The 144,179-nt window shown below is 42.4% G+C and overlaps 3 protein-coding genes across 7 annotated transcripts; all 3 read left to right on the forward strand.

Annotated features, from left to right (window-relative positions):
- Window positions 1-14,994: 14,994 nt before the first annotated feature.
- LOC126475191 (cuticle protein 38-like) lies at window positions 14,995-23,456 on the forward strand. 2 transcript variants are annotated; one of them, XM_050102833.1, is made up of 2 exons: window positions 14,995-15,022; window positions 23,135-23,456. In XM_050102833.1, exons 1-2 carry the CDS (start codon window positions 15,011-15,013, stop codon window positions 23,378-23,380), a joined length of 258 nt encoding a protein of 85 aa, XP_049958790.1. In that variant the 5' UTR covers window positions 14,995-15,010; the 3' UTR covers window positions 23,381-23,456. The 2 variants fall into 2 exon arrangements, with proteins under 2 accessions (XP_049958790.1, XP_049958791.1); XM_050102834.1 differs by lacking the exon at window positions 23,135-23,456 and adding an exon at window positions 16,762-17,075 and having other exon boundaries at window positions 14,996-15,022.
- Window positions 23,457-34,861: 11,405 nt separating this feature from the next.
- LOC126475193 (cuticle protein 38-like) lies at window positions 34,862-89,217 on the forward strand. 4 transcript variants are annotated; one of them, XM_050102842.1, is made up of 3 exons: window positions 34,917-34,943; window positions 36,018-36,121; window positions 48,759-48,961. In XM_050102842.1, the coding sequence occupies exons 1-3, from the start codon at window positions 34,932-34,934 to the stop codon at window positions 48,883-48,885; spliced, it is 243 nt and encodes an 80-aa protein (XP_049958799.1). In that variant the 5' UTR covers window positions 34,917-34,931; the 3' UTR covers window positions 48,886-48,961. The 4 variants fall into 4 exon arrangements, with proteins under 4 accessions (XP_049958798.1, XP_049958796.1, XP_049958799.1 ...); XM_050102841.1 differs by lacking the exons at window positions 36,018-36,121; window positions 48,759-48,961 and adding an exon at window positions 88,908-89,217 and having other exon boundaries at window positions 34,862-34,943; XM_050102839.1 differs by lacking the exon at window positions 48,759-48,961 and having other exon boundaries at window positions 34,890-34,943; window positions 36,018-36,336.
- A 33,866-nt stretch (window positions 89,218-123,083) lies between these two features.
- Window positions 123,084-125,167, forward strand: LOC126475194 (cuticle protein 38-like). Its single transcript, XM_050102843.1, has 2 exons — window positions 123,084-123,114; window positions 124,858-125,167. The coding sequence occupies exons 1-2, from the start codon at window positions 123,103-123,105 to the stop codon at window positions 125,089-125,091; spliced, it is 246 nt and encodes an 81-aa protein (XP_049958800.1). The 5' UTR covers window positions 123,084-123,102; the 3' UTR covers window positions 125,092-125,167.
- Window positions 125,168-144,179: the final 19,012 nt, after the last annotated feature.

Here is a 144,179-nt window from a genome sequence, read left to right on the forward strand (position 1 = left end):
GATGATTGTCATACCAAATTCATATGATATGTGGTAAACACCCGGTTTCTGCAGAACCCAGTTCGTTTTTCACATTCACTAGCAGAGAATTAATCTTGGTGGGTGGCTGGAAGAAGCTCTTGACGTAATGTTTGAGGAGAATTCTGCTGATTTTGGCAGATATTGGCCAGACACAGGGCAAACATGCAACCTCTTTCGTTTCTTCTTGTACCTCTTCAGGAACGTCTGACGGCGAAACAGGACGGAGTTCTTTTTGAACACCTCTAAAAGAGTATTCATTTTTATAGACCACAGGTTGTAGGTACCATCTGCCTTCCTCCTGACTAGTACATCTAGGAATGGGAGTAGTACATCGTTCTGCAGTTCTACGGTGAATTTACTGTTAGGGTGACGTGATCTTAGGTGGTCCAAGAAAACAACGAGCTTTTCCCTCTCGTGGTACCGTAGAAAAAACGTGTCAACCATGTACCTAAAAAGCATATCGGTTGATCAGGGGCCGCTGTAAGTGCCTCCTTTTCAAATCTCTCCATAAAGAAGTTGGCCACTGCAGATGAGAGATAGCTGCCCATTGCTACCCTTTCCATTTGCTCTCAGAATGACCCAATATAGGAACTACATTGTGATATCTCTGCCGCGCAGCACAGTGGCCGAGGGGGAGGAGGGAGCCGGATCCCCTGTGCGAGCACCCGAGAAGAGGGCACTGCAGCCATTCTGCAAGCACACTGTGGTGAGCTAGGCTGACACTCTCGGCTCGCTTAAGAAGGAACAGGTTGCGAAGAGCCTGGCTGAAAATGAGAAGGGCACCAAGAACTGAAGGACCCCTGCAGCCATTAGGACGGAAGATCAAGAATGTACATGCGAAAACATGTGAGTTCTTCTGGCCTGGCAGAAGTCATTTCATCTAGCTTAGAAAGAAGAAATGTGCCGACAATTCCAGCACTGCATGTGCAGTGGGAGGGGCGTACACAAAGCGTGAAGATTTCGCACAGGGAGGCGTGTGAAGGAATTCAGCCTCCTTAAGATGTTTTTCTCAACATAAGGACGTTCCTTATAAATCACGGATGCCAGCAGACTCTGAAGCGAAGCCCAAATATGAGTCTGTCCAGGCTTCAAGTAGAGGCAGCACTTACAAAGAATTGTTCTGTAGCCGCGCGGGATTAGCCGAGGGGTCTCAGGCGCTGCAGGCCTAGGCTGTGCGGCTAATCCCGGCGGAGGTTCGAGTCCTCCCTCGGGCATGGGTGTGTGTGTTGGTCCTTAGGATAATTTAGGTTAAGTAGTGTGTAAGCTTAGGGACTAATGATCTTAGCAGTTAAGTCCCATAAGATTTCACACACATTTGGACATTTTGAATTGTTCTGTAGGTGCTCTCACAACAGCTTGGAAATGCAGAAAAACATCGTAAGAACATGAAATCTTGATAAAGGTGCCAGTACCCGGGCCACACACCAGCCAAGGCAAGATAAAGTTTTTCTTACCTGCAACGAGATAAGTTACGTGGTCCTCAAACTGCCATGGGACTGCATTCGAAATTGAGTCCGCCAATGACAATGCCCTAAGAGGAGAATTTTTCCAGGAAGACTTGAGCTGGGAAATGGATGAGGAGATAAGAGTTAGTCAGTGATTTGGAGCGGGAATGGGCGTACATGAGGTCTCTTCCATCTGTCGCCAACATCCGCCTTCCGACACCGTGATATCACAGCTTCGGCCACGCAACCGTCAACGGGCAGACAACGCGGGGGTCGTATCTGGGCCTCGCCGCAAAGCCGCGATTGCTGGTGATGGCACCCGACTCGCGCCACACAACTCCGAGGAGACGAGCCGCCTGCCGCCGACAGCACTACACGATGAACGATCTTCCCCTTAATAAATGAGTAGTGTACATACCAAGTCAAATTGGCCCTTAGATTTGCAGTTTTGGTTTTGTTTGTGAAAACAGTACTGAAATAAATGTATTTATATTCATGCTTTAATCATCTAAGCAACCTGATCCATTCATACAACAACCCAAAGGCCCAGGAGAGCGCCGTCCAACTTGTTTGGCTCTGAGAACTATGGGACTTAACTTCTGAGGTCATCAGTCACCTAGAACTTAGAACTACTTAAACCTAACTAACCTAAGAACATCAAACACGTCCATGCCCGAGGCAGGATTCGAACCTGCGACCATAGCGGTCGCGCGGTTCCAAACTGTAGCGCCTAGAACCGCACGAACCACCCTGGCCGGCGCAACTTGATTCCAACCAAGTGAATCATTCAGTGGTATGTGGGTGAACAGGGAACCGACGTCGAAGTTGACCATGATATCAGAGTTTGTGATCTGTAGATGCCTGATGCATTCTAAGAAATCCAAATCTTGCTGACTACTGGACGTACAGGAACCCCTTCCTTGTGCACCATCGCCAGTCCACAAAGTCTGGTTGTTACTGGTGCTTTTGCCCTCAGCTGCTTACAGATCTTTTCTGGAAGTCCGGTTTTCCTTGGAGGAGCCCTTGCGTTCTTATCCACCTTGTCTGCGGAATTCGTTTCTACTGGCTTGCATGCCTGGTTATTCTAAAGTTATCTCATCTTACTATTACAATCTATCTTCTGTAGGACGATGGTAGCATTCCCTTTATCTGCTGGTAGCAGAAAGAAATCGACGCAACCACCTTGAAAGTACTGAGAAAGTCTTAATTTCTCAGTTAGCTTCAGAAAATTTCCTGTTTTGGTCTTCATCAGTGCAATGGACATGTGGCTCTAAAACTTCCTGCCAGTGAGCCTGAAGATGTCGACGTGCAACGCACTCATAAAAATCAAGTTTCCCAATTCAAAAGTCTCAAACAACTCCAGCACAACGGTGTTACCAGCACGACGAAGACACTGTATTCACAACAACAGTCATCCTAGGCCTCATTCAGCAGTATCCATCTATCTTCGACAGCGCTAAGGTGGTAGCTGCACTGGCTCATCGCAGAATGCCTTGGCGGGAAGCGTCTTTCTCAAATCGCCACCATCTGCACTGCACGCGGCCGTGGTACTGACCTGCTGCAGCGACGTCATGATTCGCTGACGAGGCGTCAGCAGTGCTTGCTGCACGTGCGCTTGGGCCCTACTGAAGGCTGCAGCCCTAGATGTGCCTATACCTTTGTACATTCGGCACAATAGACAATTGTTGTTACAAGTACCGCTGTATCACTGACGCATCCGACCATGGACAGAACCACTTGCACTCCTAATCACAACTCCACTCCCGCATGCGCGTCGCAACATTGGTATCTGAATTGTTCAACATGACAACGTCTCGTCGGTAAAGCCTGAAGAATTAAATTTATTCTGCTCCGCAACAGTAGTGTAGTAAAGTAACGTATATAGAAAAAGAGGGGGCAATTTCACATGTAGAACTTGTAGGCGATTTAGGCATGTGGTACAGAATTGCTCTGAGACTCTGTGAGGGACGATACGGCAGAAAGAACAGCGTGTAGTTATCGTTTATGTATTGTAGTAAAAGTTCTTCTATTTTTATTTTTAGTTGTAAAAGACAGTAGCAAATTTTGTACAATGGCAGACACACATTCTGCTGCTACACGCGGGATTGTTCTCAATTTGATGCAACATGTACAAATACTGTCAGAGTTAAATTTCAAGCAACAGCAGGAAAATCCTTAAATACGTGGTCAGGTAAAAGTTTTAAAAGATCTGGTTCAGCAGAGAGAATCAGGGTCTAGGCAAACCAAGACAATAGTTTGTGTAAACTCCCCTTCCTCTTTCGATCCTTCACCAGCTACGTTAACAACATATATCTTTCCTAGCAAGTCAACATATGTCGTAACTACATTCATTGGCAATATTGGAGCTACCGCCGCAATGAGCTGTTGGTCCGACGAGATTACTAACTCTGTGGCTAATTTACGATTGATAGCCGAAGCAAGTACTTAGGTACTGTACCACGAACTTCTCTGTAAGACGGGAACAAATCAGCAGACAGCTGATGGGTCATAACAACGTTATCAAAAACAGAACAGAACTTCTGCATTTACGGAAAAAATCGAATATCTTAACACAGAAAAGTAATGAGTCTGTGAAAATATTCTCCTATCGGAGTACAAAAAAGGCGAATGTGCTTCTGAGACTCTGACTGTATGGTGGGGTACGAGCTGTCTCATTCTACCTTCTTCAGCACGTTTAAAAATAGCCTAAAAAATCGAGCATGCGAACATATTCGTCATCTTTTTAAAATGTAATTCATCTCTCACCAAAAAGCACCTCTAACTGTAACTCGCTCGCATCCACTAATCCATCACTGTAAGTTGCTCATATCCATCCACTCACACTTGCCCATTCTCACTCATGCAGCAATTCTCATTGTTATTATCTCTTTGTGTCTTTGAGTCATGGCTCCTGTCTCACAAGCACAGTTTCCGTCAGTATGTCGTACTATCACTGTCTCCATTCACTGTCACTTTCGCCTTCTAGCTCTCTCTCTTATTGCTACCATCTCAGTCATTTCTTCCACTGCTGCTGTCTCTTCTCACTGCCACCATATCTCTCTTCCTCGCTGTCATGGACTCTCTCTTTCATTGCCACTGGCTCTCACCCATTTCCACCACCTTCCTCTCCCACTGCAACTGTCTGCTTCACTCGTTTCCTAGCACAGTTCTGTCACTGTCAACCATATTCCCCAGCCACTGTGTCCCTCTTTTTCTCTCACACTGCCATTGTCTTCTTCACTCTTTCTTTATTGCAACCATTGTTAACTATCTTCTGGTATTTATTACTGTTCTGTCTCTTTCCCACCGCCATTGTTTTCTTCTCTCTCAGAATAAAGAAGGGCGAGTATGTTCACATACCATTATTGTTGGTAAAATTTTTGAAGGTGCTGAGGAAGGTAGAGTGAAGCAACTGGTACTTTTTTGTGCTCTGATAGGATCATTTATACTCTGATCCCCTGTGCAGTCGACTCCGCCGGTTGTGAGGCAGGGTCAACCAACCCTAAGTCACACCCACGCCGCTTATCTTACAGATTCGCCAACTGCAGCCTGGTGTGCGGGGAAGAACTAAGAGAGAAAACAGGTTGTTACCCAGCGCCAGAAGACTCCAGTATGCAATGTACTGGAGAAGAAATGATTTTAATGCCCTACTTATAAGTGAATAACCATACTGTTCGAAACGAGGGAGATAGTTTTTAGTCTGACAAGGTACCATACAGGACAACCTGCATCACTCGCCTTTATACTGAACCGAATTCGTGAATGTATTCTGACATCTAGAATACTTAATTGTCAGATGAATAAACCACTTTCCCCATGGCAGCCAGATTATGTTTCGAAGCAACTGTTACATAAAATGGCGTCCAAGTTGCACTGAGGTGAATAGAAAATGTTACACCATGTAATACCAGTCCGATATTTATCAAACTTTTGGAGATGTTCATCGAATAACAAGTATTAAACGATTACACTTTCATGCAATTCGGAACGGATGTCCATCGTGAATATACGAATCCCAACGTACACAATACACGATTTTTCACTGTGCTACGAAAGCAAATATCCTCAGAATGTCATCTTAAAGAATTTGTCGTCATGTCTGAAATTCATGCTGTATCATTTTGTGAAGATTGATGCGTGGAGGGTGGTATGAAAGTGTACCTGTGTTATCCTGCTAGAATATCCCATTTGATACCATGTTCAGGAATTGTAAGATAACAAAGTTTGCTTTTCTTGCCACATACTGACTATTATTGAGACTCTATTCAACATAAGACAAAAAAATTCGGTTGTCATTTCTTATTGCTCTCCATACATTGTTTTGGAATTGGAGAGGTACGGGTGTCGATAACAGGCGGTACCTGTAACCCTACACCTTACACCAGGTACGCCAGGACATTCTGGCACCGATCTGACCGCCACAGACAGATGGGAGGCTCAGCGCCAAACACCGCAGAATGTCACTCAGTGTCCCAGTTGACGCTACCTCCACGAGATCTAAATGTCTGTGATCAACAGCACATAGCAGATTGAGGTCTCAGCCTTCATCCTGTTGTCTGTTCCCAACGATTCATGGTGACAGTCTTCCAGTAACCACTGCACACATTTCGTCACACCTATTCCAATATTCCACCAATTGTATGATGATATAATCCCCCTGGAAGGACCCGTGATTGCTTTTATTGTCACACTATAGTCCCCACCACACACACGCATCATCATCAAGGTAGTTAATTCATTATCGACAAATGGAGAAAGTTAATTTTGCGCGTTACAACTGATTATTGATTCTCTTTGGACTATTTTTTTCCATTTGGGCCACAAATGTGTTTTGTTAAAATTCAGGTATTGTACACGTGCTTGCGGCAGGAGCACAACGTCTACTCTTCACAAGGGTCTACTTGTTGTTGTTGTTTTTGTTGTCTTCAGTCCTGAGACTGGTTTGATGCAGTTCTCCATGCTACTCTGTCCTATGCAAGCTTCTTCATCTCCCAGTACTTATTACAACCTACATCCTTTTGAATCTGCTTAGTGTATTCATCTCTTGGTCTCCCTCTGCGATTTTTACCCTCCACGCTGCCCTAAATTTGTGATCCCTTGATGCCTCAGAACATGTCCTACCAACCGGTCCCTTCTTCTAGTCAAGTTGTGCCACAAACTCCCCTTCTCCCCAATTCTATTCAATACCTCCTCATTAGTTACGTGATCTACTCATCTAATCTTCAGCATTCTTCTGTAGCAACACATTTCGAAAGCTTCTATTCTCTTCTTGTCCAAACTATTTATCGTCCATGTTTCACTTCCATACATGGCTACACTCCATATAAATACTTTCAGAAACGACTTCCTGACACTTAAATTTATACTCGAGAGTCTACTTACGCATTTTAAAATATATTGACTTATTTACTATGAATTAGATACGAATCGGCCCTGTATCTTTCTGCTAACAATTATACTTGTAGGCTCCTGTAGTAAATTAACTTACGTTGCCTCAACTATACGCAAACATCACTGTATTATTTGACGACATCAAACCATTAAATTGAAAATTTGTCTTCATGCTCCACCTTTTTCGAAAATGCTGAAGATGCTTGAGCTTAGTGGGTACTGATATATGTCACAGGGCAAACGAATTTAATAAGTTATCAGTCGGAGCACTGTGCGATAGCTGCAGGTCTCTAGTAGACACACAGGTAAAATGGAAAAATGGCGAAACTGTGGAGCTGTGATGGCTGTTATCCAATAACAGCACTGCCAGCGGAAAACGAAGTTTCTAGTCAGATTATCGCCCTGCCACAGAGCTTTTAATCTTCCAGGAAATCCAGAAGAACGTATACTCCGCTGCAAAGTGAAAGATTTTGTTATGATTACGATGAACGAGTCGTCGCTATTGTTGACTGGTGGCCAATGCTAAATAGAAACATATAAATCACAGCAGGTTCATCTCTGATGAATGTCGATAATGTGCTTGCTGCATGGTCTGTATCTCCAACGAGTAAAATAATTTGAAGTCGTTGGTAAAAAATAATATATATTGAACTTAACTGCTTGAACAGGATTCTTCTTGGCTGTATACATATAATTACAAACAGATAGCTATTGAGGCCTCACTTAGGCCATGCGTTACTAAGCGCCTTGTTAGAGGTTGCTTCCTATCAGCTAAAGGCTATGCTACTTTACTACTTGACGTCCCGAGCAAGAGTGGACGAGAGCTAGCTAGAAACTTGATACAAGCCGAGGAGCGGTGCTAGCGGCACTGGTCCCTACTCGCGGGTCAAACGTTACTAATACCCACCGCGGTCATTAACTGCAACCCCTAACAAGTGTGGTATCAAACGTTGGTACCACAGATTTAGTATGAACTAAAGAGCTAATTCCACAATGATCAGCTACACTATACGGGCTGTAGTGTGAAATAATAATCAGCCTGTTTCAGCCTGTAAAAACAAGCTAGAACAACCACATACTGAAAAATATATCACTCGTAGTGGATGTTTATCGAGACTGCTACCTAAATAGTGTGCCTGATAGGCAAAGCTACAAGTCAAATGAATGCGTAAAGCGAACAGAAGCCACGTTCGTAGATGAGATTGTTACACTACTTAAAAAAAAGGATATACTACAGTTTAGCTGCCAGCTCAGATACAGAAGATTCACAGCGTAAACACAGGTTAAGGCACATCAAGGAACAGACGAAAATAATCAACTTACAGAGTCGTAAAACTGGTGATAGCAAAGTGGAACATGCAAATGAGGGCAACAGTTAATATGAAATTACCCAACTTCCTTCGACAAAGAAGATCTGCTTGTGTAAAATACCACCTTAACATTGAGAAAACAACCTTAGCAGATAGTACGTCACGAGAACGACGATGTGCAGATGCAAAACTCGGAGAACCAGGAATTAATCAAATGCGTAAATAATGTCCCGAATGAGTTGTTACTATAAAGAAAATTCAGGGGAATATATCTGATTAGAAAACTTACGATTATAAATGAGAAATTATTGGATTGTTCGCAAACACATACAGGAATTTTTTACTTACTACTGCAAATGTAAGTAAAGAGAAAGCACTGTAGGGGTACATAAAGAACAGAATAGCCAGGGGATTGGAAGTGGGACAGTACTCAAGTACTAAATCTGTGGGTAAGCAAACTATGATAATTCTTATAAACAGCCACAGGATGCAGAATATCGACAAGTTGCTAATACTACCACGCCAGATATACAATTGGAGCACGTAGGTATATGGTGCGCACGTTTCGCAACAGGCATCACATTTGTAAGCTTGAATGGATTCTTGCTAGAAAGTTGGTCATTACAACACAAAAACTCTACCAAAGGGTTCTCGACTAATAATGGCTGACACAACAGAATTTGTATTTAATAAAGTTCAGTCCTGTGGAAGATAGTATTTAGCAATAAAAGCCCTTCGACTTCCCGGTGACGTGCGTATTTCGTAGAATACAGAGTGGAAAATACCATCAGCGACAAGCAGGAAATCGAGCCGAATGAATTTTGCGAATAATTCAGCGAAGTGCTGCGATGACGTGGAAATTGTGCGGGCTATATTGTTGACGTATTGCACTAATATCAGCTATGATCGTATTTTCAGCTGCCGCAGTTCTAATCTTTCAGGTGAGGAAAAACTATATGCCATCCTTGCCTCACATCACGAGGCACGACTCCCTTCTAATTTGTGAGATAGAAGACTGCCTTATATTCTACCATCCTGTTTGAACGCTGCCACAGTAATTGGAACTTCCAGCACTTGTTGCCCGCTAGAGATTGCATTTTCCTAAAGTCTGTACTACAACTCTGTTCGATATAAAAGCCTGTGAATACCTGTACAACAGATGTACTCACCGCTAGATCGGAAATGAAGGCCCTGGCTCGTGACCAGAGTGATTGTCGGATGTCATTGAAAAGAATATCTTCCTATGGGCATCCTTGAAGACGTTGGTGTATTAATTCCAAATATGAACTGACGAGAAACTGATTCGTAGAATCTGCTTGTCGTATCAGAGATATTAGAGAAAGGGTGACAAACCATTACATTCAACTGATATAAAAGCATTGAGACTGGGATGTAGTCACTTTCTACGCTTGTGATGAGCCTAGGCTGTTGCTGTAGAATGTAACTTGTTGTAATATCCTCTTACATGTATATAACTGCGATCCTCAAACGTTGTCTACTATTTGGTCAACTTTCATGATTTAATGAATACAACGTAAAACCAACTACAGTGAAATTTGCCACTTTGGCTGGTTTTCGTTTTACTGATTAGCCGAAGTTGATGACCGGCGATTGTTTCACTATGCTGGAAGTTCCTTACATTATTTGAGTTTCACGCATCTGTTACTTGCAAGCTGCTGTAATATTTGTGCACACTAATCGATTATGTGTGTAGTCACTCCTGTTCTGCCTGGTATTCTCCAACACTGGATTATGTTACTGAAGAACTCTGAATCTAGCGGGGCTCAATCAATGAAACTCCAAGACGGGTGTGGAGACAGCATAGCCTGCTAGTCTGAAACACACAATGCTTTCCTTGTTCGTTATTGATGATTCTATCCTGTGGTCTGTTGAGGAAGATGGATGGCATGACAATACTGAGAAGGAAATAATGATGTATAACTGCAGTTAGGGTTTGTGCCAGTGATGACAATAGTAGAATTCCGAACTGCATTTTCTCTGCAGATGAGTACCTTAAATCAGAGAATCCTGCCGGATCTTGCAAGCTTGGCGAACCACGTTTGAAAAGTATATTTCGTGTTACGCTGAGGAGCTTGCAGTTTTTAATTCACTTGGGACAGACTCGTGTTTTCTATCTCGTATACAGATTGGGAACCGAAATGAGCAGAAAATTCTCATCTATCCGGAATTTTCTTGCTTTCAAGAAGAATTTGAAACGACTTGTGTGGTTGACAGTGGCGCAAGCGCCATGTATTTCTGAAAACACTGATTTTGATGATCCATGTAAGGAATCTGTACCCTTTGCACTCTAATAATATAGATTAATTTCATATCTTCAATCATTATTTACATATCATTACTTCATCAAATTAAATTAAATTATACTTGAACTGATGCCTCGTATACCAATGACAAAGAAGCATAACTTCATGCCTTCAGCGTGATACTTACTTCTGTGAGAGCCGATTCTCAATTCTTTCACAAACACTTACAAAACAACAAAGTCATTAAGTGTAAACCAAAGGGGATCGCTGCTGTCAACAGCTGACACTAGTGCTCCCCTTCAATTTACATTTAAAGTCTCACAGCTGTGGATTCTGCGTGATCTCTCTCCTTCGGACACTTTGGAAAGAACAGACACATGTAACAAAATCATTAGTACTATTCAAATAAATTGTTTTCTATTTCACAGAAGGTAATTTTTTCTATCGGAAACTTCCGACCAGCAGTTCTTATCCAATGTTCCATAAAATGTCTATGGAAATACTTTATTAAGAGCTTTTACAGCAAAGTATTCTGAACTATAGTGGAGAGCCCACTCATAGCACATTTTCTTTACTAGCTGTAATCTAGAAATAGTTCGTGACATAAATGAATAGAATAAGTGGTAAGAAGTTCTCTCATTGAACACTAGTGAATTGTATCAGGTGTGAAAATATGTCCATTGAGTGTAGTATGATTGTAAGTATAAAGTTGGACTTCAAGGGACAGACAGATCAGGTAATGACATTCCTTTTTTGAGTGCGCTACTCATCCATTTTCTATACTCCCGCAACCTCAGGAAATCTCTTGCAGTCGCCTTTCTTTCGGCACTCGCGGAGTCACAAACAGGGCGCGCAAAATCTCGGACACCCCTGTGTTATGTCACTTGGCGGAAGCACCGGCCAGTGCCCCTCGCGGCAGGTGGTGCCTAACAAAGGACAGACCAGTCTGCCACCCTACTCCAGGCTGCTCAGCGGAACGCGTCAGAGCTTTTAGCAGGTCACTGCAACATCCAGTCTTTACCTGCACATTACGAAGAACTTAGCCTCCTCTTCAACCAACTAAACTACCACGTAATCCTCTTATCCAAAACGTGGTTGAAACCACACATATCCTCTGCATCTATTCATCTCCCAGGGTACACATTTCTTAGGACAGACAGATCAAAAAAGCGAGGTGGCGGGGTCGGCGCGTATATACGAACAGATCTCAAAGCGAAAGTCTTATGTACGTCAAATCCTGCTGAAGAAAAAGGGGCTGAATTCATGTTCATTGAAATAAATATACAAAGTCTGAAATTCTTGACTGGCGTCGTGTACAAGCCGCCAAAAATTAACTCAATGAGTTCCTTCCAGTCGGAACTACATTCACTCCTGTGTCAATATGAACATGTCATCGTAATGGGTGACTTGAACGTAGACCTGCTGAGAGACACTCCCTCCGCAATAAACCTAAGAAGATTGTTTACTTGCAATAGCATGAACATTCTTCCATTACAACCTACACACCATACGGCGCACAGTCATACTCTTATAGACGTAATCGCAACGAAACAGACTGACAAAGTAAGAGGTGTTGGTCAAACATCGGCCCCTGGCCTCTCAGCACATGATGTAATATTCCTGGCCTACTCTGTGCAGTCCCCAAGGATCAAATCGCGTTACATAACTTGTAGGAACATGAAACGTATTGACCTTGACGCTCTAACAGCCGATTGCTCAAAAATCTCATGGCATCAAATAATCAGAGAACCTACAATCGACGGCAAAATTAATGAACTTGGTGATAAACTCACTGCCCTCTATGACAAACATGCACCTGTGCGCACAATCCATGCAAGAATATCTCCTGCTCCATGGCTGACAGCTGAATTACGTCAAATGATGACTAATAGGGATGCTGCCCACAGGCGTTTCAAGGCAGATCCGAAACCCGAGCGTTTCGAAGAATACAGAAAGCTACGGAACAGAGTGAAACAATGCATTCGCAATGCTAAAATCAGGCACGCTCGCTCCCTTGTATGCAGCGATCTGACGCCCACGACTCTATGGAAGAATCTCCGTAGCTTGGGGGTCGGAAAGGCAAAATCGGAAACCACTTTTCATGTGTCAGCTAACGAATTAAATGAATACTTCTCTGCGCCTCTGAATACCAGCACGGCTGATAATTACCATCCACAAGAATCCCCAAACAGGATAACTAACAACAATAGCTTCCATCTAAAACATGTAACAACAAATACGGCAAGAAAAGCAATAATGAGAATCTCTTCTGATGCAATAGGCAACGACAGTATCGATATAACCATGATTAAGAATGTTTCCGATATCTTAGTACCTGTCTTAACTGACATATTTAATTTTTCCCTCGTGAACGGAATATACCCCACTGCATGGAAAAGAAGCATAATTCGACCCATCCCTAAGATCGAAAACCCGCAACTGCCTAGTGATTACCGACCAATTAGCATACTGCCTGCTGTTTCCAAAGCCCTCGAATATATTGTTCATGACCAAATCACTGAACACTTGCATGATTTCAGCCTATATGACAAATTTCAATCCGGTTTCCGTAAACATCACAGCACAAACACTGCTCTAATTAAAGTAACAGATGACCTGAAATGCGCCATCGACAATCGAAAGGCAACAATATTGACGCTACTGGACTTCAGCAAAGCTTTTGACACTGTTAACTTTGACATATTGCTCAGAAAAATGCAACAGCTTAATTTCTCTGATAGTGCAATGAGATGGTTTGAAAGCTACTTAAAAGACAGACAGCAATGTGTTGTCTGCGTAAATGAAAAATCTTCCTGGAAACATGTTTCCTCGGGAGTGCCACAAGGATCAGTCTTAGGACCACTTTTGTTTTCTTTATATGTCAACGATATTTCGTCGGTTCTGTCCTCCTGTAAATATCATTTCTATTCCGACGACCTCCAGTTCTACCTAAGTGTCAGACCTGAAGACGTAAACACTGCAATCGCTCAGATGAATGATGATCTGTCTTCGGTAGTGACATGGGCGAAAAGCCTGGGGCTTAAACTAAATGCAAAAAAGACGCAAGTAATCTTAATAGCCCATCAGAAATTAATAAGTTCAGTTTTCCGCGAACGGCTACCTCCTATTCTGCTCGACGGTACTCCAATACCATTTCAGAAAACAGTGAAGAACTTGGGTGTAACTTTGGATGAGCATCTCAACTGGGCGGAGAATACAGTCGCAGTGTGCTGAAAGACGTCTGCTTGTCTCTATGCTCTCAAAAAGTTTCGGAACATATTTCCACAGGACTTGAAACGCCAGCTCGTACAAGCACTCGTCCTACCGAACCTCCACTATTGTGATGTAATTCAACAAGGCACGAGTAGTGAAAACAAAAGACGGCTAGAGCTAACCATGAATGCCTGTGTGCGTTACACTTGCAACATTCGTCGATATGATCATGTTAGTGCTTCATACTCCGAGCTAAAGTGGCTGCGGCCGGACAAATTGCGTGACTACGACACTCTATGTCTACTTCACAGTCTCCTCGTCGCACAAGCACCCCAGTACCTTCCTTCAGAGATTAAAAACCTGTCATGCCATCATAATCGAAACACGAGGTCACTCTTATTTGGTATCCTAACTGTGCCCACTCACTAAACAAAAACTTTTGCAAACTCCTTCTCAGTTGCCGCTGTCCGGCTCTGGAACAAACTGCCCCTTACCTTGCGCAAAATTCAATCTCCTGCTGCTTTTAAGAAGAAGTTGAAGCATTTCCTACTATCATCCACATAAAGTTCTCCACAAAATTAATGTACCAGGCCAATCCTCTCATCAGTCAAATAGCAAAGCTAGCGTCTCCTATCTTGCTCCTGAAATGCCTTCCCCTTCATATATCTCTATTAGCCAGGCAATCTTCTTTTCCTTTATATTTCCTTAATTATGTTTCATCATGTCTACTCTTCTCCTCCCTTCACCATGAGTCTCCCTCATACTCCCTGCTGCCAGCACTCCTATCTAAAATTTGTCTCTTCAATAATGTCTAATTATAACAGTACTTATGACCTACGAATATAAACTCTATATGTATGTATTTTTCCAGGTGTACTTTTCTAATTGTTTATTTCACTTTTTGTACTAGATGTAGTTTAACATTCCTACTAAAACGTATGAATGTAAAATAAGTAGTATGCCTGGTTAGATGTAAGAGAGGGCCTGATGGCCCTAATCTTGCCAGGTTAAATAAATCAATAAATAAATAAATTATTCAAAGTGGGCATCTTTAATCAGGGCCATCGTATGTGGAACGTTTGTGTCCACTTGTAAGTTTTAACGTTTAGACACCACATACACTTAAGGTCTGGGACACCCTGTATGTGACATCTCTCATGGCCTTTGCCTTATGATATGAATTAGAAGAGTGACGTTCTCTACGACAAGTGTGCGGCCAGTAGGTGCACCGCCGGACTCGGCTGTCCAGGGTCCGCTGCAAGAAGCAAGGCCGAGCGGACGGTCGCCGGGCGTGGCTCTGCTGGTATATAAACCCGGACCCTCCTTTGGTCAGCACAGTCTGCACCGCCGACAAAACACACGCAACATGTACAAGCTGGTGGGTCGCCGGGGAGAGTCGTCTCCAGCTGGCTTCATTCGCTTTACTTCACTTCCATGCTACACTTAGAGATATTGGAAGGCGTGCGTATCACTCGTCCCAAAAACTTCTTACCAAGTAGTGAAATCTTCGCTACCTATTTTGGTCACCGATTGTAAAATATGTTGCTTACGTTCGCTATCTGCATCTTATTTATGTCGGAACAGCCCTTGTAAATGTGTCAAATAGATAAATGAAAATGAAGAGCGCTGGAATTTTCTCTGCTTCAGAACATACTTTTTAAGCGTACGTGGGTCTCAGCGTCCGTTCCGTGTTCAATCTAACTTTTACGAGAATGTGTTTGAGTCACGTTGTTTTATAACTTATCGTCTCCGCAACTGTTGCAACAAGGGCAGAGCATTTGACTGACGACGTAGTCACATACAGAGAAAACACAGATTGAAAATACAGTTTCTTCATCCAAAAAATTTTTAACGTATAATCGTACCATTTACTGAGTGCCGGACTGCATAAGAACAAATCCTGAAGGAAACTCTCACTAGTCTCATTTTGCAACAATTTTTGGAAATGATACGAAAGGTTACACTGTAAAGAGCACTGTTAACTTGGTATTGCCTCGCATTTTGTTTTTTCAAATTCACTACATCACGCAGCATTTCTCTCAGTTTTTTGTCTGTCATTATGTTTCAGTGCTTAAACGTTACTGCTTAAAATGTGAAAAGTGAACCCATTGGTAGAAATATCTCGGATCACTGAGACAACTGTTTCATTTCCGTTTGCTCATTAGGGTCCTACTTGTCTGTAAAGCTCCTTGAACTTCAGAGGTGGCAAAATTACAGCTTTGTTTGTGACGGACATGTAAAGTGAATATATTCTTCGGAGATAATTTTCCTGAACTTGTCAGTTATTCTAATAATAGAATCGATGTCTTCTACAAATAACCATACACTTCCCACTACCGCTCGATTTTCTTTATTTCCATGGGATTTTCTTTTTGATTTTATCCATTTTACCATGGCAGCTGTAAAACTGGAATGAGGCTGGATACAAATGTTGTTATAGTACTTTCTGAATCAAATCATAGTATTAAGCTTCGTAGTGAAATTTCGAAATAGAGATTCAGTGCAATATGCTTATGTGATGTCAATGTGATAGTTGTATAGTGCAGTGCGTAATCGTTCCTTACGTAGTTGCTGAGACTCTTCGTAGCGGTGTTAGATACAGTCGATGGAACTTCATAAATATTTCATCCAAATAACAGATGTATGATATAAGCTGGTAGAAACTTCGAGAGGACATCATTGCTCACTATTGGTCCCTCACTACAGCGTACTATGCTGCGAGACGCAAAGAGCTTGCCGGATGTGAAGGTGCAAAACTTGTTTCACAGGCATGATGAATACGCACGGAGAGATGCATCTGCCAGGATGTTACGAATCAGCGCTCACTCCACTGTAGAATTAAGATTCTTTGTGCGGATACGACATAAACTCATTAAAGTTTTCTGCCTGATTCTTGCATTTTCACTCATATTCGCTCAAGACAAAACATTTGCCCATACAGGACAAGGATTGGAAAGGAAATCTGGCGTGTCCACATCAGGGGAACGATCACCTCTTATGCTTTACACTATTTAGGGAACAGAGGAAATCGTAAATCTCACGCATACGAGAGGTGTCTGAATCCACGAGAACGGTGTTGGAACACAGCGACGTGAGACGCGTGCTGTGTGCTTACAGGTGATCCTGCCCCTGCTGTTCGCCGCCGTGTCGGCCGGCTACCTGGGAGGCGTGGCCGTGGCGCCAGCGGCCGTCGCCGCCCCCGTGGCCTACGCCGCCCCCGTGGCCTACGCCGCCGCCCCCGCCTTGGCCGTGGCCCCCGCTCTGCGCGCCGCCCCTCTGGCTGTCGCCGCCCCCGCCATCGCCGCTCCTCTGCCCTACGCAGCTGCGGCTCCGATCCTCAAGATCCACTGATCGACAAGATTACTGCAGACGCAGAACCATTTGTAAATACGTAAATAATACGAAATACATAACCAAACAAATATAATTTATTTTGTGTTCTTTTTTCACAACTTCTCCTAAATATCGTCCTTCTGGGACTCAGGAAAATATACACACTCTAGTCTAATTTTACAACAACAAGATCAGAGCCATCACTTTGAAAACTAATTAACTCTGAAGCTGATTCGCTGACTCAACCCATTTCTCACATTGTAGACGAATGAGTGATAATCATTCAAAAAGCCAGATTAATCCTCTAGCAATATTATTCACACTGGATGTTTACAAATCTGCCTCAGACTGCATGACAATAATTACCAAAACTGTAGACTTGCTAAATCACTATCGCACGATGTATCATATACATTCCACAGGTATTACTTTATAGTTCAGGGTGATCTGATACAGCACCTGTAGTATGTTGTATGGAAATATTTAATCTGTCTTAGCCCCAATATTATCGAGTACTATAAAAGTGCAGTATAGATGTTCTTTGAAACGATTGTCGTTGCTCTTAGCGCAACACAAATCGTGGGTTAGTGTGGTAACAAACAACACTCGTGTTCGAGGTAAGTCTTTTCTATTCACCTCTAGCAATGCAGATTTACCTTCCAGTGCTTTTACCTAAACATCCAAAAAGCTGTTGCAAGTAATAAGAATTTGACTACCACTATAGTATCGGAAGTATTTTGGTCGTAATAATCTAATCAGAGAATTCGATTGTAGGTCTACATGTTTTTTTTTTTTCTAATTTTAACAGGTATCTGTCTCCTTAATCGTATACATCAGTTACCGGATATATACAAAACACAGAAACGAAAGTACTGAATTTTTAATTATTCCACTTATACAAAGGTATTTTGCCTTTAAAAGTTTGCTCTGTTATCTTCCACACACTACACCACACCATTCTTCACCTTCCGTTGTCAGCTCTGACTCCCATTTCTTCAGTTATACTACTTCCCCCAAAAGGCCCCCCTCCCCCATCCACAAAGGGAGAAAAATTGCGCCTCTCCTTCTTTTTCTATCCCTCTTTCTTCTATTCTAGGTAGTTCTCATGCGACAGTGCACATCATATGGTCAAATCGTCTAAGTGTACTGTCGAAACTACTTCATCAGCTGCATGCTAACGCTGCTGTCATTATATACCCCTTGCCATTGGTTCTGGTGATTACTATCAAGAATCAGACTTACCGGTGTCCCTGTTATGTGCATTACATTTCTTTAGGACACCTCGCAACCAGTAGGCCTAGCATCTACTTCACAAATAATTAACGCTCTCATTTGCGCTTATTCTACTCCATGTATGAAAGCGGAAGAACTAAGGACATCCACCTTACTGTCGTAACTCCGGAAACAACTATGCTCCGAAAAGCTCAGAGAAGCATGATTCAGTGAGTCGCAAAATGTTTGCAGACGAAGGTAGGCGTGTTTGACCATCTACTCTTAAGACTACGAACGTTTTCTCGAAGGCTCATTGTCGCTGTTAGTCTATTCAAAATATAACAACTGCTGCACTTTGAATGTGCGTGAGGTACAGGCTGTGTTTTTTTTTATGTTTGGTAGTACAGAGTGACCTGATGGTCAACTAGTGATCCTAATCCGTGTCTCTGGTTGAAAATGGGCAATAGATGGGACGGTAATACGTCGAACTACTAATCCATACTATCCTTTTATCACATCCATTGGTGATGGTGATGGATGGATGGAGTTGGTTGTATGGACGCACGACGGCAAGGTCTTCAGCGCCCGCTCAGTAACAGATTGAGTAGTGTGTCAAGAAAAGACTCAGAACAGTAAGATAAAACTGAACGCAAAACACAGGTAACAAGCTTGGAAAAATATGGGCCTACCCAAACCGAAGCGTGGGACGAAGCATGCCGCCAGCAGTAAAACATAACATCGCAGGAAGAAAGTGGAGGAAGTTAAAACAATATAGAAGATGGAAGTGGCTGATTGACCGTAATAAAAAAGTGAGGAGCCAGCCACTGTGCAATACACTAATACCTGCAGCCTAAAAGTTTAGGCCAGAGTCCAGACACATTACAAAACTTTAAAACCCTAGACACACACGTCTCATCATTAGCTAGAACACAGGGCAGATCCCCATCAACTTCTGCTTCTGCCCTTGCATCACGGTATAAAATGCAGTCTGTTAAAATGTGGCGGACAGAGATGTGCACACCACAAGCATCACAAAACGGGGGATCCTCCCGCCGTAATAGAAATCTGTGTGTGAGATGACAGTGCCCAATCCGAAGACGCGTGTGGGTCACTTCTTCCCGCCTGAGCAACCGGCAGGAGGAACGCCACGACCGAGTTGTTGACTTCACCAACCGCAGTTTATTGGCCGTCACCGCCAACCATTCTTCCTCCCACAACTCCATGCACTTCTTGTGGAGTACAGAAATTTCAGACTGCAAGGGACTAAGACACTGGACCACATCCTGCTCTCTGCAGGCTTCCTTGGCAGCCCGATCGGCCTGTTCATTGCCCCATATTCCTACATGACCAGGCACCCAGCAGAAGGACACCTCCTTACCCCGCCGTTGGAGCAACCACAGTTGGTCATATATCAGCTGGACCATCTCCTCAGCTGGGTACAGATTCTGCAATGATTGTAAGGCACTAAGAGAATCGGAGCAGAGGAGAAATCGATCGCCCCGAACACGATTCATCCGCTCCAGTGCATTCAGAATCGCGTGGAGCTCCGCTGCGAAAACGGTATATTTATCAGGGAGGCGAATCCGGTTAACATGATCAGGGAACACTACAGAACACCCAATGAAATTCTCCTGTTTGGAGCCATCAGTGTAAAAAACGCTAAAAATGTGATGCACATCTAAAATGTTAAGAAACAGAGAATGGAATGTAAGACCTGGTGTACTATCTTTCTTAAAATTAGTCAAATCTAAAATAAGTCTGGGTTTCCGGAGGAGCCAAGGTGGGAATCTGCTCCGTCGTCCAAATAAGTGCAATGGCCACAATATGGTTAATTAAAGTAGGAGGAATTACTGCCCTGAAAACAACTGAAATAACTTCTTCATCCCAACGAAATAGAAACAAGCAGCATGCTGTAGCTTTAGGGAGATGTACGTAAAGTTTTACCAAGCGTCACATATTTTCTTACTGCTAGTACTACTAATTCACAGCTACCTTCATCATATAATGAGTTACCCGCATTACTGACTTCTTCTCGTTCTTCTTTGGCTCCTCCAAGTCATTTTAAGGTAATTGTTATTATTATTATCATCATGACTTTTCTCTTCCGATGCTTATCACTAAAACGAAGAATTGCGCACCAACATTAATTTAATAGTTAAAGTAGCTACCTCTTTCCTAGGGAAATCTTCCTAATAAATCACTTCCTTCATTCCATATACAAGATGATCGATACCTATTTGTTTGACATGCTTACTTCGTATATGTTTACATTTACCCTAGTTCTTTCTTTTATCTCTTTCTTCCCCACACCAGCACCCCGCACACCCTCCTTCCTATATCTGTGTTTCTTTAGGTTTCCAGATTTAACTATTTCAATGATTTACTTGCTTAGGCTGTGAATGACTTGGACTTAGGTGAACACATACTTGTTCTGTTTGAATATGCAACATCTCATTGGGTGAGTCTAACAGAATTCCATACTTCACCACCAATCCATTCCTTACAATATTCAAACATTAGTGTCAGCTATTACTAATGTGAAATGTATCAGTGGGATACCTTCAGTTGTGAACGTAAAGGACATCTCCTCTTCAACATCTCTATTTTTGGTTCCCATGAAACCCACGACCGGCTCATTATTTCTTTCTAAAACTAGCTTATTAGAATTCTCGAGTCGAAAATAAATAATGAGTCTCAGAATACTCTTTTTCAACTCTCTTTGTGACACTTCTTTCCCGTCTTCTTTCTCTATAAACAGTTCGTCCTGTATTGACAGCCACCCATGCTGTTTAAGAAAACATTTTTAAAATAGTTATACGTTTGAGACATTCTTGGCACAGGCATCGTTTGAGCATTCTATGTGATCTCTATAATACAGCTATGTCTCTTATTGGATCTGAACCCTCCTGACTACCACGATCCTGATCGTTGTTCTTCATAATCCTGTTATTCCCATCAGTATGGTTCGCTTTATGATAATTATTAGGGTTAAGAGTATTATTATATTCTTATTGTTATTATTAAAATTGTCACTATGATATTGGTGATCATTCCATGCCCGACTGTTTCTCATCTTGGAATACTTTGGATTACTATGCCCACTGTAATTTTTCCCATCATTCCTTTGTGCAATCTTCCTTCTTTACTGGATTTATTTCCATTGCCTTTATCTTCCATTCAGTTAGAGGTTCACTTTTCGGGTTTATCTTTGTCTTTAATCAAATAATCTATCCGGCCTAACAACTCTAATAGGGGCTGGACCTGCGTAAAGGTTTCACCCAACAACTGTTCTCTAACCTTATCACGTAAGCCTGTCATTAAGAGCAAATACATTTCATTGACTGGCTCATCCAAGAACAACGCTCGGTTCAAATAATAGTCAACTGATAGCGCTGTGAGCGAATAACTCTACCTTCTTTTTCCGTTGAGCCTTGTCCGATCAGTACTTGGCCTTATACAGGGTGTTACAATAAGGTACGGCTAAACTTTCAGGAAACATTCCTCACACACAAATAAAGAAAAGATGTTATGTGGACATGTTTCCGGAAACGCTTAATTTCCATGTTAGAGCTCATTTTAGTTTCGTCAGTATGTACTGTACTTCCTCGATTCACCGCCATGATTTCATACGGGATACTCTACCTGTGCTGCTAGAGCATGTGCCTTTACAAGTACGACACAACATGTGGTTGATGCACAATGGAGCTCCTGCACATTTCAGTCGAAGTGTTCGTACGCTTCTCAACAACAGATTCGGTGACCGATGGAGTGGTAGAGGTGGACCAATTCCATGGCCTCCACGCTCTCCTGACCTCAACCCACTTGACTTTCAAAGCTCTTGTCTACGCAACCCCGGTACCAAATGTAGGGATTCTTCGTGCTTGTATTGTGGACGTCTGTGATACAATACGCCATTCTCCAGGGCTGCATCAGCGCATCAGGTATTCCATGCGACGGAGGGTGGATGCATTTATCCTCGCTAACGGAGGACATTATGAACATTTCCTGTAACAAAGTGTTTGAAGTCACGCTGGTACGTTCTGCTGCTGTGTTTCCATTCCATGATAAATGTGAAGAGAAGTAATAAAATGAGCTCTAACATGGAAAGTAAGCGTTTCCGGACACATCTCCACATAACATATTTTCTTTCTTTGCGTGTGAGGAATGTTTCCTGAAAGTTTGGCCATACCTTTTTGTAACACCCTGTATGCCCTGGCGAAATCTTCAACAGTGGAAAATCGACTCCCACTGCGAAGTGTCTTCTTCTAAATGGATTATTGTTTAACCCGCATGCTTTTATAATTCTCCCCTAACGATTTCAATGTTCTCTGAAATTTTCACTTACCATATTTACATTAACAGATTATCAAATTGCATAAAAATGAATCTTGAAGGTAACGCTCACCTGACTCGTTTCTCATTTTGTAAGAAGTCTTGCTAATGATACGAAAAATTAAACAGAAAGAGCACTAGCTATCTGATATTGCCTTACATTTCTTTCTTCAAATTCACTAGATCTCGCATCAATTCTCTTAAAGTTGTGTCTGTTATTATGTTACGGTGTTTACAAGCTATTTCCTCCAAACGTGAAAAATAAAGGCATTCTTACAAATGCCTCGAAACACTCAGGCAATTGATTTATTTGCGTTTGCTCATGTGTGATCCTACTTGTCTGTACCACTCACAAACTTCTCCTTGAACTCCAGAGGTAGCAAAATTATTCTATTGTGTATCACAGCAACACAAAGTGAATAGGTTCTTTGCAACTAATTTTCCTGGAATTATGAAGTTATTATAATAACAGAATCGACGCCGTTTACAAATAACCATAGGCTTCCTAGTATCGCACAATTTTCTTAATTTCCAGGAATTTTTTTTTTCGCAATGCCAACTGTACAACAATTTTGGAACACAACGATGTGAGACGCGTGCTGCGTGCTTACAGGTGATCCTGCCCCTGCTGTTCGCCGCCGTGTCGGCCGGCTACCTGGGAGGCGTGGCCGTGGCGCCAACGGCCATCGCCGCCCCCGCCATCGCCGCCCCCGTAGCCTACGCCGCCCCCGCTATTGCTGCCGCCCCCGCCTTGGCCGTGGCCCCCGCTCTGCGCGCAGCCCCTCTGGCTGTCGCCGCCCCCGCCATCGCCGCTCCTCTGCCCTACGCAGCTGCGGCACCGATCCTCAAGATCCACTGAACGAGAGGATTACTGCAGGCGTACTGCCATTTGTAAATACATAAATAATACGAAATACATAACCAAACAAACCTAATTTATTTTGTGTTCTTTTTCACAAAACCTCCTGAAAAACATGGTTCTGGGTTTCAGGGAAGAATACACACTGTAGTGAAGTTTCAACAATAAGTTGTGAGCTATCACTTTCAAAGATTAACTCTGAAGCTGAACCGCTGACTCATTCTCACCTTACAGTCGCATGGATGATAATCATTTGAAAAGCAAGAATAATATTTTATCAGTATTATTGACACTACTTGTCTGCATATCTGGAAAAATCGACGCACCACAGCAGAATACTAACCAATACTAGAAAACTATATTATATTTACACTGTAATTTGGAAAATTTTAACCAAAAAAAAAAATCAAATCACTCTCAGGCATTTACCTATGCATCAGAAAGTGTTGCCGATGGAGGAAAACGTCTTTTTGAGGCGGAAAATTGTTCTTCGTAGAACTAGTTACCTAAAACAAAACCTGAAGGAACGGAGTACAACATAGACATAGATTATTTTACTCTAATTACCGAAACTGCAGACATGCAAAACCACTTCCGCACCGTGTATCAGATACTCGTACATTTCACTGGTATTACTTCACTGTTCGTCGAGACCTCTCTTGGTCCGGCAGAACTGTGGTGTCAGCACTGTTTACTATTTGCTTTTTGTTTGTGGTACGAAGATTATGTATGCAGTGGCTGTTTGCACAATGTATGAAGAAAATGAAACTCTAGGAACGAAAATTAAATCATCCGGAATGGATTGCAGCTTCGGATTTTAAGTGGACTTGACTGCACACGGTCCACAGTATAACACTGCAAGATAACTTTTTCTGGTTTGACGGGGTCGCAATTAAAAAGAAATTCGCGTTGTAGAAGGGACACATTCTAATAGAGACATTACAATTCCCTAAGTTCATAGCTGTTTAGGCGACGTGTGAAGACGTCACTGTGGCTTTAAAGGAATTACAAGTAATGTTTTACAAGGAATTTGGAGACACTATCAATCTTACGTGTGTTTTCAAGCTCTTGTTGAAAGCGCCCCTGTTCATCGTAATTCCAGTTTTAATGACAGATCTCTTAACGACAAAACTGTGCAGGATGTCTATATTTCTTTCCTCAGGTAGATTTTCCATATCTGCACAATGAGATTGCAAAAGTGCTACTATACTTCTATCGAGATATTTGTGCAAATAAACTTTTTTCGATTATAAAACTAAATAAGTCCGATTAGCAACTTGAGCGTGAAAGGCTGTGAAATTGTTTGCGTCTGTTGTCCGTATGCCGACAGTTTGTACCATACAAAAATTATAATACGTCTTCAGCGTGCAAAAAATAATTAAATAATAGGAAAATTTGCTTTTTTATGATCTATGTTGTTGCTGGATGTGAAATATGAAACCAAGTTGTAATCAGAGCTGCTTCACTGACATTAAAGGCGGCGCGTAAAATATTGAAACGATCTGCTCTTACTGAATGTGGTATCTGTGTTTAACGTCTCTACGTTAAGTTTTGTAGTTATTTCTGCCCTATCATAGATAGCTTACTTGAAGCTCATTATCACACTTAATGGATATTTCTGACGTATTAAAACAATGATTGCTAAATTAAACGTTAAAACTGTAGTTATAGGATATATATCATTATGATATTTAATCAAGATATTTGTCATACAACTGATTACTATGTTGCTAAACTGAATTCCTTCACCGTGTATTTCCTGTCGATAGCGGGTATGCGACGAACTATTGTTAGTCTTTTTCAACTGTTACTGTGCAAGAAATCGCTCTGTGGTGTCTACTGTTTGTTTCACCTTGTGTAGTAACACCTTAACACATGGAATTACTTGGTTTCATTGGTTTTCCAGAGACAATGTTTTTATTTGAAAACGTGTCATGCAATAAATGTCGTAGTGAATGACAACCTTTACATTTGTCACTTGTTTTAGATGAGATTTTTATTAAATACTACTAGTTACCTTGGAGAAGCAGCCATTCTCAAGTGCCCAAGATACGTGGATGTATCATCCCCGTAAACACAATAAAACAATAAGCACAATGATGGTGTATCCAATGCATCTTACAGGTGGGAGTGAGTACATATTCGAAACTGCTCACCAGTGCGTAATAGAGTTCTTAGATAAAATTATATGTTGTATCCTGGAAACGTCGTTTTCATTTTCATTTGTCGAAGATGTGGCGTACACCAAGCGACTACTCGCTTGACAAACTACCAGTATAGCTGAATAAAATTAGACGTTGTACTCTAGCAACGATATTTTCTTTTTAATTTGTCAAAGATGTGGCGCCCACCATGCGACTACTCGCTGGACAAAGTTCCATCATAGCTGAAACTTCCGTAACTAGCGCTTAATGCGCGGAATTTTAGTGCTGTACACGTAACAAAGTTGATGTATTGAGCTTTGACTACGAGATTAATAAGGCATATCACATAATTCACTAATAAAATGTGCGAAACTGAAGTTAGAGGTTCGGAAAGCCCCTGTCACAAGTGAGTGAAAAGGCAAACTTATAATTTTCAGGGTACATCGATTCGTCAATGGAAAGGATTCTTCGTACAAAAAAGAAGTCAGGTATGGAGATTATACAAAGAAGAGCAGCGCAAATGGTTGCAGGTTTGTTTGCCTTTTAGGAATGTGTTTCGGGGATTTTGATGTAGTGGTCGTCGTGGTTAGTGTTTAACGTCCCGTCGACAACGAGGTCATTAGAGACGGAGTGCAAGCTCGGGTTAGGGAAGGATTGGGAAGGAAATCGGCCGTGCCCTTTCAAAGGAACCATCCCGGCCTTTGCCTGAAACGATTTAGGGAAATCACGGAAAAAGTAAAATCAGGATGGCTGGAGAATGGATTGAACCGTCGTCCTCCCGAATGCGAGTCCAGTGTGCCAACCACTGCGCCACCTCGCTCGGTGGGGATTTTGAATAATCGCGGCTAGTAGAAACGCGAACATTGACGCCTGTCTCGTTAAACCATTACAACATACGCCACAAACCAGTTATAGGGGCAGCTCTACGAGCTTTTCCGTCCCTCACAACATTGTTCACAACATGACGGTCTGATGCGTTTCGTACTACTCTCTTGAAGGTTGTCCACCTGCATTCAAATCAAGAATCAAATGTTTGACTGTGGATGTTTAACGCAATCTGAAAAATGTTTCTTGTAGAAGTAGAAACGCTTTCTAATATTCCTATTCACACTCAGGAGTTAGCGATGCTATAACGGCTAATTCTCCCTGACTCTCTTCTCTTCGTTAAGTGAAACGAAATGTTCGCGCCTGTTTGTAATGAAGAGATCTAAGGCACCAGACATCGAGCACTAAATCTTCATACACTCGCTTTTCAAAGTATTGATGTGAGTTTTACCATGGATAATGCCGCAAATGGACACTACATAAGTCTACTTACACTAAAACGTAATGACACCGAAGTACTCTGGACCGAGCATGCAGGAGATGTGTGCACGCATGTGACAGCAGGCGATTTGTGCAGCGAAATCACGGTTTACGGCATTTTCTGTGGTGGGATGGGCTCTCCGGTACAGGAGAGCTTCTGTGAAGTTTGGAAGGTAGGAAACGGGGTCTGGCGGAAGTAAATCAGTGAGGACGGGATGTGAGTCGTGGTTGGGTAGCTCAGATGGTAGAGCACTTACCCGCGAAAGGCAAAGGCCCTGACTTCGAGTCTCGATCCGGCACACAGTTTTAATCTGCCAGGAAGTTTCAATACGAATAGGAATTTCACGTATGGGATCTCCCAGGTCTTAAGCAAATGTGGTGTCTGTACATAAAAAATTTTAAACTACTTGACATAAAAGTTTCACATACGAGGTGTTGATGCAAGGTGCCCACAACACAACATGAATAGTGACGCCGAAGAAGTGTCATGGCCGGTCTTTGTGGCCGAGCGGTTCTAGGCGCTACAGTCTGGAACCGCGCAACCGCTATGGTCGCAGGTTCGAATCCTGCCTCGGGCATTGATGTGTGTGATGTCCTTAGGTTAGTTAGGTTTAAGTAGTTCTAAGTCTAGGGGACTGATGACCTCAGATGTTAAGTCCCATAGTGCTCAGACCCATTTGAACCATTTCTTTGAAATAACTTGCTACCAATATAAATGTAGCATAAAATCATGCAGGAGGCAGGCAACCATTGTTACAGTAATCTGTAGTTCCGCATACAAGCTGACTCGTTCGCAATGGTGAAAGTCAAATATCGGCCAAGGAATAACTTTATTGCTCATATGGTGCGTTTCGGGCTACTAATCTGTGAATGTTTGTTTACGTACAACTGGAAACGTATACATATGTGCAGCAATATTCCATGGACGCATGAATAGAATCGGCATTTGAAGCTGAGTGCAGAACGATCCTACTGCTACCAACATACACTTCGCTTAGGAACCACGAAGACAAGATGCGTGAAACTAGACTCATATAGATAGTCGTTTTTCCCTATCTCTAACTGCGAGTGGAACAGGAAAGGAAACAATTATTTGTGGTACAAGGTACCCTCCGGCACACAACGTACGGTGGCTCGCGGAGTATGTACGAGTATCTAGGTGTAGACTTCAGTAACCCTTGCAAACAACCACAGGATGCAGAATATCTACAAACTGCTAGTACTGCCCCGCCAGATGTACAACTGATACACATAAGGAAGTGGTGTGCAACTTTCACAACACGTGTCACTTTTTTAAACTTGGATGGAAACTTACCAAAAAGGTGGTCGTTACAACCACAAATAGATGATCAAAGTGTTCTCGACAAATAACAGAAAACACAAGAGAATTTCATGGAAATGGAATAGTCAGAGAGAGTATTTTAGCAACCAACACCTTTCAGCTTTCCAGGGATGTGCATATTTCGAAGAATACAGCGTGAAAATATCAGCATCTTCCAAAAGAAAAAGAGCCAAATAATTTTTAAGCCAGCCTTCACCTCTGTTAGCGAATTACCCAACGCCGTGCCGCGGTGTCGGAATTCTACGGTCCATGTATTTAACGAACTGCGCCAGTTTCAACTACTATCGCATTTTTGGCTGCCGCAATATTCAGGTTTCAGGTGATTAAAAACTACATGAAAACGTGTCTCAAATTGCCAGTTATGATTTCCTACTAACTTGTGAGCTGCAATACTACCTTATATTGCTACCATCCAGTTTGAATGCTTCCACAGTTATTAGAAACTTTACAACTTGTTGCCCGAGAACTACTATATTTTCCAGATAGCTGACCGCCATCTCTCTTGAATATAAACGCTTGTGAGTTCCAGCACAACGATACACTCACCGTTATATTGGAATTACAGGACCTGTCTCTTCACCAGAGTGATTGTCGGAAGTCACTGAAAAACTATCTTCCTGAGCCCTTGAATGATGTAGTTGACGTATTAAACCACAATATAAACAGAAAAGAAATTGGTTCATAGAATCTACCTGCTTGTCACATCAGAGATTTACGAGTCAGGGTGGTTAAACTGTATACTCTTTTGAGATTGGGGGATTTGGGGCGGTGGGCTGTTTCTACACTCCTGGAAATGGAAAAAAGAACACATTGACACCGGTGTGTCAGACCCACCATACTTGCTCCGGACACTGCGAGAGGGCTGTACAAGCAATGATCACACGCACGGCACAGCGGACACACCAGGAACCGCGGTGTTGGCCGTCGAATGGCGCTAGCTGCGCAGCATTTGTGCACCGCCGCCGTCAGTGTCAGCCAGTTTGCCGTGGCATACGGAGCTCCATCGCAGTCTTTAACACTGGTAGCATGCCGCGACTGCGTGGACGTGAACCGTATGTGCAGTTGACGGACTTTGAGCGAGGGCGTATAGTGGGCATGCGGGAGGCCGGGTGGACGTACCGCCGAATTGCTCAACACGTGGGGCGTGAGGTCTCCACAGTACATCGATGTTGTCGCCAGTGGTCGGCGGAAGGTGCACGTGCCCGTCGACCTGGGACCGGACCGCAGCAACGCACGGATGCACGCCAAGACCGTAGGATCCTACGCAGTGCCGTAGGGGACCGCACCGCCACTTCCCAGCAAATTAGGGACACTGTTGCTCCTGGGGTATCGGCGAGAACCATTCGCAACCGTCTCCATGAAGCTGGGCTACGGTCCCGCACACCGTTAGGCCGTCATCCGCTCACGCCCCAACATCGTGCAGCCCGCCTCCAGTGGTGTCGCGACCGGCGTGAATGGAGGGACGAATGGAGACGCGTCGTCTTCAGCGATGAGAGTCGCTTCTTCCTTGGTGCCAATGATGGTCGTATGCGTGTTTGGCGCCGTGCAGGTGAGCGCCACAATCAGGACTGCATACGACCGAGGCACACAGGGCCAACACCCGGCATCATGGTGGGGAGCGATCTCCTACACTGGCCGTACACCACTGGTGATCGTCGAGGGGACAATGAATAGTGCACGGTACATCCAAACCGTCATCGAACCCATCGTTCTACCATTCCTAGACCGGCAAGGGAACTTGCTGTTCCAACAGGACAATGCACGTCCGCATGTATCCCGTGCCACCCAACGTGCTCTAGAAGGTGTAAGTCAACTACCCTGGCCAGCAAGATCTCCGGATCTGTCCCCCATTGAGCATGTTTGGGACTGGATGAAGCGTCGTCTCACGCGGTCTGCACGTCCAGCACGAACGCTGGTCCAACTGAGGCGCCAAGTGGAAATGGCATGGCAAGCCGTTCCACAGGACTACATCCAGCATCTCTACGATCGTCTCCATGGGAGAATAGCAGCCTGCATTGCTGCGAAAGGTGGATATACACTGTACTAGTGCCGACATTGTGCATGCTCTGTTGCCTGTGTCTATGTGCCTGTGGTTCTGTCAGTGTGATCATGTGATGTATCTGACCCCAGGAATGTGTCAATAATGTTTCCCCTTTCTGGGACAATGAATTCACGGTGTTCTTGTTTCAATTTCCAGGAGTGTACAATCTTACACTGAGTTGACAAAAGTCGTGGGATAGCTATAAGTCCGTGTCCAGATGAAGGTAGTATCGCGTATGCAAGATACAAAAGGACAGTCTTTCGACAGAGCTGGATTTTTACTCTGGTGGTTCACATCAGAAGGTTCCCGACGTCATTATGGCCACACGATGGGAATTAACAGACCTTGAACCCGGAATGGTAGTTGGAGCTAGACGCATACGACATTCCAATTTGGAAATCGTTAGGGTATACAGTATTCCTCGATCCACAGTGTCAAGAGTGTGCCGAGAATACCATACCTCAGGCATTAGCTCTCACCACAGACTACGCAGTGGCTGACAGCCTTCAATTAACGACAGTGAGCAACAGCGTTGGCGCAAAGCTGTCAGTGCTAACTGTGGTGTCACCGCCAGACACCACACTTGCTAGGTGGTAGCTTTAAATCGGCCGCGGTCCATTAGTACATGTCGGACCCGCGTGTCGCCACTGTGTGATCGCAGACCGAGCGCCACCACAAGGCAGGTCTCGAGATACGGACTAGCACTCGCCCCAATTGTACGGACGACGTAGCTAGCGACTATACTGACGAAGCCTCGCTCCTTTGCCGAGCAGATAGTTAGAATAGCCTTCAGTTAAGTCCATGGCTACGACCTAGCAAGGCGCCATTAGTAACATTGCATGTATCTAAAGAGTCTCACTTGTATCGCCACAATCTCCAGATGTACCAAAAGGATGGATTAAAGTTAAGTATTCCAGAAGCTACGTACTTTTCTTTATAGTATTCATTACGTATCCTGTTTCAGACCTCACGCCCTCCTGCTTTAACTTAGCGCGTGCCTTTCGGCTTCCTCTCATTGTGTCTAGGCTGTCTTGTCTAGACACAACACTAAAAAACAACCAACACTGTGTGGAATAACCGCAGAAATCAATGTGGGATGTACGACGAGCGTATGCCTTAGGACAGCGAGGCGATATTTGGCGTTAACGGTCTGTGGCTGCTGACGACCAACGCGAATGCCTCTGCTAACACCACTATATCGATTGGACCCTAGATGACGGGAAAGGTCTGGTAGGGTTCGAGTGTGGCTCAGATCCCACGCAGCCATAGATTCAAGTTGTCAACAAGGCATTGTGCAAGCTGATGGTGGCTACATAATGGTGTGGTCTGTATTTACAGAGAATTAACTGGGTCATCTGGACATTCGGATACTTGGAGACCATTTACAGCCATCCGTGGCCGCCATATACCCAAACAACGATGGAAATTTTATGGATGACAGGGGGGCATGTCACTGGGTAACAACTGTCCGTGATTGGGTTAAAAAACATTCTGGACTGTTTGAGCGAATGGTTTGGCTACTCAGACGACCCGACGCGAATCCAATTGAACATTTACGGGACGTGATCAAGAGGTCAGTTCGTACACAAAATCCTGACGCAGAAAATCTTTCACAATTATGAGTGGCTATGGAGGCATTTTTCTACAGGGGACTTCCAACGACTTCTTGTATCCATGCCACGTCGACCTGCTGCGCTACGCTGGGCAAAAACGAGGTCCGACACCATATTACGAGGTGTCCTCTGATTTTTGCCATCTTAGTGTGTGGCAGTAATGGAAGTACAATTCTTGACAAAAAGAAGTATGGAAAGTTCTGTGAGAACATGTCGACCTGGCGTTACCTTGGTTTTCGATTCTATTGCAGTTTACGAAGCTGTTGTGAACATTCTCTTAGGGAAATTTGTTTCGATTTATCAATGATTGCGGTATACGATTCATTGTGCTAAATTTGGTGGGCAGATAATAGGTCAGTCTTATGGCACCATGTGCCTCCGTGAAACCTCGTAGTTAGGGCACTAGCTTGTGAGGTCTTAGCCGGCGGGAGTGGCCGAGCGGTTCTAGGCGCTACAGTCTGGAACCGCGAGACCGCTCCGGTCGCAGGTTCGAATCCTGCCTCGGGCATGGATGTGTGTGATGTCCTTAGGTTAGTTAGGTTTAAGTAGTTCTAAGTTCTAGGGGACTGATGACCTCCACTGTGAAGTCCCATAGGCTCAGAGCCATTTGAACCATTTGTGAGGTCTTATCCCGTTAACTCAGTAATATTGTACCTAAAGGAACCATTAACCTGCACGAAAAAAGTACTTTTTAAAAATATCTACGGCAAGTGTCCATACAAACGTAATAACAAGGGACAAATATTACAGAGTAGACCCCGACGACTGAAGAAGCTCACGAGGAGGAGGAGATTAGTGTTTAACGTCCCGTCGACAACGAGGTCATTAGAGACGGAGCACAAGCTCGGATTAGGGAATGATGGGGAAAGATGGGGGACGAAATCAGCCGTGAACCTTCAAAGGAACCATCCCACCATTTGCCTGAAACGATTTAGGGAAATCACGGAAAACCTAAATCTGGATGGCCGGATGCGGGTTTGAATCGTCATCCCCCAGAATGCGAGTCCAGTGTGCTGACCACTGCGCCACCTCGCTCGGTAGCTCACAAGGAAAGGTCTTGTTACTGACCAGAAAGGAAAAATTATTGTAAGGTTTTAGCTGCTATGCTACACCGGTATTGACGGGAAGGAGGAGCAGGTGCGGCAGTAATCGATTTCAATTCTCTACTAACGCCCTCCATTTATGTATCGCTCTGCACGCAACGCCGTGTTACAATACGTCCGGACTGTGTTTGTTATTAGAGTAGATCACATTATCTTTGAGGTCTGGAAGTATGTTTACAAAGTTAGTAAGTGTTCCATGCTCGAACTTGAAGGCGCAATGCTTTGTTGTTGCAGAAGATGTACCAACAGTGCGTATTATTTGTGAACAACGAAAGCAACAGTTGACAGAAAAAATTCAAACGGCTCTAAGCGCTATAGGACTTAACATCTAAGGTCATTAGTCCCGTAGACTTAGAACTATTTAAACGTAACTAACGGAAGGACATCGCACACATCCATGCCCGAAGCAGGATTCGAACCTTCGACCGTAGAAGCAATGCGGTATCCGGACTGAAGCGCCTAGAACCACTCGGCCAAACAGTTGACAGAAGGTGACGCTGTAATAGCAGAGTTTACTACACTTTCATTAGATGAAGAAGCATTAGATGAGGAGGCACCAGATGAAGGAAGTGATAGTGTCGTGGCTGAGAGATGAAGCAATGTCACCAGTGGCGGAATTCCAGGGGAGCAACGGCTCATCTTATCGGCCATCACCTCCAAGGAAACTAACGAAGTTCCCAGTAGGATATCGGGCTGATACGTATAAGATATGTTCAAAATAACCAAGGGAAAATATGGAAATGTTGGTCATCCTGGTCTGTTTCGTCCTGGCTTAGCAGTTGATATGATAACGCACCTGAAAATTACAACAGATAAAGAGAAACATTGTGTTACTAAACTTCGAAAACAGACTAAAAACATCATTCGTCAAAGCAAAAAGTTTTTCAGGATATGATAAATCGTGGATTACGTGACCGTTTCACAGCAAAGAGACAAGAAAACGCAATAATAAATGAGCACTCATTGAGACATTGGGTTTCACCCATCACAATTCAAAGCTACCTACTGATGGGGAAAGAAATTGAGAAGTAAGAATAAATAATGCAGACGCAGTGGTGAGAAGTTCGCTCATTAAAAAGTAGTAAATAAATCGGTAGTTCTGCATAAGGGCTTTCTGGGTCTCAATAGTAACAGTCAGTCATCTGTCAAGGAATGGCGTTATTGCTCATACGAAGCTTTTCGGAATTAGCCATCATCAGGCGTCCATGGAATATTGCTGCACGTATGTATGCGTTTCCAGTTGTACGTAAACAAACATTCACAGATTAGTAGCCCGAAACGCACCATATGAGCAATAAAGTTATTCCTTGCCCGATATTTGACTTTCACCATTGCGAACGAGTCAGCTTGTATGCGGAACTACAGATTACTGTAACAATGGTTGCCTGCCTCCTGCATGATTTTATGCTACATTTATATTGGTAGCAAGTTATTTCAAAGAAATGGTTCAAGTTGCTCTGAGCACTATGGGACTTAACATCTGAGGTCATCAGTCCCCTAGACTTAGAACTACTGAAACCTAACTAACCTAAGGACATCACACACATCAATGCCCGAGGCAGGATTCGAACCTGCGACCATAGCGGTTGCGCGGTTCCAGACTGTAGCGCCTAGAACCGCTCGGCCACAAAGACCGGCCATGACACTTCTTCGGCGTCACTATTCATGTTGTGTTGTGGGCACCTTGCATCAATACCTCGTATGTGAAACATTTATGTCAAGTAGTTTAAAATTATTTACGTACAGACACCACATTTGCTTAAGACCTGGGAGATCCCATACGTGAAATCCCTATTCGACATTGCCTTTTAATGCGATTAACAAATGTGATGCTGTCTCCGGCAGCTGTCCGGACAATGGGAGAGCAGCCGGACTCGGCTGTCCAGGGTCCACTGCAAGAAGCAAGGCCGCGCGGACGGTCGGCGGGCGTGGCTCTGCAGGTATATAAACCCGGACCCTCCTCTGGTCAGCACAGTCTGCACCGCCGACACAACACACGCAACATGTACAAGCTGGTGAGTCGCCGAGGAGAGTCGTCTCCAGCTGGCTTCTTCATTCGCTTTACTTCACTTCCATGCTGCACTTAGAGATTTTGATAGCCGTATACTTTATCGCCAACAATACTAATCAACATAACACTGACAACTATTATTACCAAGCAGAGAATTGTTAGTTATTTATGTTGTCCCCTGATTGTAAAATATGTTGTTTAAGTTACGCTACTTTTATATTATTTATATCAGAAAGGCCATTTCAAGGGCGCCAAATTCACAAATGAGAACGAACTAACCCTTTTTCAACGGCGATTGCTTTTCTCCTCATCCAGGAACACATTTTTGTGCGAAACTGGGCTTCAGCGATCGTGGTTGTGGTCACTGTGTTCCGAATGTGTGACTGAGTCGCCAAGGGATTTTATAACTTAATGTTTCGGCAAGTGTTACAACAAAGGCGGAAACGTTGGTTGACAAAATTTTACGGTGACATGGTCACACACCAGAAAAACCTCGACTTAGCATACATTTTCTTCCACTAGGAAAATTCTAACCTCCAAGCGTTACACTTATTGAACACTGCACTGCATAAAGACTAGTTTTGAAGCAAACGTTCACGAAACTCGAGTTTCAATTTGCAACAGTTCGTTGCAGAGAACATGGGGAGTTAAACAGAAACCGCGTGTGTAACTTGATGTTACCTTAAATGTACAAATTCACTAGATTTTGAATATTTCTCTGAAAATTTTGTCTCTGTCATTATGTTTCTGTGCTTACATGTCACTGCCTACCAGAGCGAAAAATAAAACATTGTTACAAATGTTTCGAAACAATGAAGCCTGCCGCTCATACGAGATGTAAGAATTATATTTAACGTTACGCTGAGGTTGACATCAGTAAAGACAAAACAGTTTACCCGCGTAGGACAAGGATGCGAAACGAAACTGGAAGAGTCAACAGCATAGGAGCCATCGTGACTTTAGACTTAGCAATTTAGGGAAGGAAGAAAACGTAAACCTCACGCATGAGTGAGCTATCTGAATGCTTTGGAGCGATGTTGGAACACAGCGATGTGAGACGCGTGCTGTGTGCTTACAGGTGATCCTGCCCCTGCTGTTCGCCGCCGTGTCGGCCGGCTACCTGGGAGGCGTGGCCGTGGCGCCAGCGGCCGTCGCCGCTCCCGCCATCGCCGCCCCCGTGGCCTACGCCGCCCCCGCCATCGCCGCCCCAGCCTTGGCCGTGGCCCCTGCTCTGCGAGCCGCCCCTCTGGCTGTCGCCGGCCCCGCCATCGCCGCTCCTCTGCCCTACGCAGCTGCGGTTCCTATCCTCAAGATCCACTGATCGACAGGATTACTGCAGACGTAGAACCATTTGTAAATACGTAAATAATACGAAATATATAACCAAACAAATCTAATTTATTTTGTGTTCTTTTTTCACAATTTCTCCCAAATATCGTCCTTCTGGGATTCAGGGAAAATATATTCGTTGTAGTCTAATTTTACAACAAGATCACGTGAGCTATCACTTTCAAAGATAATCAACTCTGAGGCTGAATCGCTAAGTCAACTCATCTCTCACCTGCCTCAGAATATATAACTGTGACTACCTAAACTACAGGGCTTGCAATACCACTTTCGCATGCTATATCATATACATTTCACAGGAATTGCTTCATAGTTCAGGGAAATCTGGTACAGCGCAAGCGTTTTGCCGTATGGAAAGGTTTAATCTATGTTAGTCGTCTGTATCATCTAGTACTTGGAAAGTGCTGATTAGATACTCTTAAATGATCAACTGTGCTCATATCCTAATACCAAGCGAGGTGCGGAGTGGTAAGACACTGCACTCGTATACGTGAGAGGAGCATTTCTAATCCCCTCTGGCCATGCACCTCTCACGTGATTTACTCTAAATTCCGAAGGCAGATGCAGGTAATATGAATTCAACTATCACTGAGTTTTATGACGTCTATTGCGTTGTAATAATCCAATTAGAGAGTTCGATTCCAGATGTAGCTGTATTTTTGTTTCATTTTTCAAATTTTAAGCTGTATCTGGGTCCTTCATCATTATATTTTTTGTATATCTATCCTTCTAGCTGAAGGTCTCAAGTTCTGAAGTACTACGGTCGTTCACTTATATACTAAACTGAACACCTATCGTCGTTCTTTCGATGTTATTTATTATATGGTGACCAGTTTCTTGATTCAGAACACAATCTTCCGTCCTTTATTCACTCTGAAAATGTTAACTCCAGTCTTATACACGATTCCATTAGTAGCCAACATCTGTGAGCTGATGAAATTATGGCTGTTAGCCACGACTAGAGTTGAACCCCTAGGCGGCAGTTGAGGCCTGAAGAGAGGGTACTGAATCACCAAAATTGGTAGTCATATAATAAATAACATCGAAAGGACGGATGTAGACGTTAAATTTTATTACATTCATCACTACACGACAGTTACAGCTAATCTCATACAAAACACGTGCATTATTAAACACCAATACAGAAATGAAAGTACAGTGTTTTTTTATTATTCCGCTTTTACAGAAGTATTTTGCCTTTAAACGTTTACTCCACTTCTTCGACGCACAACATGCCTCCGTACTTCCCGGTGCATTGTCAGCATTCATTCTCATTTCTTCAGTCATATACCTCCCCTTCCGCCCTCCACAACCGTAATGAAAAAAACGTTCCACTCCTTTCCTTCTTTCTCAGAGGTCGTGATCCAATGAGTCACTGAATATTTGTAGATGAAGGGATGTCTGTTTGAGCACCTACTCTGAGCACTACATACATGTAGCAAGGATAGAACACTAATGCATATGGATAGTGGTGTGTTGAGAGGGAATACACCAAAATTATGCCATCACTAAACGCTTTTATTAAAATGAAACCATTAGCACATTCTAAAAACGTATGTATATTCTACTTGCTCCCCATGTGAACTTTCTTTCAAAAATTGCCAAACTTCTTTAGCACAATCAAAGCAATGGAGCAAGCCAAACACGAATGATCATAGCTTTAGTCACGCTTCAGCAACTAGCATATAACCTGTTTGACTAATCTAGACATTTATTCAAATGGAATGTAGATAAAGCTCCAACAACAGTTCTGCTACGTTTGTCTCTTTGTCTGTTCAACTTCGTTTAGTTATACGTTTGTCAAAAACTTTTCAACGGTTGAGATTCACCAAAAACTTAAATAACTAACATTACAGCTGAAACATTTAGAACAGAGAACATTTTTCCACACTTAGTTAAAGTAGTAAGGAACTCCTCGTACAACAAACACACTTACTCCCTCCCGTTACTGACAACAAGTCTCGAGAATACAGGTAATGGGCACGACTAGTGACACCAGATTAATTCAGATTGCACTTAGGGTGGTCAAGACTCACAGGAAAATTGTGAAACGGCCATAAGCCACCCAGAATTTTTAACAGAGAGCTTTACAACGAATAACTGTCAAGAATTTAGCGTATTGTGTCAAGCCACACAGTTACAAACACTTCCTAGCTCACACTCGCCGCTCTGTGGGCTCAAAATTTAACATACAAAAATACAACTCCTTAAAATTAATCAAACCAGTCATAATATAATGGAAACAAGCAAGCATCCACGAATAACACGCGCCCCGACTGACTCCTTGCCTGAAGTTCATTCGTGTAAGCTAATCAATCCATAAAACATAGTTAGCCTTGCGTTGTACTGTATTGTATTGTATTGAACTAGGGACCTAGAAACGACGGAAAGGCTTCGTCCCTGACGTAGCCCACAGTGGTACACAACCCCAGAACAGGCTACTGCAGTCCCCTCGCCCCACCGCCACCCCATTCCGAACTCAGGGTTATTGTGCCGTTCGGCCCCCAGTGGACCCCCACCCCCCAACCCCTGGAACGTCTCACACCACACAGTGTAACCCCAATGTTTGCGTGGTAGAGTAATTATGCTGTACGCTTACGTGGAGAAAGTATTAGCGCAGCAATGTCCGACATAGTGTAACTCACGGGGAATAAGGGGAACCAGCTCGCGTTCGCCGAGGCAGATGGAAAACCGCCTTAAAACCATCCACTGACTGGCCCGCACACCGGACCTCGACACTAATCTGCCGCCCTGATTCGTTCCAGGGATCGGCATGCCTTCCCACCCGGAAAGCAGTGCGTTGGATCGAAAAGCTAACCGGGCAGGCTTACACTATCTTACTATACTACTGTTGCGATGCGGAATAAATTTACTTCTTCAGGTTTTCCGGGCGAGGCGTTGAAATGTTGAACAGTCGGATTTCTGCCGTTATTCGCCCCGTTTTTGCACGATAATTCAACTGCATAACTCGGAGCCTTGTTCAGGTGCTGCCCGTGTCTGATACTGATTCCAGGCCGAAATGAGTCCGGTATTTATGCCCATGTTGTGCCAGCCGATCCGTCTACGGTACGCGCCGCTTCAGGAGTTCTGTCCGTGCTATGCGCCCACCAATAGTAGCGACTGTAGTGATTTCTTCCAGTCGCGGCAGTCCGAACGCTGTGCACGTACTTTGTGGTTATTATTCGTTGTAATCTTTCTGCATGAAGTTTTGAATGATGCACAAGTTGTGCTAGACATTTTATCTTCCGATTGTCGTCATTTAAACATTCCTGTGATTATGCCGTTCTGTTAGTGTGGTGTGCCGTGTCAGGCGTCTTGTCCGATGTACATGCCCGCCAAGAAAGGCTGCAGAGTTATTTTCAAGCCGCTGGTTTTCACATTGCCGCCCGAGACTCAGTAGGACGTCATCAGGTATTAAGTCTGATGTGTGTGAGGTACCAATTCACGTGCGTCCGTTGTTATATGTACTGTGCAGTTTTCTCTAAATCCATCTTCATAACTGTGTCACTGGATTCTTGATGTTGCCTCTGTTACGTCTTCAGAAGATCGAGTGCTGGGTTCCACGGAGAGCTCAGTTGGAAATTGGTGTTATGGCTCTTTGTCAGCTTCATCTCAGACGATTCTTTGATAACGCTGTCCCGGTATCTATATGTTTGAATTAGAGTCTTGGCATCATTATAGTTCATTAAATGACTGAGCTCTGAACAACGCTCAAAATCGCTGACTTGGTTGCCTGTCTCAGGCTGCTGTGCATTTGGTGTTCCTTGCAGTTGATATCAACGGTCTTAGTCGTCTGGCAGATGATTGTCATACCAAATTCATATGATATGTGGTAAACACCCAGTTTCTGCCGAACCCAGCTCGTTTTTCACATTCACTAGCAGAGAATTAATCTTGGTGGGTGGCTGGAAGAAGCTCTTGACGTAATGTTTGAGGAAAATTCTGCTGATTTTGGCAGATATTGGCCAGACATAAGGCAAACATGCAACCTCTTTCGTTTCTTCTTGTACCTCTTCAGGAACGTCTGACGGCGAAACAGGACGGAGTTCCTTTTGAACACCTCTAGAAGAGTATTCATTTTTATAGACCACAGGTTGTAGGTACCATCTGCCTTCCTCCTGACTAGTACATCTAGGAATGGGAGTAGTACATCGTTCTGCAGTTCTACGGTGAATTTACTGTTAGGGTGACGTGATCTTAGGTGGTCCAAGAAAACAACGAGCTTTTCCCTCTCGTGGTACCGTAGAAAAAACGTGTCAACCATGTACGTAAAAAGCATATCGGTTGATCAGGGGCCGCTGTAAGTGCCTCCTTTTCAAATCTCTCCATAAAGAAGTTGGCCACTGCCGATGAGAAATAGCTGCCCATTGTTACCCTTTCCATTTGCTCTCAGAATGACCCCATATAGGAACTACATTGTGATATCTCTGCCTCGCAGCACAGTGGCCGAGGGGGAGGAGGGAGCCGGATCCCCTGTGCGAGCGCCCGAGAAGAGGGCACTGCAGCCATTCTGCAAGCACACTGTGGTGAGCTAGGCTGACACTCTCGGCTCGCTTAAGAAGGAACAGGTTGCGAAGAGCCTGGCTGAAAATGAGAAGGGCACCAAGAACTGATGGACCCCTGCAGCCATTAGGACGGAAGATCAAGAATGTACATGCGAAAACATGTGAGTTCTTCTGGCCTGGCAGAAGTCATTTCATCTAGCTTAGAAAGAAGAAATGTGCCGACAATTCCAGCATTGCATGTGCAGTGGGAGGGGAGTACACAAAGCGTGAAGATTTCGCACTGGGAGGCGAGTGAAAGTATTCAGCCTCCTTAATATGTTTTTCTCAACATAAGGACGTTCCTTATAAATCACGGATGCCAGCAGACTCTGAAGCGAAGCCCAAATATGAGTCTGTCCAGGCCTCAAGTAGAGGTAGCACTTACAAAGAATTGTTCTGTAGCCGCGCGGGATTAGCCGAGCGGTCTCAGGCGCTGCAGGCCTAGGCTGTGCGGCTAATCCCGGCGGTGGTTCGAGTTCTCCCTCGGGCATGGGTGTGTGTGTTGGTCCTTAGGATAATTTAGGTTAAGTAGTGTGTAAGCTTAGGGACTAATGATCTTAGCAGTTAAGTCCCATAAGATTTCACACACATTTGGACATTTTGAATTGTTCTGTAGGTGCTCTCACAACAGCTTGGAAATGCAGAAAAACATCGTAAGAACATGAAATCTTGATAAAGGTGCCAGTACCCGGGCCACACACCAGCCAAGGCAAGATAAAGTTTTTCTTACCTGCAACGGGATAAGTTACGTGGTCCTGAAACTGCCATTGGACGGCATTCGAAATTGAGTCCGCCAATGACAATGCCCTAAGAGGAGAATTTTTCCAGGAAGACTTGAGCTGGGAAATGGATGAGGAGATAAGAGTTAGTCAGTGATTTGGAGCGGGAATGGGCGTACATGAGGTCTCTTCCATCTGTCGCCAACATCTGCCTTCCGACACCGTGATATCACAGCTTCGGCCACGCAACCGTCAACGGGCAGTCAACGCGGGTTCGTATCTGGGCCTCACCGCAAAGCCGCGATTGCTGGTGAGGGCAGCCGACTCGCACCACACAACTCCGAGGAGACGAGGCGCCTGCCGCCGACAGCACTACGCGATGAACGATCTTCCCCTTAATAAATGAGTAGTGTACATACCAAGTCAAATTGGCCCTTAGATTTGCAGTTTTGGTTTTGTTTGTGAAAACAGTACTGAAATAAATGTATTTATATTCATGCTTTAATCATCTAAGCAACCTGATCCATTCATACAACAACCCAAAAGCCCAGGAGAGCGCCGTCCAACTTGTTTGGCTTTGAGAACTATGGGACTTAACTTTTGAGGTCATCAGTCACCTAGAACGTAGAACTACTTAAACCTAACTAACCTAAGAACATCAAACACGTCCATGCCCGAGGCAGGATTCGAACCTGCGACCAACCAAGTGAATCATTCAGTGGTATGTGGGTGAACAGGGAGCCGACGTCGAAGTTGACCATGATGTCAGAGTTTGTGATCTGTAGATGCCTGATGCATTCTAAGAAATCCAATGTAAAGAGCGCACTTCCCCACATATGGGGAGAGTATCTTCTTAAAGTGTTGAGCAGTAAGGTAGGTGGTTGCGAAAATCTTGCTGACTACTGGACGTACAGGAACCCCTTCCTTGTGCACCATCGCCAGTCCACAAAGTCTGGTTGGTACTGGTGCTTTTGCCCTCAGCTGCTTACATATCTTTTCTGGAAGTCCGGTTTTCCTTAGAAGAGCCCTTGCGTTCTTATCCACCTTGTCTGCGGAATTCGTTTCTACTGGCTTGCATGCCCGGTTATTCAAAAGTTATCTCATCTTACTGTTACAATCTATCTTCTGTAGGACGATGGTAGCATTCCCGTTATCTGCTGGTAGCAGAAGGAAATCGACGCAACCACCTTGAAAGTACTGAGAAAGTCTTAATTTCTCAGTTAGCTTCAGAAAAGTTCCTGTTTTGGTCTTCATCAGTGCAATGGACATGTGGCTCTAAAACTTCCTGCCAGTGAGCCTGAAGATGTCGACGTGCAAGGCACTCATAAAAATCAGGTTTCCCAATTCAAAAGTCTCAAACAACTCCAGCACAATGGTGTTACCAGCACGACGAAGGCACTGTATTCACAACAACTGTCATCCTAGGCCTCATTCAGCAGTATCCATCTATCTTCGACAGCGCTAAGGTGGTAGCTGCACTGGCTCATCGCAGAATGCCTTGGCGGGAAGCGCCTTTCTCAAATTTCTCAAATCGCCACCATCTGCACTGCACGCGGCCGTGGTACTGACCTGCTGCAGCGACGTCATGATTCGCTGACGAGGCGTCAGCAGTGCTTGCTGCACGTGCGCTTGGGCCCTACTGAAGGCTGCAGCCCTAGATGTGCCTATACCTTTGTACATTCGGCACAATAGACAATTGTTGTTACAAGTACCGCTGTATCACTGACGCATCCGAGCATGGACAGAACCACTTGCACTCCTAATCACAACTCCACTCCCGCATGCGCGTCGCAACATTGGTATCAGAATTGTTCAACATGACAACGTCTCGTCGGTAAAGCCTGAAGAATTAAATTTATTCTGCTCCGCAACAGTAGTGTAGTAAAGTAACGTATATAGAAAAAGAGGGAGCAATTTCACATGTACAACTTGTAGGCTATTTAGGCATGTGGTACAGAATTGTTCTGAGACTCTGTGAGGGACGATACGGCAGAAATAACAGCGTGTAGTTATCGTTTATGTATTGTAGTAAAAGTTCTTCTATTTTTATTTTTAGTTGTAAAAGACAGTAGTAAATTTTGTACAATGGCAGACACACATTCTGCTGCTACACGCGGGATTGTTCCCAATTTGATGCAACATGTACAAATACTGTCAGAGTTAAATTTCAAGCAACAGCAGGAAAATCATTAAATACCTGGTCAGGTAAAAGTTTTAAAAGATCTGGTTCAGCAGAGAGAATCAGGGTCTAGGCAAACCAAGACAATAGTTTGTGTAAACTCCCCTTCCTCTTTCTATCCCTCACCAGCTACGTTAACAACATATATCTTTCCTAGCAAGTCAACATATGTCGTAACTACATTCATTGACAATGTTGGAGTTACCGCCGCAATGAGCTGTTGGTCCGACGAGATTACTAACTCTGTGGCTAATTTACGATTGATAGCCGAAGCAAGTACTTAGGTACTGTACCACGAAGTTCTCTGTAAGACGGAAACAAATCAGCAGACAGCTGATGGGTCATAACAACGTTATCAAAAACAGAACAGCACTTCTGCATTTACGGAAAAAATCGAATATCTTAACACAGAAAAGTAATGAGTCTGTGAAAATATTCTCCTATCGGAGTACAAAAAAGGCGAATGTGCTTCTGAGACTCTGACTGTATGGTGGGGTACGAGCTGTCTCATTCTACCTTCTTCAGCACGTTTAAAAATAGCCTAAAAAATTCGAGCATGCGAACGTATTCGTCATCTTTTTAAAATGTAATTCATCTCTCAGCAAAAAGCACCTCTAACTGTAACTCGCTCGCATCCTCTAATCCATCACTGTAGGTTGGTCATGTCAATCCACTCACACTTGCCCATTCTCACCCATTCAGCAATTCTCATTGTTATTATCTCTTTGTGTCTTTGAGTCATGGCTCCTGTTTCACAAGCACAGTTTCCGTCAGTCCGTCATACTATCACTGTCTCCATTCACTGTCACTTTCGCCTTCTAGCTCTCTCTCTTACTGCTACCATCTCATTCATTTCTTCCACTGCTGCTGTCTCTTCTCACTGCCACCATATCTCTCTTCCTCGCTGTCGTGGACTCTCTCTTTCATTGCCACTGGCTCTCACCCATTTCCACCACCTTCCTCTCCCACTGCAACTGTCTGCTTCACTCGTTTCCTAGCACAGTTCTGTCACTGTTAACCATGTTCCACAGCCATTGTGTCCCTCTTTTTCTCTCACACTGCCATTGTCTTCTTCGCTCTTTCTTTATTGCAACCATTGTTAACTATCTGCTGGTATTTATTATTGTTCTGTCTCTTTCCCACCGCCACTGTTTTCTTCTCGCTCAGAATAAAGTAGGGCGAGTATGTTCACATACCATTATTGTTGGTAAAATTTTTGAAGGTGCTGAGGAAGGTAGAGTGAAGCAACTGGTACTTTTTTGTGCTCTGATAGGATCATTTATACTCTGATCCCCTGTGCAGTCGACGACTCCGCCGGTTGTGAGACAGGGTCAACCAACCCTAAGTCACACCCACGCCGCTTATCTTACAGATTCGCCAACTGCAGCCTGGTGAGCGGGGAAGAACTAAGAGAGAAAACAGGTTGTTACCCAGCGCCAGAAGACTCTAGTCTGCAATGTACTGGAGAAGAAATGATTTTAATGCCCTACTTATAAGCGAATAACCATACTGTTCGAACCGAAGGAGATAGTTTTTAGTCTGACAAGGTACCATACAGGACAACCTGCATCACTCGCCTTTATACTGAACCGAATTCGTGAATGTATTCTGACATCTAGAATACTTAATTGTCAGATGAAGAAACCACTTTCCCCATGGCAGCCAGATTATGTTTCGAAGCAACTGTTACATAAAATGGCGTCCAAGTTGCACTGAGGTGAATAGAAAATGTTACACCATGAAATGCCAGTCCGATATTTATCAAACTTTTGGAGATGTTCATCGAATAACAAGTATTAAACGATTACACTTTCATGCAATTCGGAACGGATGTCCATCGTGAATATACGAATCCCAACGTACACAATACACGATTTTTCGCTGTGCTACGAAAGCAAATATCCTCAGAATGTCATCTTAAAGAATTTGTCGTCATGTCTGAAATTCATGCTGTATCATTTTGTGAAGATTGATGCGTGGAGGGTGGTATGAAAGTGTACCTGTGTTATCCTGCTAGAATATCCCATTTGATACCATGTTCAGGAATTGTAAGATAACAGAGTTTGCTTTTCTTGCCACATACTGACTATTATTGAGAATCTATTCAACACAAGCCAAAAAACTTGTTGCCCGCTAGAGATTGCATTTTCCAAACGTCTGTACTACAACTCTGTTCGATATAAAAGCCTGTGAATACCTGTACAACAGATATACTCACCGCTAGATCGGAAATGAAGGCCCTGGCTCGTGACCAGAGTGATTGTCGGATGTCATTGAAAAGAATATCTTCCTATGGGCATCCTTGAAGACGTTGGTGTATTAATCCCAAATACGAACTGACGAGAAACTGATTCGTAGAATCTGCTTGTCGTATCAGAGATATTAGAGAAAGGGTGACAAACCATTACACTCAACTGATATAAAAGCATTGAGACTGGGATGTAGTCACTTTCTACGCTTGTGATGAGCCTAGGCTGTTGCTGTAGAATGTAACTTGTTGTAATATCCTCTTACATGTATATAACTGCGATCCTCAAACGTTGTCTACTATTTGGTCAACTTTCATGATTTAATGAATACAACGTAAAACCAACTACAGTGAAATTTGCCACTTTGGCTGGTTTTCGTTTTACTGATTAGCCGAAGTTGATGACCTGCGATTGTTTCACTATGCTGGAAGTTCCTTACATTATTTAAGTTTCACGCATCTGTTACTTGCAAGCTGCTGTAATATTTGTGCGCACTAATCGATTATGTGTGTAGTCACTCCTGTTCTGCCTGGTATTCTCCAACACTGGTTTATGTTACTTAAGAACTCTGAGTCTAGCGGGGCTCAATCAATGAAACTCCAAGACGGGTGTGGAGACAGCATAGCCTGCTAGTCTGAAACACACAATGCTTTCCTTGTTCGTTATTGATGGTTCTATCCTGTGGTCTGTTGAGGAAGATGGATGGCATGAGAATACTGAGAAGGAAATAATGATGTATAACTGCAGTTAGGGTTTGTGCCAGTGATGACAATAGTAGAATTCCGCACTGCATTTTCTCTGCAGATGAGTATCTTAAATCAGATAATCCTGCCGGATCTTGCAAGGTTGGTGAACTACGTTTGAAAAGTATATTTCGTGTTACGCTAAGGAGCTTGCAGTTTTTAATTCACTTGGGACAGACTCGTGTTTTCTATCTCGTATACAGATTGGGAACCGAAATGAGTAGAAAATTCTCATCTATCCGGAATTTTCTTGCTTTCAAGAAGAATTTGAAACGACTTGTGTGGTTGACAGTGGTGCAAGCGCCATGTATTTCTGAAAACACTGATTTTGATGTTCCATGTAAGGAATCTGTACCCTTTGCACTCTCATAATATAGATTAATTTCATATCTTCAATCATTGTTTACATTTCATTACTTCATCAAACTAAATTAAATTATACTTGAACTGATGCCTCGTACACCAATGACAAAGAAGCATAACTTCATGCCTTCAGCGTGATACTTACTTCTGTGACAGCCGATTCTCAATTCTTTCACAAACACTTACGAAACAACAAAGTCGTTAAGTGTAAACCAAAGGGGATCACTGCTGTCAACAGCTGACACTAGTGCTCCCCTTCAATTTACATTTAAAGTCTCACAGCTGTGGATTCTGCGTGATCCCTCTCCTTCGGACACTTTGGAAAGAACAGACACATGTAACAAAATCATTAGTACTATTCAAATAAATTGTTTTCTATTTCGCAGAAGGTAATTTTTTCTATCGGAAACTTCCGACTAGCAGTTCTTATCCAATGTTCCATAAAATGTCTATGGAAATACTTTATTAAGAGCTTTTACAGCGAAGTATTCTGAACTATAGTGGAGAGCCCACTCATAGCACATTTTCTTTTTAGCCGTAATCTAGAAATAGTTCGTGAGATAAATGAATAGAATAAGTGGTAAGAAGTTCTCTCATTGAACACTAGTGAACTGTTTCAGGTGTGAAAATATATCCATTGAGTGTAGTATGATTGTAAGTATAAAGTTGGACTTCAAGGGACAGACAGATCAGGTAATGACATTCCTTTTTTGAGTGCGCTACTCGTAATTCAAAGTGGGCACCTTTAATCAGGGCCATCGTATGTGGAACGTTTGTGTCCACTTGTAAGTTCCAACATTTGGACACCATATACGCTTAAGTTCTGGGACACCCTGTACGTGACATCTCTCATGGCCTTTGCCTTATGATATGAATTAGGAGAGTGACGTTCTCGACGACAAGTGTGCGGCCAGTAGGAGCAACGCCGGACTCGGCTGTCCAGGGTCCACTGCAAGAAGCAAGGCCGGGCGGACGGTCGGCGGGCGTGGCTCTGCAGTGCATAATCGTTCCTTACGTAGTTGCTGAGACTCTTCGTAGCGGTGTTAGATACAGTCGATGGATCTTCATAAATATTTCATCCAAATAACAGATGGATGATATAAGCTGGTAGAAACTTCGAGAGGACATCATTGCTCACTATTGGTCCCTGACTACAGCGTACTATGCTGCGAGACGCAAAGAGGTTGCCGGATGTGAAGGTGCAAAATTTGTTTCACAGGCATGATGAATACGCACGGAGAGATGCATCTGCCAGGATGTTACGAATCAGCGCTCACTCCACTGCAGAATTAAGATTCTTTGTGCGGATACGACATAAACTCATTAAAGTTTTCTGCCTGATTCTTGCATTTTCACTCATATTCGCTCAAGACAAAACATTTGCCCATACAGGACAAGGATTGGAAAGGAAATCAGGCGTGTCCACATCAGGGGAACGATCACCTCTTATGCTTTACACTATTTAGAGAACAGATGAAATCATAAATCTCATGCATACGAGAGGTGTCTGAATCCACGAGAACGGTGTTGGAACACAGCGACGTGAGACGCGTGCTGTGTGCTTACAGGTGATCCTGCCCCTGCTGTTCGCCGCCGTGTCGGCCGGCTACCTGGGAGGCGTGGCCGTGGCGCCAGCGGCCGTCGCCGCCCCCGTCGCCTACGCCGCCCCCGTGACCTACGCCGCCGCCCCCGCCTTGGCCGTGGCCCCCGCTCTGCGCGCCGCCCCTCTGGCTGTCGCCGCCCCCGCCATCGCCGCTCCTCTGCCCTACGCAGCTGCGGCTCCGATCCTCAAGATCCACTGATCGACAGGATTACTGCAGACGCAGAACCATTTGTAAATACGTAAATAATACGAAATACATAACCAAACAAATATAATTTATTTTGTGTTCTTTTTTCACAATTTCTCCTAAATATCGTCCTTCTGGGACTCAGGAAAATATACACACACTAGTCTAATTTTACAACAACAAGATCAGAGCCATCACTTTGAAAACTAATTAACTCTGAAGCTGATTCGCTGACTCAACCCATTTCTCACATTGTAGACGAATGAGTGATAATCATTCAAAAAGCCAGATTAATCCTCTAGCAAAATTATTCACACTGGATGTTTACAAATCTGCCTCAGACTGCATGACAATAATTACCAAAACTGTAGACTTGCTAAATCACTATCGCACGATGTATCATATACATTCCACAGGTATTACTTTATAGTTCAGGGTGATCTGATACAGCACCTGTAGTATGTTGTATGGAAATATTTAATCTGTCTTAGCCCCAATATTATCTAGTACTATAAAAGTGCAGTATAGATGTTCTTTGAAACGATTGTCGTTGCTCTTAGCGCAACACAAATCGTGGGTTAGAGTGGTAACAAACAACACTCGTATTCGAGGTAAGTCTTTTCTATTCACCTCTAGCAATGCAGATTTAGCTTCCAGTGCTTTTACCTAAACATCCAAAAAGCTGTTGCAAGTAATAAGAATTCGACTACCACTATAGTATCGGAAGTATTTTGGTCGTAATAATCTAATCAGAGAGTTCGACTGTAGGTCTACATGTTTTTTTCGTTTTCTAATTTTAACAAGTATCTGTCTCCTTAATCGTATACATCAGTTACCGGATATATACAAAACACAGAAACGAAAGTACTGAATTTTTAATTATTCCACTTATACAAAGGTATTTTGCCTTTAAAAGTTTGCTCTGTTATCTTCCACACACTACACCACACCATTCTTCACCTTCCGTTGTCAGCTCTGACTCCCATTTCTTCAGTTATACTACTTCCCCCAAAAGGCCCCCCTCCCCCATCCACAAAGGGAGAAAAATTGCGCCTCTCCTTCTTTTTCTATCCCTCTTTCTTCTATTCTAGGTAGTTCTCATGCGACAGTGCACATCATATGGTCAAATCGTCTAAGTGTACTGTCGAAACTACTTCATCAGCTGCATGCTAACGCTGCTGTCATTATATACCCCTTGCCATTGGTTCTGGTGATTACTATCAAGAATCAGACTTACCGGTGTCCCTGTTATGTGCATTACATTTCTTTAGGACACCTCGCAAATAGTAGGCCTAGCATCTACTTCACAGATAATTAACGCTCTCATTTGCGCTTATTCTACTCCATGTATGAAAGCGGAAGAACTAAGTACATCCTCCTTACTGTCGTAACTCCGGAAACAACTATGCTCCGAAAAGCTCAGAGAAGCATGATTCAGTGAGTCGCAAAACGTTTGCAGACGAAGGTAGGTGTGTTTGAGCATCTACTCTTAAGACTACGAACGTTTTCTCGAAGGCTCATTGTCGCTGTTAGTCTATTCAAAATAAAACAACTGCTGCACTTTGAATGTGCATGAGGTACAGGCAGTGTTTTTTTTATGTTTGGTAGTACGGAGTGACCTGATGGTCAACTAGTGATCCTAATCCGTGTCTCTGGTTGAAAATGGGCAATAGATGGGACGGTAATACGTCGAACTACTAATCCATACTATCCTTTTATCACATCCATTGGTGATGGGGATGGATGGATGGAGATGGTTGTATGGACGCTCGACGGCAAGGTCTTCAGCGCCCGCTCAGTAACAGATTGAGTAGTGTGTCAAGAAAAGACTCAGAACAGTAAGATAAAACTGAACGCAAAACACAGGTAACAAGCTTGGAAAAATATGGGCCTACCCAAACCGAAGCGTGGGACGAAGCATGCCGCCAGCAGTAAAACATAACATCGCAGGAAGAAAGTGGAGGAAGTTAAAACAATATAGAAGATGGAAGTGGCTGATTGACCGTAATAAAAAAGTGAGGAGCCAGCCACTGTGCAATACACTAATACCAGCAGCCTAAAAGTTTAGGCCAGAGTCCAGACACATTACAAATCTTTAAAACCCTAGACACACACGTCTCATCATTAGCTAGAACACAGGGCAGATCCCCATCAACTTCTGCTTCTGCCCTTGCATCACGGTATAAAATGCAGTCTGTTAAAATGTGGCGGACAGAGATGTGCACACCACAAGCATCACAAAACGGGGGATCTTCCCGCCGTAATCGAAATCTGTGTGTGAGAGGACAGTGCCCAATCCGAAGACGCATGTGGGTCATCTCTTCCCGCCTGAGCAACCGGCAGGAGGAACGCCACGACCGAGTTGTTGACTTCACCAACCGCAGTTTATTGGCCGTCACCGCCAACCATTCTTCCTCCCACAACTCCATGCAGTTCTTGTGGAGTACAGAAATTTCAGACTGCAAGGGATTTGGACACTGGACCACATCCTGCTCTCTGCAGGCCTCCTTGGCAGCCCGATCGGCCTGTTCATTGCCCCATATTCCTACATGACCAGGCACCCAGCAGAAGCACACCTCCTTACCCCGCCGTTGGAGCAACCACAGTTGGTCATATATCAGCTGGACCATCTCCTCAGCTGGGTACAGATTCTGCAATGATTGTAAGGCACTAAGAGAATCGGAGCAGAGGAGAAATCGATCGTCCCGAACACGATTCATCCGCTCCAGTGCATTCAGAATCGCGTTGAGCTCCGCTGCTAAAACGGTATATTTATCAGGGAGGCGAATCCTGTTAACATGATCAGGGAACACTACAGAACACCCAATGAAATTCTCCTGTTTGGAGCCATCAGTGTAAAAAACGCTAAAAATGTGATGCACATCTAAAATGTTAAAAAACAGAGAATAGAATGTAAGATCTGGTGTACTATCTTTCTTAAAATTAGTCAAATCTAAAATAAGTTTGGGTTTCCGGAGGAGCCAAGGTAGGAATCTGCTCCGTCGTCCAAATAAGTGCAATGGCCACAATATGGTTAATCAAAGTAGGAGGAATTACTGCCCTGAAAACAACTGAAATAACTTCTTCATCCCAACGCAATAGAAACAAGCAGCATGCTGTAGCTTTAGGGAGATATACGTAATGTTTTACCAAGCCTCACATATTTTCTTACTGCTAGTACTACTAATTCACAGCTACCTTCATCATATATTGAGTTACCCGCATTACTGACTTCTTCTCGTTCTTCTTTGGCTCCTCCAAGTCATTTTAAGGTAATTGTTATTATTATTATCATCATCACTTTTCTCTTCCGATGCTTATCACTAAAACGAAGAATTGCGCACCAACATTAATATAATAGTTAAAGTAGCGACCTCTTTACTCGGGAAACCTTCCTAATAAATCACTTCCTTCATTCCATATACAGGATGATCGATACCTATTTGTTTGACATGCTTACTTCGTACATGTTTACATTTACCCTAGTTCTTTCTTTTACCTCTTTCTTCCCACACCAGCACCCCGCACACCCTCCCTCCTATATCTGTGTTTCTTTAGGTTTCCAGATTTAACTATTTCAATTATTTACTTGCTTAGGCTGTGAATGACTTGGACTTAGGTGAACACATACTTGTTCTTTTTGAATATGCAACATCTCATTGGATGAGTCTAACAGAATTCCATACTTCACCACCAATCCATTCCTTACAATATTCAAACATTAGTGTCAGCTATTACTAATGTGAAATGTATCAGTGGGATACCTACAGTTGTGAACGTAAAGGAAATCTCCTCTTCAACATCTCTGTTTTTGGTTCCCATGAAACCCACGACCGGCTCATTGTTTCTTTCTAAAACTAGCTTATTTGAATTCTCGAGTCGAAAATAAATAATGAGTCTCAGAATACTCTTTTTCAACTCTCTTTGTGATACTTCTTTCCCGTCTTCTTTCTCTATAAACAGTTCGTCCTGTATTGACAGCCACCCATGCTGTTTAAGAAAACATTTTTAAAATAGTTATAAGTTTGAGACATTCTTGGCACAGGCATCGTTTGAGCATTCTATGTGATCTCTATAATACAGCTATGTCTCTTATTGGATCTGAACCCTCCTGACTACCACGATCCTGACCGTTGTTCTTCTTAATCCTGTTATTCCCATCAGTATGGTTCGCTTTATGATAATTATTAGGGTTAAGAGTATTATTATATTCTTATTATTATTATTAAAATTGTCACTATGATATTGGTGATCATTCCATGCCCGACTGTTTCTCATCTTGGAATACTTTGGATTACTATGCCCACTGTAATTTTTCCCATCATCCCTTTGTGCAATCTTCCTTCTTTACTGGATTTATTTCCGTTGCCTTTATCTTCCATTCAGTTAGAGGATCACTTTTCGGGTTTATCTTTGTCTTTAATCAAATAATCTATCCGGCCTAACAACTCTAATAGGGGCTGGACCTGCGTAAAGGTTTCACCCAACAACTGTTCTCTAACCTTATCACGTAAGCCTGTCATTAAGAGCAAATACATTTCATTGACTGGCTCATCCAAGAACAACGCTTGGTTCAAACAATACTCAACTGATAGCGCTGTGAGCGAATAACTCTACCTTCTTTTTCCGTTGAGCCTTGTCCGATCAGTACTTGGCCTTATACAGGGTGTTACAAAAAGGTACGGCTAAACTTTCAGGAAACATTCCTCACACACAAATAAAGAAAAGATGTTATGTGGACATGTTTCCGGAAACGCTTAATTTCCATGTTAGAGCTCATTTTAGTTTCGTCAGTATGTACTGTACTTCCTCGATTCACCGCCATGATTTCGTACGGGATACTCTACCTGTGCTGCTAGAACATGTGCCTTTACAAGTACGACACAACATGTGGTTCATGAACAATGGAGCTCCTGCACATTTCAGTCGAAGTGTTCGTACGCTTCTCAACAACAGATTCGGTGACCGATGGATTGGTAGAGGTGGACCAATTCCATGGCCTCCACGCTCTCCTGACCTCAACCCTCTTGACTTTCAAAGCTCTTGTCTACGCAATCCCGGTACCAAATGTAGAGATTCTTAGTGCTCGTATTGTGGACGTCTGTGATACAATACGCCATTCTCCAGGGCTGCATCAGCGCATCAGGGATTCCATGCGACGGAGGGTGGATGCATGTATCCTCGCTAACGGAGGACATTATGAACATTTCCTGTAACAAAGTGTTTGAAGTCACGCTGGTACGTTCTGCTGCTGTGTTTCCATTCCATGATAAATGTGATTTGAAGAGAAGTAATAAAATGAGCTCTAACATGGAAAGTAAGCGTTTCCGGACACATCTCCACATAACATATTTTCTTTCTTTGCGTGTGAGGAATGTTTCCTGAAAGTTTGGCCATACCTTCTTGTAACACCCTGTATGCCCTGGTGAAATCTTCAACAGTGGGAAATCGACTCCCACTGCGAAGTGTCTTCTTCTAAATGGATTATTGTTTAACCCGTATGCTTTTATAATTCTCCCCTAACGATTTTAAAGTTCTCTGAAAAGGCTTTAGGATAATCACATGGACCACTGAACCCTTCGTTTTAAACTGTGATAAATAGCGCCTACTAGACATCATCCGTAATTTTAATTCCTCCAAAGCATCCCACCGACTAGACTTTGACCATTGCGTCTGATCATGACTCACGTTGTTTTTGGATGACTAGTTGTTGATATCAGATTCCATGTTGAATTAGTTCTTTTACACGACAAAATCACTCCAGTTAAGCTGTAGTATCAACTTCTCAGTCAGCCTCTTTGGGTCTTCTCTATTCTAGATACCATCTTTTCCCTAGATCATGAATCTGGGCTTGAAACCCATGTTTATTTTCAGACATCTTGTAGTTAACGTCCTTCAGTAAAAGGCCTATCGGCATTTTTATACTCTGTGGCCTTTTTTCGTATCACTGAGAAGTGTCGCCATTTCTGATACATTTAACGCTGTAGTAGTTACCACCTTATCACCCTAAACGTCTTTATTGTTTAACTTTCTCTATGCCCTTTAGCCTCCTACAGGCCATTTCCGATTTCAGTTTTTAAATCGTCCTGGCCCTTCTTTAACTCGGTTTTTAATGTGGATAAAGATGACTTTATTCCATTTCCGTCTCTTAATTATTTAACAAGTGAGACAAATACAGAAATACTACGAATGCCCTCAAAATAGTACCACAACTAACAATAAATCACTGTTAGGAGAATAATGATCAAAAGACAGCCTTGAATGTGACACCCCACACACACAAGACACAAATAATAAAATCCCTTCTACTAATAAGGTAGTATTTTAAAGTCACTGATACTGATGTCTAATAGACCGTATAGTTTCAAGTTCCTCTATGATACAGATTGGAGACTAGCAGGCTGTATTTCGTCTCGAAGTTTCGCTTAAATTTTTGCTTCTCATCCTCGACGCTGCAATGTCCTGTTGTCAACCTGCACACACTTGCAAATAACTTAGACTAATGTCGACTGTATATTCTCCCTCAACAATCGTAGACTCTTTCTGCCGTCGAGTGATTATTTAATATTCAGTTTAATCAAAACAAATATATATTAACCAATTTTCTTACTCTAACAATAATTTATTTAATAATGACTATATCAGAAAGAAGGTGGTAATCTAGGCTAAGCACAATTATTGCGGGTTCGTATCAAACAGCCACTACAGATTTTCTCCTATTCTATTTATTTGCGGGTTAAATTGCCTAAATACATCCTGGAATCCCGAGTCACCACTTGCTGTATTGCAGCGAATGTAAACGGTTTATAAAAATAGTTCAAATGGTTCTAAGCACTATGGGACTTAACATCTGAGGTCATCAGTCCTCTAGACTTAGAACTACTTAATCCTAAGTAACCTAACGATATCACACACATCCATGCCCGAAGCTGGTTCAAATGGCTCTGAGCACTATGGGACTTAACAGCTGTGGTCATCAGTCCCCGAGAACTTTGAACTACTTAAACCTAACTAACCTAAGGACATCACACACATCCATGCCCGATGCACGATTCGAACCTGCGACCGTAGCAGTCGCGCGGTTCCGGACTGCGCGCCTAGAACCGCGAGACCACCGCGGCCGGCTCCCGAGGCTGGATTCGAGCCTGCGACCATAGCAGCAGCGCGGATAGGGACTGAAGCGCCTAGAACCGCTCGGCCACAGCGGCCAGCAAACGTTTTATAAGCATGCTAATTAACACACGGATGTGGAATTAAGCTATCAATGGCAAGCAAGTATGATCAGTGATCTATACGTCTCATAATAAGACCAATAAAATTTAAAGATTTTAACTTCGTCAGGTTACCCCATAGCTGATTAAAATTATCGTATGTATCCAAGGAATCACATTATGGCGTCTGTTTCGCCCTGCGTAGTAACACCTTAGCGGACAGAATTACTTGTTGTCGTCGGTTCTCCAGAGATAATGCTGTTATCTGAGTACGTTTCATGGAATCCAAATTGTAGCGAAAATTTGAAGAGCGGCATCGTTCCCATCTAGTTATTTTAAATAATTTAATTTTATAATATCACCAGTTACTTTCAAGCACGTAGTCATTCTCATGTGCCTCATTCCTGTAAACAAAATAAAAGAGAAGTCGCGATGATGGTGTATCCACATGCAACTTGCAGTCGGTGGACACGAATCAGCAGTGCTTAATAAATTACTCATCTACAATTGTAGGTCACCTAATAGAAATCCGTCGCTCTTCAAATTTATCGACACTGTGGCAACTATAAAGAAGTAGTCAATCCTAGTAGAGCTTGATAAACTGCCAGCGTACTCGTTGAAACTTCTGCGATTAGCCCTTAATGTAGAGAATTTTAATGGTGCACACATAAAGAAATGTGATAATTGTGTGTTTCACTAACAAATTAATGCACCATATCACATAAATTGTTGGGTAACAGCATGGGAAAATGAAGTGCAAGGAACAAAAAGCCCCTGGCGCAGGTGAGTGAAGAGGCGTCTTGGCATATAGGTTCGCCAATGAAAAAGAATCTTCGTGGAAAAAACACACATCGAGATTGTACAAAGAAGGGCAGTAGAAATAGTTGCAGCTTTACTTTCCAGAAGTCGCTTTCCGAAATTTTGAATGATCTCGGCTAGTAGATACACGAACAAAGACGTTCAACACGTTAAACCATTATAACATACACCACTAACTGGTTATCGGGGGAAGCCATACGAATACTATTCTCTATCTCTCACAACATACCCGTCCAAGGCGTTTGGTGCAACGTTGACGTCTTATGTAATCTGGGAAATGGTTCTTGTTGAAGTCGAAATGTCTTACTGCTATTAATTTGCCTACTGACATTTATGACTCAGTGATGAAGTAACGACATTATTGTACCTTAGTCCCATCTCATCTTTAAGTCAAACGGAAAGTTCTGGCTCTCTTGTGACGATGAGATTCAAAACACCAGACATTAAGCACTGAATCTTCGTACAACGACTCTTCAATGTACTGATGGGAATTTGACGATGCACAATGGCTCCTGTCACTCACCCAAACAAAATGATACAGAGAAGTATTCGGTAGAGAATGTGTGAGAGATGCGTGCGGGCGTGTGGCAGCAGCCGTCTGGTGCATAGAAATGTCCGTTACAGCACTTTTTGGGTTGGGCAGCTCTCCAGTTCAGGAACGAGGGTCATTTGTGCGTCAGTTTATAAATATTTTCCCAGACAGTTTAATTTTGACCACACTGCGTCTTTCATTTGTAGCAGCAGTTATCCAATTAGGCATTCTGTTTCAGGTAAGAATCAAGGAGTCAACCAATACATGTCCGCTGATACAGTGAAATTCTGCGATATTGTACGTTTAACAGTTATACTCTCTATTATCGTCTGCATATTCCCAACGAAATAAAAAATGTTCATTACAGCAGATACACAACTTCAAGTTGTAATTTACACCCATCTCCATCAACACCAGTTAAACCATTCTAGGTTAATGGAGAAAATCTCGTTTTACATGCTGCAATTGATTATTAATTTATATATTTCTGACAATTTCAGTGTGGGGGCCATCTGCAGTGTATGGCAACTGATGAAAACTTCACAAGCTAATATCGCTACAGAACCTTTTCATTGAATAACCTATTTTGACAGACACACTGTCCGTTGGTGTAGTAAGTCATACCATATCACATATACATATCCAGTAATATCACTATCACTCGAGACCGGCACGTCAAATGTAATATTACTATGAACAAACAGAAACATAACTGCTTACGCCGATTACAAGTATTCATGTTCGTCACTATCTGACGACTGGCAAAGAAGAGCTGTAAACACAACGACCACCTCGTACGTTCACCAGATGGCACTGTGGCATTTGCCTCGTTCAAAATACGGATATATAATTCGATACAGTTATTAATATACTAGTAGCGAACAGTTTTAATTGTTTTGAAATATAATCCAAATCAGAGAAGTATAGAAATTTTATGAATAATTTAAATGTGTAAAATTCATATATATTGTAGGATATAAATATTTATGTCATATATCAGGCAGCAAAGAAATTACTGGGTTCGTAGTATGTTGAATGCAGAAAAGAACTTAAAAAGAAAGTTATCTTCAAGGTAGGTGAACAGCAAGGTATTTCTTCATTTTGAGTCATAAAACTATTTTGTAAAACTTCAGGTAAACTACTCCACAATACTAAACGCAGCATCGGTTTTTCGCTTGGTGCTAAGTACACATTACAGATCTACAGAGGTGTACACTGTAATAGACTGCCATGCGAGACAGCTGGGCGCCAGGTGTTGCCAGGTCCTGCAGAGCACCCGAGTCGGAGCTCGTTGACTCTGCCTTGCGCGTGCCGTGAAGACACCGGAAGGCAGACACCTGAGGGCCACTCTGTCACATGGACGACGCGTCTGCCATCACAAGACGTCTAGGGTCGTCGCCGCTTGAAGTAAATCCACTGTGAGGCTTCGTGGTAGAGAGCGATGCCACATAGGTCACTTAAGACTTGGTTTCGAATCGCGGCTGCAGTCACTAGGAGTACGTTGCAAATGCTACCATTATATGACGATCAGTGGAGCGTGACAATGAAACGTGATGTGATCTTCAAACAATTTGCGAAATATCCTGTATATTTTGAACAGTAAAAGCCGTATAACTTTTTATTGATGTACCACGGAAAATACTTTTACGTGTGAGGACATCTCTCATTTAAGAACGACAGGTTGTCTTCTGTTTAGTAAAAAAGTAGCTGTACGACGCATGTTTACAGGATACCTTAGTGCATCTCATACATATTCGTCGGGCTACAACAACACCTGCCAGAAGTGGATACGTTTGCATACATGCGTACGTATAGTACTGCGATGTGGTATTAACCCTCTCAGGAGTTCTTCACTCGTACGACAACTACATATATTTTCTTGTTTCTCGTTTTTATTTCATACCTTTCCTGCCTCTCTTTTTTCTTTGTAAATAAACCCGTAGGAATTATACCAAAGACTAACGTAACCCTGATTACCTTCTGCAGATCATTTGGCTTTAATTTCATTCAGTTTATAATATCTTTGTGGCTATTTTAACTCATTTCAAGCACCATCGCTGAAGGGCAGCTAGAAAGTGAATAACAAAGCATTCCTCAAATTTTCTTTCTTTTCTTTCTTTTTATTTATCTTTATTTCATTTTTGTTACATTCAGATTCGTATAGGTTCATAGAAATACTTCTTTATTTTCGGAAATTAAAGTAACAAGCCAGGACCCTATTTATTCTTTTTATAAGCCCACATCAAATGTGGTTTATTTTTAAAAAATAGCCACATATAGATAATGCGTCCCTGCGTACATGAGTCCTTCTTCCCTGAAACATATTACTTAGCTGGCCTACCCAACGAGAGAATAAATAAAAAAGTATTAATTTGCCAATGGCACTTTCACTCTAAAAGAAACAGACCTGACCAAAGCTGTCCAGGACACGATATCTTGTAGCGCAAACTATGTTCATAAGTAGCGCAGGTAGTAGAGCAACAAGATACACGTACACCATAAAAAATTTTAGCTGCTATTGTCGATTAGAACAGGAGATACCATATGTAAAACTACAATGAGGATGCTGTTAGTAAGAATTATTTATTACACAAATTGATTGTTTAGGACAAGTAGTCAATAACATGCTAAGAAACATCCTATAACAGAGTTTACTTTCTTGACTATACTATAGGAGATAAAAAATATGCAAGTCAGCAATAACAGCCTGGTCAATGCATTTTTAAATAAATTTTACAAAATTTTTGTATGGACCGAAAACGAAAACGTCGGAAGGTTTCACAATGTCTGAGCACTCTGTTGGAATCAGCTTCTTGATAAATTCAGTCCCATCGGGATCTGTAGAGTTGTATAATTTGTCATCTCTATTGACTCTCAAGGAGTCAACCAAAAGTTTTTTCTCGTGCATCTGGACGCATTAGTTGTTCTAGGAAGACCTTTAAATCGTATTAGCAGATTTGCTAGCAAACGCCCTGATGTTCCGTAAATTTATATTCATACATGCAAGAAAATAGCTGGTGGACTCCGATATGAGGACATGCAAGTGGAACAGCAGGGTACCATCCAGCACAATCCAAGGCATTATCATATATTATTCACGCTACGTATCCAACTGCAATAAAGATATGCTTTCCTCCCTTCACTGTGAGAGTCCCTCCGGATCGCAACCCTTCATCAAATCTTCATTGGTCAGCATTATTTACTTGATCTGGTGACAGACTTCATTCTCAGTAAGAGAACTGAAATGGAAAATGGAAATTTGGGGTAAGTTCTATGGAACCAAACTGCTGAGGTCATCGGTCCCTAGGCTGACACATTACTTAATCTAACTTAAACTAAGGACAACTCACACACCCATGCCGAGGGGACGACTCTAACCTCCGACGGGGGGAGCCGCGCGAACCGTGGCAAGGCGCCCCAGACCGCACGCCTATAAGAGAACTGTTATCTGTCACAAACTGATAAGCTCTTTGTTTGATCGGCATCACCTTCACCGACCCACTTGTTAACTTCCTGAATTATTTTGCGACAGTCGGACCTATTCGTACTTTTAGGTTCCTTTCCCCACGAGTTGGAAGCCTTGAAGTGTGAGGGTGAAGTTTCTTCTTTGTTTTCACTACGCGAAGTCTGACTGTACGGCCGTGTACTATTGCGTTTTCCCATCTCCTTGCTATAAAGTGATGTAGTTATTAGCCTGTTTTTAAAGTTTTGTAACACGGTATTTCTCTTTACGTTGTTTTCTTGTGCTAACACTGTTGTGATTTTTAGGCGCTGTGTCATATCAGTTGCTAATCCAGGACGATACAGACCGGGAGTATCAACATTTCCATAATTTTCCCTTGCTTGCATTGTCCGCATCTTATAGTATCAGCCATATATCCTTCTGGCAACTTTGTTCTTTTTCTTGTAGCTGATGGCTGATAAGATGAACCGTTGCTCCCCTGGAAATCCGCCACTGGTGAAATTGCTTCATATGTCACTGCCATCACACTACCATTTCCTTCATTTGGTGCCTGTTCATCTGATGCCTCTTCATCTAATACCTCTTCGTTTATTAAAAGTGTAGTGACATCTGCTATCACAGCATCATCTTTTGTCAACTTGCTTTATTTGTTCAGAAATTACACGCTCTTCTTCGTAGGTACACCTTCTGCAATACCAAAGTATTCCGCCAACAGGTTCACAGTTTCTGCCTCTCTCATTGGCCAGCACAAAACACTTACTAACCCTGTCAACACACTCCCACCCAACAAAGATATTATGATCTACCTTAACAGCAAACACAAACTTGTCTGACGTATTGTGAACATGGCGTTGCATCCAGAGCGATAAATAATTGGAGTGATTTAGCAGAGGCGGGAAATCGATTACTCCCGCACGGTTTCCTCCACCTCCTGTCAATACTGTTGCAGCATAATAGCTAAAGCGTTACAAATTACAGGCCCGTATCATTAACGGCAATATCCAACAGGAATTTTGAACATATATTGTGGTCGAACAATATGAATTACAGCGAAGAGTGCGGACTATTGACACACAGTCAACACGGATTTAGAAAACATCGTTCTTGTGAAACACAACTAGCTCTTTAATAGGATGAAGTTTTGAGTGCTATTAAGAAGGAACTTCAGATTGATTCCGTAGTTCTGGATTTTCAGAAGGCTTTTGACACTGTATCCTACAAGCGGCTTGTAGTGAAATTGCGTGCTTGTGAAATATCGTCTCAGTTATATGACTGGATTCGTGATTTACTGTCAGAGAGGTCAAAGTTCGTAGTAACTGACGAAAGTCATCGAGTAAAGCAAAAGTGATTTCTGGCGTTCCACAAGGTAGTGTTATAGGCCCTCTTCTGCTCCTTATCTATATAAACGATTTTGGAGTTAACCTGATGAGCCGTCTTAGGTTGTTTACAGATGCTGCTGCTATAATGTCATCAGTTGTCCTAAAGTCATCAGAAGATAAAACAAATTGCAAAACGACTTAGAAAAGATATCTGTGTGGTGCGGAAATTTGCAATTGCACCTCAGTAATGAAAATGCGATGTCATCCACATAAAGGCCAAAAATAATCCGTTAAGCTTCGGTTACACAATAAGTCAGTCAAATCTAAAGGCCGTAAATTTTACTAAATACCTAGGAATTACAATTACGAACAACTTATACTGGAAAGAACACATAGAAAATATTGTGGAGATAGTAAACCGAAGAATTCGTTTTATTACCAGAGCACTTACAAAATGTAACAGATGTACTAAAGAGACTGGCTACACTACGCTTATCTGTGCTGCTTTGGAGTACTGCTGCGCTGTCTGGGATCCTTACCATAAGAGCTTAATGGAGTACATCGAGAGACGTCAAAGAAGAGCAGTATTTCTTGTATTGTTCTGAAATAAGGGAGAGAGTGCCAAGGACATGATAAAAAATTTGGGATGGACATCATTAAATCAAGGCGTTTCTCTTTGCGGCGGAATCTTTTCATGAAATTTCAGTCACCAACTTTCTCCTCAGAATATGAAAATATCCTGTTGACGCCGACTACATATGGAGAAACCATCATTGTAATAAAATAAGGGAAATCAGAGCTCTCACGGAAAAGTATAGGTGTTACCTTTTTCTTCGTGTTGTTCAAGATTGGAGTAATAGAGAATTATTGTGAATGGGGTTCGATGAACCCCCTGACAGGAACATAAGTGTGATTTGGAGAGTATCGATGTACATGTAGCTGCAGATGAAGAATTTTCCTTTCTAGTCAGTAACAATACAAATACATAGTTTTGCTCTATTCTCCGCGATATCTACCGTGACCTTCACTTCTAATAATCTTTATGCGTCGGCGTCTACTCTGTAACACTTTTGCTAACCTATTAAGTTTATATGGACATCCGCCGTAGATATTTTCAAGAGAGTACTAACATCAATCGTCGTGGTTTCTTTAAGTACAGTATTACTCAGTTAAAGCGATAAGATCTCGTCAGCTAGTGGCCTAACAACGAGGTATTGCGAAGCCACATGGTTCTACTACGACTTACCTAGTGTCTGCCCACCAAATTCAGCACAATGCCTCATCTTTTGATCACTCAGCTACGATATACCGCAGTCACCGATAAATGAAACATTTCTCTCTAAGAGAGTGTTCGCAGCAGGACACTAGCTTTGAAAACTTCAACGGAATCGGAAACCAAGGCAAACCCAAGGCGACACGTACTCACAGAACTCTCCATAATTGTCTCTGTCCACAACTGCGCTTCCGTTACAACCATAGAGTAAGATGGCAAAAGTCACAACTCCTTTTCCCCAGTGTACTGCAGCAGGTCCGCGTGGCTTGGACTCGACAAGTCTTGGAACTCCCCGAAGAAATACTGATCCATACTGCCTCTGGAGCCACCCACAATTGCGGTAGTGTTTTCGGCGTATGATTTCGTGCACAAACTGACTTCCTGATTGTTGTTGTTATGGTCTTCAGTCCAGAGACTGCTTTGATACAGCTCTCCATGCTACTCTATCTTGTGCAAGCTTCTCCATCTCCCAATACCTACTGCAACCTACATCCCTCTGAATCTGGTTAGTGCATTCATCTCTTGGTCTCCCTCTACGATTTTTACCTACCCTCCACGCTGCTCTCCAATACTAAATTGGTTATAGTTCGATGTCTCAGAATACGCCCTACCAACCGATCCCTTCTTCTAGTCAAGTTGTGCCACAAATTTCTCTTCTCTCCAATTCTATTCAATACCTTCTCATTAGTTATATGATCTACCCATCTGATCTTCAGTATTCTTCTGTAGCACCACATTTCGAAAGCTTCTATTCTCTTCTTGTCTAAACTATTTATCGTCCACGTTTCACTTCCATACATGGCTACACTCAATACTAATACTTTCAGTAACGACTTCCTGACATTGAAATCTATACTTGATGTTCACAAATTTCTCTTCTTCATAATCGCTTTCCTTGTCATTGCTAGTCTACATTTATATCCTCTCTACTTCGAACATCATCAGTTATTTTGCTCCTCAAATAGCAAAGCTCATTTACTACTTTAAGCGTCTCATTTCCTAATCTAATTCCCGCATCATCACCCGATTTAATTCGACTACATTCCATTATCCGCGTTTTGCTTTTGTTGATGTTATTCTTATATCCTCCTTTCAAGACACCATTCCGTTCAGCTGCTCTTCCAGGTCCTTTGCTGTCTCCGACAGCATTACAATGTCATCGGTGACCTCAAAGTTTTTATTTCTTCTCCATGGATTTTAATTCCTACTCCGAATTTTTCTTACGTTTCCTTTACTGCTTGATCAATATACAGACTGAAATATAATAACTTCGGGGATAGGCTACAAACCTGTCTCACTCCCTTCCCTTTCATGCCCCTCGACTCTTATAACTGCCATCTGGTTTCTGTGAAAATTGTAAATAGCCTTTCGCTCCCTGTATTTTAGTCCTGTCACCTTCAGAATTTGAAGATGAGTATTCCAGTCAACATGGTCGAAAGCTTTCTCTAAGTCTACAAATGCTAGAAACGTAGGTTTGCCTTTCCTTAATCTATTTTCTAAGATAAGTCGTTGGGTCAGTATTACCTCACGTGTTCCAGCATTTCTGAGGAATCCAAACTGATCTTCCCCGAGGTGGGCTTCTACCAGTTTATCCATTCGTCTGTAAAGAATTCGTGTTAGTATTTTGCAGCCGTGGCTTATTAAAATGATAGTTCGGTAATTTTCACATCTGTTAACACCTGCTTTCTTTGGGATTGGAATTATTAAATTCTTCATGAAGTCTGAGGTAGTTCGCCTGTTTCATACATCTTGCTCACTACGTGGTAGAGTGTTGTTAGGCCTGGCTCTCCCAAGGCTGCCAGTAGTTCTAATGGAATGTTTTCTACTCCCAGGGCCTTGTTTTGACTTAGGTCTTTCAGTGCTCTATCAAACTCTTCACCTATTTCAGCTTCATCTACATTCTCTTCCATTTCGATAATACTGTCCTTAAGAGCAATGCCCTTGTATAGACCCTCTATATACTCCTTCAACCTTTCTGCTTTCCCTTCTTTGCTTAGAACTGGGTTTTCATCTGAGCTCTTGATATTCATGCAAGTGGTTACTTCCTGATTACGTCTCATAAATGTTCTATCTGGGAGGCCAAATCATTCGCTCAAACTGTCCAGAATTTTCTTCAAAGTAATCTCGAACAATTTTGACCCGGTGATATGGCGCATATTCACCATAAAAATACCATCGTTGTTTTTGAACATGAAGCCCATCAATGAATAGAAATTACATCCAAGTAGCCGAACACAATCATTTTCAGTCAATAATCAGTTCCCTTGGCCTAGAAGACCCAGTCTATTCCATATAAACACTTCCCAAACCATTATGGAGTTGCCACCAGCTTGCACAGGCCTTATTGACAACGTAGGTCCATGGCTTTGTAAGGTCTCTGACACACTCGAACCCTACCATCAGCTCTTACCAACTGAAATCGGGACTCATCTGACCAGGATACGGTTTTCCAGTCATCTAAGGTCCAACAGATATTGTCACCACCCCAGGATAGCAACTGCAGGCGATGTTGTGCTGTTAGCAATGACACTCGCGTCAGTCGTTTGTTGCAATAGCTCATTAACACCAATTTTCGCTGCATCTTCCTTCAAGGAAACGCTCGTCGTACGTTCCACTTTGATTTCAGCGGTGATTTTACGCAGTGTTGCTGGTCTGTTAGCACTGACTAATCTACACGAAAACCGCTGCTTTCCATGGTTAAGTGAAGGTCTGAAATTTGGAATTCTCGGTACACTACTAACCCTGTGGATCCGGAATGCTGAATTCCTTAACGATTTCCGAAACAAAATGTTCCATGCGTCTAGCTGCAGGAAAAATTCCGCGTTCAAAGTTTCTTAATTTGCATCGTGCCGACATAATCACGTTGGAACCCTTCTCACAGAAATACCCTGAGTGCAAATGACAGCTTCGTCAATGCAGTGGCTTTTTATACATTGTGTACACGAAACTACTGGCATCAGTACATGTACATATCGCTGTCCCATGACTTCCGTTACCTCAGTGTATCAAAACATTTTGGAAGCACTAAATATAATAACGCTAGGCCACTTTTAACAATGTACAGATTATTAAATTCAGCTTCGAAAATATGTGATAGCGGCCCGCTCCTACTGCCTGCGACAGACCATTGTCGCTTATAGCATTGTTATGCAAGCGTCTCTTGTTCCACCAAACACTGCACCTTCTCGCTTCCTCCTGAATTCCCATTTTTTCCCGCTCTATCACAATATACATACAACACATACAACATTATGATACTTTATACTACGATATTCAGTCCGATTAACCATACACGTGGCTGTAACTCTATCCTTAATGAGTTGAGGCGACACGACACGTGCAATATTACTTTGGCAATTTAAAGACCCTCCTCCTCGCTTCTATTACAGATACACTCTTAGAAATCGAGTATAATTTTTTCTCTCTATTTCCATATACATTACCTTGTATTGTATTGTATTCTATGCAACTTGGGACGTAGAAACATCAGAGAGGCTTCGACCAGCCATAGCCCGGAGTGGTAAACACCCCTACATCAGGCTACAGCAGTCCCCTCACCCCACGGTCACCCCACACCGAAGCCAGGGTTATTGTGCGGTTCGGCTCCCAGAGGACCGCTCATCGGGAACGTCTCACACCACACGAGTGTAACTCCAATGTCTGCGTGGTAATTATGGTGTACACGCATGTGGAGAAAGTGTTTGCACAGCAATCGCCGACGTAGTGTAACTGAGATGGAATAAGGGGAACCAGCTCGCATTCGCCGAGGCAGATGGAAAACCGCCTTAAAACCATCCACAGTGAGGCTAACACACCGGAGCTCGACACTAATCCGTCGGGCTGGTTGGTACCAGGGACCAGCAGGCCTTCCCGCGCGAAAATCAGTGGGTTCGACCGAACGGCTAACCAGGCGGGCTTACACAACCTTACTACACTACTGCTGCGTAGCAGAATATATTTACATCTTCAGGCTTTCAGGGCGATGTTGAACAATCAAGTTTCTGCCGGTTTCTTTCTTGCACGATATTTCAATTGCATGAATCGCCGTCTTCTTCGGGTGCTGCCTGTGTATTATACTGATACCAGGGCGAAACGAGCCCGGTATTTATGCCCATGTTGCGCCAGCCGCTCCGTCTACGGTAAGCGCCGCTTCAGGCGTCCTGTTCGTGAAGAATATTCATTTTTATAGAGCACAGATTGTAGGTGTTCTGTCTCAGTCGCCAACTTATTAGGATCTGACATTCGTAATTGATGAACCACAGTTCTGAGTACATCATTTTTCTGCGGTAGATGGTGCCAACTGCTGGCTTACAGATATAAGTCAGCGGGGATGGGTTTGCGGTACACACGGTGACTTAAGGTACCATCTGCCTTCCTCTTGACTAGTACATCTGGGAATGGGAATAGTGCATCGTTCTCCAGTTCCGTAGTGAATTTACTGTTAGGGTGCCGTGATCTTAGGTGGTCCAAGAAAACATCGAGCTTTTTCCCTCTCGTGGGGCCATATAACATACGTGTCAACCATACACCTAAAAAGGATTTCGGTTGATCAGGGGTTGATGTAAGTGCCGCCTTTTCAATTCTCACCATAAAGAGGTTGAGCACCGCCGATGAGAGAGTGCTGCCCATTACTACCCCTTCCGTTTGCTCGTAGAATGATCCCATGTAGGAACTACGTTGTGATATCTCTGCCTCGCAGCATAGTGACCGAGGAGGAGGAGGGAGCCGGATCCCCTGCGACGAGCACACGAGAAGAGGACACTGCAGCCGTTCTCCAAGCCAGTGGAGAGCCGGTCTGACACCCTCGGCTCCCTTAAGAAGGTACAGTTTGCGAAGGGCCTGGATGACAACGATAAGGGCACCGAGAACTGATGGAACCCTGCAACCGTTAGGACGGAAGGTCAAGAATATACACGTGAAAACATCTGAGTTCTTCTGGCCTGGCAGAAGTCATATTACCTGGCTTAGAAAGCAGGAAGGTGCCGACAATTCCAGCACTGCATGGGCACAGGGAGGAGCGCACACAAAGCTGGAGAAGTCGTGCAGGAGGCGTGTGAAAGCAGTCAGAGTTTTTCTCAACATAAGGACGTTCTTTATAAATCATGGACGCCAGCAGACTCTGAGACGAAGCCCAAACATGAGTCTGTCCATGCCTCAAGTAGAGGTAGCAGCTACAAAGAAGTGTTGTGTAGTTGCTCTCACAACAGCTTCATAATACGGAACAACGTCGTAAGAACGTGTAATCTTGATAAAGGTGCCAGTTTCCGAGCCACACACCAGCCCACGCAAGGTAAAGTATTTCCTCCCTGCAATGGGAGGAGTGGCGTGGTCCTGAAACGTCGATCTGCCATTGGGCTGCATTGCAAATTGAGTCCGCCAATGACAACGCCGTCAGAGCAGAAAATTTCGAGGAAGACTTGAGCTGGGAAATGGGTGAGGAGAGAAGAGTTAGTCGGTGAGACTGCGCGGGAACGGGACTGCATGAGGTCTCTTCCATCCGTCGCCAACATCCGCCTTCCGACACTGTGATATCTCAGTTTCGGCCACGCAACAGACAACGGGCAGACAACCCAGAGATCGTATCTGGGCCCCGTCACAAAGCTGCGATTGCTGGTGAGGGCACAGCTCCGAGGCAACGCGTCGTACCGACTCGGCGCCTGCCGCCGACAGCACTACACGATCAATGATCCTCCCTTTAATAAATGAGTAGTGTCCATGCCCCATCAAATCGGCCCAGAGATTTGTTGTTTTGTTTTGGTTTGTGAAAACAATATTGAAATAAATACATTTATATTCATGCTTTAATTATCTAAGCAGTATGATCCATCCATACATCAACCCCTTCACCTGATAACTATTTGTCTTTGATTTCACTTAATTATTGATATCAATTAATTGCTGATTCCTAGTGTGTAACGATCTCATTGGTAATTTTTATATTATGTGACATCACTAACAATTTATCGAGTATGCTATAACGTCGAGGGCAATATGTGCCTGAATAAGTCCAGGAGAGCACCGTCCAACTTTTCACCAATCAACTCAAGTGAATCATTCAGTAGTACATGGGTGAACAAGGAGACCACGTCGAAATTGATCATGATGTCAGAGTCTGTGATCTGTGGAAGTCTAACGCATTCTAAGTAATCCTCTGAGTTGCAATGTGATGAGCACACTTCCCCACATATGGCGAGAGCATCTTCTTAAGATGTTAAGCAGTAAGGTAGGTGACTAAGCCAATATTGCTGACTACCGCACGTAGAGGAACCCCTTCCTTGTGCACCATAATCAGGCCATAAAACATGGGTGGTACTGGTGTTTTTGCCCTCAGCTGCTTAACGATATTTTTGCAAGTCCGTTTTCCTTCAGAAGAGCCCTTTTGTTCTTATCCACCTTGTCTGTGGGATTCCTTCCTACTGGCCTGCATGCCCGGTTATCCAGAAGCTAGCGCATCTTATAGTCACAATCTATCTTCTGTAGGACGATGGTAGCATTCCCCTTATCACCTGGTAGCAGAAGGAACTCCACGCAACCACCTTGGAAGTACTGAGAAAGGGTCTTAATTTCGCAGTTAGCTCCAGAAATCTTCCTTTTGCTGCCTTCGTCAGTGCAGTAGAGCAGGTGAATAAGAAACTTCCTGCCACTGAGGCTGAAGACGGCGACGTGCAGGGCGCTGACCAAAACTAAGTTTCCCAAATAAAACACCTCTGGTGATGAGATGTTGGCTCTCAAATAACTCCAGTATTGTGGTGTTAGTAGGACGATAACAACTGGCATCCTGGACCTCATTCAGCTCTCCACCTGAGTACACAACAGCGTGTCTTCGACAGCGTAAAGATGGTAGCTGCACTGGGTCATCGCAGAATGCCTGGGCGGGAAGCGCCTTTCTCGTCCCACCACCATCTGTACTGCACGCGGCCGTGGTACTCACCTGCTGCAGCTACGTCATGGTTCGCTGACGAGACGTCAGCAGAGCTCACGCCCTTCTGCAGACTGCGCAATAAACAATTGTTATTACAGATACCGCTGTATTATTGATGCATCCGAACACGGACTGGACCACTCGTCCTCCTAATCACAACTCCACCCAGCACGCATGTCGTAACATTGCTGTCAGAATTGTTCAACATGACAACGCCTCGTCGGGAAGAATTAAATTTATTCTGATTCGCAACAGTACGGGGTGTCCCACTGAGACCTCCCTGATTTAGAGGACCCAGGAGAGAAAAACCTCAGTAGAAACGAAAATGAAAAATGCGCCACATTGTAGAGCATCTCAAAAAATTGATATTCCCACGTCAGAGTGCACATTACGGAGTTTCAGAAGAGACAGTGGAGGACATCAGACAAACGTTTCGCAGAAGCCCACGTAAATCAATTCGTCAAGCATCTAGGCAACTTGATGTACCTCGATCAACATTGCATTGTGTAGTTCATAAGCGTCTTCGTATCTGTGTTTACAAAGTGCAAATTCTGCAACATCTGGCGCCGAACTACGAATCACGCCAACAACAATTAGCTGCGGATATGCTGCAGCGTATTGATATGGATGCCAGCTTCCTGGAACGAAGTTTTTTCTCAGATGAGGCGACCTTTCATCTAATAGGAAGAGTTAATAGGCATAATGTTCGGATTTGGGTTCGCAAAATCCGCACGTTGTCATTGAACATGTTCGTGATATCCCTAAATTAAATGTCTGGTGGGGCTAACGCACGACAGGATTGTTGGACCGTTGCGGAATAAACAGTGAATGTGAGTGTTGTACATAAGGAGTGTGCTTTTACAGGATTGTTGATTACAAGTCTGCGTGTGTAACTAGTTAATATCTTACAATAATGTCGGGAAGTGAAATGTCAGACGAAGAGCAATCTATGTCCGATAGGAGCATGAGATCCCTTTTTAGGGCGATCGCTAAATTGAAACAATCTAACGAAGAATCTACTGCTAGATTGAAAGAGGAACTAAAACAGGAATTAAAACAGTCTAACGAAGAATCTACCGCTAAATTAAAACACTCTAACGAAGAATCTATTGCTAGATTAAAAGAGGAACTAAAACAGGAATTAAAACAATCTAACGAAGAATCTACGGCTAGATTAAAAGAGGAACTTAAAGGGGAGCTAACAAAATCGACAGACAGGTTACGGGAACATCTTAATGAAACCAGTCGAGAATTAAGTGATAAAGTAGAGGCTTCTAAAGTTGAAATGCAGGAAAAACTAGTAGGACTTAGTAATAAGATTGTTGATAATTGTAAAAGGTTAGAAGAACATATCCAGGAATCGCGTGAGGAAAAAGCTCGCATGCGAAATGATATTACTGACTTAACCAAGAAAATGGATAATGTCAATGTCTTAGTTGTAAATGAAATAGAGAAAAATAACGATAAGTTACGAGATGAATTTTCTATGCAAACAGAAACTGTTCGTAGAGAATTACTAGAATCTATTAAAGAGGTTTCTACCAAACCTGTAGAGATTTCTTCAATAAATAATGTAGAATTAGAGATATTAACTCATCGAGTAGAAAAAGATTATACTGAAATAGAAAACATGAAATTTTTAATTACCGAAATATGCAGTAACCTTGAGACTTCCAAAGATAATAACATTTACGAAGGTACAGAGCGTTCACATCGTGAACACAGTGAAGAATCGATATTAGCTAATCGCGTATCCAATACAGAAATGCGAATACGGGAAATTACTAAACGGTTATCGGAATTAAATAATAATGAAAACATTTCAAGTAGTAGAAGTAATAACGTAATCAGAGACAACAGTCGCATCGTGTGTGCTAGCTCGGACGACAACAATACAAATAAAGAAATCACGGCAAGCAAATCCGACCCAACTCCGTCTCTGCCATCTACACAAAATCCAACTATGTCTCTCGCAGAATGTTGGGATGATATAACGACACATTCCAATGTAGCAAGTCGCTTCCTGTATTCAAACCAGGAGGCGAACTTCACCCTATAATCTTCATAAAAACTTTTGAAACTTCATTATCTCCTAAATGGAGTAATGAAAAACGGATTCAGTTTGTAATACGACATTTAGAAGCAGAAGCTGCGGAAAGGGCAGTACTGTATAGAACTGAATTTAGGAACTGGGATGATATTGTTAAGCAGTTTAAACAAAATTATGGGTCAAGAGGAAAACAACAACACTTAACTTTAGAGTTGTTAGACCCTCCTCCATATTCTAAACGGTGGGGAGGTTATAGGAATTATTTCAAATGGCATTTAAACCGTGCTTAATTAATTGAAGAACCAATTATTGAAAGTCAGCTAATACGAGTCCTAATTAGTAGGTTACCGTATTATGTAAAGGAAAGAAAAATGTTATTCTACGAATTGTCTATCCAAACGAAAAATTTTCGAACAGATTGTTAAAAATGCAGAACGGAGAATTAAAAGTTATAATCAACATGCCATAGAACCCTCATTTCAGGTAGGAGATCTTGTATTAGTACGATCTCATCCTAAAAGTTCGAAGATCAATAAGGAATGTACAAAATTCTTCTTTATCTTTGAAGGTCCATATGTTGTACATAAGATTGTACATCCCAAAGCGTTACTTCTTATGGAACCTTCATCAGGTGTAATTAAAGGATTATATGGTGTCGATCAAATTAAACCCTTCATTCCTAAATAAGTTAATATTTAGTATATGTTACATATGGACGAGCGTTCATAGTTTATTCATGTGAAGTTTTTCGGGATAGTTACGTGTTATTTTAAAGAAATGACAGGAAGCTTAAACAAGTGTTCTACAATAATCTACCGATACTTCAAAAAAGGGAAAGATAACTAAAAGGGGATTTATATGGAAGAAAGTTTTGTTATTAGGTCAGAAGGAATTTTGTATATTTTATATTTACTCGTATAGTAGGAACCAAAGGGGATGGTTAATAATTTTAGGGACCATGGGCGTCCAGAGCTATATGGCTCACGAGAACATAGCAGAGTGCCTTTAATAGAGATATGTAATAGTGTTAATATAGAACACACCAAACGGGGCTCTCTCGCTTGTTTCTCCTAAATAAATTGCCATTACCCAAAAAAGTGACCGAAGGTAAAGAAAGCCGTGCCAAGATTCTAAAGAAAGTTATGCTTGATTTCTTCTTGACCTCAGGCATAAATAAAGCATTAGGGAAAGAAACGACGTAAAGTAAATAGTACTATTAGTTATTGTGAGAAACTTATTAGTAATGTATATTTTGGAAAGAATAACTCTAGTAAATGAATAAAACTGAAACTAACCTATCACAATTTATACGCTCTGTCGTAATGTAACAACGTTAAGGAACGTACTAAATTATTATTTACTAGCAACTATTAAATGAAAAGGAGTAATCTCCATATATTCGGTTGTGAATTACCATAATAGTCACAACAACATTGTCATAAAAGGATTAAATCTATCTTACAGCAAGGACTTTAGATTACGGAAAATGTGAGACAACTGTATAATATTAACAGTTAAATATTGTACATAGAAGAAGTTTTATTTTCGGTTACAACCTGACAAACTGAGCTTGGGGGTGGGGCATGTAGTGGGACGCGAAATTGAAGCGTCACCCATCCACCAGTGTCAGCCCAGTTTGCAGGTGAATATAAGTTTAATTTAGTGTTTTTTCTTATGTATTTTTGTAATATTTGTAATTCTTGTGAACTGTCTAAAGTTTTGTATTTATTTTTTATGTTTCATGTACGGAGAGGGCGGCGCAACGAACGAAGACAGCATCTTCACTGCCGGGACCAGAGAGAAAATTGCTGGCCACTATACGTCGCGGGTCGCCAGCCAAAGAGCAACAGAAGATCCTGAAACCGAGTTGTTGCGTCGTGCTTCTAAAAAATGGAAACAAAATAAGAATTTGTAATGTTTGTACAACAACGACGTCATAGAAAGTTAATCATGTTGAAAATGTTCAGTTCTGTCTTGTCAAGGCTCAGGTTCACGTCTATATGTAGTAAGATAATAAATTAGTGGATGCTACTAAAGTTGAAATACGTGTTCCGAGAATTTATTTATGAAGAATTATGTGAATGAATTAATAATATATTTGACAAGATTCTTAATTTTTGACAACGTTCATCGCGAGTTTGAATCTCGAAAGTTTATTCAATGTGGTTCTTATATTTATTAAATCAGATAACGTGCATTAATATAATTTCTGAGGAGAAACAAACGACATCTAAATTGAAAAAAGTTTGAGCAAACCAATTGGACTGAGTGACGTAATTCTGAGCATACGACTCAAATGATGTTTTACAGTTTCGTTCAAGAACCATTCTGAGACAATTTAAAAAGAATATAAATAATTTTGAAGTGTGTTGTAACTGACGTAGGTGACGAAGTCTACACATGGTCATATGTCAAAAGAAAATCATTTATAAAAACTTACGTCGTTACACTACAGTCTGTGGACATACTAGACCATTTTGTGTACCCTCAGATACAAGACTTGCAACCCAACATCATTTTTCAACAATATTGAGGTCCGTCGCATTGGTCAACGGCTGTTCGCAATTTCCTGGCTAGGAAATTTCCCAGTCGTTGGATCGAAAGCGAAAGACCCATCGCCTGGCAGCCACGTTCACCCGGCATTACGCCGTTTGATTTCTTCATGTGACGATTCGTGAAGGACCGCGTGTATACGATCAAGGAGTACGATATTCTTACGTTGCAATATCGTATCACTAACGCGATTGCAACAATAACAGAGGATATTTTACAAAGAACTTGGCAAGAAATTGAATATAGACTCGATATTCTTAGTGCTACAAATGGTTCACATGTAGAGGTGTATTGATGATAAATAAATAAATTCTTTGAGATGCTCTACAATGTGGTGCATTTTTCATTGCCATACCTACTGTGGGTTTTTTCCTGCTTCTTTGAAATCAGGGAGGTCTGAGGGTCTGAGTGGCACATCCCGTAGTATAGTAAGGTAATGTGTATAGAAAAAGAGGGTGAAATTTCACATGAAGTAAATGTAGGCGATTTAGGCATATGGCACAGAACTGTTCTGAGTCTCTGTGAGGGATGATACGCCAGAAAGAATAGCGTGTCGTTATTGTTTATGTGTTGGAGTTAAAGTTCTTCTATTTTTATTTGTTGTTGTTGTAAAACACAGTAGTAAACTATGTACAATGCCAGACACACATTCTGTTGCTACACGCGGGATTGTTCCCAATTTGATGCAACATGTACAAATATTGTCAGAGTTAAATTTCAAACAACAGCAGGAGAAGCATGAGTTACATGGTCAGGAAAAAGTTGGAAAAGCCCTGGTTCAGCAGTCAGAACCTGGTTCTACGCAAGTCAACCCAATTGTGTGTGTAACCTCCCGTTCCTCTTTCGATCCTTCAGCAGCTACGTTAACAACATATATCTTTCCTAGCAAGTCAACATAGGACGTAACTGCATTCATTGCCAATGTTGGAGCTAACGCCGCAATGAGCTGTTGGTCCAACGAGATTACTAACTCTGTGGCTAATTTACGATTGATAGCCGAAGAAAGAACATAGGTATTGTACCACAAAGTTCTCTGTAAGACCGAGACAATTCAGGAGACAGCTGATGGGTCATAACAACGTTATCAAAAACAGAACAGCACCTCTGTCTTTCCGGAAAAAATCGAATTTCTTAACACAGGAAAGTAATGAGCCAGTGAAAATATTCTCCTATTGGAGCACAAAAAAGGCAAATGTACTTCTGTTTAATGAGAGACTCTGACTGAATAGTGGGGTACCAGGAGTCTCATTCTACCTTCTTCAGCACCTTAAAAAAATTGTCTCAAAGATTTTGGAATGCGAACATATTCGTCATCTTTTTAAAATGTAATTCTTCTCTCACACCAAAAACCTCCCCTAACTGTAACCCGCTCGCACCCACTAATCCATCACTGTAAGTCGCTCATATCCATCCGCTCACACTTGCCCATTCTCACTCACTCAGCCATTCTCATTGTCATTGTCTCTTTGAGTCATTTGTTTCTGTCTCACAAGCACAGTTTCCTTCAGTCTGCCATACTACCACTGTCTCCTTTCCCTGTCACTGTCTCCCTCTTGCTCTCTCTCTTTGCTACCACCTCACTCATTTCTTCCACTGCTGCTCTCTCTTCTCACTGTTACCATCTGTCTCTTTCTAGCTGTCATTCTCATGGACTCTCACCCATTTCCACTACCTTCCTCTCCCACTGCAACTGTCTGCTGAATTCGTTTCCTAGACAGTTCTGTCACTGTCAACTATGTTCCACAGCTACTGTCTCTCTCTTTTTCTGTCATGCTACCATTGTCTTCTTCTCTCTTTCTTTATTGCAACCACTGTTAACTATCTTCTGGTATTTATTACTGTTCTGTCTCTTTCCCACCGCCACTGTTTTCTTCTCACTCAGAATATAGAAGGGCAAGTATGTTCACATACCATTATTGTTGGTAAAATTTTTGAAGGTGCTGAGGAAGGTAGAGTGAAGCAACTGGTACTTTTTTGTGCTCTGATAGGATCATTTATACTCTGATCCCCTGTGCAGTCGACGACTCCGCCGGTTGTGAGACAGGGTCAACCAACCCTAAGTCACACCCACGCCGCTTATCTTACAGATTCGCCAACTGCAGCCTGGTGAGCGGGGAAGAAGCACGAGAGGAAACCGGCGGTTACCCAGCGCCAGAACACTCCAGTCTGCAGTGTACTGGAGAAGTAATGATTTTAATGCGCTACTGTTAAATGATTCACCACACTGTTCGAAATGTTGCATGATAGATTAGCATGGAGAGCTGCATCAAACCAGTCTCAGGACTGAAGACCACAACAACAACAACAACTTGTAAGTGATTCACCACACTGTTCTAAACGATGGAGATCGTTTTTGGCCTGCCAAGGTACCGTACAGGACAACCTGCATCACTCGCCTTTATACTGAATCGAACTCGTGAACGTATTCTGACATCAAAAATATTTACTTGTCAGATGAAGAAACCACTTTCCCCATGGCAGCCAGATTTCGTTCCGAAGCAACTGTCACATAAAATGACACTCGTGCTTGCGTCTAAGATGCACTGAGGAGAATAGAAAATGTCATACCATTAAGCACCAGTCCGATATTTATCAAATTTGAAATGTTAATCAAATAACTAGTCTTAAACGATTACACTTTCATTCAGTTCGGAAAAGGACGTCCGTCTTAAATATCCGAATGAAGTGTGATCCCAACGGACACAATACACGTTTTTTTCGCTGTGCTACGAAATCAAATATCCTCAGAATGTCTTCTTAAGGGATTTGTCGTCATGCCTGATATTCATGCTGTATCATTTTGTTATGATTGCTGCCTGGAGGCTGGTATGATAGTATATCTGCGTTATCCTGCTAGAATATGCCATTTGATCCAATGCTCAGGAAGAGTATTACAACAGGGTTGCCTTTCTTGCCACACACTGACTATTATTCAGACTCTATTGAACATAAACATAAACCAAAACAATCCGGATGTCATTTCCTATAACCCTCCATATACATTGTTGTTGGAATTGGAGAGGTATGGGTATGGAGAACAGCCGGTACCTGTAACCTTACGCCTTACACCAGGTGCACCAGGACATACTTGCGTCGATCTGACCGCCACAGACAGATGGGGAGCACAACGCCAAACACACAGAATGCCATTCAGTTCCCAGTTGACTCTGCCTCCACGTGATCTAAGTGTCAGTGATAAACAGTGAATGGACGATTGATGTCTCAGCCTCCAACTTGTTATCTATTCCCAGCGATTCATGGTGACAGTCTTCCAGTAACCGCTGCTATTCCAACAATTTTGTGATGATATCTCTCTGGAAGGACCCGTGATTATTTTTATTGTTACCCTATTGTCCCCAACACACTCATTCATCATCATTAAGGTAGTTATTCACTATAGATAAATGGAGAAAAATTAATTTTACAAGTTACAACAAATTATTGTTTTGCATTGGACTATATTTTTTTCCATTTGGGCCACAAATGTGAGTTGTTAAATTTCAGGTATTTTACAAGCGCTTGCAGCAGGAACACAACGTCTACTCTTCACAAGAGTCTAGTTACGCATTTTAAATATCTAGACGTATTTACTATGGACTAGATACGGCTCGACCCTATATCTTTCTGCTAACAATTATACCCATCATCACCCCAGCAGTTGCTGGACAGGGCACCCTCTTGCCCTGGAAATGAGAAATCATTTCCAAAGGCGGAAGAACCAGCTGATGGCCAACGGCATAGGATGTGGAAGGTAACGGCAAACCACTACATCAAAGAACTACGATTATCCGAAGCATCAGCAGTAACCCATGTCAGTATCTTCTGTAAAATTTTCCGAGGATTAAATAGTCCCCCATTCCAGCTCCGGGTGGGGACTGCAAAAGATATAGACAACGTGAAGGAAAAGAATCCCAATTTTAACAAAAGATATAGATAACGTGAAGGAAAAGAATCCCAATCTTAACCCAACGGCATAGGATGTGGAAGGCAACGGCAAACCACCACATCAAAGAACTACGATTATCCGAAGCATCAGCAGTAAACCATGTCAGTATCTTCTGTAAAATTTTCCGAGGATTAAATAATCCCCCATTCCAACTCCGGGTGGGGACTGCAAAAGATATAGACAACGTGAAGGAAAATAATCCCAATTTTAACATAGCTACTTGTAATGTGAGAATACTGCTTCAGTGTAGCAATCCAGAAATTGTAAAACTTGAAATGGAACGACTGGAAATCGATATCGTAGGCATATCGGAGATGAGATGGCCCCAACCAGGTGCTTTCTGGTCTGCAGAATACAGAGTCATTCACACCGGAACTGACCAAGACAGACCAGGAATGGGAGGAGTCGGAATAATTTTGAGGAAAAACTATGGCTCACGTGTCAAGGGATATGTGCATTATAGCTCTTTAGTAATACTAGTCAAACTTGAAACTCAACAAAAGGACATTGTGATAACACAAATATACATGCCAACATCCAAAGAAGAAGATGCAGTTATTGACGAAATGTACGAAGAAATAAACAATCTGATGAGAAATGTTAAGGGAGATGAAACCCTGATTGCCATGGGGGACTGGAACGCGATTGTGGATGAAGGACCAGAGGAAGGAATTGTTGGCAAATATGGACTTGGAAGAAGAAATGAAAGAGGAGATCGACTAATCGAGTTCTGCTCGAGGCACCAATTAGTTGTTGTAAACACACGTTTCCGACATCACAAACGAAGAAGATACACATGGAAGGCCTCTGAAAGATTGATTACATTCTAGTGAAAGCACGTTTTAGGAACCAGATGTAAGATTGCACGAGCTATCCATCTGCAGACATAGGCAGTGATCATAACCTGGTCCTGATGAAAAGTTCACTGAGATTAAAACGTTTGAAGAAGAAGCCAGTAAAACTTAAATGGGAACTGGAAAAACTGAAAACTGAGGGACTGGAAAAGCGCTACGCTCATGAAACAGACAAACTAGCTAAAAATTTACAACATGGTGGAGTAAATGAAGACTGGGGTCAAATAAAATCTGGTATATACAAAGCAGCAGAAAAGATAGTTAGAAGAACTGAACCCAAAAACAAGAGGAAATGGATTACAGCAGATATTATTGAGCTTATAGAAATCGGGAGATTATACAAAAATGCAACTGATGAACAAGAAAAAGGTGAATACAGAAGACTAAGGAATTTAGTTAAAGAGAAGATAGGAAAGCAAAAGAAAATTTTCTAGACGAAATGTGCAGGGAATTGGAAGAAAATATGCAACACGGAAGAACTTATTTAGCCTACAGAACACCAAATCAGTTTAAAAAAAACTAAAACAGCACTCTCAGGCACAATAGAAAATAAAGAGGGGAAAATTGCTGTTTCGTGAAGCCATGGTGAAAAGATGGAAAGAATACATAGAGGAGTTGTATGCCGGAACACCTCTTTCGGAGGAAGTAATAGGAAGAGAAGAGCAAGTAGACGAAGATGACAAGGGAGATGACATTCTGCAAAAAGAATTTGACAGAGCTCTAAAAAAACTACGGGACAACAAAACAACGGGTATTGATGACATCCCTGCAGAACTAATAAAGAACGCTGATGACAGCATGAAAATTATGCTGCTTAAACTTATTATATCCATCTATAACACAGGAGAGATACCGACAGACTTCCAGAAATGTACCATTGTTCCTATACTAAAGAAGGCAGCAGCTACAAAATGTGAACAGTGCCGAACTCTAAGCCTAATATCATATGCATCAAAAATTCTCATAAAAATAGTTCTGAAGAGAAGGTGGAGGATATGCTGAGTGAAGATCAGTTTGGTTTCAGAAGGGGATTAGGAACGAGAGAGGCGATTCTGGCGCTGAGACTCATAATCGAAAAACAATTACAGAAAAATAAACTAACTTACATTGACTTTGTAGACATGGAAAAGGCATTTGATAACGTTATCTGGCAAGAGATGTTCAGAGTGCTGGGGAAATGTGGAATAAAGTACAACGATATCCGTGTGATACTCAGTTTCTATAAGAACGAGGTGGCAGTGATTAGAAACTGTCAACAGGAACAAGAAGCAAATATCAGAAAAGGGGTAAGACAAGGATGTGCTCTCTCTCCTCTTATAATCAATGCTTACATCAGGAAGCTATAGACCAAGTTTGAGAAACTACTGAGGTGGGGTTCAAAATTAATGGGCAGGAGATATACATACTACGTTATGCAGATGATATTGAAGTCCACAGAACAATGGAAAAAATTTATGCACTCAGTATGGAATGAGAATAAACAAGGAAAAGACTAAAGTGACGGAAGGCAGCACAGGAGCAAAATATGAACTTCTGAGAATGAGAATTGGAAGAGAGGAGCTGGAAGTGATAGAGGAATTTTCTTACATGGAAAGCAAAATCACATGGGATGGTAGAGGCCAGAGAGAAATTACGTGCAAAATACAAAAGGCCAAAACTGCATTTAATCGGAGAAGGAACTTACTCACTAACAACAACATCAGTCTGAAAATAAGGAAACGTATCGTCAAAGGTTTCGTTTGGAGTGTGGCCCTCTACGGATGTGAAACTTTAACAATTGGAAGATAAGAGAGAAGACGGCTAGAGGCAGTGGAGATGTGGTGCAATAGAAGAATGATCAAGATCAGCTGGAGAGACAAAGCACAAATGAAGAGGTGCTTAGAAAGGTACAGGAAACCAGATCTCTGTGGAGGCACATCCAAACAAGAAGAGACAAACTTGTAGGGCACATTCTACGACACAACAACATCATTGGAACAATAGCAGAAGGAGCTGTTGAGGGAAGCAATCGGCGGGGGCGACCAACGACGTCATACATGCAACACATCATGAATTACGTTGGATGTAACACATAAGTGGAAATGAAGAGGCGGCAGACAGAAGAGAGGAATGGCGCTCTGCTGCAAACCAATCTCAGGGTTGAACACTAAAAGAAAAGAAGAACAATTATACTTGGAGACTCATGTACTAAAACAACTTACGTTGCCTCAACGATACGCAAACAGCTACAGTATTATTTGATGCCATCAAAGCATTAAAGTGAAAATTCGTGTTCAAGCTCCACCTTTTTCGAAAATGCTGAAGACACCGGAGCTTAGTGGCTACTGATATATGTGACAGGACAAACGAGTTATCAGTCGGAGCACTTTGGAATAGCTCAAAATCTCCAATGGACACACAGGTAAAAATGAAAAATGGCGAAACTGTGAAGCTGTGATGGCTGTTCGTGGGCTGTGCTTTATCGGATATGAGCACTGCCAGAAAAAACGAAGTTTCGAGTCTGACTACCACCCTGCCATAGAGCTTTTAATCTTCCAGAAAATCAAGAAGAACGTATACTCCGCTGCAGAGTGAAAGATTTAGTCTGAACTAAAGAGCTAATTTCACAACGATTAGCTACACAAGACGGGCTGCATTGTCAAATGATGCTCAGGCTGTTTCACATCCGGCCACGCCTTAAACTTAACATGCCAAATCAGATTAACCATGGCCGACCCTGCGTAACCGTGGGACGAGGCGCGAGCGATAGATAAATAGATGAAAAGCCTGATTCAGTCAGTAAAAACAAGGTAGAACAACCACATACTGAAAAAAATATAACTTATGGTTGCTATTTATTGAGACTGTTGCATAAATCGTGTGCCTGATAGGGAATTCAACAAGCGAAATAAATTTCAAGAGGAAAATGAATGCGTGAAGCGAACAGGTGCCACGTTTTAAGGCTCGTAGATGAGATAGCCCTGCTAGGTAAGAAACAGGATGTTCTACAGTTAATCTGCCAGTTCAGATACAGAAGATTCACAGCGTAGAACACTGGTTAATCAACTTTCGGTGTAGTAAAACTGGTGAGAGCAAAGTGGAAGACGCTAATGGGGTGTGCTCGCGAGGTAAACAGTTAACATGAAACAACCCAACTTTCTTCGAGAAAGAAGATCTGCTTGTGCAAAATACCACCTTAGTAATGAGAAACACAACCTTAGCAGATAGTACGTCACGAGCACAGTGTTGTGCAGATGCAAAACTCGGAGAGCCAGGAATTAATCAAGTGGGTAAATAATGTATGGAATGAGTAGTTAGTATGAAGGAAATTCAGGATAAGACAACTGATTAGAAAACTTACTATTAGAAATGAGAGATTATTGGATTGTTCGCAAAGACATGCAGGAATTTTTAACTTACTACTGCAAATGTAAGTAAAGAGAAAGCACTGCAGGGGTACATTAAGAAAGGAATAGCCAGGGACTGGGAAGTCGGACAGTACTCAAGTACTAAATCTGTGGTTAAGTCAACTGTGATAATCCATATAAACAGCCACAGGATACAGAATATCGACAAGCTGCTAATAATACTGTGATGTAACAAAACAAAAGTGATATTGTTATTCCATGGAAAAGTTGGAATTTGAGATTTCACTTACTGTTTTATCAATCACAATTGGCGTAAGAATCGTGGATTGACCATTGTCATAAAATATTGCATTATGAAATGTGAATAGTTTTTACTTGCAGTTTCGCGTGGCTTGAAGCAGTCACAGCTAGCGTGCTATTGATTAAGAAATTGCATTATCGTCTTTCTAATTACTTCATCATCGTAGGTACGATGTTATTGTTATGACAAAACAATTTCCTAAGGGACCAGAAAGTTCTTAAGGGCGCAAAAACAGCTGTAACATCACACAAAAGGGAAATTCAATATTAAATCTGATGCAAGAAGATAAAACAGTTTTCTTTTTATCAATGTAACACGCACATTGGACTGCTGATCTTGGTGTCTGTAATTTTAGCAAAATGTATAATTAAAATGAAAATACCACTGAGGAGATGATAGGAATGAGCACTGCTAAATGATTCAGTATTCCCAGAACAAATATTTATTATAACTAAAACATATATCGTACCTTAAGCTTAGTACTACAATGACAGTAGATTTTTATGTCCGTTTCATGTCCATTGAGCGAACGATTATATAGCCATTGTCCTCTTGCGTCGCTCGTGCGTCGTCACGATAAGCTATAAAATTTCTTCTTTTTACACTTCACTCAAACTTAGACGGAACACGTTTTTATTTATTTAGTAAAAGAATTAGATCAGACCGCCACAAATCTGCGTCCGTCTTACTTAAGCAAAACAGTACAAGTCTTTAACGCTCAAGGCTTCATTTGTTCTCCAGCGAACAAAACAGTGAAGGATCGCATAGCTATCCGTATTTTTCTGTTTACATTGCCGCCCAAAGACGACGAATTACATTATTTACGAAATTCCACCGTCACTATGCGACGCCTTATTATACATTAATCATGCTTTATAAACAAGTATTTGCCTTCTGGCTGGAAGTATTATTTTTTGCTGTTTTAATGAAGCCAAAAATAGCGAATATCACACTTCCTCGCTAGATGTACAATTATAGTATGTAGTCATATGGTGCTCTGGTTTCGCAACAGGCGTCACATTTGTAGCCTTGGATGGGTTCTTACTAGAAACCTGGTCATTACAACACAAAAACTTGGCCAAAGGGTTCTCGACTAATATTAGCTGACACAACAGAATTTGAATTAAATAAAATTCAGTCCTGTGGAAGATGGTGCTCAGCAATAAACACCCCTCCACTTCCCCCTAATGTGCGTACTTCGTGGAACACAGAGAGGAAAATATCATCAGCAAAACGCGGGAAATCGAGCCGAATAATTTTTAATCTAGATTTCATCTCTGTCAGCGAAGTGATCCGATGACGTAAATTGTACAGGCTATATTGTTGACGGATTGCGCTAACATCAACTATGGTCGTATTTGCAGCTGCTGCAATTTTCGTGTTTCAGCTGAGGTAAAACTATATGCCATCCTTGTCACGCATCACGAGTCACGACTCCCTACTAACTTGTGAGGTGGAAGACTGCCTCATGTTCTACCATCCTGTTGGAACGCCGATACAATCATTGGTATATTCACCACTTGTTGCCCGTTAGAGATTGAATTTTCGAAACGTCTGTACACAAACTCTGTTCGATACAACAGATATACTCACCGCTACATTGAAAATGAAGGCCCTGGCTCGTGACCAGAGTGATTGTCGGATGTCATTGCAAAGAATATCTTCCTATGGGCATCCTTGAAGACGTTGGTGTATTAATCCCAAATATGAACTGACGAGAAACTGATTCGTAGAATCTGCTTGTCGTATCAGAGATATTAGAGAAAGGGTGACAAACCGCTGTACTCAATTGTTATAAAAGCATTCAGATTGGGATGTAGTCACTTTCTACACTTGCGACGAGCTTAGGCTGTTGCTGTAAGATGTAACTTGTTGTAATATCCTCTCACATGTGTATAACTGCGATCCTTAAAAGTTGTCTACTATGCTGTCAACTACCATCATTTAATGGGTACAACGAAAAACAACCATAGAGAAATTTGCCACTTTAGCTTGTTTTTCGTTGTACTGATTGGCAGGAGTTGATGACCTGCGATTGTTTCACTATGCTGGATGTTCGGTCCATGATTCAAGGTTCACGCAAATGTTACTTACGAGCTGCTGCAATATTTGTGCACACTATTCGATTATGTGTGTAGTCACTCCTGTTCTGCCAGGTATTCTGCGATACTGGTTTATACTACTTATGGTCGTTGAGTCTACCGGGGCTCAATCAATGACACTCCAAGAAGGCTGTGGAAACAGTATAGCCTGCAAGTTTGAAACACACAATGCTTTCCTTGTTCATTGTTGATGGTTCTGTTCTTTGGTCTGTTAAGAAAGAAGCCTGCCACGAAAATACTGAGAAGAAAATAATGATCTATAACTGCAGTCTGGGTTTGTGCCAGTGATGACCATAAGAGAATTCCGAACTGCATTTTCTCTACGGATGCGTGCCTTATAGGAGGTAATCTTGCAGTATCTTGCAGGCTTGGCGAAATACGTTTAAAATGTATATTTCGTGTTTTAATCGAGCCACGACTATTGTGCTGTGGAGCTTGCAGTTTTGATTCACTTGGGACAGACTCGTGTTTTCTATTTGGTATAAAGATTCGTAACCGAAATTAGTAGAAAAATTCTCATCCATCCGGAATTTTCTTGCTTGCAAGAAGAATCTGAAACGATTGGTCTGGTTAACAGTGGCGTAAGATCCATGTTTTCTGGAAACACTGATTTTGATGTTCTATGTAAAGAATTCGTACCCTTTGCACTGTAATAATATGAGATTATTTTCATATCATCAATCATTCTTTACATTTCATTACTTAATCAAATTAAATTAAATTGTTCTTGCACTGATGCCTCGTATATCAAACATCGTGCCTGCAGCGTAATACTTACTTCGATGAGAGCCATTTTTCATTTCCTTTACAAACTTACAATACTTTATTAAGAGTTTTTACAGCAAAGTATTCTGATTTATAGTGGAGAGCCCAATCATAACAACTTTTTTTTATTAGCAGTAATCTAGAAATTGTTCATAGGAAAAGGAGTAGAGTCAGTGGTGAGAAGTTCACTCACTAAACACTAGTGAATTATTTAAGATGTGAAAATATATCCATTGCATGTAGTATGATTGTAAGTAGAAAGTTGTCCATCATGGGAAGTATAAATCACGACATTACTTTTTGAGGGCACTACTCATGTTCCAAATTGAGCATCGTTCTTCAGAGCCATCGTGTGTGGAACTGTTATGTCCACTTGTAAGTTTTAACATTCTGACAGCATATACGCTTAAGGTCTGGGACACCCTGTATGTCACATCTCTCATGGCCTCTGGCTTATAATGTGAATTACGAGAGTGACGTTCTCTACGACAAGTCTGCGGCCAGTAGGTGCACCGTCGGACTCGGCTGTCCAGGGTCCACTGCAAGAAGCAAGGCCGGGCGGACGGTCGGCGGGCGTGGCTCCGCAGGTATATAAACCCGGACCCTCCTCTGGTCAGCACAGTCTGCACCGCCGACACAACACACGCAACATGTACAAGCTGGTGAGTCGCCGGGGAGAGTCGTCTCCAGCTGGCTTCATTCGCTTTACTTTACTTCCATGCTACACTTAGCTATACTGGAAGGCGTACGTATCATTCGTAGCAAAAATTTCTTACCGAGTAGTGAAATCTTCGTTGCCTATTTTGGTCACCGATTATGAAATATGTTGCTTAAGTTCGCTATCTGCATCTTATTTATGTCGAAACAGCCCTTGCAAAGGTCTCAAATAGATAAATGAAAATGAAGAATTTCATCCTTAGCGGAGCTCTTGTTTTTTTCTGTTTCAGGAACATTCATTTCGTGTACAATCTAACTTTTACGAGCATGTGTCATAGTTGCCACGTTGTTTTATAACTTAACGCCTCTCCAAATGTTGCAAACTTGGTGCAACAGTTGACTCACGACGTTGTCACACACAGACAAAACATAGACTGAAAATACATCTTGTTCACCCAGAAAAATTCTAACGTACAATCTTTAAATTTACTGATTGCAGAATGCATAAGAACTCATCTCGAACGAACCGCTAACTAGTCTCACTCTTCATTTTGCAATACTTCTAGGAAATGATAAGAAATATCTAACAGTAAAGAGCACTGTTAAGTTGATATTGATTCACATTTTTTCCTTCAAATTCACTGGATCTCTGAATTATTTGTGCATTATTATGTTTCAGTGCTAAAAGTTAACGCCTCCAATGAGAAAAGTGTACACATTGATACAAATCTCTCGGATCAATGAGACAACTGTTTCATTTGCGTTTGCTCATTAGGGTCCTACTTGTCTGTATCATTCCTATAGCAAAATGACTCCTTTGTGTATCACAGACGCGTTAAGCGCCGGCCGGAGTGGCCGAGCGGTTCTAGGCGCTTCAGTCTGGAACCGTGCGACCGCTACGGTCGCAGGTTCGAATCCTGCCTTTTGCATGGATGTGTGTGATGCCCTTGGGTTAGTTAGAATTGAGTATTTTTAAGTTCTAGGAGACTGATGACCTCAGAAGTTAAGTCCCATGCTGCTCAGAGCCATTTGAACACTTTAAGTGATTATATTCCTTGGAGCTAATTTTCATCGACTCGCCATTATTCTAATAATAGGATCGGTGCCGTCTAAAAATAACCATACACTTCCCACTACAACTCGATTATTGTTATTTCCACGGGATTTTCTTTCTGATTTTATTCTTTGTGTCATGGTAGTTGTAAGACTGGAATGAAGCTAGATGCAAATGTTGTTGTAGTTCTTTCTGAATCAGAGCATAGTATTAAGGTTGTTGGTGACTTTTCGAAATTGAGATTCGATGTAGTATGCTTATGTGATGGCGTCAATGTTGTAGTTGTATACTGCAGTGCATAATCGTTACTTAGATAGTTGTTGATACTCTTGGTAAATGTGTTAGATACAGTCGATGAAACTTTATAAATACTTCATCCAAATAACAGCTGGATGATATAAGCTGGTAGAAACTTCGAGAGGACATCATTGCTCACTATTGGTCCCTGACTACAGCGTACTATGCTGCGAGACGCAAAGAGGTTGCCGGATGTGAAGGTGCAAAATTTGTTTCACAGGCATGATGAATACGCACGGAGAGATGCATCTGCCAGGATGTTACGAATCAGCGCTCACTCCACTGCAGAATTAAGATTCTTTGTGCGGATACGACATAAACTCATTAAAGTTTTCTGCCTGATTCTTGCATTTTCGCTCATATTCGGTCAAGACAAAACATTTGCCCATACAGGACAAGGATTGGAAAGGAAATCTGGCGTGTCCACATCAGGGGAACGATCACCTCTTATGCTTTACACTATTTAGGGAACAGAGGAAATCATAAATCTCACGCATACGAGAGGTGTCTGAATCCACGAGAACGGTGTTGGAACACAGTGACGTGAGACGCGTGCTGTGTGCTTACAGGTGATCCTGCCCCTGCTGTTCGCCGCCGTGTCGGCCGGCTACCTGGGAGGCGTGGCCGTGGCGCCAGCGGCCGTCGCCGCCCCCGTCGCCTACGCCGCCCCCGTGGCCTACGCCGCCGCCCCCGCCTTGGCCGTGGCCCCCGCTCTGCGCGCCGCCCCTCTGGCTGTCGCCGCCCCCGCCATCGCCGCTCCTCTGCCCTACGCAGCTGCAGCTCCGATCCTCAAGATCCACTGATCGACAGGATTACTGCAGACGCAGAACCATTTGTAAATACGTAAATAATACGAAATACATAACCAAACAAATCTAATTTATTTTGTGTTCTTTTTTCACCATTTCTCCTAAATATCGTTCTTCTGGGATTCAGGGAAAATATACACACTGTATCTAATGTTACAACAACATGATCAGAGCTGTCACTTTCAAAAATAATTAACTGTGATGCTATTCACTGACTCAACCTGTCCCTCACCTTGCGGTAGAACGGGTGATAATCATTCAAATGGCCAGAATAATCCCCTAGCAGTATTATTCACTCTGGATGTTTACGTATCTGGCCTGATTACAGGCCGCGGTGGTCTAGCGGTTCAGGCGCTCAGTCCGGAACCGCGCGACTGCTACGGTCGCTGGTTCGAATCCTGCCTCGGGCATGGATGTGTGTGATGTCCTTAGGTTAGTTAGGTTTAAGTAGTTCTAAGTTCTAGGGGACTGATGACCTCAGATGTTAAGTGCCATAGTGCTCAGAGCCATTTTTTTTAAAACCTGTAGGGCTAGCATCCCTATTCACAGGCAATTGGCGCTCTCAGTTACGCTTATTCTACTCTATCAATGACTGTGGATGAACTAAGTACATCCATCTTACTCTCGTAACTCCGGAAACAGCTATGCTGCGAGAAGCATAATTTAGTGAGTCGCAAAATGTTTGCAGATTAAGGGAGGTGTGTTTGACCATCTACTATGAATGTTTTCTGGGAGACTTATTGTCTCTGATAGTCTATTCGAAATATAACAACTAGCTGCTCTTTCTGAATGTATGTGAGGTACTGGCTGTGTTTTTTATGAATGATAGCATGGAGTGACCTGATCATCAGCTAGTGATCTTAATCCGTGTCTCTGGTTGAAAATAGGCAACAGATGGGACGGTAATACGTCGAACTTCTGATCCAGATTATCCCTTTATCACATCCATTGATGCTGGTGTCGTCCCCATACGTTAATGCCCACAATATGGTTAATTAAAGTAGGAGGAATTTCCGCTTTCAAAACAAGTGAAGTAACTTCTTCATCCTAACGCAACGGAAACAATCAGCACCCTGTGGCTTTAAGGAGATGTACATAATGTTTTACTACACCTGTCATACTTTTCTTGCCTTATACATCTGAATAAGAAACCTGTATATACACTCCAGCTTTCTAGGCTAGCCCCTTCGCTAAAAACATTTTCACACACCAGATAACACTTACTATTCATCTTTTTATCTACCGCAACATGCAATTTAGAACTAGCATCACCACGTCATGAATTACAAACTTGATTTGTCACTTCTTCCATGACTAGAACTACATCATGGTTAACGTTGACAGATTTTTATTATATACTTCTTTATCTCCTTTCTCTACTATCATCTCCAGGCTAACAGTTTTACCTACATGGCCACATGCACTATTTGTCTCTTTCTACTACTACTACTGCTACTACTACTAAGTCACAACTACCGTCATCATATGATGAGTTACCCGCTTTACTGACTTCTTCTCGTTTTTGTTTTAGCACCTCTAGGTCATTTTAAGGTAATTACTATTACCATAATCACTTTTCTCTTCTGATGCTTATCACTAAAACTAAGAATTTCGCACCATCTTCAGCTTACTAGTTAAGGTAGCTGCCTCTTTTCTCGGGAAACTCTCCTAATAAATCACTTCCTTCATTCCATATACAAGATGATCTTTACCTATTTGTTTGACGTGCTTACTTCATACATGTTTACATTTACACTAATTCTTTTCCTTTGTCTCTTACTTCCCACTCTCCGTCCCCCCCTCCCCCCAGCCCCCCAAACACCAACCCTGCATCCTATGTCTGTGTGTCTTTCGATTTCAGGATTTAACTACCTGAATGATTTACGTGCTTAGGCTGCGGATGACTTGCCCTTAGGTGAACACATACTTGTTCCTTTTGAATATGTAACATCTCATTGGCTGAGTCTAGCACAATTCCATACTTCACCAGCATTCCGTTCCTTGTAACACGCAAAAATTAATGTCAGCAGCTACTAACGTGAAATGTATCAGTGGGATATCTTCAGTTGTGAACGTAAAGCAAATCTCCTCTTCAACAGCTCTATTTTTGGTTCCCATGAAACCCACGACCGGCTTATTACACACTGGAAAAGATGAAGCCTCCGCTTACTTCTATTTCGTTCCCAAATTTCTTTCGATAACGAGCTTACTTGATTACCCGTGTAGAAAATTAATAATTTGTTCTCAGATTACTCTTTTTCAACTGCCTTTGAGATAATTCTTTCCCGTTCTTCTTTCTCCATAAACACTTTGTCCTGTATTGACTGCCACTATTGGTGTTTAAGAAATGCGTTTTTAAAATCGTTATAAATTTGAGACATTCTTGGCACAGGCATCGTTTGAGCATTCTATGCGATCTCTATAACACGGCTATGTCTCTTATTGGATTTATAACCTCCTGACTAACACGATCCTGATCCTTGTTTTTCCTCGTCCTGTTATTCCCATCAGTACGGTTCGCTTTATGATAACTATTATGGTTAAAAGTGTTATTATTAATGTTATCATTATTATTAACATTGTGACTATGATATATGTGATCATTCCATCCAAGTCTTTTTCTCATCTTGGAATAATTTGGATTAATCTACACATTGTAATCTTTCCCATCATCCCTCTATACAGTCTTCCTCCTTTACTGGATTTATTTCCATTCGCGTTATCTTCCATTCAGTTAGAGGTTCTGTTTTCGGGTTTATCTTTGTCTTTAATCAAATAATCTATCTGGACTAACAACTCAAACAGGAGCTGGACCTGCATCCACGCCTCGTAATACTCGTGAGACTCCAACAAAGTTTAAAGATTTTAACTTTGTCACGTTACCCTGTAGCTGGGTGAAATTACCGCATGTATGCAAGGAACCAAACTATGGCGTCTGCTTCACCCTGCGCAGTAACACCTTAGTGGACAGAATTACTTGTAGCCGTCGGTTTTTCAGAGATAATGCTGTTGTCTGAGAACGTTTCAGGAAATCCAAATTGTAGTGAAAATTTGAAGAGCGACGTCGTTTCCATCTAGTTATGTTAAATCACTTCATATTATAATATCACTAGTTACTTTCAAGCACGTAGTCATTCTCAAGTGCATCATTCATGTTAAAAAAAATAAAATAAAAAAAAACAGAAATCACGATCATGTTCTATCACATGCAACTTGCACACGGTCGAAACCAATCAGCAGTGCTTAATAAACTACTCATTTAAAATTACAGGCCACCTGGTAGAAATGAACCGTTCTTCAAATTTATCAACGCTGTGGCGCCTGCCAAGGAGTAGTCAATCCAAGCAGAACTTGATAAAGTACCAGCGTACTCGTTGAAACTTCTGCGACTTCCTGTTAGTAGAGAGAATTTTAATGGTGAACACTTAACGAAATGTGATCATTGTTTGTTTCACGAACAGATTAATGAAGCAAATCACATTAATTGTTGGGTAACAGTATGGAGATATGAAGTGCAAGGATCAAAAAGCCACTGGCGCAGGTGAGGAAAGAGGCGCATGGTACATACGTTCGCCAATGAAAATGATTGTTCGTGGGAAAAAAAAGGCATCGAGAGTGTACAAAGAAGGGCAGTAGAAATGGTCCCAACTTTGCTTTCAAGAAGTCGCTTTCGGGAATTTTGAATGATCTCGGCTAGTAGATAAACGAACAAAGACGTTCAACACGTTAAACCATTATAACATACACCACTAACTGGTTATCGGGGGAAGCCATACGAATACTATTCTCTATCTCTCACTACATACCCGTCCAAGGCGTTTGGTGCAACGTTGAAGCCTAATTTAATCTGGGAAGTTGGTCTTGTTGACGTCAAAATGTCTTACTGCTATTAATTTGTCTACTGACATTCATGAGTTAGTGATGAAATAACGACATTATTGTACCTTAGTCCCATCTCTAAGTCAAACGGAAAGTTCTGGCTCTCTTGTGACGTTGAGATTCAAAACACGAGTCATTAAGCACTAAATCTTCGTACAACGACTCTTCAATGTACTTATGGGAATTTGACGATGCACAATGGCTCCTATCACTCACCCAAGCGAAATGATACAGAGAAGTACTCGGTAGAGAATGTGTGAGAGACGCGTGCGAGCGCGTGGCAGCAGCCGAATGGTGCATAGAAATGTCCGTTACAGCACTTTTTGGGTTGGGCAGCTCTCCAGTTCAGGAACGAGGGTCATCTGTGCGTCAGTTTGTGAATATTTTCCCAGAAAGTTTAATTTTGACCACACTGCGTCTTTCATTTGTAGCAGCAGTTATCCAAGTAGGCATTCTGTTTTAGATAGGAATCAAGGAGTCAACCAATACATGTCCGCTGATACAGTGAAATTCTTCGATATTGTACGTTTAACATTTATACTCTCTATCATCGTCTGCTTATTCTCAATTAAATAAAAAAAGTTCATTACAGCAGATACACAACTTCACGTTGTAATTTACACCCATCTCCATCAACACCAGTTAAACCATTCTAGGTTAATGGAGAAAATCTCGTTTTACACGCTGCAATTGATTATTAATTTATATATTTCTGACAGTTTCAGTGTGGGGGCCATCTGCAGTGTATGGTAACTGAAGAAAACTTCACAAGCTAATATCGCTACAGAACCTTTTTATTGAATGACTCATTTCGACAGACATACTGTCTGTTGGTGTAGTAAGTCATACCATATCACATAAACATTTCCAGTAACATGACGATCACCCCAGACCGGCATGTCAAATGTAATATTACTATGAACAAACAGAAACATAACTGCATTACACCGATTACAAGTATTCATGCTCGTCACTATCTGACGACTGACAAAGAAGAGCTGTAAACACAACGACCACCTCGTACGTTCACCAGATGGCACTGTGGCAATTGACTCGTTCATCATCTTGCAGATAGCTCAAAATATGGATATATAATTCTATACAATTATTAATATATTAGTAGCGAACATTTTTATTTGCTTTAAAATATAATCCAAATCAGAGAAGTATAGAAATTTTATGAATAATTTGTTGTTGTGGTCTTCAGTCCTGAGACTGGTTTGATGCAGCTCTCCATGCTACTCTATCCTGTGCAAGCTCCTTCATCTCCCAGTACCTACTGCAACCTACATCCTTCTGTATCTGTTTAGTGTATTCATCTCTTGGTCTCCCTCTACGATTTTTACCCTCCACGCTGCCCTCCAATACTAAATTGGTGATCCCTTGATGCCTCAGAACATGTCCTACCAACCGATCCCTTCTTCTGGTCAAGTTGTGCCACAACCTTCTCTTCTCCCCAATCCTATTCAATACTTCCTCATTAGTTATGTGATCTACCCATCTAATCTTCAGCATTCTTTTATAGCACCACATTTCGAAAGCTTCTATTCTCTTCTTGTCTAAACAATTTATCGTCCATGTTTCACTTCCATACATGGCTACACACCATACAAATACTCTCAGAAACGACTTCCTGACACTGAAATCAACACTCGATGTTAACAAATATCTCTTCTTCAGAAACGCTTTCCTTGCCATTGCCAGTCTACTTTGTATATCCTCTCTACTTCGACCATCATCAGTTATTTTGCTCCCCAAGTAGCAAAACTCCTTGACTACTTTAAGCGTCTCATTACCTAATATAATACCCTCAGCATCATCCGACTTAATTCGACTACATTCCATTATCCTCGTTTTGCTTTTGTTGATGTTCATCTTATATCCTCCTTTCAAGACACTATCCATTCCATTCAACTGCTCTTCGAAGTCCTATGCTGTCTCTGAGAGAATTACAATGTCATCGGCGAACCTCAAAGTTTTTATTTCTTCTCCATGGATTTTAATACCTATTCCGAATTTTTCTTTTGTTTCCTTTACTGCTTGCTCAATATACAGATTGAACAACATCGGGGAGAGGCTACAACCCTGTCTCACTCCCTTCCCAACCACTGCTTCCCTTTCATGTCCCTCGACTCTTATAACGGCCATCTGGTTTCTGTACAAATTGTAAATAGCTTTTCGCTCCCTGTATTTTACCCCTGCCACCTTCAGAATTTGAAAGAGAGTATTCCAGTCAACATTGTCAAAAGCTTTCCCTAAGTCTACAAATGCTAGGAACGTAGGTTTGTCTTTCCTTAATCTAGCTTCTAAGATAAGTCGTAGGGTCAGTATTGCCTCACGTGTTCCAATATTTCTACGGAATCCAGACTGATCTTCGGCAAGGTCGGCTTCTACCAGTTTTTCCATTCGTCTGTAAAGAATTCGTGTTAGTATTTTGCAGCTGTGACTTATTAAACTGATAGTTCGGTAATTTTCACATCTGTCAACACCTGCTTTCTTTGGGACTGGAATTATTATATTCTTCTTGAAATCTGAGGGTATTTCGCCTGTCTCATACATCTTGCTCACCAGATGGTAGAGTTTTGTCAGGACTGGCTCTTCCAAGACTATCAGTAGTTCTAATGGAATGTTGTCTACTCCCGGAGCTTTTTTGCGACTCAGGTCTTTCAGTGCTCTGTCAAACTCTTCACGCAGTATCATATCTCCCATTTCATCTTCATCTACATCCTCTTCCATTTCCATAATATTGTCCTCAAATACATCGCCCTTGTATAGACCCTCTATATACTCCTTCCACCTTTCTGCTTTCCCTTCTTTGCTTAGAACTGGGTTTCCATCTGTGCTCTTGATATTCATACAAGTGGCTCTCTTTTCTCCAAAGGTCTCTTTAATTTTCCTGTAGGCAGTATCTATCTTACCCCTAGTGAGATAAGCCTCTACATCCTTACATTTGTCCTCTAGCCATCCCTGCTTAGCCATTTTGCACTTCCTGTCGATCTCATTTTTGAGACGTTTGTATTCCTTTTTGCCTGCTTCACTTACTGCTTTTTTGTATTTTCTCCTTTCATCAATTAAATTTAGTATCTCTTCTGTTACCCAAGGATTTCTATTAGCCCTCGTCTTTTTACCTACTTGCTCCTCTGCTGCCTTCACTACTTCATCTCTCAAAGCTATTCATTCTTCTTCTACTGTATTTCTTTCCCCCATTCCTGTCAATTGTTCCCTTATGCTCTCCCTGAAACTCTGTACAACCTCTGGTTCTTTCAGTTTATCCAGGTCCCATCCCCTCAAATTCCCGCCTTTCTGCAGTTTCTTCAGTTTTAATCTACAGTTCATAACCAATAGAATGTGGTCAGAGTCCACATCTGCCCCTGGAAATGTCTTACAATTTAAAACCTGGTTCCTAAATCTCTGTCTTGCCATTATATAATCTATCTGAAACCTGTCAGTATCTCCAGGCTTCTTCCATGTATACAGTTTTCTTTTATGATTCTTGAACCAAGTGTTAGCTATGATTAGGTTGTGCTCTGTGCAAAATTCTACCAGGCGGCTTCCTCTTTCGTTTCTTACCCCCAATCCATATTCACCTACTACGTTCCCTTCTCTCCCTTTTCCTACTGACGAATTCCAGTCACCCATAACTGTTAAATTTTCATCTCCCTTCACTATCTGAATAATTTCTTTTATTTCATCATACATTTCTTCAATTTCTTCATCATCTGCAGAGCTAGTTGGCATATAAACTTGTACTACTGTGGTAGCCGTGGGCTTCGTATCTATCTTGGCCACAATAATGCGTTCACTACGCTGTTTGTAGTAGCTTAACCGCATTCCTATTTTCCTATTCATTATTAAACCTACTCCTGCATTATCCTTATTTGATTTTGTGTTTATGCTGTGCTGTGCTGTGCTGTAGTTTCCCCTTGCTTTCAGCCGTTCGCAGTACCAGCACAGCAAGGCCGTTTTGGTTAGTGTTACAAGGCCAGATCAGTCAATCATCCAGACTGTTGCCCCTGCAACTACTGAAAAGGCTGCTGGCCCTCTTCAGGAACCACACGTTTGTCTGGCCTCTCAACAGATACCCCTCCGTTGTGGTTGCACCTACGGTACGGCTATCTGTATCGCTGAGGCACGCAAGCCTCCCCACCAACGGCAAGGTCCATGGTTCATGGGGGTAGGATGAATAATTTAAGTGTATAAAATTCATATATTTTGTAGGATAAAAATATTTATGTCATATATCAGGCAACAAAGAAATTACTGGGCTCGTAGTATGTTGAATGTAGAAAAGAATTTAAAAAGGAAGATATCTTCAAGGTAGGTGAACAGCAAGAAGGTGGGTGAACAGTAACTTACATTAAATTTCACACAAGTATTTCTTCATTTTGAGTCATAAAACTATTTTGTAAAACTTCAGCTAAACTACTCCACAATACTAAACGCAGTATCGGTTTTTCGCTTGGTGCTAAGTAAACATTACAGATCTACAGAGGTGTACACTGTAATAGACTGCCATGCGAGACAGCTGGGCGCCAGGTTTGCCAGGTCCTGCAGAGCACCCGAGTCGGAGCTCGTTGACTCTGCCTTGCGCGTGCCGTGAAGACACCGGAAGGCAGACACCTGAGGGCCACTCTGTCACATGGACGACGCGTCTGCCATCACAAGACGTCTAGGGTCGTCACCGCTTGAAGTAAATCCACTGTGAGGCGATGCCACATGGGTCACTTAAGACTTGGTTTCGAATCGAGGCTGCAGTCACTAGGAGCACGTTGCATATTCTACCATTATATACCGTACAGTGAAGCGGAAGAATGAAAAGTGACGCGAACTTCAAATTTATTTTGTATGAAAACGATACATTTCTAGACATAGGTTCCTTCCCAAAAATTCGCGTAGGTTGCAAAATCCCTCCTAGAGATCCTAGAAGCCTGTAGTACTAATTGCGAACCCTGTATATTTTGAACTGTAAAGGTCGAATAACATTTCTTTGATATACCACGCAAGATAGGTTTACGTGTGAAGATATGTCTCCTTTAAGAACGACAGGTTGTCTTCTGCTTAGTAAAAAAGTAGCTGTACAACGCACGTTTCCAGGACAGCTCAGTTCATCACATACATGCTCGTCCGACTACAACAACATCTGCCAGAAATGGATAGTTTGCAAACATGTATACCAACAGTATTACGATGTAGTATTAAGCCTGTCAGCAGTTATTTACTCGTAGGCAACTAAATACTTATTCATGTTTTTTGTTTTTAATTCATACCTTTCCTTCCTCTTCTGCTTTTTTGGAAATAAACTCGTAAGAATTATACCAATGATTTACGAAAACCTGATTACTGTCTGCAGATCATTTGGCTTTAATATCGTTCAAATTATTATTATATTTGATGATATTTTAAAGTATTTCAAGCACCATCGCCGAGGGGGAGCTAGAAAGTGAATACCAAAGCATTCCTCAAATTTTCTTTCTTTTCTTTCTTTTTATTTCTGCTTATATCACTTTTTTTTACTTTCAGTTTCGTATGAGTTTATAAAAATACTCCTTTATTTTCGGAAATTAAAGTAACGAGCCGGGACACTACTTATTCCTTTTAAACGACCACATCAAATGTGGTTTATTTGAAAAAATACCCACATATAGATAAGGAGTCCCTGCGTACATGAGCCCACGTTCCCCGGAACGTATTACTTAGCTGGCCTACCCAACAAGAGAATAAATAAAAAAGTATCAATTTGCCTATGGCACTTTGACCTGCTATCGTGGTTTAGAACAGGAGATATCAGACGTAAAAGTTACGATGAAGATGCTGTTGGTATGAATTATTTATTTCACAAATTTATTGTCTTGGGAAAGTAGTCAATAACATCTTGTAACAGAGTTTAGTTTCTTGACTACACCACCAGAGAAAAAAAAAACGCAAGTCAGGAATAACAGCCTGGTCACTGCATAGACAGTTTTCACATTGTGCACATTTGATGAAAGCAGCTTGGTCACAGTTCTAGCAGAAACACTTTTCCCTTTATATTTCTTCGAAACGGTACTGCAAGAGTGTTGGAAATACAACAGAAAAGTCTTTGGTGCAGCCACAATGAAAAAATGTCAGTTTGATGAAGTTGAAGAATCGTGCCGCCGAGAACTGGGAATACACAAACGGTTATAGCGTAATAAGTGGTCTCTACGTTACACGTTAATGAGATACTCAGAAGACACAATGTATGTGTATGTGTGATAAAGTTCACAAAATCTTTTTATGGACCGAGAATGAAAAAGTCAGCAGCTTGCACAATGTCTGCGCAGTCTGTTGGAATCAGCTTCTTGATTAATTCAACGCGTTTGCGATCTGTAGAGTTGTATAGTTTGTCGTCTCTACTGGCTCTCATTGAGTCAACCAAAAGCTTTTCCTCGTAGATCATCGTATATGATTCCTGCTATGGATCCAACCGCAATAAACACATGCTTTCTTCCCTTCACTGCGAGAGCCCTCCGGGTCGGAACCCTTCATCAAATCTTCATTGGTCAGCATTATCTACTTGATCTGGTGACAGACTTCATCCTCAGTAAGAGAACTGATATCTGTCACAAACTGATAAACTCTTTGTTTGATCGGCATCACCTTCAACGACCCACTCGCTAACTTCTTGAGTTATTTTGCGATAGTCGGACATATTCTTACTTTTAAATTCCTTTCCCCACAAGTTGGGAGCTTTGACGTATGAAGGTCATTTATCTTCTTTGTTTTCACTAAGCGAAGTCTGACTGTACAGTCATTTAGTATTGCGTTTTCCATTCTACTTGCTATAAAGCGATCACGTAATTCGTGATTTATCGTATCTTGCAAAATTTTTTTAGTTTGACAAATGATGTTGCTTTTAGCCTGTCTTCAGAGTATTTTTACACAGTGTTTCTCTTTACCTTCCTTTCCCGTGCTAACACTGTTGTAATTTTCAGGCGCTGTCTCACGTAAATTGCTAATCCAGGACGACATAGAGCCAGAGTAACAACATTCTCATATTTTTCTCTTGATTGTTTTGTCCACATCTTATTCATATCAGCCATATACCCTTCTGACAACTTCGTTCTTTTCCTTGTAGCTGATGGCTGATAAGATGAACCGTTGCACCCTTGGAAATCCGCCACTGGTGAAATTGCTTCATATGTCACTGCCATCACACTACCATTTCCTTCACTTGGTGCCTGTTCATCTGATGCCTCTTCATCTAATACCTCTTCGTCTATTAAAAGTGTAGTGACCTCTGCTATCACAGCATCATCTTTTGTCAACTTGCTTTATTTGTTCAGAAATTACACGCTCTTCTCCGTAGGTACACCTTCTGAATACCAAAGTATTCCGCCAACAGGTTCACAGTTTCTGCCTCTCTCTTTGTCCAGCATGAAACACTTACTAACTCTGTAAGCACTCTTCCACCAAACAAAGATATTATGATATACTCTCACACGAAACAAAAACTCTCTGACGTATTGTGAACACGGCGTTGCTTGCAGAGCGATACATAAACGGAGTGATTTAGTAGAGACGGAAAATCGATTACCGCCACACATTTTCCTCCACCTCCTGTCTATATCATTGCAGCATAATAGCTAAGGCTTTACAAATTACAGGCCCGTATCATTAACGGCAATACGCCAAGGGTTTTGGAACATATCTTGTGTTCGAACATTATGAATTGCAGCGAAGAGAACGGTCTGTTGATAGTCAACACGGATTTAGGAAATATCGTTCTTGTGAAAACAACTCAACTAGATCTTTACTCACACGAAGTGTTGAGTGCTATCGACAAGGAATTTCAAATTGATTCCGTATTCCTGGATTTCCAGAAGGCTTTTGACACTGTACCACACAAGGGGCTTGTAGTGAAATTGTGTGCTTGTGGAATATCGTCTCAGTTATGTGACTGAATTCGTGATTAACTGTCAGAGAGGTCACAATTCGTAGTAAACCATCGAAAAGTAAAAGTGATTTCTGGCGTTCCACAAAGTAGTGTTATGTGCCCTCTGCCGTTCCTTATCTATATAAACGATTTTGGAGACAATTTGAGCAGCCGTCTTAGGTTGTTTACAGATGATGCCGTTGTAACGTCATCAGCTGTTCCAAAATTCATCAGAAGATCAAAAGACATTGTAAAACGATTTAGAAAAGATATCTCTATGGAACGAAACTTTGCAATTAAGCCTAAATAATGAAATGTGTGATGTCATCCTAATAAGTGCCAAAAAGAATCCATTAAAATTCGGTTGTACGATAAGTCAGTCAAATCTAAAGGTCGTAGATTTAACTACAGTACTGGCCATTAAAATTCCTACACCACGAACATGACGTGCTACAGACTCGAAATTTAACCGACAGGAAGAAGATGCTGTGATATGCAAATGATTAGCTTTTCAAAGCATTCACTCAAGGTTGGCGCCGGTCGCGATACCTACAACGTGCTGACATGAGGAAAGTTTCCAACCGATTCCTCATACACAAACAGCAGCTCACCGGCGTTGCTTGCTGAAACGTTGTTGTGATGCCTCTTGTAAGAAGGACAAATGCCTACCACCACGTTTCCGACTTTGATAAAGGTCGGATTGTAGGCTATCGCGATTGCGGTTTATCGTAGGTCTACATTGCTGCTCGCGTTGGTCGAGATCCAATGACTGTTAGCAGAATATGGAACCGGTGGGTTCAGGAGTGTAATACGGAACGCCGTGCTGCATCCCAGCGGCCTCGTATCACTAACAGTCGAGATGACAGGCATCTTATCCGCATGGCTGTAACTGCAACGGATCGTGCAGCCACGTCTCGATTCTGAGTCAACCGATGGGGACGTTTGCAATGCAACAACCATCTGCACGAACAGTTCGACGACGTTTGCAGCAGCATGGATTATAAGCTCGGAGACCATGGCTGCGGTTACCCTTGACGCTGCATCACAGGCAGGAGCGCCTGCGATGGTGTACTCAACGACGAACCTGGCAAAACGTCATTTTTTCGGATGAATCCTGTTTCTGCTTAGAGCATTATGATGGTCGCATCCGTGTTTGGCGACATCGCGGTGAACGCACATTTGAAGCGTGTATTCGTCATCGTCATACTGACGTATCACCCGGCGTGATGGTATGGGGTGCCATTGGTTACATGTCTCGGTCATATCTTGTTCGCAGTGACGGTATTTGGAACAGTGGACGTTACATTTCAGATGTGTTATGACCCGTGGCTCTAATCCTTCATTCTATCCCTCCGAAACCCTACATTTCAGCAGGATAATGCACGGCCGCATGTTGCAGGTCCTGTAAGGGCCATTCTGGATACAGAAAATGTTCGACTGCTGCCCTTGCCAGCACATTCTCCAGATCTCTCACCAATTGATAACGTCTGATCAATGGTGGCCGAGCAACTGGCTCGTCACAAAACGCCAAGCACTACTCTTGATGAACTGTGGTATCGTGTTGAAGCGGTTTGTCTAACTGTACCTGTACACGCCATCCAAGATCTGTTTGACTCAATGCCGTTATTACGGCCAGAGGTGGTTGTTCTGGGTACTGATTTCTCAGGATCTATGGACCCAAATTACGTGAAAATGTAATCACATGTCTGTTCTAGTATAATATATTTGTGAAATGAGTACCCGTTTGTCACCTGCATTTCTTCTTGGTGTAGCACTTTTAGTGGCCAGTAGTGTAGATACGTAGGAATTACAATTCCGAGCAGCTTACATTGGAAATAACATACAGAAAATGTTGTGGGGAAGGTAAACCAAAGAATGCGTTTTATTACCAGAGCACTTACAAAATGTAACAGATCTACTAAAGAGACTGGCTACAATACGCTTATCTGTGCTCCTTTGGTATACTGCTGCGCTGTCTGGGATCCTTACCATAAGAGATTAACGTAGTACATCGACAAACGTCAAAGAAGAGCAGTATGTTTTGTATTGTTCCAAAATAAGGGAGAGAGTACCACGGACATGATACAATATTTGGGATGAAAATCATTAAAATAAGGCGTTTTTCTTTGCGGCGGATCTTTTCACGAAATTTCAATCACTAACTTTTTCCTCCGAATGCGAAAATATTTTGTTGACGCCCACCTACATATGGAGAAACGATCATCATAATGAAACAAGGGAAATCAGAGTTCGCACGGACAGATATAGATGTCCATTTTTTCCTCGTGCTGTTCGAGGTTGGAGTAACAGAGAATTATTGTGAAGGGGTTCGATGAACCCCATGACAGGCACTTAAGTGTGATTTGGATGTTATCCATGTACATGTAGATGTAGATGAAGAATTTTCCTTTCATGTCAGTAACAAGACAAATACATAGTTTTGCTGTATTCTCCGCGACATCTACCGTGACCTTCCCTTGTGGGCATCTTCAGACCTTGGTGTCTACCCTGTAATACTTTTGTTAAGTTATTAAGTTTATGTGGATACTCGCCGTAGTTATTTTTAAGTGGGTACGAACACCAAACGTCGTGGTTTCTTTAGGAATAGTATTACGCAGTTAACGAGATAAGATCTCGTTAGTTAGTGGCCTAACAATGAGTTGTCTTGTGACAGCCAGAGCGAGAGCACCAGCAGCAGCGAGTACTGTTTGTATAAAGCGTTTATTTTGCATTTTGTTTACGACCTTCCACTAAGGAAGGGATTCTATTTGTGTTTATCTGCTCTGCATAGTAACTAACAGTTCTTGATAAAACTTTACGTAGTTTTCGTGTTAGATTTTTTAGTGTTTTCTTGATCGTTTAGAACAGAAAGCGCCCTAAAACCGTCTTTTGTTTGTTTCGCGGCCGTTAGCCACTAGTCACTTGAATCAGCAGTTGTCTTGTGACAGCCAGAGCGAGAGCACCAGCAGCAGCGAGTCCTGTTTGTATAAAGCGTTTATTTTGCATTTTGTTTACGACCTTCCACTAAGGAAGGGATTCTATTTGTGTTTATCTGCTCTGCATAGTAACTAACAGTTCTTGATAAAACTTTACGTAGCGTTTTTGTACTTATTTGCTGCGCTTAGCTTTTAAATAGTTTTTCTGGGAAAACCTAGCGTAGTTTTCGCGTCTCGTATTTCAGTGAGTGTTTCTTGATTATCAGAGTAGCTCATCAGAAGATTATCTTGGGAATTTGTCACCGTATAGAGTAGGGTAAACATAGTCATGTGTAGGGACTGTGGTTGTTGTGAGCGGACGCAAGGAGAATTGGCCACTCTTCGGGGGCAGGTGGAGGCTTTGTCTGTTAGGCTCATCGAGCTGGAGGCGCAGGCGTCGGCTCGTAGTGGCGTTGGGGCAACTGTGGTGAGACCTATGCCTACTTGGGTGGCCTTGGAATCACATGGAACCCCTGATGTCGCTGCGTCTTCCGGCAGTGAGCATCTTACCGGTCAGCCATCACTCCAGGGTGAATGGCGGACAGTGGTGGGCTCGCGCGTGCCTGGCCGAAAGGCGAAGGTGGGATCTGGCCGCGTGGCAGCTGCCTTACCCCTTTCCAACAGGTACGGGGTGCTTCCTAGTGGTGATGACATCGTTTCCGAGCCACCACAGGATGCCTCGCCTGTTGGGCCAGTGGCCGATTCTCCGGCAAGGTCCCGACAGTCACAGAGGGCGGGCCTATTAGTTATAGGGAGCTCCAACGTTAGGCGGTTTATGGAGCCCCTCAGGAAAATAGCGGGTAGGTCGGGGAAGAATGCCAGTGTGCACTCGGTGTGCTTGCCGGGGGGTCTCGTCCGTAATGTGGAGGAGGCCCTTCCGGCAGCTATTGAACGCACTGGGTGTGACCGGCTGCAGATAGTAGCACATGTCGGAACGAATGACGTCTGCCGCTTGGGTTCTGAGGCCATCCTTGGTTCCTTCCGGCGGCTGGCTGATTTGGTGAAGACAACCAGCATCGCACGCGGAGTGCAAGCTGAGCTTAATATCTGCAGCATAGTGCCCAGAGTCGATCGCGGTCCTCTGGTTTGGAGCCGTGTGGAGGGTCTAAACCAGAGGCTCAGACGACTCTGCGACTATAATGGTTGCAAATTCATCGACCTCCGTTATTGGGTGGAGAACTGTAGGGCCCCCCTAGACAGGTCAGGCGTGCACTACACACCGGAAGCAGCTACTAGGGTAGCAGACTACGTGTGGCGTGCACACGGGGGTTTTTTAGGTTAGAGGGACCCCCCCTTGGGCGAAACGATAAAATACCTGACGGCTTACCAGAGAGGACATTATCATCGTTGATAAAGAACGTCCGTCCTCGGAGACCAAAAACAGGAAAAGTCAACGTAATATTGGTAAACTGCAGGAGTATCCAGGGCAAGGTTCCTGAATTAGTACCTCTTATTGAAGGAAATAGTGCGCATATAGTATTAGGAACGGAAAGTTGGTTAAAACCGGAAGTGAACAGTAACGAAATCCTAGACACAGAATGGAATATATACCGCAAGGATAGGATAAACGCCAATGGTGGAGGAGTATTTATAGCAGTAAAGAATTCAATAATATCCAGTGAAGTTATTAGCGAATGCGAATGTGAAATAATCTGGGTTAAGTTAAGTATCAAAGGTGGGTCAGATATGATAGTCGGATGCTTCTATAGACCACCTGCATCAGCAACCGTAGTAGTTGAGCGCCTCAGAGAGAACCTGCAGAACGTCGTGAAGAAGTTTCGTGATCATACTATTGTAATAGGGGGAGACTTCAATCTACCAGGTATAGAATGGGATAGTCACACAATCAGAACTGGAGCCAGGGACAGAGACTCTTGTGACATTATCCTGACTGCCTTGTCCGAGAATTACTTCGAGCAGATAGTTAGAGAACCAACTCGTGAAGCTAACGTTTTAGACCTCATAGCAACAAATAGACCGGAACTTTTCGACTCCGTGAATGTAGAAGAGGGTATCAGTGATCATAAGTCAGTGGTTGCATCAATGACTACAAGTGTAATAAGAAATGCCAAGAAAGGAAGGAAAATATATTTGCTTAACAAGAGTGATAGGGCACAAATCGCAGAATATCTGAGTGACCACCATCAAACGTTCATTTCTGAGGAAGAGGATGTGGAACAAAAATGGAAAAAATTCAGAAACATCGTCCAGTACGCCTTAGATAAGTTCGTACCGACTAAGGTCCAAAGCTTACGTCAATCTGTTGTAGAATAATGGAACATGTTTTGTGTTCTCGTATTATCCACCGTGGTATAACAATCATGTACGAAAGGTACTACGGGAACAAAGAAAGCTTCATCATAGGTTTAAGAGTAGTCGAATCATAGCTGATAAGGAAAAGCTGAACGAAGCGAAAAAGAGCGTAAAGAGAGCAATGAGAGAAGCATTCAACGAATTCGAACATAAAACATTGGCAAACAATCTAAACAAGAACCCTAAAAAGTTTTGGTCATATGTAAAATCGGTAAGCGGATCTAAATCCCCTATTCAGTCACTCGTTGACCACGATGGCACCGAAACAGAGGACGACCGAAGAAAGGCAGAAATACTGAATTCAGTGTTCCGAAACTGTTTCACTGCGGAAAATCGTAACACGGTCCCTGACTTCAGCCGTCGCACGGACGCCAAAATGGAAAATATTGAAATAAACGATATCGGAATTGAAAAACAACTGCTATCACTTAGTAGCGGAAAAGCATCCGGACCAGACGAGATACCCTTAAGATTCTACAGTGATTATGCTAAAGAACTTGCCCCCTTTCTATCAGCAATTTATCGTAGATCGCTGGAAGAACGTAAAGTACCTAGCGACTGGAAGAAAGCGCAGGTCGTTCCCATTTTCAAGAAGGGTCATAAATCAGATGCGAATAATTATAGGCCTATTTCGCTTACGTCAATCTGTTGTAGAATAATGGAACATGTTTTGTGTTCTCGTATTATGACGTTCTTAGATAATACAAATCTCCTTCATCATAACCAACATGGATTCCGCAAACAGAGATCATGTGAAACTCAGCTCGCCCTATTTGCCCAAGAAATTCACAGTGCCGTAGACACTGGCGAGCAGATTGATGCCGTATTCCTGGACTTCAGGAAGGCATTTGATACGGTTCCGCACTTACGTTTAGTGAAAAAAATACGAGCTTACGGAATATCGGACCAGGTTTGTGATTGGATTCAGGATTTCCTAGAAGAAAGAACACAACATGTCATTCTTAACGGTTCAAAATATGCAGATGTAGAGGTAATTTCGGGAGTACCACATGGAAGCGTGATAGGACCTTTATTGTTTACAATATACATAAATGACTTAGTTGACAACATCGGTAGCTCCGTGAGGCTATTTGCAGATGACACGGTTGTCTACAAGAAAGTAGCAACATCAGAAGACTCGTACGTACTCCAGGAGGACCTGCAGAGGATTAATGCATGGTGCGACAGCTGGCAGCTTTCCCTAAACGTAGATAAATGTAATATAATGCGCATACATAGGGGCAGAAATCCATTCCAGTACGATTATGCCATAGGTGGTAAATCATTGGAAGCGGTAACGACCGTAAAATACTTAGGAGTTACTATCCGGAGCGATCTGAAGTGGAATGATCACATAAAACAAATAGTGGGAAAAGCAGGCGCCAGGTTGAGATTCATAGGAAGAATTCTAAGAAAATGTGACTCATCGACGAAAGAAGTAGCTTACAAAACGCTTGTTCGTCCGATTCTTGAGTATTGCTCATCAGTATGGGACCCTTACCAGGTTGGATTAATAGAAGAGATAGACATGATCCAGCGAAAAGCAGCGCGATTCGTCATGGGGACATTTAGTCAGCGCGAGAGCGTTACGGAGATGCTGAACAAGCTCCAGTGGCGGACACTTCAAGAAAGGCGTTACGCAATACGGAGAGGTTTATTATCGAAATTACGAGAGAGCACATTCCGGGAAGAGATGGGCAACATATTACTACCGCCCACATATATCTCGCGTAATGATCACAACGAAAAGATCCGAGAAATTAGAGCAAATACGGAGACTTACAAGCAGTCGTTCTTCCCACGCACAATTCGTGAATGGAACAGGGAAGGGGGGATCAGATAGTGGTACAATAAGTACCCTCCGCCACACACCGTAAGGTGGCTCGCGGAGTATAGATGTAGATGTAGATATTGCGAAACCACATGGTTCCAGTACGACTTGCTAAGTGTCTGCCTACCAAATTCAGCACAATGACTCATCTGTCGATTTCACAGCTGCGATATACCGCTGTCACCGATAAATCGAAACATTTCTCTCTAAGAGAGTGTTCACAACAGTACACTAGCGTTGAAAACTGCAACAGAATCGGAAACCAAGGCAACCTCAAGGCGACATGTACTCACAGAACTCTCCATAATTGTCTCTGTCCAGAACTGCGCTTCCATTGCAACCATATACTAAGATGCCAAAAATCAGGCTATACTGGCTAACGTCATGGCGCACCTCATTTTTCCCAGTGCAGTGCAGCAGGTCGACGTAGCTTGGACTCCACAAGCCTTGAAAGTCCCTGCAGAAATACTGCGGTACTGTTTACGGTGCATGATTTTGTGCACTAACTGACTTCCTCATTACGTCCCATAACTGTTTTCTCTGGGAGGCCAAATCATTCGCTGGAACTGCCCAGAATTTTCTTCAAGGTAATCTCGAACAATTTTTACCCTGTATAAGGCGCATAGTCACCATAAAAATTCAAACGTTGTTTATGAACTGAAGCCCATCAGTGCCTGTAAATGACTCCCAAGTAGCCGAACACAACCATTTTCACTCAACAAGCGGTCCCTTCGGACTAGAAGACCCAGTGCTATTCCATGTAAACACTGCCCACACCATTATGGATTCTCCACCAGCTTGCACAACGTAGGGTCTATGCCAAACTCGAACGATACCATCAGCTCTTACCAACTGAAATTGAGATTAATCTGACCAGTCCACGGTTTTCCAGTCGTCGACGGTCCAAATGATATTGTCACGACCCGAAGAGAGTCGCTGTAGGCAATGTTGTGCTGTTAGCAAAGACACTCGCGTCAGTCGTCTGTTGCCATAGCGCACTAACAACAAATTTCACTACATCGTCCTTCACAGAAACGATCTTCATACGGCCCACTTTGATTTTAGCGGCTATTTCACGCAGTGTTGTTGGCACTGTTGAGTGTTAATTAAGTAAATAAATTAGTGAAATCAAAGTGAACTAAGAAATTAGAATATAAATGGAAAACTTGGTTTAGTTTAGAGAGTTACATACTGGCATTCAGCGGGCAGAACAGAAGAAACAATGACCGTGGAGTCAGCGAGTTCCACATAAGCGGGCGCTGTCGATTCAGCCGTCAGGGCATCGCCCGACCGGCTCACGTGTTTCTAAGTTGTCGCATGAGCAAAGGCCCTCGCCTACATTCCAAGAGCCAATGACCGACGTTAAGAAGATTCTTCGAGAAGCCTTTCAACGTGACGGAAGAAGCAATGACCGGCTCACGTGTTTCTCAGTCGTCACATGCGATCAGAGGCCCCCGCCTACATTCCAAGAGCCAATGACCGAGGTCAAGAAGATTCTTCGAGAAGCTTTTCAACGTGACAGAAGAGGCAATGGCCGTGAAGTCGTTCACCCCCAGTGAACTGAAGTGAATAAATACGCGAGACGCGGTGGGCCCGACAGATGAAGACAGATGAAGTCGGGGACGAAGACGAAGACGGAGACGGGCACGGAGACGAAGACGAGAGACGAAGGAAGAAAAGAAGAGTAGCAGTAGTTTTCAGTCAGTTTCGGTGCTGAAGACCGTCATGCAAGAAGAGATTGCATCATGCACAGACGCACCAAGTCCGCCGCTGTAATGGAATAGCAAGCAGCAGCCGCGGCGCCAGAAGACAGAAGTTAAAAGGTATTGGAAGTCTGATTTTTACGTACCCGGGTGACTCGTGAGGACGGGAAGGAGACGGCCTCACCTCAGCAGTCACCTGTGAGCTGGGATAAAGACCTGACAGCCGAAGACTGGCAAGCGGGAGTCCGTGGTTCGAGTTCGGGACACTGGCCTTGCCCCGCCGCGCCGCTCCGCTGGTCAACGCACAACACACGCGGCCGCTTAGAGAAGAGAAACATTGGGACGCCACATTCAAGGTATCACCATCCGATGCACAACGTCGCTCGCAATAATTAAACGGGCCACCTCGCGCTGCGCGTCTCCGGTCAGCTGGGCGAGACGGCGACACGAGATACACACCGCTACGCGTAATCAGACGCCGCCGCCGCCGCCGCCGCCGCCGCTGCCGCAGCAGAAGGCTACGCAAACGACACGGCTGCCGCGCTCCGAACCAGAACGTCCCAGTAAGATACAGTTGTACGAAACTTTCAATAAAAGTTATCTTATGTAAAATGATGTTTCATTCGACCTCATACCCGAGCCAAGGAAGAACCCACCCTGCCCACATGTTGTTAAGAGAGAAAAGTTAATTTATTTAATATTTTCACCCTGACAGAATGCTTTAGAATGCTCATCCTGACAATTGACAGCATCCAAAGAGAAAACCCAGTTACATTGAGTGACAGAACTGTCAAATTTAGTAAAACAACTGTTACATTTAGTGTCAGAAGCCGTTTTAGTTGTTACAATTGGTGTCTTAGTTGTTACATTTGGTGTCAGAGAAAAAACCCTTGGCTCAATATGAGGTGTGAATGACAGTCACTAAAGGTCCACAGTTAGTATTTTTTAATGTGTGAAGGGATAGAGGTTTGCATAGCAGTCGTAATATTTTCTTTATTTAGAAGTGTATTTTCTCTCATGATTTTAAGAGTTTGTCGGAAATATTTAAACATCTTTTAAATTCAGTATAGTAAGATAGTGTAACTAACAGTTTGTAAAATGATGACACGAAATCGTACAAAGTCAGAGTCAGCACCACAAGCGGTTTCTACTGAGGAAGCTATTCAGAGCTTAGTTAATCAAATAGCACAGCTTAAAAATGATAATAATGCATTATTTAAGCGGTTGTGTGAGGTTAGGCAAACCAATTCAATCCCTCCCACCCTAGATTCCTCAGCAGCAGCCTTAGTAAATCCTTTTTCAGGTAAACCTGGCGAGGACATAACAGCCTTTTTTGATGATTTAGTAGCAGCTGCAAAGTTAGGATCATGGTCAGATGAACAGCTCTTACAAATGACAAAGTTAAGATTGACAGGAGAGGCTAAAGCACACGTCTTATACCATGAAGAATTACGGAATGCTCCAACATTTGAGGAATTGAAGAAAGGATTACTTAAACGTTTTCAAAAACAGAACAGCTGTAGATTTTATAGGGAACAGTTAAACACTATCACTCAGAGGCAAAACGAGTCGTTAGAAAGCTTTGTAGATAGGATTAGAAAAGTTAATATTAACACCTATCAATTGACAACTAGTGATGAAGCAAATAAATTTATTTTACAAGAGGCAGAAAATAGAGCTCTGGATACATTTCTACGTGGGTTACCTCCTGAATCGTCCCGTCGTGTCAGGGCAGAGTTTCCTAAAAATTTAGCAGAAGCTGTATCTGTGGCAACAGCTTTTGAAGAAATTGACATTGCCACCAGATACAAGGAGAAGCGAAATATATTTTCAGCAGGAGTACGATGTTTTAGGTGCGATCGACAGGGACATATAGCAAAAAATTGCAGACAACCTCAATGCACTAATTGTCAAAGAACAGGTCACACATTCAAGGAATGCAGGTCTAAGAAAGTTTTTGGAAATAGAAATCAGTTAAACTCAAACGGGAATGTCGGAGCCGCCGCCAGGCGTTCCCAATAAAATTTCATGCCATTAAGGCGAATGTGAAGGCGGAATGCTGGTTATCTGCTACCATACAGGATAAAGAGGCAAGGATACTAGTTGATACAGGCGCAAACGTATCAATAGTAAGTAATGAATGTATGGGAGAAAAGAAATATGACCCTCCAAGGTATAGATTGAGTGGAGTAGGAGGAGGTACAGTGAAGTCATTAGGATGTACATCATTGATTTTCTATATTCACGGTGTACAATTTCAGGAAGATGTAGAAGTGGTAACAAAGGTAACTGACGGGTACGACGCGATCCTAGGGTTGGATTTCCTGAATAAACATCACGCTAAAATCGACCTCAGACAGCAAACTGTAGAACTTAGCGGAATAGTGTTTCAGCTAGGTGACACCGCTGCAAAGGGCCCTCTGCCGCAAGATTTCCCTAACCGGAAGGCGAAATCAACTATACTGCGTGCAACGTCCTTGAAGGTTGATTCGCGGGATCTGATACCATCTGGCTCAGGAAAACTTCTCTGGATGACCGTTGACCACGAAGTACCTACAGATACAGTGTGTCTAATAGAGCCTCTAGAGGAAAATGAGGAATTAGATGTATCACATTGTTTTGTACGTAGGAGTGTTGTACGGGTTCAAGACGTTGAGGGAGAAAGAAAAGTACCGGTACATATTGACAATTTCGGAGTGGAGGACAAAGAGTTGCATAAGGGAATATTAGTAGCTACAGTCAGTACTTTTGAAGAAGAAGATTTCATTTGGTCAGATATTAATGATGGTCAGAAACCAGACGCCTATAAAACCGCATTGCGCCAGAAGATTGAGCATTTGAAAGGAAATGATAGAGACACGATAGAAGCAGTTTTAGTTGAGTTCCAAGATTTATTTAATGCAGAAGGTCCATTGCCAGCAACAGACATCACACAGCATAGGATCCCAACAGGAAATAGCCCCCCAGTTTATAGGAAGCCTTATAGAGTTGCGCATCACTTACAGCCAGTACTGGATGAATTTATAGAACAGCATCTAAAAGATGGAATTATAGAATATTCTGATTCGCCTTATAATTCAAATATCGTAATTATTCCAAAGAAGTCTCCCGACGGTACGAAACGATATAGATTTTGTTGTGACTACCGGCACCTTAACAAACAAACTATCTCAGATGTTTATCCTCTTCCAAACATTACAGATATCATTGACAGTTTGGGTAACAGTAAATACTTTTCAACACTCGATCTACGTAGCGGATATCATCAATTGGAAGTTGCACCTGAAGATAGGCATAAAACAGCATTTTCTACCCCTGGGGGCCACTGGCAATTTAAAAGAATGCCTTTCGGTTTGAAAAATGCACCAGCAACTTTTCAAAGACTACTCGATGGAGTATTGCGAGGACTCAAAACTCAGCAATGTTGTGTATATCTAGACGATATTATTGTATTCTCCAGAGACATTAATGAACATGCTGTGCGTCTGCGTAATGTTTTTCAGAGACTTAGAAAAGCTAAATTAACATTAAATATGGAAAAATGTAGTTTTGCATTAACAGAGGTTACATACCTAGGGCATGTCATTAGTGGAAAAGGAATTAAAACAGATCCTCGATTAATTTCGGCAGTTAAGGACTTTCCAACACCACAACGCGTTAAGGAGGTACAAAGTTTCATTGGTCTCGCATCGTATTACCGAAAATATGTTCAAAATTTTGCTGAAATTGCCCGACCCTTAACCCAATTGTTGAAAAAGGGTGCAAAATTTCATTGGTCTGAAGATTGTGAATCTGCATTTCAAACCCTTAAAGATAAGTTAACACACAGTCCAGTATTAGCCTACCCAGATTATAACAAAGAATTTATTTTATCCTGTGACGCAAGTGGTCATTCAGTAGGAGTTGTTTTGAGTCAGAATATTAATGGCGCGGAACACCCCATAGCCTACGCTTCGAGACAACTAACAACGGCAGAAAGAAATTATTCCACAACGGAGAAAGAATTGTTAAGTGTTATTTATGGTATCAAATACTTTAAATGCTACTTGTATGGTAGGAAATTCAAGGTCATTACAGACCACGCAGCTTTAAAATGGTTGCTTGGATTAAAGGCTCCATCTAGTCGTCTTACCCGTTGGGCCCTATGTCTTTCCGAAATGTATTTCGAAGTTATCCATAAACCAGGCAAAAAACATACGAATGCAGATTGCCTAAGTCGGAAAATAGCACTTTTGGAAGCAACAGGCCGAGATACTGAGGACTGGAGAAAGGCACAAGATGAGGATACAGAATGTAAAAAATACGCAACTCAAAAACAATTTTGCTTTGAAGATAGTGTATTATGCCGTAAAACAAAACTTGGACCGCGAATTGTTGTTCCCCAACACCTTAGACAAGAAATAATGGCAGAGGCCCACGATCATATCCTTGCAGGACACGGTGGACAGCGGACAACCGAAAGACGAGTAGCAGAGCGATTTTGGTGGCAAACCAGAAAGCAGGATGTTGCGCAGTACGTTCGTAATTGCATTGCGTGCGCACAACGAGCTGAACTTTCTCGTTCAAAAATACCCTTACAGAGGCTCCCCGAGGCTTCATGTCCATTTCAAATCTGCGGAGTGGATCTCTACGGGCCATTTCATAAAACACCTGCTGGTATTAAGTATGTTCTTACAATTATCGATCACTTTTCACGCTATCTAGCTATGGTGAGTCTCCCAGATCAGCAAGCAAATACAGTTGCCCAAGCTTTAGTTAACAACTGGATACTTAAATTTGGAGTACCTGAAGCTATTATCACAGATCAGGGATCTAATTTTATGTCTGAATTAATGAAACAGCTATGCCACCTATTAAAAATACGCAAATTACGCACAACTCCGTTACACCCTCAGTGCAACGGGCGCACAGAAAGAGTTCATCGGACAATTGGCAAGATGCTTAGTTATTATATTAACGAACAACATTCTAATTGGGATACGTATTTACCAATAATCGTGTCGGTATACAACGCCAAAACGCATGAAGCAACTGGCATGTCACCTTATGAAGTGGTCTATGGGAAAAAAATGCCGTCCCCTTTTGATGTAATCAGGCAGAAAAACGGAAAAGTCGGAGAAACAGTAAGAGATTTCAGTCGAATGATGAAGGAGGTATGGAAAAAGGTTCAAAAATCTAATACAAAGGCTTTGGAATGACAGGAAAGATTAGGTAATACCCAAGCTAAATATCCAAATTACAAAATCGGTCAGTGGGTTATGCTTTCAACTCCTTACATAGCTAAAGGAAAAACGAAGAAATTTGTAACAAACTACAGAGGTCCTTATCAAATTATTGAGATCACGTCACCAGTCAACGTTAAATTGCAACTGCCCACCCGAACTACCATTGTCCATGCAAGTCGTTTAAAACCTTTTAAGGGCGCTCCAGATGTAATTCCTTCAACAATAGTGTCTGCTTTTCCGAAGGGTGGAGGAAGTTCCCGTAAAGGAAAAAGAGTGGCCACGCCAGCACAACATACAGACATGGCACCATACAATCTTCGTTCAAGGGTGCGAATGTCCTAGTTGAATCTTAGTAGACTATGGACAGTATACAAATGTAAATAATTAATAAATTATAATGGTTTATTTTTTAAGAAAGAAAAGTTGAACGTACAAACAAGTAGATCTTGTAGTTAACAATGTATTCCTTCTTTTCTTTGTTTTCGTTTTTACTAGGTTGGTAGGTTCATAACCATGTTGTTTGCTTTTTTCAGAAAATGCCATGCAAGCATTTCCTACACAAAACCTATCCTACCTCAAAGACTCCCTTGACAGTTCCCTTCTGAAGTCATAAACTCACAGCAAGGCAAAATTGATGCCAATGTTATGATGCAACATGTCTTACACTTAAAAGGTGAACACAAAACTAAAATTATAATGCTAGGAATGGGTATATCTGGAACCTTTGTGTTGGTGTTTCTGCTTTGTACAGTTTCCTGTTATTTAAGACGAAAAAATAAGCCAAATAATAATATACCACTTCATCAAATCCCTGTTAACTGGATACCACACTCTTAACTGGTGTACTTCAGCAGTTACTTTTGAGCATTAGTGTATTAATTTTGTTTATTGTACTTCATTCTTTATTAAACAGTCTCTTGTTAAAATAAACAATACTGTAGAATAGATATTCTTGCATTAGTATAGGGTAGATTAAACAGCTGTTGCTATGTAATTTTCTAAGTGCAAAATCTGTTTTTAGTTTATTCATTGTCATCAAGATTTGTTACACTTATTACAACCATTTATGTAAGAACTATGTGATTCATGACCGTACAGTGCTTTTGTAAAGTGATAAAGTATTTTCCACGTACTTAATGTGAAGCGTGTGCAATCTTCTAAGTCGAGAGTTTTCAGTGCTTGTGCTTTTTCCGTGTGAAGAGTGGAGGAATGTTGAGTGTTAAATTCGAGGGCGAATTTCTCCGAAGGGTGGAGGAATGTTGAGTGTTAATTAAGTAAATAAATTAGTGAAATCAAAGTGAACTAAGAAATTAGAATATAAATGGAAAACTTGGTTTAGTTTAGAGAGTTACATACTGGCATTCAGCGGGCAGAACAGAAGAAACAATGACCGTGGAGTCAGCGAGTTCCACATAAGCGGGCGCTGTCGATTCAGCCGTCAGGGCATCGCCCGACCGGCTCACGTGTTTCTAAGTTGTCGCATGAGCAAAGGCCCTCGCCTACATTCCAAGAGCCAATGACCGACGTTAAGAAGATTCTTCGAGAAGCCTTTCAACGTGACGGAAGAAGCAATGACCGGCTCACGTGTTTCTCAGTCGTCACATGCGATCAGAGGCCCCCGCCTACATTCCAAGAGCCAATGACCGAGGTCAAGAAGATTCTTCGAGAAGCTTTTCAACGTGACAGAAGAGGCAATGGCCGTGAAGTCGTTCACCCCCAGTGAACTGAAGTGAATAAATACGCGAGACGCGGTGGGCCCGACAGATGAAGACAGATGAAGTCGGGGACGAAGACGAAGACGGAGACGGGCACGGAGACGAAGACGAGAGACGAAGGAAGAAAAGAAGAGTAGCAGTAGTTTTCAGTCAGTTTCGGTGCTGAAGACCGTCATGCAAGAAGAGATTGCATCATGCACAGACGCACCAAGTCCGCCGCTGTAATGGAATAGCAAGCAGCAGCCGCGGCGCCAGAAGACAGAAGTTAAAAGGTATTGGAAGTCTGATTTTTACGTACCCGGGTGACTCGTGAGGACGGGAAGGAGACGGCCTCACCTCAGCAGTCACCTGTGAGCTGGGATAAAGACCTGACAGCCGAAGACTGGCAAGCGGGAGTCCGTGGTTCGAGTTCGGGACACTGGCCTTGCCCCGCCGCGCCGCTCCGCTGGTCAACGCACAACACACGCGGCCGCTTAGAGAAGAGAAACATTGGGACGCCACATTCAAGGTATCACCATCCGATGCACAACGTCGCTCGCAATAATTAAACGGGCCACCTCGCGCTGCGCGTCTCCGGTCAGCTGGGCGAGACGGCGACACGAGATACACACCGCTACGCGTAATCAGACGCCGCCGCCGCCGCCGCCGCCGCCGCTGCCGCAGCAGAAGGCTACGCAAACGACACGGCTGCCGCGCTCCGAACCAGAACGTCCCAGTAAGATACAGTTGTACGAAACTTTCAATAAAAGTTATCTTATGTAAAATGATGTTTCATTCGACCTCATACCCGAGCCAAGGAAGAACCCACCCTACCCACATGTTGTTAAGAGAGAAAAGTTAATTTATTTAATATTTTCACCCTGACAGAATGCTTTAGAATGCTCATCCTGACAATTGACAGCATCCAAAGAGAAAACCCAGTTACATTGAGTGACAGAACTGTCACATTTAGTAACACAACTGTTACATTTAGTGTCAGAAGCCGTTTTAGTTGTTACAATTGGTGTCTTAGTTGTTACAGCACTGACTACTCTACACGAACGCCGCTGCTCTCCATCATTAAGTGAAGGTCTGAAATTTTGTATCCTCACTACTCTATTAACACTGTGGATCCGGAATGCTGAATTCCTTAACGATTTCCGAAACAAAATGTTCCATGCGTCTAGCTGCAGAAACCATTCCGCGTTCAAAGTTTCTTAATTTGCATCGTGCCGACATAATCACGTTGGAACCCTTCTCACAGAAATACCCTGAGTGCAAATGACAGCTTCGTCAATGCAGTGGCTTTTTATACATTGTGTACACGAAACTACTGGCATCAGTACATGTACATATCGCTGTCCCATGACTTCCGTTACCTCAGTGTATGAAAACATTTTGGAAGCACTAAACATAATAACATTACGCCACTGTTAACAATTTACAGATTATTAAATTCAGCCGCGGCGTTATGTGACATCGGGCCCCTTCTACTGCCTGCGACAGACCACTGTCACTTATTGCGTTGTTATGCGAGCATCTCTTGCTCCACCATACACTGTGCCTTCTCGCTTCCTCCTGAATCTTTTTTTCCCCCTCTCTAACAATATACATACAACATATACAACATTATGGTACTGTACACTATCGTATCCACACCGTTGAAGCATACCCGTGGCTGTAATTCTACACATAATGAGTTGAGGTGACACGACAAGTAACGTACTATGCAATATTGCTTGGCTTTTTAAAGAGCCTCCTACTCACTTCTATTAGCTATTAGAAATCGGGTATAATTTCTAGTCTGTATTTCTATACACACTAATTTGTGTTGTATTGTATTGTATGGAACTTGGGACCCAGAAACGAGGGAGAGGCTTCGTCCCCGCCGTAGTCCAAGGTGGTACACAACCCCACAACAGGCTACAACAGAACCCTCACCCCACCGCCACCCTACGCCGAACTCAGGATTATTGTGTGGTTCGACCCCCAGCGGCCCCCCTGGGGACGTCTCACACCAGACGGTTGTAACCCCAATGTTTGAGTGGTGGAGTAGTTATGGTGTACGCGAACGTGGAGAAAGTGTTAACTGAGCAATATCCGACATGTGTAACTGACGCGGAATAAGGGGGAACGATGGCCGTTATGGAGGAGCGATTCTAGGCTCTTCAGTCTGCATTGGCGTGACCGCTAAGTTCGCAGGTTCGAATCCTGCCTCTGGCATGTATGTGTGTGATATCCTTAGGTTAGTTAGGTTTAAGTACTTCTAAGTTCTAGAGGACTGATGACCTCTGGTGTTAAGTCACATAGTGCTCAGAGCCATTTGAACCATTTTTTAAGGGGAACCAGCTCGCATTCGTCGAGGCAGATGGAAAACCGCCTTAAAACCGTCCACCCACTGGTCGGCACACCGGATTTCAACACTAATCTGCTGCGCTGTTAACAGGATTGACAACGACATACAAAGGTGCCAGCTTACAGTACGTTGAAATTCCTTAAAGCCGTAATATCACTTGATAATGGCCTAAGGCCAAAACTGCAATAGTGTGTAATAAAAACTTATAACAGTAAGTGATACGCAAACAGTTACTGTATTATTTGATGTCATCAAACCATTAAAATGAAAATTCGTCTTCAAGCTCCACCTTTTTCGAAAATGCTGAAGACGTCGGAGATTAGTAGGTACTGATATATGTGACAGGGCAGACGAATGGAGAACGTTATCAGTCGGAGCACTTTGCGATAGCTATAAATCTCTAATAGACACGCAGGTAAAATTGAGAAATGGTGAAACTGTGAAGCTGTGATGGCTGGTCGTGAAGTGTGACTCATCTGATAAGAGCACTGAAAACGAATTTTCGAATCTGACTAACGGCCTGCCATACGCCTTTCAATCTTTCAGAAAATCCAGAAGAACGTATACTCCGCTGCTGAGGGAAAGATTTAGTCTGAACTAAAGAGCTAATACCACAACGATTAGCTACACTAGACGAGCTGTAGTGTGAACTAATAATCAGCCTGTTTCGGTCGGTAACAACAAGCTAGAACAACCACAGACTGAGAAATATATAACTCGTGGGTGAAATTTATCGAGACTGCTGCCTAAATCGTGTGCCTGATAGGGAATGCAACAAGTGAAAATAAATTTCAGGAAGAAAATCAATGAGTGAAACGAATAGATGCCACGATTTAAGGCTCGTAGATGAGATAGCCCTGCTAGGTTAAAAAAAAAAGATATACCACAGTTCAGCTGACAACTGAGATACAAAAGATTCGCAATGTAGAACACATTTTAAGGAACAGAAAAGGATAGACGAAAATAATCAACTTACAGAGTAGTAAAACTGGTGAGAGCAAAGTGGAAGACGCATGTAAGGTGTGCTCGCGAGATAGACAGTTAACATTAAATTACCCAACATCCTTAGACAAAGAAGATCTGCTTTGTAAAATACCACCTTAGCTTTGAGGAAACAACCTTGGCAGATAGCATGTCACGTGCACAATGTTGTGCAGATGCAAAACTTGGAGAAAAAAGAATTAAATAAGTGCATAAATTGCGTACCGAATGAGTAGTTAGTATGAAGAAAATTCAGGAGAACACATCTGATTAGAAAACTTACGATCAGAAGTGAAAGATTATTGGATTGTTCGCCAACACATGCAGGGATATTTAGCGTACTACTGCAAATGTAAGTCGACAGGAAGCACTGTAGCCGCGCGGGATTAGCCGATCGGTCTTAGGCGCTGCAGTCATGGACAGTGGGGCTGGGCCCGGCGGAGGTTCGAATCCTCCCTCGGGCATGGGTGTGTCTGTTTGTCCTTTAGATAATTTAGGTTAAGTAGTGTGTAAGCTTAGGGCTGATGACCTTAGCAGTTAAGTCCCATAAGATATCACACACATTTGAACATTTTTGAAGCACTGTAGGGGTACATAAACAACAGAATAGCCAGGGGACTGGGAAGTGGCACAGGGCTCATGTACTAAATCTGTGGGTAAGTCAACTGTGATAATCCTTATAAACAGCCACAGGATTCAGAATATCGAAAAGTTGCTAATGATCCCTCCCCAGACGTACAATTCGAGCACTTACGCATATGGTGCACATGTTTCGCAAAAGGCATCACATTTGTAGGCTTGGATGGATTCTTGTTAGAAAGTTGGTCATTACAACACAAAAACTTGGCCAAAGGGCTCTCGACTAATAATAGCTGACACAACACAATTTAAATTAATTAAAATTCAGTCCTGTGGAAGATGGTATTCAGCAATAAACACCCTTCCACTTGCCCGTGAGATGGAAGACTGCTTTATATTCTACCGTCCTGTTTGAACGCTGGTACAATCATTGGAACCTTCACCATTTGTTTCCCGCTAAAGATCGCATTTTCCAAGCCGCGTGGGACTAGCCGAGCGGTCTAGGCGCTGCAGTCATGGACTGTGCGGCTGGTCCCGGCGGAGGTTCGAGTCCTCCCTCGGGCATGGGTGTGTGTGTTTGTCCTTAGGATGATTTAGGTTAAGTAGTGTGTAAGCTTAGGGACTGATGACCTTAGCAGTTAAGTCCCATAAGATTTCACACACATTTGAACATTTTTTTGCATTTTCTAAACGTCTGTACACAAACACTGTTCGATACAAAAGCCTGTGAATACCTGTACGACAGATATACTCATCGCTACATTGAAAATGAAGGCCCTGGCTCGTAACGGGAGTGACTGTCGGATGTCATTGAAAAGAATATCTTCCTATGGGCGTCCTTGAAGACGTTGGTGTATGAAACCCCAATATGAACTGACGAGAAACTGGTTCGTAGAATCTGCTTGTCGTATCAGAGATATTAGAGTAAGGGTGACAAACCATTACACTCAACTGATATAAAAGCATTGAGATTAGGATGTAGTCACTTTCTACACTTGCGACGAGCTTAGGCTGTGGCTGTAAGATGTAACTTGTAATATCTTCTTATATGTGTGTAATTGCGATCCTTAAAAGTTGTCTACTGTATGGTCAACTTCCATCATTTCATGGGTACAACGAAAACCAAGTATAGTCAAATTTTCCACTTGGGCTGGTTTTTCGTTGTACTGATTAGCAGGAGTTGTTCATTGCGATAGCTCCACTATGCTGGAAGTTCGTTCCATGATTTAGGTTTCATGAATCTGTTACTTACGAGCTGCTGCAATATTTGTGCCCACTAATCGATTATATGCGTAGTCGCTCCTCTTCTGCATGGTATTCTACTGCACTGGTTTATACCACTTAAGGTCTTTAAGTCTAGCGGGGCTGAATCTATGGAACTACAAATATCTGCGGTCAGGGTTTGTGCCAGTGATGACAATAAGAAAAACCGAACTGAATTTTCTCTGCAGACGCGTGCCTTTTAGCAGGTAATCTTGCAGTATCTTGCAGGCTTGGCGAAATACATTTAAAATGCATATTTCGTGTTTTAATCGAGCCACGACAGTTGTGCTGTGGAGCTCGCAGTTTTGTTTCACTTGGGACAGACTCGAGTTTTCTATTTGGTATAAAGATTCGTAACCGAAATTAGTAGAAAAATTCTCATCCATCCGGAATTTTCTTGCTTGCAAGAAGAATCTGAAACGATTTGTCTGGTTGACATTGTCGTAAGCACCATGTTTTCTGGAAACACTGATTTTGATGTTCTGTGTAAAGAATCCGTACCCTTTGCACTTAAATAATATGAGATTAATTTCATATCACCAATCATTTTTTACATTTCATTACTTAATTAAATTAAATTAAATTGTTCTTGCACTGATGCCTCGTATATCAATCATCGTGCCTGCAGCGTAATACTTACTTCGATGAGAGCCATTTCTCATTTCCTTTACATACAATACTTTATTAAGAGTTTTTACAGCAAAGTATTCTGATTTATAGTGGAGAGCCCAATCATAGCACATTTGTTATTAGCAGTAATCTACAAATTGTTCATTGGTAAAGGAGTAGAGTCAGTGGTGAGAAGTTCGCTCACTAAACACTAGTGAATTATTTCAGATGTGAAAATACATCCATTGCGTGTACTATGATTGTCCTTCATGGGACAGATAGATTAGGTCATGACATTACTTTTTGAGGGCACTACTCATGTTCCAAAGTGAGCATCGTTCCTCAGGGCTATCGTGTGTGGAACAGTTATGTCCATTTGTAAGTTTTAACGTTCTGACAGCATATACGCTTAAGGTCTGGGACACCCTGTATGTGACATCTCTCATGGCCTCTGGCTTATAATGTGAATTACGGGAGTGACGTTCTCTACGACAAGTGTGCGGCCAGTAGGTGCACCGCCGGACTCGGCTGTCCAGGGTCCGCTGCAAGAAGCAAGGCCGAGCGGACGGTCGCCGGGCGTGGCTCTGCAGGTATATAAACCCGGACCGTCCTCTGGTCAGCACAGTCTGCACCGCCGACACAACACACGCAACATGTACAAGCTGGTGAGTCGCTGGGGAGAGTCGTCTCCAGCTGGCTTCATTCGCTTTACTTTACTTCCATGCTACACTTAGCTATACTGGAAGGCGTACGTATCATTCGTAGCAAAAATTTCTTACCGAGTAGTGAAATCTTCGTTACCTATTTTGGTCACCGATTATGAAATATGTTGCTTAAGTTCGCTGTCTGCATCTTATTTATGTCGAAACAGCCCTTGCAAAGGTGTCAAATAGATAAATAAAACTGAAGAATTTCATCTTTAGCGGAGCTCTTGTTTTTCTCTGCTTCAGGAACATAGTTTCTGAGCGACCGTCGGTCCCAAAGTCCGTTTCGTGTACAATCTAACTTTTACAAGTATGGGTAGTAGTTGCCACGTTGTTTTATAACATAACGTCTCTGCAAATGTTGCAAACTAGGTGCTACAGTTGACTGACGACGTTATCACACACAGACAAAACGTAGACTGAAAATACATCTTGTTCATCCAGAAAAATTCTAACGTACAATCGCTAAATTTACTGATTGCCAGAATGCATAAGAACACATCTTGAAGGAACCGCTAACTAGTCTCACTCTTCATTTTGCAATATGGTTTGGAAATGATACGAAAAGTTAAAGAGTAAAGAGCACTGTTAACTTGGTATTGCTTCACATATGTTTTTCAAATTCACTAGGTCTCGCCGCATTTCTCTGAATTATTTGTCTGGTATTATGTTTCAGTGCTAACAGTTACTGCCTAAAATGAGAAAAGTGAACACATTGATACAAATGTCTCGGGATCACTGAGACAACTGTTTCATTTGCGCTTGCTCATTAGGGTCCTACTTGTCTGTAACATCCCTGTAACAAAATTACTCCTTTGTGTGTCACTGGCACGTAATGTGAATATATTCTTCGGAGCTAATTTTCCTGAAATTGCCAGATACTCTAATTATAAAATCTGCACCGTGTACAAATAAACATGCGCTTCCCACTACAACTCTAATTTCTTCATTTCCACGGGATTTTATTCTTTTTGCTATGGCAGTTGTAAGACTGGAATGAGGCTGCACCCGAATGTTGTTATAGTTGTTTGTGAATCAGAGCATAGTATTAAGCTTTGTAGTGATTTTTCGAAATTGAGATTCGAAGTAGTATGCTTATGTGATGTCGTCAATGTGATAGTTGTATACTGCAGTACATATTCGTTACTTAGATAGTTGTTGAGGCTGTTGGTAGTTGTATTAAATACAGTCGATGAAACTTCGTGAATTTTTCACCTAAATAACAGCTGGATGATTTAACCTTCTGGCAGCTTCGAGAGGGCATTATTGTCCAGCATTGGTCCTTGAATACAGCGTACTGTGTTACGAGACGCAAATAGATTGCCGAATGTGAAGGTGCAAAATTTGTTTCACGGGCACGATAACTACACTTGGACAGATGCCACTGCCAAGAAGTTACAAATCAACGCACTCTCCACTGCAGAAATAAGATTTGGTCTTTGGATACGACATAAAATCATTAAAGTTTTCTGCCTGATTCTTGCATTGTCGCTCATATTCGCTCAAGACAAAACATTTGCCCATACAGGACAAGGATTGGAAAGGAAATCTGGCGTGTCCACATCAGGGGAACGATCACCTCTTATGCTTTACACTATTTAGGGAACAGAGGAAATCATAAATCTCACGCATACGAGAGGTGTCTGAATCCACGAGAACGGTGTTGGAACACAGCGACGTGAGACGCGTGCTGTGTGCTTACAGGTGATCCTGCCGCTGCTGTTCGCCGCCGTGTCGGCCGGCTACCTGGGAGGCGTGGCCGTGGCGCCAGCGGCCGTCGCCGCCCCCGTCGCCTACGCCGCCCCCGTGGCCTACGCCGCCGCCCCCGCCTTGGCCGTGGCCCCCGCTCTGCGCGCCGCCCCTCTGGCTGTCGCCGCCCCCGCCATCGCCGCTCCTCTGTCCTACGCAGCTGCGGCTCCGATCCTCAAGATCCACTGATCGACAGGATTACTGCAGACGTAGAACCATTTGTAAATACGTAAATAATACGAAATACATAACCAAACAAATCTAATTTATTTTGTGTTCTTTTTCACAATTGCTCCTAAATATCGTCCTTCTGGGATTCTGGGAAAATAAGCACACTGTATCTAATGTTACAACAACATGACCTGAGCTGTCACTTTCAAAAATAATTAACTCTGATGCTATTCACTGACTCAACCTGTCCCTCACCTTGCGGTAGAACGGGTGATAATCATTCAAATGGCCAGAATAATCCTCTAGCAGTATTATTCACTCTGGATGTTTACGTATCTGGCCTGATTACAGGCCGCGGTGGTCTAGCGGTTCAGGCGCTCAGTCCGGAAACGCGCGACTGCAACGGTCGCAGGTTCGAATCCTGCCTCGGGCATAGATGTGTGTGATGTCCTTAGGTTAGTTAGGTTTAAGTAGTTCTAAGTTCTAGGGGACTGATGACCACAGATGTTAAGTCCCATAGTGCTCAGAACTATTTTGAGCCTGATTACATGGCAATGACAACCAAAACTGCAGACTTGCTAAATCACTATCGCACGATGTATCATATACATTTTACAGGTATTACTTTATAGTTCGATGTGATGTGGTACAGCAATTTGAGTTTGTTGTATGGAAATATTTAATCTGTCTTAGCTCCAGTATATCTAGCACTATAAAAGTGCTGTATAGATGTTCTTCTAAATGATTGTCATTGCTTACAGCCCAACACAAAACTAGGTTCAGAGTGGTAACATACAATCCTCGTACTGTGGGAAAGGTCATTTCTAATCACCTCTAGCAACACAGATCTACCTTTCCAGTGCTTTCACCTAAATCTCCAAAAAGCCGTTGCAAGTAATAAGAATTCTACTACCACTATAGTATCTGAAGTATTTTGCGTCGTAATAATCTAATTAGAGAGTTCGATTGCATGTCCAGACGTTGTTTTCGTTTTCTACCTACACCCAGTATCTGGCTCCTTTATCGTTATACATCAATTACCAGAAATCTTATACTAAACACGTATAATTATTTGACTCCGACACGGAAATGAAAGTACTGTATTTTTCATTATTCCACTTTTACTAAGGTATTTTGGCTTTAAAAGTTCGCTCTGTTCTCTTCCACGCACTACACCCCACCATTCTTCACCGTCCATTGTCAGCTCTGAATCCCGTTTCCTCAGTTATACTTCTTCCCACACCCCACCACCCCAACCCCTGTCCTCGGAGGGGGAAAAATCGCGCCTCTCCTTCTTTTCTACCCCTGTTTCTTTTATCCTGTGTATTTCTCATACCACAGTGCAAATCACATACTCATATCGTCTAAGTCAGGCTCGTCCAAACTGTGCTCCTGGGACGCCAGCGCCCGCGATCGCCCGCGGCTAGCGCCCCGGGCGAATTCGTATATTGCTGCAACGGCCGAGCCGTGCCGCTTAGCTGGCTGTGCGGACCACCCGCCGAGCCTCGCCATGCCGCTGAACGGGCGCTTCGTACGTAATTGCCTTCTTTAACAATGTTGACTGTAACAATTAAAGAGCTTTGTAACCTTAATTCTACTTTTTAATAAGTATTTAAACTTGGTCGTACAAAACAGCAAACTAAGGATCCGATTTCTAAACTCTGGAAAGGGATACAAAAGGCTGTAGCCCGAAGTACAACAAAAAATACTTCCTTGTAACTGCTAACAGTAAGAACGAGACTCTATATCCCTTACATAAAATTATTTCTAAAATAGAATATTTATGACTATAGTTCATTTAAGAAACATATATTTTTCAGAAGACGCCTATTGTACATAATGAGTGTGCATGTGCAGTACTAATAGAATGAACATGAGGGTCAAAAAACAACTAAGATGTTCTTCGATTCTTGTTTTGGATATTGTTTTCTAAGGCTTTGCGTAGTAATTCTGCCACACGAACACTAGTTACCTAAACAGTAAATGGTTTGCTTGTTTTACTGCTCATCGACCTCTTTTACAGAGGTGCGCTTCCTCTGTTACTTTGTTTACGTTGGATCTTCCTGCGGGACAGTCCAGCACAGCGCAGTGTCGTGTGGTCTCACTCGCTCCGCAGCTCCTATGTCGACACTGGCGACACTCGGCGCGGACGGGGCGCTGAACTACACTGCCTCGCGCCCGCGGGGCGCTGGCGCGCCCGCCAGGCGCGATTCTTGGATGAGCCTGGTCTAAGTGTACTGTCGAAACTACTTCATCAACTGATGCTAACACTGCTGTCATTATATCCCCCTGTTCTGTTGATTACTACCAAGAATCAGACTTACCGGTATTGCTGTCATGCGCATTACATTTCTATAGGACACCTCGAAACCAATTGGCCTAGCATCCACTCACAGGTAATTTGTGCTCTCAGTTACGCTTATTCTACTCTATAGATGACTGTGGGAGAACTAAGTACATCCATCTGACTCTCGTAACTCTGGAAATAGCTATACTGCGAGAAGCTCAGAGAAGCATTATTCAGTGAGTCGCAAACAGAGAAAGGGATGTGTGTTTGACCATGTACTCTCAACACTATTCATGTTTTCTCGAAGACTTATTATCGTTGATAGTCTATTCAAAATATAACAATTAGCTGCCCTTTCTGAATGTGTATGAGGTACTGGCTGTGTTTTTCATGAATGACAACACAGAGTGACCTGATGGTCAACTATGGATCTTAATCCGTGTCTCTGGTTGAAAATAGGCAAAAGATGGGACGGTAATACGTCGAACTACTAAGCCCTATAATCCTTTTATCACATCAAATGATGCTGATGTCGTCCCCATAATTGCAATGGCCACAATATGGTTAAATAAAGTAGGAGGAATTTCTGCCCTGAAAACAAGTAACGTAACTTCTTTATCCTAAAGCAGCGGAAACAAGCAGCACGCTGTGGTTTTAGGAAGACGTACATAATGTTTTACCATACTTCACATATTTTTCTTAATCTATTGCCTGATTCATCTGAATAAGATACCTGTACATCCTCTGCTACTTTCTCGGATATCCCTTTCCCTACAAATATTTTCACACACTAGGTTACACTTATTACTTATCTTTTGTTCCACCGCGACATGCAATTCACAACTAGCATCACCACATGCTGAACTACAAACTTGATTTGTCACTACTTCCATTACTAGTACTACTTCATGATTAACGTCGAGATATTTTTATTATATATTTCTTTATTTCTTTTTTCTCTACTACCATCTCCAGGCTAACAGGCCACACGCTCTCAACTGCCTTTGAGATACTTCTTTGCCGTTCTTCTTTTTCCATAAACAGTTCGCCCTGTATTGACTGCCACCTTGCTGTTTAAGAAATGCGTTTTTAAAATCATTATAACTTTGAGAGATCCTTGACATAGGCATGGTGTAAGCATTCTATGTGATCTCTATAATACAATTATGTCCCTTATTGGATTTGAACCCTCCTGACTACGACGATCCTGACCGTTGTTCTTCTTAATCCTGTTATTCCCATCAGTATGGTTCCCTTTATGATAATTACTAGGGCTAAAAGTATTATTAAATTGTTATTATTATTATTATTAACATTTTGTGACTATGATATTGGTGATCATTCCATCCCAGTCTGTTTCTCATCTAGGAATCATCTGGATTACTATACCCACTATAATGTCTCCCCTCATCCCTTTATCCAATCTCCCCCTTTACTGGATTTATTTCCATTCCCTTTATTTTCCTTTCAGTTAGAGGTTCTCTTTTCGCGTTACCTTTGTCTTTAATGAAATACTCTATCTGGACTAACAACTCTTATAGGGGTGGACCTGCGTCCAGTTTTCGCCCCACAATCGTTCTCGCACCATATCACAGATATATTTGTGTACAAATATGACAGTATACATGTGATGCGTTACGACAGCGAAAGGAACCTGTGACCACTGGAAACAGTGCCACACGTTCCTCCAAAAAATTGTAACACAACACACACACAAATGTCATATTAACTAATGTAAATCCACCCGATGATTGAAGTTTAAACCTTTGAAACGCGTCATGGAAATAAATAAAACAGCGACTGGTAACAGTAAACTTGTTTCTTTTAATGTCAATAACAGTCACGGTAAAGCCTAACCAAAAATGTTCGCATTTAAAGTGCCTCCTTTTCATTATATATGTCGTGTCCCCGCAAAAACTGTTATAAGTACTAAAAATTACAGTGCTTGTATTAACAAACTACTGTCAGGGAGACAATTTTGAATGTTTTTCTGTTGTTGAATGCGTATTTCCTCGGGTAATACGACGCATATTTTGTTTTTCGTTGATATATTTCGAATAACCAAACAGAGAAGGAAGTTATATGAGAAGCATAGCTACCTAATCCGTTGAATTCCACTTTTACTGCCGGCCGCGGTGGCCGTGCGGTTCTGGCGCTGCAGTCCGGAACCGCGGGACTGCTACGGTCGCAGGTTCGAATCCTGCCTCGGGCATGGGTGTGTGTAATGACCTTAGGTTAGTTAGGTTTAAGTAGTTCTAAGTTCTAGGGGACTTATGACCTAAGATGTTGAGTCCAATAGTGCTCAGAGCCATTCCACTTTTACTGTATTTGTATCGACAACAAATGAATCTAGAACTCCGAAACCAATGCTTCTTTGCTTATTTATACCAGTCTGCTTCTTTTTCTTTAAATTTCAAGTTTCAACTCGTGTTCATAACATTTTTAACGTTCACATTTGCAGAAACTTGCCTACGTGTTCTTTGCTAGCCTATAAACGTGTGCAGTGAGGAAACAAGCAAGGCAAGCTGTCGTATCTTTCACATATCAACAATGTGAATGATTATTGAAATGTCACTGAAACAGACGTATAACACGTCAGTCTCAGTTACAAATAGAAACCAGTCTTTACCTAGGTTTCAGCCAAAATAATTTGGCCTTCTTCTTCAGAAGCTATTGACACTAAGGCCAAATTATTTTGGCTGAAACCTAGGTAAAGATTGGTTTCTATTTGCAACTGAGGCTGACGTGTTATTTGTTTAATTATCACAGTTGCTGAAGGGGCTACAAGATGTTAAAAATTCTCAAAGAAACAGAACTGCATAGAGGTATATATAAACATGCAGAATAGAGTTCTTGTTTCATTAGACTGTCAGTGTATTAGTTTCACTGTAGTTTACACATATTTTCATTGGAATCTTACTTATGATGCGTCGTTCAGTGTGTGACCAATAACAGCAATTTACAGGGTAAAAAAACCATATAATTTTTTAAACATTTCCAGCATTGTGCAACTATAAATGTGATTGAGAGAGTGCTCTCCAACGCTTATACCAAGTAAAATGGATATTTTGCTTTAATATGTGTAAAGTCATTTTAGTAATGGAGCCTAACCTGTATAACGTATAGGCTTACCTTTCCAACAGTAGCCTATTTGCTTCTTTTACCGGAATATTCCTCACCAGTAACTGCCAGTTTTTAAGGAATAAACAGACATATCACGGTAGGAATGCACGTCTACTTTGGTCATCTGCTTTATCTTACCTTTAAATCTCATTTTGAGGTTTTCAAAATACATACAGTAAGTCTACATCATGCATTGTGATATACCAATAGTTACCTAGTTAGTTATATGTTCCACAAATCATTTGCACGAAGCTAATTTCATCACATAGTGTTCTGCGGACACAGCATAGTTACATATTCATTCCGTGACAATATCTAACAAAGCTAAATAATGTCAAAACCTGCTAACATGGAAATCTCCATAAAATGTGAGAAAGTATGAAAAACGGGTGCATACAAAAATAAAGTAGAATAAAACAATACACTTAACATGCATCTAAATCAAGTAGAATCACACACAGATCCGTAAGCAGTAACAAATACACAAAAGTGCACAGAAAAACCAGATGACGATACCAGTTTCTGTTTGGTATGAAACAAAACCCTGTATTACGGGTGCGAGCAGAGTTCATTCAAAACAAAGCAACATACATTCACAGGAAGAAAATCGCAACACCGAGAAGGAGTTGTGCGATATAAACGAAAGTTGGTAGGCGTGTTACTACATCTGAAAGTTGACGTCAGTTCAAATTTCACGTAGGTCGTATACGATTGGCGCTAGTAGTGCCACTATGAGAATGCAAGTCAGGTTTGCTTCAAATACACTTTGTAGCGGTCGTGGTGAGCCGATGTTAGCCGAGCATACCTCTGAGACAATAAAGACGTCATTATCAACATCTCGTGAATTTGAACGAGGTCGAGTAGTAGGGCTACAAAAAGCTGGGTGTTGCTTCTGCGGTGCTGCAGAAAAACTTGGCAGGAATGTGACCACTGTACATGACTGCTGTAAACGGTGGTCACGAGAATGTACAGTCGCAAGATGACCGGGCTCTGGAGGGACACCTGGCTCTACCGAGAGGGAAGACCATCGTGTTTGGAGTATGGCTATGGTGCATCGTACTGCACTGCAGCAGCAATTTGAGCAGCAGTTGACACTACAGTGACATGACGAACTGACACATATCTTTTACTTCAAGGACAGCTCCGAACCAGAAGTCTTGAAGCGTGCATTCCACTGAGCCCAAACCACCGACATTTGCTACTTAGTGGTGTCAAGCGAGAGCTCAACAGAGGGTACGGTGGAGGTCTGTTGTGTTTTCTGATGAAAGATAGTTCCACTCCGGTGCCAGTGACGGACGTGTGTTGGTCAGAAGAAGGTTAGTTTAGGCTCTCTACCCAAACTGCGTGCGAGACACACTGGACCTACACTTAGAGTTACGGTGAAGGGTGCGATGGTTATCCTATGCACCCTCGTCGCAAATTTGTGCACCAGTCCCGTGATTCGACCTGTTGTGCTGCCATTCACGAACACCATTGAGGGGGGCTTCTCCAGCAGAATACAGTTCGCCCACATACTTCTGTTCTAGCCCAACATGCTCTACGGAGTGTCGACATGTTGCCTTGTCCTGCTCGATCACCAGATCTGTCTGCGATCGATCACATATGGTACATCATTGAGAGACAACTCCAGCGTCATTCACCAACGTCATTAACTGTCCCTGTGTTGACTGACCAAGTGTAACAGGCGTAGAACTCCCCTCAAACTGACATCCAACACCTATCCAACACAATGCATTCAACATTCTGGTTATTAAGGTACCAGAATTTCACATTTGCAATGGCTTGTCTCGCTATTGCGTTAACCTGTGATGTTGCAGTGTTGATGCCTTAAATATGTTACTTAGACAATATATTCGATAAATTTCATTACTCTATATTAATTATTTTTTGATGTTGCGATTATTTTTCCTATACGCGTATTTACAAAGCAGTTCAAAGAGTGGAATACACACGATAATACGTAATATCGTGAAACAAGCTTCTGTTCAGTGTTAACTATGAAACGAAAACGAAGGTGGAAGACTAAAATGAGCCAATAAGAAAGCACGATGTCAGACTAATAAACTGGCAGCTCTCCAAGTGGTTTAGGAGCGCCCGAAGGCCGTTTTGGTTGGTTCGTTGATTTGGGGAGGGGACAAAACAGTGAGGTCATCGGTCCCATCAGGTGACGGAAGGTTGGGGAAGGCAATCGGCGGTGCCCTTTCAAAGGAACCGTCCCGGTATTTGCCTGAAGAGATTTAAGGAAATCACGAAAACCCTAAATCAGGATGACCGGATGCGGATTTTAACCGTCGTCCTTCCGAATGCGAGTCCAGTGCGCTAACCACTGCATTACCTCACTCCGTCCCAAGGTCGTGTGTTACCGGAAGTACGTATATGAGTTTCACCAGCGTGGCAATAACATTCGTACTCTTCCTTAGTGCAAAGTCGACAGCAATTCCTGCAGTTGTCGATACTGCACGTGACAACAAAATGACGTAATGTTTGAAAAAAAGTCCTCCAAGTGGTGAATCACATCCTCTTAATACAGCAATAGTCAACCACGAATTACCACTAACAACCTCTGTAGTAGTACAAGAAAATTGAATCTTGCAACCAACAAAAGTAATCGGTCCTTGAAGTAATTCTTGTTGACCAGTTTCATTTGGAGTAATGGAGAAGCTGTCAACACTCTTGTATACAGGCATCCTCGACCTCCTTGTGCATCTTCTCCTCCTGTAAGGCATGGCTGTGTGCTTAGTGCGGCTGCCTCAAGTCGAATAAGCATGCTGTTGCCTCACGAGTGAGATATACAGTCCCGTGACGTCATACTGATAAGCTTATCTGGGCGTGGCAGGAAGTAAGCCCGCTCAGTAGCGCAATGGCGGCCCCGGAAGTTGAGCTTTCCAGTGGATCACGCATAGTTAAAACTCTGCGCGATCCGCTGAGCCCTAGCGGCGGCCGAGCTAAACTCGTTCAAGGTCACCCGCCAAGATGGCGGCGCACACAGCCAAACATGAATTATGGTACCTGTGTAGTTACCACAGACAAGCTGTTTTCATTGTATACAAGGAACAGGCGGCATGGCTGTGTGCGCCGCCATCTTGGCGGGTGACCTTGAAAGAGTTTCGCTCAGCCGCCGCTAGGGCTCGGCGGATCGTGCAGAGTTTTAAATATGTGCGATCCCCTGGAAAGCTCAACTTCAGCGGCCGCCATTGCACTACTGAGCGGGCTTACTTCCTGCCACGCCCAGATACGTTTATCAGTATGATGCCACGGGACTGTATATCTCTCTCGTGAGGCAACAGCATGCTCATTCGACTTCAGGCAGCCGCACTAAGCACACAGCCATGCCTTACAGGAGGAGAGGATACATAAGGAGGTCGAGGATGCCTGTATACAAGAGTGTTGACAGCTTCTCCATTACTCCAAATGAAACTGGTCAACAAGAATTACTTCAAGGACCAATTCCTTTTGTTGGTTGCAAGATTCAATTTTCTTGTACTACTACAGAGGTTGTTAGTGGTAATTTGTGGTTGACTATTGCTGTATTTCTTTCTTATTTCCTTTTTTCTTTTATTTCAGATTATACTAGGATTACTGGCATATTTCTTTATTTTGGGAACTAAAACGATAAGTTAGGATTCTAGTCCTTCTTTCTAAACGTGACCATAAAATATGATTTATTTTAAAAAGTAACCACCTAAACATCATCCGTCGCTGCGTACAAGTGCCCGTGTCTTTGCAGATCTGTTACTTAGCTGGCCTTCTTATCAAGGAAAAAAATTCTACACTACTGACCATGAAAATTGCTACACCACGAAGATGACGTGCTACACAGGCGAAATTTAACCAACAGGAAGAAGATGCTGTGATGTGCAAATGATTAGCTTTTCAGAGCATTCACACAAGGCTGGCGCCAGTGGCGACACCTACAACGTGCTCACATGAGGAAAGTTTCCAACCGATTTCTCATACACAAACAGCAGTTGACCGGCGTTGCTTGGTGAAACGTTGTTGTCATGTCTCATGTAAGGAGGAGAAATGCATACCGTCACGTTTCCAACTTTGATAAAGGTCGGATTTTAGCCTATCGTGATTGCAGTTTATCGTATCGTCACATTGCAGCTTGCGTTGGTCGAGATCCAATGACTGTTAGCAGAATATGGAATCGGTGATTTCAGGAGGGTAATACGGAACGCCGTGCTGGATCCCAATGGCCTCGTATCACTAGCAGTCGAGAAGACAGGAATGTTATCCGCATTTCTGTAACGTATCGTGCAGCCACGCCTCGATCCCTGAGTCAACTGCACGAACAGTTCGACGACGTTTGCAGCAGCATGGAGCATCAGCTCGGAGGCCATGGCTGCGGTTACCCTTTACGCTGCATCACAGACAGGAGTGCCTGCAATGGTGTGCTCAACGACGAACCTGGGTGCACGAATGGCAAAACGTCATTTTTTCGGATAAATCCAGGTTCTGTTTACAGCATCATGATTGTCGCATAGTGGTGAACGCACATTGGAAGCGTGTATTCGTCATCGCCATACTGGCGTATCACCCGGCGTGATGGTATGGGGTGCCATTGTCTACACGTCTAGGTCACCTCTTGTTCGCATTGACGGCACCTTGAACAGTGGACGTTACATTTCAGATGTGTTACGACTCGTGGCTCTACCTTTCATTCGATCCCTGCGAAACCCTACATTTCAGCAGGATAATGCACGACAGCATGTTGCAAGTCCTGTACGGGCCTTTCTGGATGCAGAAAATGTTCGACTGCTGCCCTGGCCAGCACATTCTCCAGGTCTCTCACCAATTGAAAACGTCTGGTCAATGGTAGCCGAGCAACTGCCGCGTCACAATAAGTCAGTCACTGCTCTTGATGAACTGTGGTATCGTGTTGAAGCTGCATGGGCAGCTGTACCTGTACACGCCATCCAAGCTCTGTTTGACTCAATGCCCAGGAGTATCAAGGCCGTTATTACGGCCAGAGGTGGTTGTTCTGGGTACTGATTTATGAGGATCTATGCACCCAAATTGCGTGAAAATGTAATCACATGTCAGTACTAGTGTAATATATATGTCCAATGAATACCCGTTTATCATCTTCATTTCCTCTTGGTGTAGCAATTTTATGGCCAGTAGTGTAATTTGTCACCGCCACTTTGACTCTAAACGAGAGAGAATTAATCAAGCCTGAGCCTGTTCAGGTGTTGGCGTCTCCTCTACAATAGCTTCCCGCTTGTTAAGTTTATATGGACACTCGATGCAGATAGTTTTAAATTTATACTAACATTAACGTCCTTTAGGTACAATATTACTTTTCTAACGGATTTAAATTTCGTTCGCTAGTAGGATGGCAACGCCGTATCACGACGTCAAATAGTTCCACTACGACTTATCTAGTGCCTGCCTACCAAATTCAGCACTGTGTGTCCTCTTTCCATTTCACAGCTACCATATACCACCATCACCAATAAATCTGAACAGCGCTCCCTAAGACAGTGTTCGAAACAGGAACCTAGCTTTGAAAACTGGAACAAAATCAGGAACCCAGCCCACTTCAGAGCGACATGTTCTCACGGCTCTGCCCAGAACTCCACTGCTGACACAGCCGTACAAAACCATATTGGCCATTTTTAACAGTGTACAGATTATTACATTCAGTCTCCACATTTTGTGTAATAGCGACCTGCTACTACGGTCTGCGGTGGATCTTTGCTGCTCTTTGCATCGTGGTGCAACCACCTCTGGCTCCAACAGACTAAGCCATCTTCTCACTTCCTCTCCGAATCCTTCTCTCTCTACAACAGTATACATACAACACATATAACACCAGGGTACATTACACTATAATGCCCGCACCTTCTAACTTTACAAGTGACTTTAGTTCTATCCACATCAACCTGTGGCGACACATGACTCGTAACGTACTGTACAATATTATTTTGGCACATTACGAGCTGTACACTTCGATAATGGACAAGACCTAATCTTGATTTTTAAGGCGTAAGTCATACAGCGAGTACCCACTTTCCTCTAGAGAATCTACGCAGATGAGTGTCGCTGTGAACCGTACACGTCAGTGGCATCGTCAGCTTTGTTACAATGAGGATTCCAGACGGCGCTAGACGCGTCTGACGTATCACAGCTTTCAGCGCAAGTGCCTCAGTGCTACCGCGTTGCGTGGCACTAGCTGAAGTCTCCCATCGCCAAAGCAGCTTCCAACTTCTGCGAGACGGTGACTAGTTCCTGCCTTAGACTGCACTATCAGATATACACTTCATACACAAGTAATCACTAGACACAGTCTAAGTACTTTTACCAAGCAGCTTTGGGATATCACTCACTCGTCAAAGACTAGAGCAGTACTGACTATTTGCAACTGTCGTTAATTCATATTCAGTCAGTTACCTGTTGGCTTTGCTAGCGCGAAACTACATTAAAAAGCCAGTAAACACTGCAATTAAATGATATACTACACAAACAGATAGAGAAATGAAAAGCACTATTCAACACAGTCAGACAATAAGTAAGCAGTTTAAGGCCACTTCCAAGTAGAAGCAAATAATAAAAGTAATAAAACGACTAGATTAGGCGCTCTACATAAACTACGAGGGCGTGATGCAAATTAATGGCTCCGAATTTTTTATTCTGTACTCAATATCTATTGAGGCATTACTTGTCATGCATATTAGTCAGCCGACTTTCCCGTTTCGCTGATACAGGTTGCAACCCTCTGGCGCTAGAGAGTTCTGAATTTTAGAGTAAAATATAGCGTTGCGTAATGGAGCTACGTCGGAATGTCAGAAACATGTTTCCACCTGGTGGTAGAAAGTAGAACTATTATTGTTTTCAGCAAACTCCACGAGTGCATTGTGCTGTCACCTACTGCTACGTACTCCATATCAGCAACCTTAGTGCTCATTAGACATCGTGAGAGCGCAGAATGGGGCGTTCCGCCTAACTCATGGACTTCGGACGTGGTCAGGTGATTGGATGTCACTTGCGTCATACGTCTCTATGCGAGATTTCCACACTCCTAAACATCCCTAGGTCCACTGTTTCCGATGTGATAGTGAAATGGAAACGTGAAGGGACACGCACAGCACAAAAGTGTACAGACCGACACCATCACACAATAATTCCAAACTGCATCAGGATCCACTGCAAGTACTATGAAAGTTAGCCTGGAGGTCAGAGAACTTGGATTTCATAGTCGAGCAGCTGCTCATAAGCCACACATCACGACGGTAAACGCCAAACGACACGTCCCTTGGTGTAAGGAGCGTAAACATTGGACAATTGAACAGTGCAAAAACGTTGTGTGGAGTGACGAATCACGGTACACAATGTGGCGATCCGATGGCAGGGTGTGGGTATGGCGAATGCCCTGTGAACGTCATCTGCTAGCTTGTGTAGTGCCAACAGTAAAATTCGGAGGCGGTGGTGTTATGGTGTGGTGGTGTTTTTCATGGAGGGGCTTGCACCCCTTGTTGTTCTGCGTGGCACTATCACAGCACAGGCCTACATTGATGTTTTAAGCACGTTCTTGGTTCCCACTGTTGAAGAGCAATTCAGGGATGACGATTGCATCTTTCAACACGATTGAGCATCTGTTCATAATGCACGGCCTGTGGCGGAATGGTTACATGACAATAAAATCCCTGTAATGGACTAGCCTACACAGAGTACTGACCTGAATCCTATAGCATACCTTGTGGGATGTTTTGGAAATCCGACTTCGTGCCAGTTCTCACCGACCGACATCGTTACCTCTCCTCAGTGCAGCACTCCGTGATGAATGGGGTGCCATTCCCCAAGAAACCTTCCAGCACCTGAATGAACATACGCCTGCGCGATTGGAAGCTGTCATAAAGGCTAAGGGTGGGCCAAAACCGTATTAAATTCCAGCATTACTGATGTAGGGGGCCACGAACTTTTAAGTAATTTTCGGGTGTCCGGATACTTTTGATCACATATAGTGTATCTACTATGTTTCAACATTCTGTGATGTACGCAGACCACACTGCAGCAGTCGCAGCTCTGTCAGTTTAGTTATAACCACCCGGTACTACACGTCCTATACGTATTAGTTAAGAACTCATGCTCCATAGCACTGCATGTGAAGGAGTTTCGAAACCTGTGCATTTACGTTCAACTTAACTTCAAACGTCTGTGATTATTAATATGTTAGCACCAGTTCAGAGAGTCCTGTATCGGCACACTACGGAATGATACGTACACAGTAGAGTGGTCGCTCAAGACGTTAAATACCACTTCAGGTGGAAGCCAGCGTCGCAAAGAGATGGAGATTGCTCTACATCTACATACATAATCCGCAGCCGGCCGGTGTGACCGAGTCGTTCTAGGCGCTTCTGTCTGGAACCGCGCGACCGCCACGGTCGCAGGTTCGAATCCTGCCTCGGGCATGGATGTGTGTGATGTCCTTAGGCTAGTTAGGTTTGTAGTTCTAAGTTCTAGGGGACTGATGACCTCAGATGTTAAGTCCCATAGTGCTCAGAGCCATTTGAACCATAATTCGCAAGTCACTGCATGGTGCGTAGCGGAGGTTACCTTGTACCACTACTAGTCATTGGTTTTCCTTTCCCATTCACAAAGAGAGCAAGTGATAAACGACCGTCTATAACCCTAATTTTCCTCATCGTCATGTTCCTTACGCGAAATGTACAGTGCTAGCAGCAGAAACGTTCTGCAGTCAGTCTGAAATTCCGACTTTCTAAATTTTCTCAGTAGTGTCTCTCGAAAAGAGCGTTCCTTTCCAAAGAGAGTTTCCCATTTGAGTTCCCGAAGGGTCTGCACAATACTTGCATCTGATCGAACCCGCCGGTAACAAGTACAACAGACCTATCTCTGAATTGCTTCGATGTCCTCCTTTAATCCACCTTGGTGGGGATCCCAAACACACTTCCAACACTCAACAATGGGTCCCACTAGTGTTCTACACGCTGCCTCCTTCACAAACAAAGCACACTTTCCCAAAATTCTACCAGTAAACCGAAGTCGACCATCTCCTTCCCTACCACCGTCCTTACGTACTCGTTCCATTTCATGTCGCTTGGCGACGTTAAGCCTAGAAATTTAACCGACGTGACTGTGTAAAGCCGAAGATTACTAATGCTGTACTCGAAAATTAAGGCACTGTTTCCCTACTGATGTGCATTAACTTGTATTTTTCTGCATTTACAGCAAACTACCATTCATCTCATAAACTAGAAATTCTGTCCAAGACATCCTGTATCCTCCTACAATCACTCAAAAAATTACACCCACCGTACACCACGATGTCATCATCAAATAGCCATAAATTGCTGCCCAATCTGTCTGTCAGATCATTTATGTATGTAAAGAATAAGAGTGGTTCTATCACACTTTCATGGGGTACACCTGACGATTCCCTTGTTTCTGCATACTGGATTCTATTACTTAAGCAGCCTTCGAGCTACTCACATATCTACGAACCTATTCTGTATGCTCGTACTTTCGTTAACAGTCTGCAGTAGGGTGCCACGTCAAATGCTTTCCGGAAATCTAGGAATATGGAATCTGCCCTTTTCCTTCACCCACGATTCATGAGGTATCTTCAGATGTCATGTAAGAAAAGGAGAAGCTGAGTTTCTCGCGAGGGATACTTTCTAAACCCGTGCTGATTCGTGGACAGAAACCTTTTCGTCTCAAGGAAATTTATTATATTCGAACTCAGAATATGTCCAAAAATTCTGTCTCAAACCGATGTTAACGACGCTGGTGTGGACCCTTCTTATATACATGAATCACCTGCTCTTTTTCTCAGTCGCTTGAGACTTTTCGTTGGCGAGAAATTCCAGATAGATGCAAGCTAACTAAGGAGCCAATGTCGCAGAGTTCTCTTTGTAAAACCGAATTTGGATTCCATCCGGACCTGGCGGCTTATTTGTTTTCAACTCTTTCAGTTGTTTCTCTACGCCTGGTATGCCTATTCTATGCCTTCTACCCGGCAGTATGTGCGATGGTCAAACGACGGTATTTTTGTACGATCCTCCTGCGTGAACGATTTCTTAAACGCGTTTTACTATCTTCTATTGCCACACCAGACTGTTTAATGATTGACTTGATAGAAACCCCCTTTGCGATTTTACGCAGGGCGAGAATTTTCGTGGGTTCTCGGCGAGATTATTGGCTGACGTTTTACGGTGGTAGCTGTTGTATGCTTAGTGCATTGACCTTTTTACGGACGCAAGAATTTCTACTAACTTTTGCCTGTTGCCATTCGCGCTTTCACTTTTGAACCGAGAATGCAACAGTCTTTTCTTCCTCAGCACTTTTCGAGTTTTGTTATTAAGCCACGGTGGGGATATATATATTGAACGAGACCTTAGTCACTACTTACGTTACTTATTCCACAAAATATTTTTAACTCAGGTTGCATAAAATATTATAAACGCAAGAGAAAATCAGTACATGCATTCCTCTAAAGTCAGCACGGATTCTTAGTACTTCCATGCCGAAGAAAAGACAAATTATTAAAATTCTATGGTGTTACTGAGCGTCAGTTAGTGTGCTTCTCAGTGATCTTGGCAATATTTTATAACGTCTATCGTAAATCGTAGTGACATTAGTGTAACTTAGTTGCTTCGCATTGCCGCTTGAAGTCTCGTAGCATCTCGATGAACGCCAACCGTAAAGAATTATGTTTTTTTCGGCATTACCTAATTTCTCTGCCGGTCAGTTTCCTGTAACTTACCTCGTACATATTTCTTTTTTATTATAAGAGACGGTGTTAAGTTTGCCTCAGATAACTTTTACAAATCGTATCTCAACAGTGTATTCGCACCCTAACGTGTGAATAAAGTTGAAAGATCACACTAGCTTTTATTCATAGGTTATATCTTTAGATGCACTTTACTTAGATTAGGTTGTCATGCGTATGGCTTTCATTAGCAGCCAGAAATCATTTCATCATCACAGCATACAAAAAGGAAATTAATACCGTTTTGCTCGATGTATTCATATATAATGGCTAGTGGTGTGGATACGTCAGAAGAAAAAATATTCTCTCTGCAATATGGCATGTACTTGCGTGACCATATACTTATGTAACTTAGGGAGTCCAATATTTTCTGTAACTTACCCTTTACCTTACAATCTTGATGAACAATCGGCATAAAAAAAACTACAGATACTTTGTGCCGAGGTCTGTGCTAATTGTTCGCTCCAGAATACTTCGTACATAAACTTAAAACTAAAATACCACTGTGATCATAAACTATTCAGTCAAACCTTCCAAGTACATTCTGTGCTGACATGGCTAGTCATCAGTGTATGTCTTGGTTTGCTTGTGTATTGTGTCCACAGTCACTGACAACTGTAAACAAAGGTAGTGAAATGCTCTGATTCACGTAGCAGCATAAAATATCCTTACTTTACCCTAATCATATTCCTTCTTTTTTACCATTGGTTACTTATTTCACTCGTGTGTATAGATATATGTGAAGTGTGATACTTAAACATGGTACAATTCCCTCTAAGTCTCTGAGTTCACATAGTCCTTTGATTTTACCATCGTAGTAAATAACATCCGTCATGCGGAATATGTTCGATACTGTACGCACCAGTATACCTTATTTGCCACTTAGCGTTTTTTTCTTGGCTTACAGAGAAGATTTCTCAAGGCCCTTAAGTAAAAAATTTTCTCTCACCGCAAATTTGCTAAGATTTCTCAAGGGCCTTAAGTAAAATATTTTCTCTAACCGCAAATTTGGTAACACCATGTAGCTGTTTGTTAAAATGTTTCTTACGGCGTTGAGCTTGTTCTGTAATAGAAATCGATACTTGTCTTACCTTTTCATTTAAATCTTCAGGTTGTCTTGGAACAGATGGGATGGGGTTCACCCATTCATTGTTTTCTTTCCTATTGCATATTTATTTCGACGGTGTAGCTGTCGTATCGTAAATCGGAAGATTATTTACTACCTGTTCAATTACGTTGAAGTATTCAATCCATTTAGACTGTTTGTTTGCTTTTGTTTGCTACAAACGTCCTCATAAACCAATTCAATTCACGAAAAATTCTCACTATCGGGTTGCATTGTGCGCTGTATTTGGATATTAAAATTTGTTGACCTGCTGCTCTTTTAGAAATTGTTTCCAAGCATTGTATGTAAAATTGGTTGCATTATCTGATAAGATCACCTGAGGTTTCCCAACAGACGAAAAGTAGTCATTTTGCATAGTCTAATAATAGGCTTAGCTGCGGTTGTTTTTGCGGCAAACAGTTTCACATATTTTGAAAATACATCATATATACCAGTTATGTATTTAACGCCTCCTCTTGCAGAGGGTAAAGGTCCCATAGCTTCTATACATATCAGCTCTACGGGGTTTTTAGGTAAAATAGGATGTAACTCTGTCTCGCTGTTCAGAATGACAGGCTTAGCCTTCTGACAAACAATACAAATTTTCAAAATTTGTTGTGCTCGTAGAAGCACATTGGGAAAATATCAGTACATATTCAACTTCTTACAGTACTTGCGGGCACCGTAGTGTCCCCAAGTGAAATGAGTATGCCAAATTAAACTTTTCTCACACGCTTCGGGTATACAAACACACCATGTATCGCTGTTCGGGTTTCCCCTGTAGAACAATACATCTCATACAACTTGTAATGCTGTCGTACAGGTTCAGATGCGTTATTGTTTAATTGAATTCTGACTTTCTTCCACTGCTCCTCTCCTTCCTGCCATTTCGCCATACTGTTAAACATACCCAAAAAATATTTTCTAAATTTAGTGTCCATAGCGTAACCTTAATTCTGTGTTTTGTTCTATCAACTCTTCAAACTCAGGCAATCTTTCGGCTAACAGTGACAGTGGATCGGCGTTTGCGTTGTCTTTGCCATTGCCATATATAACTCCAAAGTCATAGGACTGCAAAAACAAATTCCACCGCGCAAGGCCATTATGTAACAGCCTACAAGTGAGGAAAAAGCTTAGCACCTGGTGGTCACTGCAGACTCGTACATGCCTACCAAATAGATAATAATTAAATTTCTTAAATGTCCACACAATAGAAAGGGCTTCTAACTCAGTTGTGGAATACCTGATAGTGTGCAGGTAGAAAAACTAATTACTTTAACATTTTCAATGCCCCCACCTTCGTCCAACTGAAACAGACAGTCCGCTAATCCTGAGAATGAAGCATCTGCCGTTATACAAAAGTCGTTGCCCATGTCAGGATGTCCTAAAATTTTGGAATTTACCAGAGCATGTTTTATATCATCAAAATCAGCTTGGCACTCTTGCGTCCAGAGCCACTGTCTGTTCTTTTTTAATAGACCTAATAATGGAGGCCTGTTGAGTAATTGGTTCCGTATGAACCAACAGAAAAATGAACAAAAACCTACGGATGCCTTTACCTGCCGTTTTGAGGAAGGTGGTGGAAATTTTTTTATCGCCAACAGTTTCTCAGGGTCAGGTTTTGTGCCTGCGGGCGAAATTATGTGACAGAGGAATGTGATGTTTTTTCTTAGAAATTTAGATATCTTGAGGTTCGCTGTGACACCAGCTGCTGAAAACCTCTGTAGCATCCTATCTAAAAGCTCTAGATGTTCATTCCAAGTAGGTGTTGCTATTAAGATATCGTCTACATATACCGTGAGTTTGTCTAGGAGGTCAAGCCCTAACACAGTGTCGAGTGCAGTAATGAAAACACTAGC

The sequence above is a fragment of the Schistocerca serialis genome, chromosome 4 (genome assembly GCF_023864345.2).
Source record: "Schistocerca serialis cubense isolate TAMUIC-IGC-003099 chromosome 4, iqSchSeri2.2, whole genome shotgun sequence".
NCBI classification, from domain to species: domain Eukaryota; kingdom Metazoa; phylum Arthropoda; class Insecta; order Orthoptera; family Acrididae; genus Schistocerca; species Schistocerca serialis.